At 43.4% G+C, this 144,179-nt stretch overlaps 2 protein-coding genes across 6 annotated transcripts in view; both read left to right on the top strand.

Annotated features, from left to right (window-relative positions):
* Window positions 1-9,227, top strand: part of LOC134603618 (protein INCA1-like) — a 108,317-nt gene extending 99,090 nt beyond the window's left edge. For both annotated transcript variants that reach the window (XM_063449763.1, XM_063449764.1), the window contains exon 7: window positions 8,717-9,227. In XM_063449763.1, the coding sequence (XP_063305833.1) occupies window positions 8,717-8,836 (120 nt within the window). In that variant the 3' untranslated portion in view covers window positions 8,837-9,227. The remainder of the gene's footprint in view (window positions 1-8,716) is intronic.
* A 22,726-nt stretch (window positions 9,228-31,953) lies between these two features.
* Window positions 31,954-132,543, top strand: CAMTA2 (calmodulin binding transcription activator 2). Of its 4 annotated transcripts, none has more exons than XM_063449754.1 (24): window positions 31,954-32,026; window positions 42,297-42,398; window positions 43,741-43,844; window positions 53,857-53,924; window positions 65,007-65,142; window positions 74,792-74,863; window positions 75,791-75,944; window positions 79,825-79,965; window positions 81,840-83,080; window positions 87,656-87,782; window positions 89,907-90,041; window positions 110,420-110,550; window positions 114,715-114,896; window positions 115,137-115,215; window positions 115,521-115,812; window positions 116,129-116,424; window positions 116,641-116,825; window positions 119,218-119,379; window positions 119,908-120,127; window positions 126,732-126,803; window positions 128,100-128,120; window positions 128,289-128,464; window positions 130,917-130,991; window positions 131,294-132,543. In XM_063449754.1, exons 2-24 carry the CDS (start codon window positions 42,368-42,370, stop codon window positions 131,298-131,300), a joined length of 4,107 nt encoding a protein of 1,368 aa, XP_063305824.1. In that variant the 5' UTR covers window positions 31,954-32,026; window positions 42,297-42,367; the 3' UTR covers window positions 131,301-132,543. The 4 variants fall into 4 exon arrangements, with proteins under 4 accessions (XP_063305824.1, XP_063305821.1, XP_063305823.1 ...); XM_063449751.1 differs by having other exon boundaries at window positions 131,287-132,543; XM_063449753.1 differs by lacking the exon at window positions 128,100-128,120 and having other exon boundaries at window positions 131,287-132,543.
* The last annotated feature ends 11,636 nt before the right edge of the window (window positions 132,544-144,179 follow it).

Raw genomic sequence — 144,179 nt, 5'->3', positions numbered from 1 at the left:
AAATAAAACCAGCATAATAACAAGTTATGTAGATGTTCTCATCAGATGATTAGATAGTCCTAGGAACTTGAATGGAAGTATGATGGATGTGTATAGGATGTGTGTAAGTAATAGGAAAGTGGTGTTGGTTAGAAAGTTGTAGTAAAATTTTAAGTGTTTAGGAGGTGTTTCTCGAGTTGAGTCAAATAGTATGAGAGTTGAGTGTTAGTCCCAGAGTGTCTTGAATATCTCTCCTGGATCTCTCTCCATCTCCCTCTCTTCCCTTTGTCCTTACTTTTTAAAGGGCCAGACTCTCTGCACGTCATTATCTGATGAGGCCAATAGGAGACTGAAGGTGTGTCCAACCCACAGACCAGCATCTAGATTTTGGTCAGATGGCGCCCTTACATCACCAAAATTTCTTGTCCAGGAAGGAATTAACTAATTTTGATGACGATTTTGACGCAATTTCTTTATCTATTTTATGACGGCATAACTCAAAGCATTTTCTTTGGTTTTTCCTGGTCTGGTCTCAGACATCATGGCAGCAATATATATATATTTAAATCTATTTTCTGACGCGTTTAAACCTTAATGTCACCCCTTGCTTACAATGGGATCTTGTAAGATTTAGAAAGTAAAATTAATTACCACGTGTTATCTATCACTAGTGTCTGGTGTAAGGAAACCAAGTGTATTTAAACTTCCTTCGGTAGTTTCCTCCCGAACCGCCAGAGCCTAGTATATATAGCTTTCCGTTCGATAGTTGCAATAGACAAAATCCATACGAAATAGCAATAGCTTCCCTTAGATAATTCCCTTAGTAAAGCATACGAATTCCACATAACAGCCGGAGTCAAGAAGCAGGGTACAATATGAACTGGCTTTAATTAACACACACAGGCTTTTATGCAAGTCCCCATGCAAGGGGACATCCCACAGGGAGGGACAACATGTAACCAAGCCCGTACAGTAAAAACATAAAGCACACCCAGCACAAACATATAATTCCCTCCCCTAGCCCTGGAGATAATCAAGTTATTACTTTATCAGACTTGATTATCTCCAGGCAGAAAAATAACTGTTTTCCCCAATATCTGGAACACCCCATTATACATGGAGTATCCCCACAAATAATATGTCCCCTGATGGTCACCCAGATCGGGGCTAACATATTCAAATTTCACCCAGATCAGTTCAGGGGTTCTCAGAAACCATGGAAGTCCTTTGTGACTGGTTCACCATGGGTGGGCTGCCCAAAATAGTTCCATAAGTTTGGGTGGTTTTGTCGGTCACTTTAGAAAAAGGAGAAAAACGAACAAAAGTACCAAATGGATTCCCTTGGCTCCTAGCAGCGATTGTTCCCCTCATTCATATGCACAACCGTACCGAATAGCGCTCTTCTAGCTAATCGGTACATATAGTTCCAGCGTTCGTATGATTGAGACCGGTGTTCGGGAAGTCGAGTGTCCGATTTTAGTTCCAGACACTCGACGACCAAGTCCCGCTGCCTTTGTTCGTATGATAAAAGATGGCCGTGGTTTTCTCAGCCACGTGACGTTCGGTAGTACGAACGCTGGCCACACACGTAGAGGGTTTAATTGATGCCGGTTTTGAAGTTAAATGAGCCAGGGGGTGGTCTTTGTTCGGTAGTTTCATCTACCAAATGGAAACATGAAGAAATAGAAGGGAAACATGAAGAAATACCGAATAAAAGGGTAATTTCTTCACATCTGGCTTTCTTGTGTCTGGTCCTTTTGTGAAGCTGTGTTGTAGGATTATTTTTCTATTCAACTAATATTAATTAAATAATATATTTATCCATGAATGGTCTATATTAACATTTACTATTATAATACTGATAATTATATGTATTTAATATGTGTATAGATGTATATATAATAATTATGTATACATTTGTCTCTCTAGGTTGTATTCCAACCCCATCCTTTCTGAGACTTCATTCCTTTGTTTATATAACGCATTCCTAAACCCAGCCTTGTTAGGCTAGTTACAGATAGCAAGAAATTATGTCCTTCTTAGCCTGAAGATCCAAATTGGAGTCCGCTCTGTTTTAAGTGTGACTGGCAGTAGACCCTTTTAATTTCTATCTTAGCACAAAATGTCTCCCGATATAAATATTCTGACATACTTCCCGGTCTATCAATTTTCAGCTTTGGTAGGCTACCGGGTGTTCCTCTCCGTCCTTATTCACCTGGCTTAATGCTGCTCCGAGTCCGTACAGAAAAGCATCTGTATGGACTAGAAAATGCTTGTAAAACTTTGGAGCCACTAGCACAGGAGTTTTTTTCTAGAGCAGTTTTCATGGTGGAAAAAGCTGGCACTTGGGGGACCACAGGACCGTCCAGGGTAGGGATTTCTTAGTAGGGATGTGCATGGGGAAAATATTCGGTTAGGTTCAGCATTCCGAAATACGTTACTTCTGCAATCCGGAACTTCGACACTTCAGAATTTTGGGACTTCTCTTGCAGCCGCTTAGTAGATAGCTCCCTAATACCGTGGGAATTAGGGAGTTATCTACAAAAAGGCTGAAAAACCTAAATTGGTATTTCAGCCAAATTTACTAATACTCAGTAAAAATTACTTAGTATTAGTCCATTCTGCCCCTACTCGCTATACCGCGGTAGGGGCATGTCTATTAAACAGTGAGCAGCCTGTGGCTGTTCACTGTAAAAACAAAAAAAAGTGCCCCCCCCCCTCCTGTGCCGCGCGAGTGGGGGCTTTTAAACTGAAGGGGGGACCTATTGTCCTCCCTAAAGTAAAATAAGAGGGGGGCACAGCTATTGTCCTCACCGCAGCCCCCACCCCTGACCGGTGGGTGGGGGCCCTAAATAAAAATGTAATCCCCCCCAGGTGACTAGGGGTCCCCAAACCCGTAGTCACCCCCCTCCCAATAAAATGAATTAACCCCTACCTACGCCCCTCACCCTAAAATTAGTGAATAGGGACCAATAACTAGGAACCTGTAAAAAAAAAAAAAAATTACCATTTGATGTTTTCTTTTTTTCTAAAATCTTCTTTTTTTCAGCCCCAAAAAAGGCTAAATAAAAATCAATAATTCAGGTCTTTCAGCCTTTTAATAGATAGCTCCCTAATACCGTGGGCTGACCAAGTAACTTACATTTTATATGAATGTGTGTTACTTGATTGTTTTAAGTGTTGCAAATGCTTACAGCTGAATCCTGGCTATGTTTTGTATACTTATTATTTAAACTTGTATACAGTGTAACATTCTTCTTTCTTCCACTTTGTAGGTATATTAATACTTCGGCAATACTGTGCTTCTGAACTTTGGAAATATCCGAATGTCCGAAATTCGTTCGAATTGACATTTGGAACAAAACGAATTGCATGTCTATTTCTTAGTCAGATCCATCAGGGGCTTGGCAGTCTCACTATAGTGGGGAACGAACTTGTGGAAGTACACGGCCATCCCCAAGAAGGCTAATACCTGCTTCTTGGTTTGGGCTATGGGCCAGTTGAGAATGACCTCTATCTTTGCAGGCTCTGGGCGCTGTTTCTAACTCCCGACTCGGTGTCCTAAGTATTGAACTTCGGCCATCCCTATTTGTCATTTGTCGGGTTATATGGTCATCCCTGCCGGTCTAATTCTACTCAGGACCGTACTCCGATGTTGCTCTCCCCAAGAATCACTGAAGATAGCTATATCATCGATGTAGGCACATGCAAAATTCTGTAGTCATTTGAGTAGTTGGTCTACTAACCTCGTGAAGGTAGTGGGGGCATTCTTCATCCCGAACGGCATGACCTTACATTGGAACCATCCAAACAGGGTGATGAAGGTCTATTTGGGCATTGCTTCGTCAGTTAGGGTAATCTGCCCTCTGCTCATGTCGAGGGTGGAGACCCAAGTAGCGCTAAAGAGGGGGTCGAGGAGCTCATCTACCCTGGGCATGGGGTAGGCATCAGTAGTAGTCTTCGTTGAGCTGCCTATAGTTGACACAGAACCGGGTGGTTCCGCCCTTTTTAGACACTAACACTACGGAAGAGACCAAGGGGCTGTGGGAAGATTCTATAAGGCAGAGGGCTTGCATCTCTTCTCGGACACCCTATAGGTGGGTTGGTGGAGGGGAGCCTGGCAGGGGGTCTCGACTGCATGAAGGGCCAACGTGGTAGCGCCAGACTGAGCGGAGAACAAGTGGGGTTGTTGCTGCATGACTGCTCGGATTTGTGACTGTTCTTTGGGATTAAGCTAAGCTCCTAGTTGAACCTAGGTCGTTGCCATTCCGGGTTTCGGCTAGTAGGTTGGGATTGCTCTTTAAGTGTCGGGTCTGTCCTTGGGCACCCTTGGCTATCAAGTAGGCAGTATCCCCACTTTGTTGTACGACCTCATAGGGTCCTTCCCAGGCAGCCTGCAACTTATTCTGCCTAGTGGGTCGTATCATGAGGACCCGCTGCCCTACTGTGAATTCCTGGGGCTTGGTGCGTTGGTCATAGTGGGTTTTTTGTCATGTCTGTGCAGCCCATAGATTCTCATGGGCTAACCCCATTAAGTATTCAAGTTTTTTTCAAAGCTGCACCACATAGGTGATGGTGGGTGTCTCTTTGGGGTTACATTTCCCTTCCCAGTATTCCCGTAGTATATCAAAGGGTCCATGGACTCTACTTCTGTATAATATTTTAAAAGGGGAGAATCCAGAAGACTCTTGGGGTACTTCTCTGTAGGTAAATAGGAAATGTGGTAGGTAGCTTTCCCAGTCCACATGCTGTTGGATGGGGAGTTAGGGTCAAGGTTGGGCTTCTTCAGAATTGGGGTTATAGTTGCATGTTTGAAGGTCGATGAAAATATGCCAGAGATGAGAGAGAGGTTGAAAATTATAGTGAGAGGTAGTGAAAGAAAGAAGACAGAGCATGGATGAAATGTGAGGGAATTGCATCTAGGGAGCAGGTGGTGGGGCCGGGAGGACTGGAGCACAGTAGAAACCTCTTCCGCTGTAGCGGGTGTGAATGAACATAGAACAGCAGAGGGAGTGAGGTTAGGGGAAGTATTGTAAGGGGAAGAAGAAAGATGAGAGATCTCTTCCCTGATTGCAACTCACTTCACTGGCAAGATCTCTACAAAGTCTGAGGCAGTCAAGTTAGTGGGTGGAGGAGGAGGAACAATAGGGCGAAGAAGAGAGTTAAATGTGTGAAATAGTTGTTTGGGTTCGCGGTAGAGTGTGGTTATGAGGGTACTGAAGTAATTTACTTTTGCAGAGGAAAGAGCCAAGCTGTATGAGCGCAGCATAAATTTATAGTGGAGAAAGTCAGACACACAGTTCTGGAGCATTTTTGGAGGTATCGAGTGAGCTTTGTGTGCCAAGGTTGTTGTTGGGAGCGCTTGCTGTGTTTAAATGTAGGAGGTGCCGTGATGTCTAGTTGAGAGGAGAGGGTGGAATTGTAGAAGGAGGTTTGACAGGAGCTAGGACAGGTGAGGTTTGAGATAGGTAAAAGGAGAGTTTGGAGATTAGTGGAGAAATGCTCTAGGTCAAGACATTGGAGGTCTAAGTCAGTTGGGTCTTAGGTATGCCGATGTCAAAAGTCAGCAGATGATGGTCAGATAGAGGAAAAGGAATTTTGGAGAGATTAGAAGCAGTACAGAGGTTGGTGAAGGCAAGATCAAGAGTGTTTCCTGCTGTATGGGTTGCTAAATTGGACCATTGCATAAGACCAAAGGAGGAGGTTACTGAGATCAGATGAGAGGGCGGGTATCAGACTTTCTTACAGCAGTATTGGGGCCTGATAGTTTTGAAATCAGCCTGTTGAATGCCTCGCCTCGCACCACTTAAAGCGGCACTGTCATGCTGAACTTACCTTTCCCCAATCGATTCCTCTTCTCTCCCTCCCTCAGGATCTGTTCTTAATTTCTTCCTGTCTGCTCTAAGTTTCTTTAAAACGTAAGAAAAAGTAGGGACTATTTCACTTATGGAGGTTTGCTACGCAGTGACCAGCGGAGGAGCAAAGTGTACTTCGTTTCCGGTGGTCACAACAATTTTCCCACAATCCTTTCCTTCCTGTTCCCGCTATGCTTCCTGTCAGAACGCAATTCGGCAGTTTTGCTGGCGTCCGGTCTAACAGTTTCTCCATTTGTGTTAGAATGCAATTCAGGACTTTGTTCGTATCGGAATTTCATCCGAATGAATGAAACTCCGATCCTATTCATTGCCGCGGCTGCATCTTGCAGCCGCTTAGTAGATAGCTCCCTGATACCGTGGGAATTAGGGAGTTATCTACTAAAAGGCTTAAAGACCTGAATTGGTCTTTCAGACACATTTACTAATACTCAGTAAAAATTACTTAGATTATTTACTAATACTAAGAATCATGGGAAAATTGCTGTGACCACCGGAAAACAAGCACACTTTGCTCCCCCACTGGTCACTGCGTAGTCACTTTTTCTTAAGTTTTAAAGAAAACTAGAGCAGACAGGAAGAAATGAAGAACAGATCCTGAGGGAGGGAAAGAAGAGGAATTGATTGGGGAAAGGTAAGTTCGGCATGACAGTGCCGCTTTAAGCCAATTTTGTGCGGCTCGATTAATTTGGTGATAGCATATCAGGCCAGAAGTTGCTTTTTTACTTCTGGGTAATTTCGGCTCCATTTTTCAGGAATGGCACGATATGTCTCTGCAGCTCAGCCAGTTAGTTTTCAGACCAAGATGGGGACCCATTCGTGAGGTTCCACGTGGTGTAGTTTCCACTGTCGTTAAAAGTCTTATATGAATCTGTGAATGTCCCCAACTTTATCATCGAAGGTTTTAAAGGACTGATGTATGACTTTGAGGCTGCTGCTGGAGCCAGAGCTTTGGCGAGACCGCATGTCTTCGGGTATACCAGCCATAGCTTTGGCTCGGCTAATGGCCAGTTCTTCAGCTTGCTCCCTCTCTGCCGCCTCCATGATCCAGCCCACCATTTCAGGAGGGGGGTTTGGGCTATAGAAGGCTAATCGTTCCCTAACCCATCTGGAGAGCTCATCTGGTGCGGTCTGGTGTGCTGGGTTGCCGGGTGGGCTGGGCGATTCCTCTTGGTCAAGGTTTACCATGGCCAAAATTAGCTCGGGTTTCTTCATCCCCGCTGGATCTTGTTCCTTCTCAGTCAGTAGTTCCTGTAGGGCTACTACAGTTAGTTGTCTTTAGCTTTCCGCCATCCTTGTTGCTGTTTTTTCCGTTAGAACCTTTTGCTGGACTTGTGTTGTATGCAGGACCGGATTAACATAGAGGCTGATGGAGCTGAAGCTCCAGGCCCATGCCCATAAAATAGGCCCATTGCAACAAAACTCTTCAAATGTGGATGTAGGGAAACAAAAAAGTGTGGACTGTCTGACAATGAAATCAGTTAAGGTAAAGATGACTTTGCGAACTATGCAAATGCTCTTGCTACTTCAGTCTAACTCTGTGGCATGTTCCCTTTCTTCAAAATTCACAACATACACATTTTCTCTGTCCCCGACTGTGTAAAAGGAGCTTCTGCCTGCTAGTACAGGTAAGGAGAGGAGTGGATAAGTGAGTGCTAGAAGAGAATCCTTACAAAGCATGGATCAAGTGCATCATTAGATTAATTTATGCCAAACTCAGGGTGCTGTCTGCATTGTATGCTCTTAGTTGGCCAGCCTGCATGATTGGCAGGCAGCCTGACATGTATTCATGCCAGACTGACCTAATTCCTCGGGCAGAGTTTTTGGGGCATGTTTGCCCCTTTGGGCTTTTACCTCGCCCACGAAATCCTGCTTCACCAGATACTGCTGTTAGGGGGTATGGATTTACTTGAAAGATGAATGCAAGACATTAGCATAGGGCATGTGTTTTCTTAAAGCGATATCCTGTGAGTTTGCTTCCAGCACCCTCTCCACCAGATACATGACGATTGGGAGTTATGACTGTTTTAATGTTTTCTGTGGATACAATTCTATAATTAGGCCCATCATAATTGTTAGCACCTGGCCCTGGTTGTATGGAGGATCCCGCTTCTTACACCAGTGTCAAGGGTTGCAAGGCTAGTGTCGCCGTTCCTGACTTCCTCCACTAGTGCAAGTTCCTGATGTGCTTGGAAGTGATTATAGCTCTCCCACTCTGTATAGAAATTCCCCCAATATATTGGACGCAACCAGTTGTATTGGGTTCAAGAAGGACTGTTTTATTAAGGCCAAGTTGCCTGCTTATGTACACAGACCCCCAGAATGGGGTGTTGTACATTACAATAGTAACCCCGCCCCGGTGTCTCTGTACACACAAAAGTACACACACTTATATCCCAGGCAGTAGAGGTACAACATTTTACAGTAAAACGCCTCAAAACACATGTAAAACAGATAGGAAACCCTACACGCATGATATCCATGGATAGCCCGGATCTGAGCATGAAAGTTGTCCAAATAGCGCTCAGATCCGTTTAGCATAGCCGAATCGCCACCGGGGTAAAGTTTTGACCGACTGCAAACATTTCAGCTGCCCAAATTAGTTTCATGAGAAAAGGGGTAGCAGCCAGTTATTGAACAAATTTTAAGAATTATATAAGAGTAAAATTTGAAGATGTTTTACGCAGAAGCAATTCTTTTTTGTTTTTAGGAATGTAGCATATATTTTTTGTATATCTAGTAGACTTGCATTTTAGATCATTTTGAATAAAAGTATAATATAAAAAAATAACGCTTTTCCGTTAAACAGAGTACGATTCAGTAAATTGTATGTTAGAATGCTATAAACCGTTTCTTATGTGCAGGACACTTTTCCATGGCTGAGCCCTGCGCGAGACACTCCGAGCAGCCCGTGGCTTGACGACGAAAATATGGCTGGGAGTCCGGACACACATTGGTTGTGTGAATTTTTGGATGAGGAATAATCAGACGCTCACCCCACTACTAACATTTTTTATTGCAGCCACGTCAGCATGTCTACTAACCACTAGTTAGACTAGTTATACATTTATAACCGCTAGTTAGACTTGTTACACAGGTTTAAATATTAGACAACTTATATGATTTTAAACACTAGTTGGATTAGTAAAGTGTTTTAAAACATTATTCAGAGAAGTTATATAATTCTAAACACTTGTTAACTAGGTTAACACAAGTTTAATAAAGTGATTGTATGTAAGTTATAATTATATATGCACCTTGCTTCAGTCTCATTGTAACGTGAGAGTACAGGTTGAAAAAGACAAGTCCATCACGTTTAACCTTTCACACATTACTGATGTTGTTTGAAATAAAGATAAAACTATTTTAAATTAATTCCATTTGTGTTGGTCAATGGCTATTACTACGTGTTATCAATGTCTGACAGGCATAGAATATGAATGTCTGTGGAGGTAGGGGGGGATTGCAGTCACTGTTTATATTTTCAGCAGGTTTCTCAATGCCTGATAAACAACTATTAAAGGACCACTATAGTGCCAGGAAAACAAACTCTTTTTCCTGGCACTATAGTGCCCTGAGTGTTCCCCCACCCTCAGGGTCCCACTCCCGCTGCGCTGAAGGGTGAGGAAGGGGTTAATCCCTTACCTTTTTTTCCAGCGCCGGGCTCCCTCAGCACTGGGACTCCTCCCTCTGCTTTCCTATGGACTAGCTGAATGCGCGCGCGGCTCTTGCCGCGCATGCGCATTCAGCCGATGACATCAGAATTCTCAATGCCTTCCTATGGACGCTGGCATCTTCTCACTGTGAAAATCAGAGTGAAAAGCGCAGAAGCGCCTCTAGCGGCTGTCAATGAGACAGCCACTAGAGGCTGGATTAACCCTAGTGTAAACATAGCCGTGTGGCAAATGCAGCCACTCAGAGACTGTAAATTGTGATTTAAACTGACTAATGTAATGTTCTTGCTATGCTTTGTATTTTCCCATGTATGCGGCACTCGTGTGTTCCAAACACACGAATACCGCTAATGTTAAATCTACATCTACACGAACAGTGAATTCCCGCACTGTTCGTGGGTTAAGCAAAGTACCGAATGGGAGACCACCCATAGACTGTTGTGTATCTCCAATTAGGTACTTTGCAACATTGTAGCGAAGCTAATTGCGGTTTGTTGCGGTGGCCGCCATTTGTGTACCGACCACGAGGCGGCGGCCATCTTTGTTCGCGGAAAGCCAGCGCGGTTTTGTCGTCGAGTGCCTGGAACTAAAATCTGTCACTCGGCAACACAAGCCCCGCTGGACTTCCAAGCTGTTCGGGAGTTTACCGTTTTCGGTTGTTTCATTCCCTCACCTCAGGCAATCGTTTAAACAAATTGAGCCTGATAAGAGAAATTGAACGGCGTTCGGTCAATTGTGCTGGGATCTGGGCGCAAGTTCACTTAACTGTGTGTCCAGGTCCCAGCTATGTAATGAAGGGTTAAAAAGCTGTATATCAGGAATATTATGTGAGTTATGGTTTTTAATATAAAAACTGTATTCCTCTGTATCAAGGGATACTCCCATTAGCAATGCATGCTGGGATAAGTATCTCCTTGGTACAGCAATGTATGCTGGGTAAAATATGTGTAAAACCCAGTCCCCCATGTAGTCCCCTACTGGACAAACCCTGCATTGGGACTTGGGAAACCCTGTATATCTGTAACCACATAAATAATGTGCCTGTAATTAAAAACCTCAGTTGACCTCCAAGCTATGTGTCGTCTAGTTCTTGGGATAAAGGGATTGTAACTACGCTACATGCATTTTGCCTGTTTTGGGATTTGCTTATCCTGTCTACCAGCTGAGATACTGTGGATAATACTACTACTCTGCTACAAGCCGTTTCTCTGAAACTGCTATGTTTACAGCAGAAAGGGTTAATCCTAGATGGACCTGGCACCCAGACCACTTCATTGAGCTGAAGTGGTCTGGGTGCCTATAGAGGTCCTTTAAAGGGACAAGAAAGTTAAAGTCACTCACACCACTTCATCTCAATCTTGGTGTGGTCCTTTCAACCCTGCCATATAAATATTGAAGGTTTTTTTTTTTTTTAAATGAAATAATTACAGTGGAGGGTTAATTCCACCTCTAAGAAGGCTGTGTGAGTCACATGCATCCACTAAACACTTCCTGTAAAGAGACATCTAATGTTTATACTTCCTTTATTTCAAATTTGGTTTAGTTTAGAATTTATCTCATGCTCTGTTTACAGCTTGAGGGACCCTGCAGGAGCCTCCTGTATGTAACTGTGGCTTCCGTTAGTTTCTCCGGTATCATAGGCACCCAGACCACTTAAGCTCATTAAAGGGACACTCCAGGCACACAGACCACTTCTGCCCATTGGAGTGGTCTGGGTGCCAACTCCAAATATACTTAACCCTGCAACTGTAAATATTGCAGTTTATGAAAACTGCAATATTTACAGTTGAAGGGTTAACTCCTCCTCTAGTGGCCGTCTGCTAGACAGCCACTAGAGGGCACTTCCGGGTTTATAGCACAGATTTTCTGTGCTATAGAGTTGCTGGACGTCCTCACGCTATGTGAGGACCTCCAGCGTCGCTAAAATCCCCATAGGAAAGCTTTGAAACCATTTTCAATGCTTTCGTATAGGGTGGTCTAATGCGCGTGCGCGACATTGCCGCGCATGCGCATTAGGTCTCCTCCGTCGCTGGCCGCGCATGTGCAATAGGTCTCCCCCGCCGGATGACGTCAGCGAGGGAGGAGCGTGGGCGGACCCTGAACCAGCGCCGAGGGAAATCGGTGCTGGATATAGGTAAGGTCACTGAAGGGGTTTAAACCCCTTCAGCAACCTGGGATGGGAGGTGGGAGGGAGAGGGGACCTGCAGTGCCAGGAAAACAGTTTGTTTTCCTGGCACTGGAGAGTCCCTTTAAAGTGGTCCGGGTGCAAACTCTCAAGACCCTTAACCCTAGAGTGGTAACTATTGCAGTTTTATAAACTGCAATAATTACCTGCTAGGGTTAACTCATCATCTAGTGGCTGTCTGCTAGATAGCCACTAGAGGGACTTCTGGGCTTGAAGGCGACTTTTGGTTGCCTAAATGGAGCTGGACGTCCTCACGCTATGCATGAGGTCTTCCAGCATCCACAGAAGCCCCATAAAAAAGCATTGAATTTTGCTTTCCAATGGGGAAATGCGAGTGCATTAGGTCTCCCCCGCTGGCGGATGTCGGTGGGGTAGGAGCATGGGCGGAGCTGAGCCAGTGCCGAGGGACATCTGCGCTGAACCCTGGCAAGTGATGGAAGGGGTTATTAACCCTTTCTACACCACAGGGGTGGGTCTTGACAGAGGGGGAAGCTATAGTGCCAGGAAAACGAATTTGGTTTCCCGGCACTATAGTTTCCCTTTAACCCCTTAAGACCGCAGGGCGTTCTATGCCGTCCTTATTTAGATGGCTCTAAACACTGCAGGGCCGCATAGAACACCCTGCGATCTTTTGTACTTACCCGGTCGCTGGCGATCCCACGCCGGCGATCGCGGTATGGGGACTTACCTGGGAGCCCAGGGAGTCCCCCTATGTCCTCTTTGGCCCCCCTGGGCCATGTGATTGCGAGGACCTCACGATCACATGGACGGCATAGCCGTCCAGGGCAATGCCAGCAGGGTGAGTGCCTATAATGACAGCTACTCCCCCTGCTGCCTGAAAATAAAATAAAACATGTTAAAGGGACTCTCCAGGGAGAATATTTTACTCACCTCATTCCAGCGCCGGGAGCCTCGTGAAGCCGCGCCCCCTATTTCGTCAAAATGATGAAATAGGCGGCCACGAGCAGGGAGTAATCAGACGCTTCCATTTGGAAGCGTCATTGCTCCCTTGTGCGCATGCGCGGCTTCGCCGCACATGCGCACATACTTCAGAGGGCGGCATTCATGCCGCCCTCTTAAGTCCTGAGCGCACTACCGCGCATGCTGACTGACAGCTCAGCTCGCGGTCTTTGCCCGCCCCCCTCCTCTGCTGACAGGCTGGAGAGAGAAGGCGCGCACACAGTGCCTTCTCTCTCCTGGACATGTCAGACGCATTTTAATACGTCTGACGTGTACAGGGCCTTTTTAGGGCCCTGCATGATAGGAAGTCCCTCTGGTGGCCGTCTGAGTGACGCCCACTGGAGGTATTCCTATCAATCAATGTAAACAATATTGTCTCTGAAAATACAGTGTTTACATTAGATTGCCTGCAGGGAGCTATAAATCTCACCTGAACAAATACATTAAGCTGTAGTTGTTCAGGTGACTATAGTGTCCCTTTAAATCAGTGTAAAAATAAATAATATATACTTAAATCAGTGTAAAATTAATAAAAAAAATATATATATATATACACATAATATTATAATACACGTAGACAGTGTATGTATATTTAATATATACATAATTATATATATATATATGATGTAGATTAATTTAGAAATAAACAAATATGTTTAAATGTCTATCTGTTCCTGTCCAAATCTGAGATGAATAAATTGCGTATACGCAGAAGTAAATTCAGACTGACACACGGAGTTCAGGTTAAAATAACTTCGAGGAAATTTATTGGCATCTGATTAAAAAGCGGGTTCGCAGACCCTTTTAAGGGTGAAATTGCATCATCATTGGATATCAAGGTAATAACAAATAAACATCATTAATTGGATTAAGTGTTAAGTGGTTATGTCAATGTCCACCCATCAATATTATTAATTGGCTCCAACACTAAGTGGTTAGCTAAGTGTCCTCCCACCGGGAGGTGGCGTTATTCTGGACACGGGTGTGGACAGATGGCTCAAGCGCCATCTTTCCCAACACGAGGCTTACTCTGTGGGAAGGGGGGCTTGGGCGTCATTTTGGGTAGTTAGTGACGTCAGAATCTAGGTCAGGTTCAGGGTCCTTTTATGAGAGAACATTTCATACAGGCAGTTTCTCATGGCCTAGCTATAATATACTTTGCTGCATGTTACAGGAATATGATAATTCCGGTGTTAGTCATGTCCTTCTAGAAACTACAGTCTCTGTTCATTATTCTAAATGCTGTTAGGGAAATCTGTCATGTAAAGTAGACAAAATGGAGTTAGTACAAAAATTCAATACATGATTAATAAAAGGTTTTCATTAATTCTACATCAGTCCCCCCTATGAAATGTTAGACTCTAAAAAGGATAAACTTTATTTGGTTAATACCAGAAGACGTGTTAGCCCAAAGGCACAGAAACCCCGTGGCCGCTAGCTAGGTGTTATTGCAAAGTGCAATTCTGTCCCTTAATCTGACCCTAGTAGGCTAACTCATCCGTCAGTATGGCTCTCGAACGCTTCACTCCCATGGGTATCCCACGGTGGCTAGCCCACCACTTCTCCACACGGTAGACTTTACCCATACAGACGGATGCTGTCCCTAAGCTGGTCCCTACCTAGAACTCTTGCACTTTATCAGTAAAAGGGATAGTTTGCAGCGGCAGACAGGGTGAGTTGAGATCCTGGAAATCTTGGTCATCAACTGTTAGATGTGCGAAAGTTGGTGCCGCTTGGTCTACAGTCTTCTGTAGGAATTTTCTCAGACAGGGGAGGACACAACAAACGAGAAGAGCAAAGATAAAAAGAGAAATTAGTATTGCCATGCCAATATGCATTAAAGCTTTTTGCCATCCTGTCATCCAACCAAACCATCTTTCCCAGGGATCTTTTATCCCAGAATTCCTTTTTAGCTCTTCAGAGAGCTCATTTAATTTCTCTATGGCCAAGGTGACTTTACCATTAGGACCTGTGTTTTCTGGGATGTAGGTACAACAGGTCATGGTGTCGGGCAATATTTTACATACGCCCCCTTTTTCTGCTAGAATCATGTCTAAGGCCATTCTATTCTGGAAGGACATTTGGGATGTAGCCTGCAGCTGTTCGGCTAAACCCTGGAGGGCATCCCTGGTGTAGTTAACAAAGCGTTGTTGGTTGTAATAGATATAATTTATCCAATTTAAATTCTTGTTTGCAGTAACTATGGTAAAAAGTGATTCAAATCCTGCAGCAACTTCATCTCTCGCTTTAAATTCATTGGGCACCCCCCTAGGCACCCCAATGGCATCAATATAAATGTGAGGGTCAAAACTGCCTTTTACTGGGGCTTCACGTTTAACCTTGGCTGGTGTGTGTTTGGACTCATGTATGTCAGGGTGTGTGTCAGAGATAATATGTATAGGCATGATGGCTTTAGCCAGAGTACACTCCCCCCACCACTCTTTGTCCATCCTGGATCTTAGCTGTAAATCCCCACACAACCAGTAAATATCCCCCAATGACCTAGTATGGAATTGTAACAGGTGCATAGGAACAGTTCTGTAGGTGGCACAATACCCTTTCGAGAAGTTACCCAAGAATTTACCAATTCCATCATAATTAGCATAACAGGTGTAATTACCTTTATAGACTGTAACACCATCTGGGGGTTTGACATCCTTGGTTAGAAGAGGATACTCTACTGTCCATGCTTTGCATATGGACCTATTGAAATTGTAGTGGTAGGCAAAAAGGCTCAAAACACATTCTTCTATATCTACTGGCAAAGTTAAAGGTACAGTGCCAAGGTGAGGCCGGCACCACCGCACACATAGCATGCAGTTCTGTTATGTTTGTTGGCATTATATTTCATCCATTCTAACCATAAATTAACATCATTAAAACCTGTTTCAGCGGCCATGGTATCTTCAAAGGTGGGGTTAGCAATGGCCATCATGTCTTTAAAGGACTGGATGTGTGGTCTTAATGGGTTTGAGACCATATGGGTGGCCCCTTGCCACTCTGGAGAGTGGCACATATCTTTTAGGTAGAAGTGCCCTAGTTTGTTATAGGAACCTTTCTTCCAATACATTCCCATTACATATTGGTCTGCATCTGTTGGACTAGGATGCTCAATATTTAGGATTAATTTCATTGGTATACCCCCTCCAGGCTTCCTTAGAGTCATTCTTTGGAGAAGGGATCTACCGTGATCGTCTACTTTAGATAAGGCACTTTTTGGTTTGTAACCCCAGGCAGGCCCAGCATTCCATCCCGCCGCCCCCCAATGGTTACAGTTATGTCCCCATTGTTTATCAACTACACAAACATAGCGGTCTTTTACATGAGGGATATCTCTATAGATATTTTGGATTTGTGACGTAGGGAATGGGCAATCTACAATGTCACAGTAATCAAAAGTGTATGTAGCCACACGGGTGCATGAAGAATTGTACCAGAAGGTATACCCACTGGCATCTTTGGTAATGGCTACTTGTTGGGCCTTAATTAGACTAATTAAGGAGATGATGTACCAGAGGCACATGGTTGTGCGGTATCTGCTTCCTCTGGGGCAGGAGTCTTCTTGCAATGGGAAGCGTGGATCCAATGTGGCCTGCCGGCCAATTTGACGGAGGTTGAGATGATCAGCAGAACTTGGAATGGTCCGTCAAACCTTGGTTCCAGAGTGTGTTTCCGCACAAATTTCTTGACCAGAACCCAATCTCCAGGAAGCAGGTTGTGGGTACCTGTATCCAAATCGGGATCTGGAATTGAAGAGAAAACTTGGGCATGTATTTTGTTCAAGACACTTGCAAGTTCAGTTACATAGTCTACTAAAACATCAGTTTGAAGCTGCAACTGTTGCGGATAATAACAACCTAGTCTGGGTGCAGTCCCAAATAGAATCTCATATGGGGATAGTGAGTGCTTCCCTCTAGGTGTGTGCCTAACGCTGAATAAAGCTATTGACAGGCTTTCTGGCCAGGGCATCTTTGTTTCTTGTGACATTTTTAACATTCTGGCTTTTAGGGTGCCATTCATGCGTTCCACTTTGCCACTACTTTGTGGGTGGTAAGGGGTGTGAAAGGCTAGGGTCACTCCCAGAGCAGTCCAGATTTCTTTAGTCACTGTTGCTGTAAAGGCTGGGCCCTGGTCACTTTCAATAACTTCTGGAAGTCCAAATCTACATACAATGTCTGTGAGTAGGCGTCTTGCTGTTGTTTTGGCAGTAATATTGGTTACTGGATAGGCTTCTGGCCAGCCTGAGAACATGTCCACTATTACTAGTGCATACTCATGAGGCCCACTCTTGGGCATTTGTATGTGGTCAATCTGAATTCTCTGGAATGGGTACATAGGCTTAGCCAGGTGTTTTAAGGGCACTTTGGTTGGTTTTCCTGGGTTGCATTTTGCGCAAATAATACAGGCCCTACAGAAGTTGTTGACCAATGTTGTGATTCCAGGTGCTTCATAATACTTCTGTATGAGGGCAGTCATTAAGTCTTTTGACAGATGTGCAGGTCCATGTGCCCATTGGACAACTGCTGGATATAAGTTTTTAGGAAGACAGAATCTAAGGTTGTTGTAGTATACACCATCCTTTAGGACTGCTCCTTTCTTTTTCCATTTCTGTATTTCTTCGGGGGCAGTTGTAGCTTGCTGTTCCCGTTAGACTCTTAGGTCAGTTTGAAGAGTCTGCAAGGTAAAAATAGGAATTTCTTCTTCGTGTCCGGACACTTCTTCATCCACTTCCTGCAATTCTCTTGCTGCTTGCTTAGCAGCCTGATCAGCCAAATGGTTGCCTTTTGCTTCATCTGTATCCAATTTCCCATGTGCCTTCACTTTCAAAATGGCCACTTCTTCAGGGAGTAGGAGGGCATCCATTAGTTCCTTGATTGCAGAGCTGTGCTTGACTGGTGTACCGGCAGTGGTAAGAAATCCTCTTGTTTTCCAAATTAGTCCGAAGTCATGTGCCACGCCCAGGGCATACCTTGAATCTGTATGGATGTTGGCACGCTTTCCTTCGGAGATTTTGCATGCTGAAGTCAGGGCTTGTAATTCAGCTTCTTGTGCAGACATTGCTGGTGGTAAAGATGATGATTTGATAACTTCATCTGTTGTGGTTACGGCATATCCTGTGTGGTATTTTCCTTCTTCATCAGCATACCTTGAGCCGTCCACAAACAGAGTGAGATCAGGATCTGTTAATGGATTCTCATGTACAGTTGGTAGGTGTATTGTCTCCATTTTCATCTGTTCAAAACAGTCATGGGGTGTCTCTGGGTCATAATCATTCACTATGACCAGATCTTGAAATTCATTTTCCAGGAAATGGCATGGCCATGCTTCAAGATGGTCATTTGCTGGGTATTTGGCAATGCCATTTTCCTGTAGCTGTGATTCATCCATGGTGGCCCATAATTTTGCCATGGGCCCAAGATCATTCCATGATTTTGTTTTCAACTTGGTGACAGGGACATGTGGAGTGGCAATGTCCCAATGACGGTACAAGTAATTAAGTTCTGAAGGTAGTTGGATTAGGACCATGCTATTGCCTTCAGAGTCACAGTAAAAGTCTTGAGCAGTGAGTTTCACCTCCACCCAATGATAGAGCTCATCTTCATAGCAAGGTTCAGGAGTGATGTTTGGTTTGTACCACATGGTACAGAAGGCATATCCTGCTCCCTCGCAGAGAGGTGTTTGTCCATCATGAAAGGTTAAACCAGGATGCATTCTCTTGATGGTACCAGTGAGAAGGTAGATGTAGGTTTCATCCATGATAAACCCATAGTGGATACCCCCCTCAGGGAGTGGAAGAAGAGTGGACGGGTTGAGAACCTGACATCTTTGAATGGTGATGTTGTCAGGCAGCAGGAGGTGACATTGGAGGCGTAGGTGTCGTGCAGGAGACACATGCTTGAGTTGTACTTGGTTGATGATGGCAGAAATGTCGTGAGGGGCCAAGACAACTAGAGGGTGGCCAAGGACCAGGTCTGCAGTTCTTTCAATAAGTTCTCTTGCTGCAAAAACGGCCCGAAGGCAAGATGGGGTCCCTCTGGCCACAATATCCAGTTGGCAGGAGAAAAATCCAATAGGCCTTTGGCGGCCTCTTAAGTCATTTGTTTGAGTAAGGACTCCTGTGGCGTGGCCTTGTCTTTCAGAGACAAACAGCTTTAAAGGTTTGGTGTAGTCTGGTAGGCCTAGAGCAGGAGCAGATGCAATGGCACGTTTTAGTGTGCAGAAGTTGTCTTGTGCTTCATTGGTCAGGCAGAATGGGTCTGACTTGAGTGCATCATAGAGTGGTTGCATGAGCAGAGAGGCTTCTGGGATCCATGCTCTGCAGTAGGAAATGAGGCCTAAGAAGGCATGTAGAGACTTTGAAGTCCTTGGAGGTGGAATATCCAGAACTGTTTTGACTCTGTCACGAGTGAGATGTCTGGTACCCTGAGATAGACAATGTCCAAGGAAGATTACAGTAGGTTGACAGAATTGAAGCTTGAGTAGTGAAGCTTTACATCCTTGTTCTGCTAAATAGCAAAGGAGGCTAATTGAACATTCTTCAGTTGTAGGTATGTCATCTCCACAGAGCAGCAAATCATCCACATATTGGAGCAGGACAACCTGTGGGTGATCTGATTGCCATGGATCAAGGATAGAGCACATGGCCTTTGCAAATTGACTGGGAGAGTTTTGTGCCCCTTGGGGCATGACAGTCCATGTATACTGTTGCATTTCATGAGTGAAGGCAAACAGGTATTGACAAATTGGATCCAGGGGTACACTGAAGAAGGCATTTGCCAGATCAATTACTGTGAAGTATTTTGCAGAAGGTGGGACCCCAGAGAGCAGAGTGTATGGGTTTGGTACAATAGGGGTGTCCAGGACAGTTGCTTCATTCACTGCACGGAGATCCTGGACCATCCTGTATTTCTCTGGTTCACCTTTTGGTGTCTTCTTCTTCACAGGAAACAATGGGGTGTTGCATTTGGATTCACATTTCACGAGAGCACCCTTCTCCAAGAGTGCTTTAATGTGACTTGAGATAGCTGCAGCTTGAGCTGGTTTCAAAGGGTATTGTGGTTTTCTTGGTAACTTTGCTCCTGGAATGAGCTTTACCACCACAGGTGGGACCTTTAGGTGACCTATGTCCTCTGGGCCTGAGGACCATAGTTTTGCAGGTACCTGTGTCTTTAGTGAATCTGGGAAATTGGACCTTTGTTCCCCTGCCTCCCCATGGGATTCTTCTAGATGGAGCATCAAAGGCAAGGAGCACAAGGCTGAGGTGTCTGACACAGATAGAGGGGTGGATAACTCTACTTGGCCATCTGGAGTGAAAGTGATAGATGCCTGCAGGCGTGAGAGGACATCAGCGCCTAACAGGTTAATGGGGCATGTGGAGGATACCACAAAACGAGCAAGCAAGCTAGGGTAGTTGCCAACTCGTAATGGAGTTGTTAAAGGACTGTGTCTTGGTTGGCCATCCACTCCTACACAAGAGACATCAATATTTGAGAGGAATGATGGGTCTGGCAGGTCTTGTTCTCGGAGAACACTTCTGGCTGCACCTGTGTCAACAAGAAATGTAGTAGGTTGTCCTTCAATGGGTAGAGTCACAGTGGCAAGTGGACCCCCCTTATCCCCTGAAGACACTGCCATGACAGGGGTAGATGACACAGGCTTGCCAATTTCCTAATCTTCTGGTTCTTCAACTATAGGAACTGTTTTTGTGGCCTTGGGGCCAGAAGCTGGCTTGAACACTCTCTTGGGTTCTGGGCAATCATTTTTGAAATGTCCTTTAGCTTTGCAATTAAAGCAATGTCCATCCTCAGGTTTGGTGCCTTTTGGAACAGGTCCGGGGCGGGAGACCATGAGAGGAGCTGAAGTGGGCCTTCTAGGAGTCTGGGCAGATTCCAGACCTCTAGCAACTAAGAGTAAGGTATCCAGAGGGACTACCTTATATTCAGGGCGTGCAGCAATGTGTAATGATATTGATGTTACAATGTTTTGGAGTCCAGTAGCCAGATCAGAAATGTTTTCTGCCAGAGGTAGCCACTCGTTACCCAGGTGGTTGAGCCCCTGAGCCTTGAGTGGCCTTCTGGTCTTAAGCAGAGATGGGAGACTGGAACAGAGAGATGATAATCGTAGTGAAGCAAGCCGAGGTCAGTGGGAAGGAGAAGCAGCAAAGTCAAAATGGTCCAAAATCAGCAACAGGTAGGAGAAACAGGAACAAGCTTGATTAGAGAGTACAGGAACCACAATAATCTGGCAAAGGTACCAGACACATGACCAGACACATGACCAGACACAGCTGAAGAGACTTGTCACTGATACCAATGCTGTAGAGTCAAGGTTACCAGATCTCAGGTACATTTGCAAAAGGCAGGCTGGTGTACTGGTAAGGAAGAGGTTTAGCAGCATGTAAACCAGGGTTCGAAACCCAGCAGAGTCAGTTCCTCACATTACTCCCACCTCTACAGGCGCAGCCTCTGGATGCCCTATATCCTGGTTTAGCAGGGTACTGTGCATGGAAAGACTGAAGAAGATCAGGAGCATGAATATTGTCCACTGGTTTCCATGATCTATCTTCTTCACCATAGCCTTTCCAATGAACCAAATACTGAAGCTTGTTGCGGAATATCCTGGAGTCAAGAATTTTTTCCACCTCGTATTCATCTTCACCATCCACGAGGACTGGTGGTGGGGCAGGCAGGGCTCGACCAGGGAAAGTATTTTCATGAAAAGGTTTAAGCAGTGCAACGTGAAACACCGGATGTATTTTCATGGAATCTGGAAGTTGCAGACGGAAGGTGACAGCATTGATCTGAGCGATGATCTCAAAAGGTCCCATGAACTTTTGACCCAATTTATGAGAAGGAATCCTAAGCTTAAGATTCTTTGTTGACAGCCAAACCTTGTCACCAACATGATAAACCGGGGCCTCCTTTCTATGCCTATCAGCAGCTCTTTTGTAACATTCCTGAGCCTCCGAAAGAGTCTTCTTCAACAGTTCTTGGGAATCTCGTAAGGCGGTTAGCCGGTCAGTGACTGCAGGAATGGAAGTAGTAATTGGGAGACTCACTAGAAAGGTTGGATGGTAACTATAATTAGCAAAAAATGGGCTCAGAGAAGTGGAGCAGTGTTGGGCATTGTTATAGGCAAATTCCGCCGTGGGTAGAAAATCCAGCCAGTCATCCTGCAGGTAACTAATATAGCACCGCAAATATTGTTCTAAAGTCTGGTTGGTTCGCTCAGTCTGTCCATTACTTTGTGGATGAAAAGCTGACGACAGATTTACACTAATACCTAGAATAGAACAAAAATATTTCCAAAAATGAGATGTAAACTGCACTCCCCTGTCAGAAATTACTTCATCAGGCACTCCATGCAAGCGAAATATTTCCCGAATAACTAGGTCAGCAGTCTGTTTAGCTGAAGGGAGACCACGAGCTGGTATGAAATGACTCATCTTAGTTAACCGGTCCACAACAACAAGAATGGTAGTGTGTTCCTTAGAGGGAGGTAGTTCCACAATAAAGTCCATGGATATAGATCCCCAGGGACGATGAGGAATAGGAAGAGGCTGAAGCATGCCAACAGGGGATGAGCGAGGAGTCTTATGTCTGGCACATACATCACAAGAGGACACATACTTCTTAACATCCTCATAATATTTAGGCCACCAAAAGGATCGGGTAAGTAGTTCTTGTGTCTTTCGGATTCCTGGATGACCTGCTGGTTTTGAGTCATGGTAGAGACGTAAAACGTCCAGTCGCACTGATTCTGGAACAAACAGACGTTGTTGAAAAATCCAAAACCCATTAAGCAAGGTCATATGAAGATCACGAGGAGGATCACGAAAAACTGGATCTTCAGCGTAGCCCTTTTTAATGCGAGACATTAGATCAGAAGGAAAGGTAACTCCTAAAAATCTACTTTCAGGCAAGATGGTGGCTTTGGTTACTGTAGTATGGAGGGGGTCAGCTATCCTAGACAAGGCATCTGCCTTGCCATTTCTGGAACCAGGGCGGTATGAAATAAAAAAATTAAACCTTGAGAAAAATAGGGACCAGCGTGCTTGTCTGGCTGACAGTCTCTTAGCTGATTGAATACATTCCAGATTTTTGTGATCTGTGAGGACAGTAATTGGATGGGTGGCTCCCTCCAAGAGATGTCTCCATTCGGCAAAGGCAGCTTTTATAGCCAAAAGTTCTTTATTCCCTATGTCATAATTTCTTTCTGCTGGTAACATCTGGCGGGTATAGAAGGCACATGGATGTAACAACATCTTAGGTCCAGTCCTTTGAGACAGTATAGCCCCAACAGCTGAATCAGAAGCATCTACCTCTACAGTAAATGGCAATTCTGGCTGAGGATGTACCAGGATAGGGGCAGATGTAAACAGAGTCTTTAATCTGGAAAATGCAGTGTCAGCCTTATTGGACCACTGAAAAGGAGTCCCTTTACGTGTAAGTTCAGTGATCGGTGTAATAACGGCAGAGAAATTCTTAATGAAACGCCTGTAAAAATTGGCAAACCCCACAAATCTCTGAATATCTTTTTCATTCTTGGGGATGGGCCAGTCCAGCACAGCTTTAATTTTACTTGCGTCCATACTTAAACCTTTAGGAGTTATTACATATCCCAGGAATTGAATTTCTGTTTGTTCAAACTCACATTTTTCCAGTTTAATGTATAGGTGGTGGGTACGAAGGCGCTCAAGAACAATGCAGACCTGTTTTCTGTGATTTTCAAGATTATCAGAAAATATCAGGATATCATCCAAATATGCCACAACAAACTGATCCAGGAGATCCCGTAGTACATCATTGATTAGATGCTGAAAAGTTGCAGGGGCATTACAAAGCCCAAATGGCATTACTAGATATTCGTAATGTCCGTACCTGGTTCTGAAAGCTGTTTTCCATTCATCATTTGGTCTTATGCGAAACCAGATTATATGTCCCCCGTAGATCAAGCTTCGTAAATATTTTAGCTGAGCGAAGTCTCTCCAGAAGTTCAGGAATGAGAGGCAAGGAATAGCGTTTTTTAACAGTGATTTTATTAATGTCCCTGTAATCGACACATGGCCGTAGACTGCCATCTTTCTTTTCTACAAAGAATATAGGAGCTCCTGCTGGAGAAGTAGATGGTCGAATAAAGCCTTTGGCAAGATTTTCTTGTATGTATTCACGAAGTGCTTTCAATTCAGGCTCAGAAAGGGAGTATATACGGCCAAATGGGATAGCAGCTCCAGGTAGCAGCTCTACGGGGCAATCATAAGGCCTGTGAGGTGGAAGCTGATCAGCATTCTTCTTATCACAGACATCTGCAAAATCCCGATATTGTAGAGGAAGCTTAGTTAAGTTTGTATCAACCATTTCATTAATTGTTGTGGCAACAGGTGTTGCCTTAGAGGGTTGACAATTCATTAAGCAGTGTTCTGAAGGAAAGGACAAAGTTCTAGTCTTCCAATCAATCTGTGGGTTATGCAGAGCAAGCCAGGGTATACCCAAAATCACTGGAAACTGTGTTGAGGAAATTAGGTGGAAAGATATAGACTCATGGTGATTCACTTCCAGAATCAATTTTAAGGGCACAGTCTCACGTGTAACCGGGCCTGACGTAAGTGGAGAACCGTCTACTGTTTCCATTAACACAGGTGAAGATTTAGGGATAGACTGAATTTTATTTCCTGCTGCAAATTTGATATCCATAAAGTTTCCGCCTGCTCCAGAATCTATCATAGCTGTAGTTGAAATTTTATTATCACCATATTGCAAAGTGATAGGCACCACCAAATGAGGATGTTGAGTCATCATACCCTCTTCACCCTGAGCCAGAGAAAACAAGGGTTGTGTGACAGAATCCACTTGGTCTGAAATCTGGGATTGGTATTGAATCTGTGCACCCTCAGCAGTCATAGCTATTGTTCTTTTAGACTTGCTAGGGCAATTGATGGCATAATGCCCTGCACTACCACAATACAGGCATAAATTGTGAGTGCGTCGCCACTGTTTTTCTTCATTGGATAATGACCCTCTTATTAGATCTACCTGCATAGCCTCAGGTTCAGAGTCTGTAGGTGTTTGTGGGGTCGGAGTAGAAATTCTTGAATAGAAAGTAGGAGTAGCACTTGGTTTAAAAGAGCCCTGTCTTTCCAATCTTCTTTCTGAAAGTCTCCGATCAATACGGATAGCCAACCGCACAAAAGCATCAAACTCAACAGGAAGATCAACACGAGCTAGCTCATCTTTTATAGCTTCTGAGAGACCCCTTCTGAAGTGGAACCTCTGGGCTGATTGGTTCCAAGTAGTATCAGCAACCCACTGTCTGAATTCAGCAGCATATTCAGCCACAGAGCGCCTCCCTTGATGTAAATGAACACAGCGATTGGGGTCATCAAAAACTAGGCACATGGCCTCAAGAAAGTCTTTTAAATTTCCCAAGACTGGACTGTCCTGTTCCAGAAAAGGGGAGCCCCAAGCCAGGGCTTCATCTTTGAATAGGGAGAAAATAAATCCCACCTTCTCTCTTTCAGATGGAAAACGGTTAGGTAACATCATGAAATGCAAACGGCATTGATTTAGGAAACCCCTAAATTTTTTGCGGTCTCCTCCAAATTTTTCTGGTAGAGGCAAGCGGGCATCTTGTGCAGGTGTAACAGTAGTAGCAGCAGCAGCCGCAACATCATGTGCCCTGTAGCTGGTAAGCTCACTATGCATTGATCGAACTTCATTTTGCAGTTCAGCTACCTGATCTTGCAGCACTTGAATGGTCTGTGCCTGGGTCTGCATAGTTCTTGCATTATAAGCAACCTGCTGGGCCAATGCAGAATCTGATCCGACGGTCTCCATGAATGGGCCAGATTATTCTGTAATGATATTGATGTTACAATGTTTTGGAGTCCAGTAGCCAGATCAGAAATGTTTTCTGCCAGAGGTAGCCACTCGTTACCCAGGTGGTTGAGCCCCTGAGCCTTGAGTGGCCTTCTGGTCTTAAGCAGAGATGGGAGACTGGAACAGAGAGATGATAATCGTAGTGAAGCAAGCCGAGGTCAGTGGGAAGGAGAAGCAGCAAAGTCAAAATGGTCCAAAATTAGCAACAGGTAGGAGAAACAGGAACAAGCTTGATTAGAGAGTACAGGAACCACAATAATCTAGCAAAGGTACCAGACACATGACCAGACACAGCTGAAAAGACTTGTCACTGATACCAATGCTGTAGAGTCAAGGTTACCAGATCTCAGGTACATTTGCAAAAGGCAGGCTGGTGTACTGGTAAGGAAGAGGTTTAGCAGCATGTAAACCAGGGTTCGAAACCCAGCAGAGTCAGTTCCTCACACAATGATTCCCTTGCGTATGGAGTCTTTAACACCTTGGACAAATGCACCGGACAGCATCTGAGAGTGGATCTTGTCTGTGAGATCAAATCCCAAATCTGTAAACAATTGAAACAGTCTTGCATGAAACCTCTTCACTGACTCTCCTTTTTCCTGTATAATATCAGTAAGGCCAGCAGCCTGATCTGCAAGTTTGTCCTTAGCCCATTCTTTCAGCTGGTTGCAGAATGCTACTCCGGAGGGGTAATCAATGTCGCTTGCAAGCACATCTGTACTGAGGTGGCGGGCAATTCTAGGCCAGTATGCATCTCCGGCTTTGATGGCACAAATGCTCAGTAAATCACGCCATGCAGCGGAATAAGTCTTTTGAATTTGAACTATCCCTCGGTAAAAAGGCATAGGTTGCTTTTCTGGATCAGGGAGTGATTTCATCAGAGAGCTAGCCTGAGTCGGATTAAAAGAAACATATTTAGGAGGGGCCTGATCCCCTCGGCCCGTATGTCCGAAGGGATCATCAAGGGAACTGCGAGGCGGAGGCCCTGTGGCATCCGGAGAGCCCCGGTACCCACGAGAGCCGGTCTCCTCATACTCATCTTCGTCCGTGACTAAGACCCCTCTGGACAGTGGGGCCACCTGGGGTGTCAGAGCCGGGGGATAGGCAGGGATCCCAGAAGCTGGGGTGGCCAGTGGATTATAGTCATGGGATAAGTAGTCACCGGGAAGTACCGGCATTAGGGGTGCTGGATGACTGGGGGCCGCCATATTGGAGGCGTGAAAGGAAGCTGCGTTAGGGTCAAGGGAAGTGGTGGCGGCCATGTTGGAAGCGGGCACATCCGGGGTAGATTGTGTCGGATTGGGCATGACCGGGGACTGGGGAGTGGCTTGGGGAAGGAAGTAGGGATAATTTGGATAGGGCAGGGCCATAGGGTAGGGGAAGGGGTATGGCCAGGCCATCTGGGTGGGGGCTAGGGCGGAACCTGGGGAGGGCGGGATAGCTGGGCAAGGATTAGGGAAGGAGGTGGGACATCCGGGGTACGGAAGTGAAGATGAAGGGGTGGGAACTTGGGCTGTGGGAGGAGTGGGCAAGAGAGAGGACGGGGAGGGATTAGTAGAGGCGGGTGTAGTAGGAGGAGTCAGAGTGGGTGTAGTGGGATTGACAGTAGCGGGTGAGGAGGGGTCAGGGAGCTGGGTGGATGCAAGTGGGAGGGTAGGATTATTGACGGAGAGAGAGCGTAGAGAAGGAATGGCGGATGAAATGTTTAGATTAGACAGAGAAGGTAGTGCAGGGATGGATGAGGATGATGGGAATGTTAGGGATGATGATGGGGAAAATAAAGATCCATCAGAATTCAGGACCGGGCAAACAGGAGAAGTGACAGGATGGGTGATGGGAGGATTGGGAGAGGGGAACATGGTCAGCTGGCTGTCACTTATTGCTGACTGAACCTTGGGGATGAACATCCCCTGGGCGCCATTTTGGGGCGCTGGCTGAGGGAATGCCCCAGCAACATAATTATTATGATATACATACAATTATACATACAATTATGGTATACATACACCTTTGTGATCTATTTCTTCCTCAACCCAACCTTCCTGCTGAATAGCCTTCGCTACTCTATACCATGCTTCTGCAGTACGTAATAAATCATTATCTGTAAGCTTGCCTTTCTTCTCTGTCAGTAATCTACGCCAGCTTTCTGGCTGCAATCTACCACATGAAGGCACAGCAATTTTACACACTTTAGCAATCTTTTCAACTCCTTTAACCATCTCTTCACCTTCTCTGTCTTCAACTAGATCACACGCTAGCCAGCCCTTACCGGGCTTTCCCAAACCCTGTCCCATGCCCCCTATAAAAGGCGTCCCAGATATAGGGGAAAGAAAATAAAACAGAGTGTCTACAATGCTCGACTGCCACTCAGAAGGGTGGGTCCCCCCAAGTGCGTCTTCCCAAAACGTAGACTAGTCACTGATCCCGCCTAGGAGCGAGGTGAGAAGTGTGTGACCAATCACTTCTCTTTCAAGAGAAATAGGAGTGGATAGTGTAAATAACACAGGAAGTAGAGTAAGAAGTAAAAGTAAAGTAAAGGTAGAGACAGACACAGGAGTTTGAATGACTCCTAATTAAACAAACAATACAACAATACAATTGAAATACAGTGCATGCATCACAGTTCAAATAAAATCAACAGTAATCCCTTTCCTTTACTCTTGTGACCCAAGTCACCTCCCTCAACCTCGTAGTGTCCCCGCTCGGAGAACAACTTCCTCAAGTCTCACTACCAGCGGCCAAGGATAACAGCTAACACCGGCCCGAAATCCATATGCCTCCCCGTTACAGCGGTCCGATACTCGTGACCACCACTATCCTCACTCTCGTAGCGCCCCTACGGACCCACCCGTAAGTCTCACTACCCCGTGGTGATGGAGACAGCAATGCCTGCCCGAATCCATCCACCACAAATAAAATTGGAATGCCACCAGCCTCAGCGCTCGAAGCTGGAGGGTACCACCTCTGCAAGCAGAGCTATGTGCACAATGAGGCTAGCTAGGCTATCAAAGTGACACCAGGGGAATCCCCAGGAAGCAATGAGTCTACACCCCTCCACAGATTCCCCCCCCTCTTTTTCCTTACTGCTGCAGCTACCCAGCACCTAAAAGAGGTAAACAGGCAAAGAAGACCCCCAGGAAAACTTCCACAGGTCCACCCCCCTTTTTCCCTACAGCCACAGCCACAGCCACGTGGCTCCTAAAAGGAGTAAACAGGCAACAGAGGACCCCAGGCACACACCCGCAGGTCCACCCCCCCTTATCCCAAAAGGGGTAAACAGACAAACGGAGGACCCCCAGGCAAACTACCACAGGTCCACCCCCCTCTTATTTCAAAAGGGTTACACAGATAAACACTCTACCCGGGCATTTAAGCTAAAAAAACAGGCCAATACAAACACACCCAGGCAACAGATAGACTAAATGCAGGTAAACAGTGGGTAACAACAATAAGGCACCGGGCAAGATATTACCTGTCTTTGATGTCCTCCCGGGAAGCAGTCACAGACACTTGGACGGGTCAATCAAAGGGGCTGGAACATACCAGCTAGGCTCTGCAGTAGTCTCTACCGTGTATTCAGAGGTGATCAGGCTCTTATCCTTCCCCCCGGATTCCTCCGTCCAACAGCGTCTTCCTTAGGACGGCTTACCGTCCAGAGGCCATAGCCCGGTGCCCCACGTTCTGGGCGCCAAATTGATGTAGATTAATTTAGAAATAAACAAATATGTTTAAATGTCTATCTGTTCCTGTCCAAATCTGAGATGAATAAATTGCGTATACGCAGAAGTAAATTCAGACTGACACACGGAGTTCAGGTTAAAATAACTTCGAGGAAATTTATTGGCATCTGATTAAAAAGCGGGTTCGCAGACCCTTTTAAGGGTGAAATTGCATCATCATTGGATATCAAGATAATAACAAATAAACATCATTAATTGGATTAAGTGTTAAGTGGTTATGTCAATGTCCACCCATCAATATTATTAATTGGCTCCAACACTAAGTGGTTAGCTAAGTGTCCTCCCACCGGGAGGTGGCGTTATTCTGGACACGGGTGTGGACAGATGGCTCAAGCGCCATCTTTCCCAACACGAGGCTTACTCGGTGGGAAGGGGGGCTTGGGCGTCATTTTGGGTAGTTAGTGACGTCAGAATCTAGGTCAGGTTCAGGGTCCTTTTATGAAAGAACATTTCATACAGGCAGTTTCTCATGGCCTAGCTATAATATACTTTGTTGCATGTTACAGGAATATGATAATTCCGGTGTTAGTCGTGTCCTTCTAGAAACTACAGTCTCTGTTCATTATTCTAAATGCTGTTAGGGAAATCTGTCATGTAAAGTAGACAAAATGGAGTTAGTACAAAAATTCAATACATGATTAATAAAAGGTCTTCATTAATTCTACATCATATATATATATATATATATATATATTAAAATCAAAATACACGTACAATGATATTGATATATATATATATATATATAACAAAAATAATGAAAATTATATATATTTATATATATATATATATATATATATATATATAATAATTCTACGTATATATTTATGTAATAATTTTACATAATTGGGTAATTTTATTAATTACAATTTGCAGGACCTGCCTGACAACCCAGGCCGAAAGTTCAGGGAATTTAAATTTCTAGCACTATATTTAACCCTGTAACCTTCCAAGACACCATAAAACCTGGGGGGTACTGTTTTACTCGGGAGACTTCGCTGAACACAAATATTAGTGTTTCAAAACAGTAAAATGTATTATGACCACGATATCGTCAGTGAAAGTTAATTTTTTTTAATTTTTCACACACAAATGGCACTTACACTGACGATATAATTGTTGCGATACGTTTTACTGTTTGGAAACACTAATATTTGTGTTCAGCGAAGTCTCCTGAGTATAACATTACCCCTCATGTAAAGGTTTTATGGTGTTTTCAAAAGTTACAGTCACATATAAGGCTTGCGTTTCAGTTTTTTCACATTAAAATTTGCCAGGTTGCCTTTGAGACCGTACGGTAGCCCAGGAATGAGAATTATCCCCATGATGGCATACCATTTGCAATAGTAGACAACCCAGGGTATTGCAAATAGAGTATGTTCAGTTTTATTTAGTAGCCACTTAGTCACAAACACTGGCCAAAATTTGCGTCCAAACTAGTTTTTTGCATTTTCAAATATGAACACTAACTGTGGCCAGTGTTTGTGACCAAGTGGCTACTAAAAAAGACTGGACATACTTCATTTGCAATACCTTGGGTTGTCTTCTTTTGCAAATGGTATGCCATCATGGGGGTAATTCTTATTCCTGGGCTACCATATGGTCTCAAAGGCAACATAACCAATCTGGCAAATTTCAATGTGAAAAAACTGAAATATGTAACACGCTATATTTGTCAATGTAACTTCCCAAAACACCATAAAACCTGTACATAGGGGGTACTGTTTTACACGTGAGACTTTGCTGAATACAAATATGTGTATTTTATTGCAGTAAAGGCAAACAGTATTATGACATTCACAGTTAAAATGTCATGTAGAACTAAAAAAATTAAATCTTATTTTCTCCCATTTTTTTCATATTAAATTATGTTTCATAGCTAAATATTTGATATTAAATGAAAGCCGTTTCCCCTGAATAAAATGATATATAATAAAGGGGGGGTGCATTTAATATGAAAGCGGTGAATTACGGTTTGACAGACATATAGCGCAAACGCCAGGTTTTGTTTGGATCACAGCGTGTACATTTGGCTGCGGTGTGTTGGTGACTATAGTGTCCCTTTAAATGAGACATTCTCTCTGAATTCTGACAGCTCTCACTGTCTTACAACATGTCACAGTGAGTCACATTCACAGGGCTGCGACTGATGGCACTTGTCACAATTAATATAAACCTCCGGCTGGGAGTGATGAGAATTGTAGTCCATTTCCCACAGTGCCTATAAACCCCCGGCTGGGAGTGATGAGAATTGTAGTCCATTTCCCACAGTGCCTATAAACCCCCGGCTGGGAGTGATGGGAATTGTAGTCCATTTCCCACAGTGCCTATAAACCCCCGGCTGGGAGTGATGGGAATTGTAGTCCATTTCCCACAGTGCCTATAAACCCCCGGCTGGGAGTTTAGGGAATTGTAGTCCATTTCCCACAGTGCCTATAAACCCCCGGCTGGGAGTGATGGGGATTGTAGTCCATTTCCCACAGTGCCTATAAACCCCCGGCTGGGAGTGATGGGGATTGTAGTCCATTTCCCACAGTGCCTATAAACTCCCGGCTGGGAGTGATGGCAATAGCAATCTCCCCTCTGCCTTCATGGACTGAATGTGCAAACTCGCAACTTCCGGGTCGCCGTGCGTCATGACGTCACACCGCCAGCCCCCGGGTCGCAGTGCGCGGTGACGTCATGTGACAGGTTGGTGAGAGGAGGGGGCTCGGTGATAAGATGGCGGCCGGAGGGTCCCGGGGAGGTGAGTGAGTGGGAACCGGGGGCGGCGTGTGACACCGGGCCGGGGGGGGGGGGAGAGGAGGGGAATAATATCATATACACAGAGCCAGATATTATATATAGAGATATTGGGGGAGTATTATATACACAGAGCCAGATATTATATATAGAGATATTGGGGGAGTATTATATACACAGAGCCAGATATTATATATAGAGATATTGGGGGAGTATTATATACACAGAGCCAGATATTATATATAGAGATATTGGGGGAGTATCATATACACAGAGCCAGATATTATATATAGAGATATTGGGGGAGTATTATATACACAGAGCCAGATATTATATATAGAGATATTGGGAGAGTATTATATATACAGAGCCAGATATTATATATAGAGATATTGGGGGAGTATTATATATACAGAGCCAGATATTATATATAGAGATATTGGGGGAGTATTATATATACAGAGCCAGATATTATATATAGAGATATTGGGAGAGTATTATATATACAGAGCCAGATATTATATATAGAGATATTGGGGGAGTATTATATATACAGAGCCAGATATTATATATAGAGATATTGGGGGAGTATTATATATACAGAGCCAGATATTATATATAGAGATATTGGGAGAGTATTATATATACAGAGCCAGATATTATATATAGAGATATTGGGGGAGTATTATATACACAGAGCCAGATATTATATATAGAGATATTGGGGGAGTATTATATACACAGAGCCAGATATTATATATAGAGATATTGGGGGAGTATTATATACACAGAGCCAGATATTATATATAGAGATATTGGGGGAGTATTATATATACAGAGCCAGATATTATATATAGAGATATTGGGAGAGTATTATATATACAGAGCCAGATATTATATATAGAGATACTGGGGGAGTATTATATACACAGAGCCAGATATTATATATAGAGATATTGGGGGAGTATTATATACACAGAGCCAGATATTATATATAGAGATACTGGGGGAGTATTATATATACAGAGCCAGATATTATATATAGAGATATTGGGAGAGTATTATATATACAGAGCCAGATATTATATATAGAGATACTGGGGGAGTATTATATACACAGAGCCAGATATTATATATAGAGATATTGGGGGAGTATTATATACACAGAGCCAGATATTATATATAGAGATATTGGGGGAGTATTATATATACAGAGCCAGATATTATATATAGAGATATTGGGGGAGTATTATATATACAGAGCCAGATATTATATATAGAGATATTGGGGGAGTATTATATACACAGAGCCAGATATTATATATAGAGATATTGGGGGAGTATTATATATACAGAGCCAGATATTATATATAGAGATATTGGGGGAGTATTATATACACAGAGCCAGATATTATATATAGAGATATTGGGAGAGTATTATATATACAGAGCCAGATATTATATATAGAGATATTGGGGGAGTATTATATATACAGAGCCAGATATTATATATAGAGATATTGGGGGAGTATTATATATACAGAGCCAGATATTATATATAGAGATATTGGGGGAGTATTATATACACAGAGCCAGATATTATATATAGAGATATTGGGAGAGTATTATATATACAGAGCCAGATATTATATATAGAGATATTGGGGGAGTATTATATATACAGAGCCAGATATTATATATAGAGATATTGGGGGAGTATTATATATACAGAGCCAGATATTATATATAGAGATATTGGGGGAGTATTATATACACAGAGCCAGATATTATATATAGAGATATTGGGGGAGTATTATATATACAGAGCCAGATATTATATATAGAGATATTGGGGGAGTATTATATATACAGAGCCAGATATTATATATAGAGATATTGGGGGAGTATTATATATACAGAGCCAGATATTATATATAGAGATATTGGGGGAGTATTATATATACAGAGCCAGATATTATATATAGAGATATTGGGGGAGTATTATATATACAGAGCCAGATATTATATATAGAGATATTGGGGGAGTATTATATACACAGAGCCAGATATTATATATAGAGATATTGGGGGAGTATTATATATACAGAGCCAGATATTATATATAGAGATATTGGGGGAGTATTATATATACAGAGCCAGATATTATATATAGAGATATTGGGGGAGTATTATATATACAGAGCCAGATATTATATATAGAGATATTGGGAGAGTATTATATACACAGAGCCAGATATTATATATAGAGATATTGGGGGAGTATTATATACACAGAGCCAGATATTATATATAGAGATATTGGGGGAGTATTATATATACAGAGCCAGATATTATATATAGAGATATTGGGGGAGTATTATATATACAGAGCCAGATATTATATATAGAGATATTGGGGGAGTATTATATATAGAGATATTGGGGGAGTATCATATACACAGAGCCAGATATTATATATAGAGATATTGGGAGAGTATTATATATACAGAGCCAGATATTATATATAGAGATATTGGGAGAGTATTATATATAGAGATATTGGGGGAGTATCATATATAGAGATATTGGGAGAGTATTATATATACAGAGCCAGATATTATATATAGAGATATTGGGGGAGTATTATATATACAGAGCCAGATATTATATATAGAGATATTGGGAGAGTATTATATATACAGAGCCAGATATTATATATAGAGATATTGGGAGAGTATTATATATACAGAGCCAGATATTATATATAGAGATATTGGGAGAGTATTATATATACAGAGCCAGATATTATATATAGAGATATTGGGAGAGTATTATATATACAGAGCCAGATATTATATATAGAGATATTGGGGGAGTATTATATATACAGAGCCAGATATTATATATAGAGATATTGGGGGAGTATTATATACACAGAGCCAGATATTATATATAGAGATATTGGGGGAGTATTATATACACAGAGCCAGATATTATATATAGAGATATTGGGGGAGTATCATATACACAGAGCCAGATATTATATATAGAGATATTGGGGGAGTATTATATATACAGAGCCAGATATTATATATAGAGATATTGGGGGAGTATTATATATACAGAGCCAGATATTATATACAGAGATATTGGGGGAGTATTATATATACAGAGCCAGATATTATATATAGAGATATTGGGGGAGTATTATATATACAGAGCCAGATATTATATACAGAGATATTGGGGGAGTATTATATATACAGAGCCAGATATTATATATAGAGATATTGGGGGAGTATTATATACACAGAGCCAGATATTATATATAGAGATATTGGGGGAGTATTATATATACAGAGCCAGATATTATATATAGAGATATTGGGGGAGTATTATATATACAGTGCCAGATATTATATATAGAGATATTGGGGGAGTATTATATATACAGAGCCAGATATTATATATAGAGATATTGGGGGAGTATTATATATACAGAGCCAGATATTATATACAGAGATATTGGGGGAGTATTATATATACAGAGCCAGATATTATATATAGAGATATTGGGGGAGTATTATATACACAGAGCCAGATATTATATATAGAGATATTGGGGGAGTATTATATACACAGAGCCAGATATTATATATAGAGATATTGGGGGAGTATTATATACACAGAGCCAGATATTATATATAGAGATATTGGGGGAGTATTATATATACAGAGCCAGATATTATATATAGAGATATTGGGGGAGTATTATATATACAGAGCCAGATATTATATATAGAGATATTGGGGGAGTATTATATATACAGAGCCAGATATTATATATAGAGATATTGGGGGAGTATTATATATACAGAGCCAGATATTATATATAGAGATATTGGGGGAGTATTATATATACAGAGCCAGATATTATATATAGAGATATTGGGGGAGTATTATATATACAGAGCCAGATATTATATATAGAGATATTGGGGGAGTATTATATATACAGAGCCAGATATTATATATAGAGATATTGGGAGAGTATTATATATACAGAGCCAGATATTATATATAGAGATATTGGGGGAGTATTATATATACAGAGCCAGATATTATATATAGAGATATTGGGGGAGTTTTATATATACAGAGCCAGATATTATATATAGAGATATTGGGGGAGTATTATATATACAGAGCCAGATATTATATATAGAGATATTGGGGGAGTATTATATATACAGAGCCAGATATTATATATAGAGATATTGGGGGAGTATTATATATACAGAGCCAGATATTATATATAGAGATATTGGGGGAGTATTATATATACAGAGCCAGATATTATATATAGAGATATTGGGGGAGTATTATATATACAGAGCCAGATATTATATATAGAGATATTGGGAGAGTATTATATATACAGAGCCAGATATTATATATAGAGATATTGGGGGAGTATTATATACACAGAGCCAGATATTATATATAGAGATATTGGGGGAGTATTATATATACACAGAGCCAGATATTATATATAGAGATATTGGGGGAGTATTATATACACAGAGCCAGATATTATATATAGAGATATTGGGGGAGTATTATATATACAGAGCCAGATATTATATATAGAGATATTGGGGGAGTATTATATACACAGAGCCAGATATTATATATAGAGATATTGGGGGAGTATTATATATACAGAGCCAGATATTATATATAGAGATATTGGGGGAGTATTATATATACAGAGCCAGATATTATATATAGAGATATTGGGAGAGTATTATATATACAGAGCCAGATATTATATATAGAGATATTGGGGGAGTATGATATATACAGAGCCAGATATTATATATAGAGATATTGGGGGAGTATTATATATACAGAGCCAGATATTATATATAGAGATATTGGGGGAGTATTATATACACAGAGCCAGATATTATATATAGAGATATTGGGGGAGTATTATATATACAGAGCCAGATATTATATATAGAGATATTGGGGGAGTATTATATATACAGAGCCAGATATTATATATAGAGATATTGGGGGAGTATTATATATACAGAGCCAGATATTATATATAGAGATATTGGGGGAGTATTATATATAGAGAAAATGACAGATGTATAAATATATAGGGGGGGATAGAATGACAGATATATAGAAATATCGGGGGGTAGAATGACAGATTTGTAGAGATATTTGGGAATTTTTATGTATATTATTACATAACGTCTCTTGTTCAGCAAACATGCGCAGGCTATTTGGTATGTTCAGATATGCACCCCTTACGGTGATATAATTGTTGCTTTTTATATGTATGTGCCCCTCTACCTGTTTGTTTTATAACCCGTTTAAATACAAATAGTAAAATAGGCTAAAACTGATACTGCGTAAAAATAACAACTTTTTCATTCCTGCCCCATGGTCCAGTGTGTAGCATTGAAAAGATTAGTGTATTGATGGGTAACTGTATAGAAACATAGAATGTGACGGCAGATAAGAACCATTCGGCCCATCTAGTCTGCCCAATTTTCTAAATACTTTCATTAGTCCCTGGCCTTATCTTATAGTTAGGATAGCCTTAAAGGAACTCAATAGTCACCTAAATTACTTTAGCTAAATAAAGCAGTTTTAGTGTATAGATCATTCCCCTGCAATTTCACTGCTCAATTCACTGTCATTTAGGAGTTAAATCACTTTGTTTCTGTTTATGCAGCCCTAGCCACACCTCCCCTGGCTATGATTGACAGAGCCTGCATTAAAATAAAAACTGGTTTAACTTTCAAACAGATGTAATTTACCTTAAATAATTGTATCTCAATCTCAAAATTGAACTTTAATCACATACAGGAGGCTCTTGCAGGGTCTAGCAAGCTATTAACATAGCAGGGGATAAGAATCTTAATTAAACAGAACTTGCAATAAAGAAAGCCTAAATAGGGCTCTCTTTACAGGAAGTGTTTATGGAAGGCTGTGCAAGTCACATGCAGGGAGGTGTGACTAGGGTTCATAAACAAAGGGATTTAACTCCTAAATGGCAGAGGATTGAGCAGTGAGGCTGCAGGGGCATGTTCTATACACCAAAACTGCTTCATTAAGCTAAAGTTGTTCAGGTGACTATAGTGTCCCTTTAAACTCCTTCACTGTGTTAACCTTTACCACTTCAGCTGGAAGGCTATTCCATGCATCCACTACCCTTTCAGTAAAGTAATACTTCCTGATATTAATTTTAAACCTTAGCCTGTCTAATTTAAGACTTTCCTTTTGTTGTGGTAGTTTTTCTTCTTTTAAATATAATCTCCTCCTTTACTGTATGTAGCGGAGTGCTAGTTCTGACAAGGACTTTCTCTGCCAAAGCCTTCACAAACTGGAACAAGTCGCTGCAATGTGAATAGCTCCATCCCTTCGCAGTAACTGGACAACACACCGTTCTGGGAGTACAATAAAGGTTTATTCGAGGACAAGTTCTAGACATATCTCCAGCTGGGGGTCCACATTCATTTCTTTTGTAAGCCTGCCCAGGCGTCTGTGTCTCTGGGAGATAATTGAGTCAGAGACCGGTTATGCATTTATCTGCCAGTTACAGGCAACCAAACACAAAATTACAAAAAGTGCCCCAAAATATAGTCAAATCATACAGTAACTCCACATGTCCCATATCCTCGGATACACCTGATCTGAGCACTCAAGTTGTCCAAAGAGCTCTTAAATCCATCCAATCGAGGGGTATCGCCATTGATGCAAAGTTTTGCCCAGCTGTCCACGTGGATAATGCCCAAAACAGTTCCAGGAGAAAGAAGGGTTTCAGTCGGTTACATTTCGGGAGTTCCGGTACGGAAATAAACTTAAGGCTTCCCCTGGTTCTTATGGAGCGATTGCTCCACCCCAGTCTAAAGTGTCTTTCCTCCAAATAGCGCTCTCCTGGCTTGCCTTTAAGAGGGGCAGACAGTTTCCAAGGGAACCGGGTGTTGGAGTGTCCGAAATTTGTTTCATGACTTCGACAGCTAAGTACCGTTATCTGCGTTCGGGAGACAAAATGTCTGCCATTTAACAGAGCTCATGTATTTAGTTATATGTATGGCGGCCACCCAGAGAAAGCAATTGATGTTCTTTGGCTTAATTGAAGATATAGAGCCAGGGGGTGATAAGAGCTTGGCAAATATAAAACCAAGCCTGCTACACTTTATTGATTCCCTTTATGTTTTTAAATGTTTCTATTATTTCCCACCTTTCTCCAAGCTATACATGTTAATGTCAGTGGTATGGCAAGTGTATCCAGTGAGCCAATTCGTACTTTCATCAGAATTAAAGAAAATAAAAAAGTTACCTGCGCTCTCTCCTTAATCTCTATGTATATTTAGACAAATGGAGGTCATTTAGTTGCTCCAATGGCCATTGGAGGGAATGCCTGCCTGCCAACGTCGAGGCAGACCCCCCTAAGCGGGTCCTAACACTGACCCTTCAGCCTGCTTCCTTGAGCTTCTGGCAAAGATATCTCTAAAGAGACAGAGAGGGGTATTTTTTATATACACCCCTATATACTTATTAACCCCTAATAGGGAACACATGGGATGGACGGCAGCATTGTAACCAGGCTGTGTGATACAAAGTAAATACAAATACAAAAAGAGAAGTCCTGCGCTCACTCCCATAACTACTGGGCCGGCAGCAATGACTACAATACACATCAGCCCCAATATATAGTAAAAACCAAAGAAAATAAGTTACCTGCGCTCTCCCCTTAATTCCTATGTATATTTAGACAAATGGAGGTCATTTAGTTGCTCCAATGGCCATTGGAGGGAATGCCCGCCTGCCAACGTCAAGGCAGACCCCCCTAAGCTGGTCCTAACACTGACCCTGCTGGGCCGGCAGCAAGGACTACAATACACATGAGCCCCAATATATAGTAAAAACCAAAGAAAAAAAGTTACCTGCGCTCTCCCCTTAAAGGGAAACTCCAGTGCAAACGATCCGTTTTCCTGGCACTTAAGGGTCCCTCTCCCTCCCACCCCCCGATCCCCGTTTACTGAAGGGGTGAAAACCCCTTCAGTCACTTACCTGAGGCAGCGGCGATGTCCCTCGCCGCTGTCTCCTCCTCCGCGACGCTCCTCCTGTCCATTGCGTCGGCCGCTGGGCGAGACTGATCCCGCCCACCGGCCGATGAGACCTAATGCGCATGCGCGGCAATGCCGCGCATGCGCATTACGTCTCCCCTTAGGAAAGCATTGAAAAATAATTTCAATGCTTTCCTATGGGGTTTTGAGCGACGCTGGAGGTCCTCACACAGGTTTCCTGTGCTATGGACCAGGAAGTGACCTCTAGTGGCTGTCTAGTAGACAGCCACTAGAGGTGGAGTTAACCCTGCAAGGTAATTATTGCAGTTTATGAAAAACTGCAATAATTACACTTACAGGGTTAAGAGTAGTGGGAGTTGGCACCCAGACCACTCCAATGAGCAGAATTGGTCTGGGTGCCTGGAGTGTCCCTTTAATTCCTATGTATATTTAGACAAATGGAGGTCATTTAGTTGCTCCAATGGCCATTGGAGGGAATGCCCGCCTGCCAACGTCAAGGCAGACCCCCCTAAGCGGGTCCTAACACTGACCCTTCAGCCTGCTTCCTTGAGCTTCTGGCAAAGATATCTCTAATGAGACAGAAAGGGGTATTTTTTATATACACCCCTATACTTATTAACCCTTAATAGGGAACACATGGGATGGGAAGCAGCATTGTAACCAGGCTGTGTGATGCAAAGTAAATACAAATACAAAAAGAAAAGTCCTGCGCTTAAGCAGCAAGGACTACAACACACATCAGCCCCAATATATAGTAAAAACCAAAGAAAAGAAAATGTTACTTGCGCTCTCTCCTTAATCCCTATGTATATTTAGACAAATGGAGGTCATTTAGTTGCTCCAATGGCCATTGGAGGGAATGCCTGCCTGCCAACGTCAAGGCAGACCCCCCTAAGCGGGTCCTAACACTGACCCTTCAGCCTGCTTCCTTGAGCTTCTGGCAAAGATATCTCTAAAGAGACAGAGAGGGGTAATCATCAGAATTAGTTTTTTTTGTTTTCTTCTTCATTTTCCATCTTGTACTCTGCATGCTTTATCATCTTAATTGTTATTTTCTTTTTAATTCACGTTTTAATATTTAGAGGAATGTTTTGCTTACCGTTTCTTTCTCTGTGACAGCCATCTCGTGTTTTTTGTCAATAGAGATAGTCTCAGCATTGGAAGTTTCTGTGGGAATAGACTCTCATCTACTCCTGCATTGTTTCAGGTATATTGTACCTTGGCTGCGGAATGAGTTGATGCTTTATATATAAAGTACACAAATAATCGTATTAAGGAGAATATTTTGGGAGTAGTTGCTAAAAGTTAGCTAGAGCATTTTATTTTGTTTCCATGGTAATTGTATCAGAATTCCTTGTTCTGTATATTGCAAAGTATGTGAGCAGATGGTGTCTGTGACTAGCTCGTCCATCTTAGCCGAGAGTGTGGCTGAGCACCACTGGAGTTGTAGTCCTGCCCCAGGTATGATGTTATCCTCTCGCAGGCGCATCGCAGTTTCCAGGAACATGCGAAGAGCCGTTCTGTTAGGCGGATCCTGAAGGGTATTAGTGAAGGTAGCCAGGGTGATCCACCAAATTGTTAATAGTCTGCAATTCAAAGCCAGCTTAATATTCTAGGCAAAAGTAGCTGAATTACATGAACTGGAGAATTCTTCATATTCCACTATTATGCTCTAGAAATTGCATTCCCTTTGAATTCCTTACAATTCCTCCTTGGTGAATAACCGTGCCAGGGTTGGTTTGTTCCCCATTTGATATCTGTCTGACCACCCAAAGCTTTCTGAGAGGAACAGGGGCTGGGGGTCAGGACTATGGGTTGTTATCAAGCCCAGCCAAGGGGACTTACAGAATATAACGTTTGGGATAGTACTCACATGGCACACACAGCTTGCCTAGACGTGTACTGGCAAATTACTGTTAATAGCTCCCTCGCTTATTTCTCTCTTTCCTTTGTAAGTTGGCTGTTTGTTTCCTTTTATAATTTCTTTTTGTCTGAAGCTATCTGTCTGTCTTTACCTGTTCTTCTACTCTCTCTCACAGTGCACAGTGAATCAGGACATGTATTGACCTGACACTTTTCTCCTCTCCCTCATAGGGCTTGATGGATCTGGGTACACATTGGCCTAATACCTGTCCTTTTCTGTTTCTCTTCTCACAGAGCTCACAAATTCTGGACACGTCTCGGCCTAACACTCGTTCTCCTCTCCCAGAGATGTCCAGAGATTTACAATGAATAGCAAAGAGTGTGCTGAGGTCTCAGGCAAGTACTGGGTTCCATTCAGATCTATCAGGTAGGGTCTTAGGGCACACTACAGTGATCTTGAGGACAGAAAAGTTAATAATTAAACTGCATTATTTAAAGGTACACTATAAGCCGCAAAACCACTACATCATAATATAGTGGATTTATTCACTCCGTTTTCCTGGCACTGCAGGTCCCCTTTCCCTCCCACCTCCCAATCCTCGGTTGCTGAAGGGGTGAAAACCCCTTCAGTCACTTACCAGAGGCAGCGACGATGTCCCACGTCACTGCTTCTTCCTCCGCTGCCGCTCCTCCTCTGCATTACGTCGGCCGGTGAGTGAGACTGATCCCGCCCACCGGCCGGGGAGACCTAATGCGCATGCGTGGCAATGCCGCGCATGCGCATTAGAGCTCCCTATAGGAAAGCATTCAAAAATTGAGTGACTCTGGAGGTCCTCACACAGCGTGAGGATGTCCAGCGACGCTCTAGCACAGAAAATCTGTGCTAGAGACACGGAAGTGCCCTCTAGTGGCTGTCTATTAAATGAGTGTAACGTTTTGTATGTCTGACCCTCCCCTTTATATCTGTCATGGTATACGGACCTTCAGATGTACTTGTTTTATTGAGTCCATGTAGCATTTTCAGGAAATGGAAGGAGCTGTACTCCCTGTCATCCTCACCGCTACTGTCAAGTCACCACGTGTAAACATACATCAACTACCATCCAAGATCAAACAGTTTTTATGTTAGCTGCCATCTGTCACCATCACATGGCACTGTGTTTAAAGGAACACTATTGTTCGTAAAAAAACAAATGTGATGTATTTTAAACCATACTTTGTAATTCAAACAAAACAGGCATGTATTTTATTTTCTTTTTTTTTTTTTTTTTGTGGGGGTGGGGTTGTATGGAAATGTTTGCTTTGTATAGCTGCAGATCAGGATAGTGGAAGTGCCCATTTTGCAATGCATATCTCAGTTTGCCCTGGTTCATTGGCTGAGGGAATTGACATGCTAACGCTGTTATAGCTGAGAAGAGAGCCGGCTGACACATTGCTGTGATAGATCCGAGTGACTCACTGCCCTTTATTGTTCCTTACAATATATGAAAATAGTAGGATTTTTTTTTTAGCCACAGCCAGTTCCAGTAATCCGATTAATCATTCTATGCAGAGATCACTTTGATTAATCTTAATGTGAACTTTCATTTTCATTTTCCCGAAATTAGAACGAAACAAATCATTGAATCCAGTTCAATCTGTTTTATCCCGCTGTTTCCTAAATATATTACATCAGTAACAAATCCACGCTGTTTGATCTGCTATCTTTATTAGTTTTTTTTGTCTTTTCTCTTGGCAGAAAACAGCCACCATATCAAAGTTTTCCTACCCAAGAAACTACTGGAGTGTTTACCCAAGTGCACATTATTGCCAAAAGAGAGACTACGGTGGAATACCAACGAGGTATCTGTACTCTATATCATTATACAGTGCCCCAAGGTCATTCATTATCAGTGTATTGATCACTATAAGAAGCATTGTATAGATACTCAGTATCATTATACAGAGCGGCGTGTTCATTATCAGTGTATAGATACTCAGTATTATTATACAGAGCGCTGTGTTCATTATCAGTGTATAGATACTCAGTATTATTATACAGAGCGCTGTGTTCATTATCAGTGTATAGATACTCAGTATTATTATACAGAGCGCTGTGTTCATTATCAGTGTATAGATACTCAGTATCATTATACAGAGCGGCGTGTTCATTATCAGTGTATAGATACTCAGTATCATTATACAGAGCGCTGTGTTCATTATCAGTGTATAGATACTCAGTATTATTATACAGAGCGCTGTGTTCATTATCAGTGTATAGATACTCAGTATTATTATACAGAGCGCTGTGTTCATTATCAGTATATAGATACTCAGTATTATTATACAGAGCGCTGTGTTCATTATCAGTGTATAGATACTCAGTATTATTATACAGAGCGGTGTGTTCATTATCAGTGTATAGATACTCAGATCATTATACAGAGCGCTGTGTTCATTATCAGTGTATAGATACTCAGTATTATTATACAGAGCGCTGTGTTCATTATCAGTGTATAGATACTCAGTATTATTATACAGAGTGCTGTGTTCATTATCAGTGTATAGATACTCAGTATTATTATACAGAGCGCTGTGTTCATTATCAGTGTATAGATACTCAGTATCATTATACAGAGCGGTGTGTTCATTATCAGTGTATAGATACTCAGTATTATTATACAGAGCGCTGTGTTCATTATCAGTGTATAGATACTCAGTATTATTATACAGAGCGCTGTGTTCATTATCAGTGTATAGATACTCAGTATTATTATACAGAGCGCTGTGTTCATTATCAGTGTATAGATACTCAGTATTATTATACAGAGCGGTGTGTTCATTATCAGTGTATAGATACTCAGTATCATTATACAGAGCGCTGTGTTCATTATCAGTGTATAGATACTCAGTATTATTATACAGAGCGCTGTGTTCATTATCAGTGTATAGATACTCAGTATTATTATACAGAGTGCTGTGTTCATTATCAGTGTATAGATACTCAGTATTATTATACAGAGCGCTGTGTTCATTATCAGTGTATAGATACTCAGTATTATTATACAGAGCGCTGTGTTCATTATCAGTGTATAGATACTCAGTATCATTATACAGAGTGCTGTGTTCATTATCAGTGTATAGATACTCAGTATTATTATACAGAGCGGTGTGTTCATTATCAGTGTATAGATACTCAGTATCATTATACAGAGCGCTGTGTTCATTATCAGTGTATAGATACTCATTATCATTATACAGAGCGGTGTGTTTATTATCAGTGTATAGATACTCAGAATCATTATACAGAGCGGTGTGTTCATTATCAGTGTATAGATACTCAGTATCATTATACAGAGCGGTGTGTTCATTATCAGTGTATAGATACTCAGTATTATTATACAGAGCGGTGTGTTCATTATCAGTGTATAGATACTCGGTATCATTATACAGAGCGCTGTGTTCATTATCAGTGTATAGATACTCAGTATTATTATACAGAGCGCTGTGTTCATTATCAGTGTATAGACACTCAGTATCATTATACAGAGCGCTGTGTTCATTATCAGTGTATAGATACTCAGTATCATTATACAGAGCGGTGTGTTCATTATCAGTGTATAGATACTCAGTATCATTATACAGAGCGCTGTGTTCATTATCAGTGTATAGATACTCAGTATTATTATACAGAGCGCTGTGTTCATTATCAGTGTATAGATACTCAGTATTATTATACAGAGTGCTGTGTTCATTATCAGTGTATAGATACTCAGTATTATTATACAGAGCGCTGTGTTCATTATCAGTGTATAGATACTCAGTATCATTATACAGAGCGGTGTGTTCATTATCAGTGTATAGATACTCAGTATTATTATACAGAGCGCTGTGTTCATTATCAGTGTATAGATACTCAGTATTATTATACAGAGCGCTGTGTTCATTATCAGTGTATAGATACTCAGTATTATTATACAGAGCGCTGTGTTCATTATCAGTGTATAGATACTCAGTATTATTATACAGAGCGGTGTGTTCATTATCAGTGTATAGATACTCAGTATCATTATACAGAGCGCTGTGTTCATTATCAGTGTATAGATACTCAGTATTATTATACAGAGCGCTGTGTTCATTATCAGTGTATAGATACTCAGTATTATTATACAGAGTGCTGTGTTCATTATCAGTGTATAGATACTCAGTATTATTATACAGAGCGCTGTGTTCATTATCAGTGTATAGATACTCAGTATTATTATACAGAGCGCTGTGTTCATTATCAGTGTATAGATACTCAGTATCATTATACAGAGTGCTGTGTTCATTATCAGTGTATAGATACTCAGTATTATTATACAGAGCGGTGTGTTCATTATCAGTGTATAGATACTCAGTATCATTATACAGAGCGCTGTGTTCATTATCAGTGTATAGATACTCATTATCATTATACAGAGCGGTGTGTTTATTATCAGTGTATAGATACTCAGAATCATTATACAGAGCGGTGTGTTCATTATCAGTGTATAGATACTCAGTATCATTATACAGAGCGGTGTGTTCATTATCAGTGTATAGATACTCAGTATTATTATACAGAGCGGTGTGTTCATTATCAGTGTATAGATACTCGGTATCATTATACAGAGCGCTGTGTTCATTATCAGTGTATAGATACTCAGTATTATTATACAGAGCGCTGTGTTCATTATCAGTGTATAGATACTCAGTATTATTATACAGAGCGCTGTGTTCATTATCAGTGTATAGACACTCAGTATCATTATACAGAGCGCTGTGTTCATTATCAGTGTATAGATACTCAGTATCATTATACAGAGCGTTGTGTTCATTATCAGTGTATAGACACTCAGTATCATTATACAGAGCGCTGTGTTCATTATCAGTGTATAGATACTCAGTATTATTATACAGAGCGCTGTGTTCATTATCAGTGTATAGATACTCAGTATCATTATACAGAGCGGTGTGTTCATTATCAGTGTATAGATACTCAGTATTATTATACAGAGCGGTGTGTTCATTATCAGTGTATAGATACTCAGTATCATTATACAGAGCAGCGTTTGTAATCTCTCTGTGAAGTCACTGTTTTATCAGTTTTATTGCCTCCTTATAAACACGATTTCAAGATCTAATGGTTTCTATAGTATTCACTATAAAGTTACAGGGATACGCCAGACGCCAAAACAACTTTATCGTACTGAAGCAGTTATAGTGTATAGATCATGCCGTTCCAGTCTGAATGCTCAATTCTCTGCCATTTAAGAGTCAAACCACTTTTGTTTATGTCCATGGAGCTCTAGCCACACCTCTCTCCGGCTGAGACTCACACAGCCTCCATGATTAAAGGCTTTAATTTTCAGTCAGGTTTTACAGCACAGTATATTATTTTAGAAGTGCGTATCTCTTGCTCTGTAAATTTAAAGGCACACTAGAGTCACCACAACAACTTTAGCTTAATGAAGCAGTTTTGGTTTATAGAGCTTGCTTCTGCAATATCACTACTCTATTCACCATCCTTTAGGAGTTAAAGGGACACTATAAAAACCCAGACCACGTTTGTTAATTGTAGTGGTCTGGGTACAGTGCCCCTCTTGCACTTAGTGCTGCAATGTAAAACACTGACGTTTTAGAGAAACTAAAGAAAGCCTCTATTGGCGCTTCCAGAATGTTACTGGACTTTTGGTCCGCTAACTGATGCTGGACGTTCTCGCACTCTGCATCAGGACATCGAGAAGCAGCTACTTCCCCATAGGAAAGCAGTGATTTAATGCTTATACTGACTCGGATTAGGAATTCTCAGTGAGATCTATACTGACTCGGATTAGGAATTCTCAGTGAGATCTATACTGACTCGGATTAGGAATTCTCAGTGAGATCAATACTGACTCGGATTAGGAATTCTCAGTGAGATCTATACTGACTCGGATTAGGAATTCTCAGTGAGATCTATACTGACTTGGATTAGGAATTCGCAGTGAGATCTATACTGACTCGGATTAGGAATTCGCAGTGAGATCTATACTGACTCGGATTAGGAATTCGCAGTGAGATCTATACTGACTCGGATTAGGAATTCTCAGTGAGATCTATACTGACTCGGATTAGGAATTCTCAGTGAGATCTATACTGACTCGGATTAGGAATTCGCAGTGAGATCTATACTGACTCGGATTAGGAATTCTCAGTGAGATCTATACTGACTCGGATTAGGAATTCTCAGTGAGATCTATACTGACTCGGATTAGGAATTCGCAGTGAGATCTATACTGACTCGGATTAGGAATTCGCAGTAAGATCTATACTGACTCGGATTAGGAATTCGCAGTGAGATCTATACTGACTCGGATTAGGAATTCGCAGTGAGATCTATACTGACTCGGATTAGGAATTCGCAGTGAGATCTATACTGACTCGGATTAGGAATTCTCAGTGAGATCTATACTGACTCGGATTAGGAATTCGCAGTGAGATCTATACTGACTCGGGTTAGGAATTCGCAGTGAGATCTATACTGACTCGGATTAGGAATTCGCAGTGAGATCTATACTGACTCGGATTAGGAATTCGCAGTGAGATCTATACTGACTCGGATTAGGAATTCGCAGTGAGATCTATACTGACTCGGATTAGGAATTCGCAGTGAGATCTATACTGACTCGGATTAGGAATTCGCAGTGAGATCTATACTGACTCGGATTAGGAATTCGCAGTGAGATCTATACTGACTCGGATTAGGAATTCGCAGTAAGATCTATACTGACTCGGATTAGGAATTCGCAGTGAGATCTATACTGACTCGGATTAGGAATTCGCAGTGAGATCTATACTGACTCGGATTAGGAATTCGCAGTGAGATCTATACTGACTCAGATTAGGAATTCGCAGTGAGATCTATACTGACTCGGATTAGGAATTCTCAGTGAGATCTATACTGACTCGGATTAGGAATTCGCAGTGAGATCTATACTGACTCGGATTAGGAATTCTCAGTGAGATCTATACTGACTCGGATTAGGAATTCGCAGTGAGATCTATACTGACTCGGATTAGGAATTCGCAGTGAGATCTATACTGACTCGGATTAGGAATTCGCAGTGAGATCTATACTGACTCGGATTAGGAATTCTCAGTGAGATCTATACTGACTCGGATTAGGAATTCTCAGTGAGATCTATACTGACTCGGATTAGGAATTCGCAGTGAGATCTATACTGACTCGGATTAGGAATTCGCAGTGAGATCTATACTGACTCGGATTAGGAATTCGCAGTGAGATCTATACTGACTCGGATTAGGAATTCGCAGTGAGATCTATACTGACTCGGATTAGGAATTCGCAGTGAGATCTATACTGACTCGGATTAGGAATTCGCAGTGAGATCTATACTGACTCGGATTAGGAATTCGCAGTGAGATCTATACTGACTCGGATTAGGAATTCGCAGTAAGATCTATACTGACTCGGATTAGGAATTCGCAGTGAGATCTATACTGACTCGGATTAGGAATTCTCAGTGAGATCTATACTGACTCGGATTAGGAATTCGCAGTGAGATCTATACTGACTCGGGTTAGGAATTCGCAGTGAGATCTATACTGACTCGGATTAGGAATTCGCAGTGAGATCTATACTGACTCGGATTAGGAATTCGCAGTGAGATCTATACTGACTCGGATTAGGAATTCGCAGTGAGATCTATACTGACTCGGATTAGGAATTCGCAGTGAGATCTATACTGACTCGGATTAGGAATTCGCAGTGAGATCTATACTGACTCGGATTAGGAATTCGCAGTGAGATCTATACTGACTCGGATTAGGAATTCGCAGTAAGATCTATACTGACTCGGATTAGGAATTCGCAGTGAGATCTATACTGACTCGGATTAGGAATTCGCAGTGAGATCTATACTGACTCGGATTAGGAATTCTCAGTGAGATCTATACTGACTCGGATTAGGAATTCTCAGTGAGATCTATACTGACTCGGATTAGGAATTCTCAGTGAGATCTATACTGACTCGGATTAGGAATTCTCAGTGAGATCTATACTGACTCGGATTAGGAATTCGCAGTGAGATCTATACTGACTCGGATTAGGAATTCGCAGTGAGATCTATACTGACTCGGATTAGGAATTCGCAGTGAGATCTATACTGACTCGGATTAGGAATTCGCAGTGAGATCTATACTGACTCGGATTAGGAATTCTCAGTGAGATCTATACTGACTCGGATTAGGAATTCGCAGTGAGATCTATACTGACTCGGATTAGGAATTCTCAGGGAGATCTATACTGACTCGGATTAGGAATTCTCAGGGAGATCTATACTGACTCGGATTAGGAATTCTCAGGGAGATCTATACTGACTCGGATTAGGAATTCTCAGGGAGATCTATACTGACTCGGATTAGGAATTCTCAGTGAGATCTATACTGACTCGGATTAGGAATTCTCAGTGAGATCTATACTGACTCGGATTAGGAATTCTCAGTGAGATCTATACTGACTCGGATTAGGAATTCTCAGTGAGATCTATACTGACTCGGATTAGGAATTCGCAGTGAGATCTATACTGACTCGGATTAGGAATTCGCAGTGAGATCTATACTGACTCGGATTAGGAATTCGCAGTGAGATCTATACTGACTCGGATTAGGAATTCGCAGTGAGATCTATACTGACTCGGATTAGGAATTCGCAGTGAGATCTATACTGACTCGGATTAGGAATTCGCAGTGAGATCTATACTGACTCGGATTAGGAATTCGCAGTGAGATCTATACTGACTCGGATTAGGAATTCGCAGTGAGATCTATACTGACTCGGATTAGGAATTCGCAGTGAGATCTATACTGACTCGGATTAGGAATTCGCAGTGAGATCTATACTGACTCGGATTAGGAATTCGCAGTGAGATCTATACTGACTCGGATTAGGAATTCGCAGTGAGATCTATACTGACTCGGATTAGGAATTCTCAGTGAGATCTATACTGACTCGGATTAGGAATTCTCGGTGAGATCTATACTGACTCGGATTAGGAATTCTCAGTGAGATCTATACTGACTCGGATTAGGAATTCTCGGTGAGATCTATACTGACTCGGATTAGGAATTCGCAGTGAGATCTATACTGACTCGGATTAGGAATTCGCAGTGAGATCTATACTGACTCGGATTAGGAATTCGCAGTGAGATCTATACTGACTCGGATTAGGAATTCGCAGTGAGATCTATACTGACTCGGATTAGGAATTCGCAGTGAGATCTATACTGACTCGGATTAGGAATTCGCAGTGAGATCTATACTGACTCGGATTAGGAATTCGCAGTGAGATCTATACTGACTCGGATTAGGAATTCGCAGTGAGATCTATACTGACTCGGATTAGGAATTCGCAGTGAGATCTATACTGACTCGGATTAGGAATTCGCAGTGAGATCTATACTGACTCGGATTAGGAATTCGCAGTGAGATCTATACTGACTCGGATTAGGAATTCTCAGTGAGATCTATACTGACTCGGATTAGGAATTCTCGGTGAGATCTATACTGACTCGGATTAGGAATTCTCGGTGAGATCTATACTGACTCGGATTAGGAATTCTCGGTGAGATCTATACTGACTCGGATTAGGAATTCTCGGTGAGATCTATACTGACTCGGATTAGGAATTCGCAGTGAGATCTATACTGACTCGGATTAGGAATTCTCAGTGAGATCTATACTGACTCGGATTAGGAATTCTCAGTGAGATCAATACTGACTCGGATTAGGAATTCTCAGTGAGATCTATACTGACTCTGATTAGGAATTCTCAGTGAGATCTATACTGACTCGGATTAGGAATTCTCAGTGAGATCTATACTGATTTGCAGGAGGTTTATGAAGGTCACTGATCTTATCTCATAGAATATCGCTCTGATCTGTTATTTATTGTACAACATCTGACAGATGGGCTAATATTTTAATATATTTCCTCACCAGGTTACACTCTCCAGAACTAATTTGTTGGAGTGGGTGGAATGGAGGATGGTCGTTCCAGGAAGTCTCTTTCACAGCGTGGATAATCTCTGTCATGACTTTAATGAGTGTGACTTTAATCACACTCCATGCTGAGAGACATTCTCTCTTACAGTCTGATATCAGAATGGGTCGCAGGACTTGTAATCAGTAAATCCGGCCGGTATAGAGGGTTCTATCACACTCCATGCTGAGAGACATTCTCTCTTACAGTCTGATATCAGAATGGGTCGCAGGACGTGTAATCAGTAAATCCTGCCAGTATAGAGGGTTCTATCACACTCCATGCTGAGAGACATTCTCTCTTACAGTCTGATATCAGAATGGGTCGCAGGACGTGTAATCAGTAAATCCTGCCAGTATAGAGGGTTCTATCACACTCCATGCTGAGAGACATTCTCTCTTACAGTCTGATATCAGAATGGGTCGCAGGACGTGTAATCAGTAAATCCTGCCAGTATAGAGGGTTCTATCACACTCCATGCTCAGAGACCTTCTCTCTTACAGTCTGATATCAGAATGGGTCGCAGGACATGTAATCAGTAAATCCGGCCGGTATAGAGGGTTCTATCACACTCCATACTGAGAGATTTTGTCTCTTACAATCTGATATCAGAATGGGTCGCAGGACGTGTAATCAGTAAATCCTGCCAGTATAGAGGGTTCTATCACACTCCATACTGAGAGACATTCTCTCTTACAGTCTGATATCAGAATGGGTCGCAGGACTTGTAATCAGTAAATCCGGCCGGTATAGAGGGTTCTATCACACTCCATGCTGAGAGACATTCTCTCTTACAGTCTGATATCAGAATGGGTCGCAGGACGTGTAATCAGTAAATCCTGCCAGTATAGAGGGTTCTATCACACTCAATGCTGAGAGACATTCTCTCTTACAGTCTGATATCAGAATGGGTCGCAGGACGTGTAATCAGTAAATCCTGCCAGTATAGAGGGTTCTATCACACTCCATGCTGAGAGACATTCTCTCTTACAGTCTGATATCAGAATGGGTCGCAGGACGTGTAATCAGTAAATCCTGCCAGTATAGAGGGTTCTATCACACTCCATGCTCAGAGACATTCTCTCTTACAGTCTGATATCAGAATGGGTCGCAGGACATGTAATCAGTAAATCCGGCCGGTATAGAGGGTTCTATCACACTCCATACTGAGAGATTTTGTCTCTTACAATCTGATATCAGAATGGGTCGCAGGACGTGTAATCAGTAAATCCTGCCAGTATAGAGGGTTCTATCACACTCCATACTGAGAGACATTCTCTCTTACAGTCTGATATCAGAATGGGTCGCAGGACTTGTAATCAGTAAATCCTGCCAGTATAGAGGCTTCTATCACACTCCATGCTGAGAGACATTCTCTCTTACAGTCTGATATCAGAATGGGTCGCAGGACGTGTAATCAGTAAATCCTGCCAGTATATAGGGTTCTATCACACTCCATGCTGAGAGACATTCTCTCTTACAGTCTGATATCAGAATGGGTCGCAGGACGTGTAATCAGTAAATCCATCCATTATAGAGGGTTCTATCACACTCCATACTGAGAGACATTATCTCTTACAGTCTGATATCAGAATGGGTCGCAGGACGTGTAATCAGTAAATCCTGCCAGTATATAGGGTTCTATCACACTCCATGCTGAGAGACATTCTCTCTTACAGTCTGATATCAGAATGGGTCGCAGGACGTGTAATCAGTAAATCCATCCATTATAGAGGGTTCTGTTTGATTTCTGTATAATGTGATAAAGCCACTTGTTTCACACACTAATTCATCATTGCTCTTTTCTGCAGGAAATTGCCTCATACCTTATCACATTCGAAAAACACGATGAATGGTTATCTGCTGCTCCAAAAACCAGGTACTAGTGATCAGAGAATATACCAGGAACATTTTTCATTGTGTTTTATAATAGGACAAAATATTAATAATTTAGAACTTTTATACCGACTATTGCATCAAATCCCAATTATACTGTAGGGCTGTTATACAGACTGTTAGAGCGTTAGATCCCTTTATACTGTAACACTGTATTACAGACTGTTAGAGCGTTAGATCCCTTTATACTGTAGGGCTGTATTACAGACTGTTAGAGCGTTAGATCCCTTTATACTGTAGGGCTGTGTTAGAGCGTTAGATCCCTTTATACTGTAGGGCTGTTATACAGACTGTTAGATCCCTTTATACTGTAGGGCTGTATTACAGACTGTTAGAGCGTTAGATCCCTTTATACTGTAGGGCTGTGTTAGAGCGTTAGATCCCTTTATACTGTAGGGCTGTTATACAGACTGTTAGAGCGTTAGATCCCTTTATACTGTAGGGCTATTATACAGACTGTTAGAGCATTAGATCCCTTTATACGGTAGGGCTGTTATACAGACTGTTAGAGCATTAGATCCCTTTATACTGTAGGGCTGTATTACAGACTGTTAGAGCGTTAGATCCCTTTATACTGTAGGGCTGTTATACAGACTGTTAGAGCGTTAGATCCCTTTATACTGTAGGGCTGTTATACAGACTGTTAGAGCATTAGATCCCTTTATACTGTAGGGCTGTGTTAGAGCATTAGATCCCTTTATACGGTAGGGCTGTTATACAGACTGTTAGAACATTAGATCCCTTTATACTGTAGGGCTGTTATACAGACTGTTAGAGCGTTAGATCCCTTTATACTGTAGGGCTGTTATACAGACTGTTAGAGCATTAGATCCCTTTATACTGTAGGGCTGTATTACAGACTGTTAGAGCGTTAGATCCCTTTATACTGTAGGGCTGTATTACAGACTGTTAGAGCGTTAGATCCCTTTATACTGTAGGGCTGTATTACAGACTGTTAGAGCGTTAGATCCCTTTATACTGTAGGGCTGTTATATAGACTGTTAGAACATTAGATCCCTTTATACGGTAGGGCTGTATTACAGGCTGTTAGAGCGTTAGATCCCTTTATACTGTAGGGCTGTATTACAGACTGTTAGAGCGTTATATCCCTTTATACTGTTGGGCTGTTATACAGACTGTTAGAGCGTTAGATCCCTTTATACTGTAGGGCTGTTATACAGACTGTTAGAGCGTTAGATCCCTTTATACTGTAGGGCTGTATTACAGACTGTTAGAGCGTTAGATCCCTTTATACTGTAGGGCTGTTATACAGACTGTTAGAGCATTAGATCCCTTTATACGGTAGGGCTGTTATACAGACTGTTAGAGCATTAGATCCCTTTATACTGTAGGGCTGTATTACAGACTGTTAGAGCGTTAGATCCCTTTATACTGTAGGGCTGTTATACAGACTGTTAGAGCGTTAGATCCCTTTATACTGTAGGGCTGTTATACAGACTGTTAGAGCATTAGATCCCTTTATACTGTAGGGCTGTGTTAGAGCATTAGATCCCTTTATACGGTAGGGCTGTTATACAGACTGTTAGAGCATTAGATCCCTTTATACTGTAGGGCTGTTATACAGACTGTTAGAGCGTTAGATCCCTTTATACTGTAGGGCTGTTATACAGACTGTTAGAGCATTAGATCCCTTTATACTGTAGGGCTGTATTACAGACTGTTAGAGCGTTAGATCCCTTTATACTGTAGGGCTGTGTTACAGACTGTTAGAGCGTTAGATCCCTTTATACTGTAGGGCTGTTATACAGACTGTTAGAGCATTAGATCCCTTTATACGGTAGGGCTGTTATACAGACTGTTAGAGCATTAGATCCCTTTATACTGTAGGGCTGTATTACAGACTGTTAGAGCGTTAGATCCCTTTATACTGTAGGGCTGTTATACAGACTGTTAGAGCGTTAGATCCCTTTATACTGTAGGGCTGTTATACAGACTGTTAGAGCATTAGATCCCTTTATACTGTAGGGCTGTGTTAGAGCATTAGATCCCTTTATACGGTAGGGCTGTTATACAGACTGTTAGAGCATTAGATCCCTTTATACTGTAGGGCTGTTATACAGACTGTTAGAGCGTTAGATCCCTTTATACTGTAGGGCTGTTATACAGACTGTTAGAGCATTAGATCCCTTTATACTGTAGGGCTGTATTACAGACTGTTAGAGCGTTAGATCCCTTTATACTGTAGGGCTGTATTACAGACTGTTAGAGCATTAGATCCCTTTATACTGTAGGGCTGTATTACAGACTGTTAGAGCGTTAGATCCCTTTATACTGTAGGGCTGTTATACAGACTGTTAGAGCGTTAGATCCCTTTATACTGTAGGGCTGTTATACAGACTGTTAGAGCATTAGATCCCTTTATACTGTAGGGCTGTGTTAGAGCATTAGATCCCTTTATACTGTAGGGCTGTTATACAGACTGTTAGAGCGTTAGATCCCTTTATACTGTAGGGCTGTTATACAGACTGTTAGAGCATTAGATCCCTTTATACTGTAGGGCTGTATTACAGACTGTTAGAGCGTTAGATCCCTTTATACTGTAGGGCTGTATTACAGACTGTTAGAGCGTTAGATCCCTTTATACTGTAGGGCTGTTATACAGACTGTTAGAACATTAGATCCCTTTATACGGTAGGGCTGTATTACAGGCTGTTAGAGCGTTAGATCCCTTTATACTGTAGGGCTGTATTACAGACTGTTAGAGCGTTATATCCCTTTATACTGTTGGGCTGTTATACAGACTGTTAGAGCGTTAGATCCCTTTATACTGTAGGGCTGTTATACAGACTGTTAGAGCATTAGATCCCTTTATACTGTAGGGCTGTTATACAGACTGTTAGAACATTAGATCCCTTTATACTGTAGGGCTGTATTACAGACTGTTAGAGCATTAGATCCCTTTATACTGTAGGGCTGTTATACAGACTGTTAGAGCGTTAGATCCCTTTATACGGTAGGGCTGTTATACAGACTGTTAGAGCGTTAGATCCCTTTATACTGTAGGGCTGTATTACAGACTGTTAGAGCATTAGATCCCTTTATACTGTAGGGCTGTATTACAGACTGTTAGAGCATTAGATCCCTTTATACTGTAGGGCTGTTATACAGACTGTTAGAACATTAGATCCCTTTATACTGTAGGGCTGTATTACAGACTGTTAGAGCATTAGATCCCTTTATACTGTTGGGCTGTTATACAGACTGTTAGAACATTAGATCCCTTTATACTGTAGGGCTGTTATACAGACTGTTAGAGCGTTAGATCCCTTTATACTGTAGGGCTGTATTACAGACTGTTAGAGCGTTAGATCCCTTTATACTGTAGGGCTGTTATACAGACTGTTAGAGCATTAGATCCCTTTATACTGTAGGGCTGTGTTAGAGCATTAGATCCCTTTATACTGTAGGGCTGTTATACAGACTGTTAGAGCATTAGATCCCTTTATACTGTAAGGCTGTTATACAGACTGTTAGAACATTAGATCCCTTTATACTGTAGGGCTGTTATACAGACTGTTAGAACATTAGATCCCTTTATACGGTAGGGCTGTTATACAGACTGTTAGAGCGTTAGATCCCTTTATACTGTAGGGCTGTTATACAGACTGTTAGAGCATTAGATCCCTTTATACTGTAGGGCTGTTATGCAGACTGTTAGAACATTAGATCCCTTTATACTGTTGGGCTGTTATACAGACTGTTAGAGCGTTAGATCCCTTTATACTGTAGGGCTGTATTACAGACTGTTAGAGCGTTAGATCCCTTTATACTGTAGGGCTGTTATACAGACTGTTAGAGCGTTAGATCCCTTTATACTGTAGGGCTGTTATACAGACTGTTAGAGCGTTAGATCCCTTTATACTGTAGGGCTGTATTAGACTGTTAGAGCTTTAGATCCCTTTATACTGTAGGGCTGTTATACAGACTGTTAGAGCATTAGATCCCTTTATACTGTAGGGCTGTTATACAGACTGTTAGAGCGTTAGATCCCTTTATACTGTAGGGCTGTATTACAGACTGTTAGAGCGTTAGATCCCTTTATACTGTAGGGCTGTGTTACAGACTGTTAGAGCGTTAGATCCCTTTATACTGTAGGGCTGTGTTACAGACTGTTAGAGCGTTAGATCCCTTTATACTGTAGGGCTGTGTTACAGACTGTTAGAGCATTAGATCCCTTTATACTGTAGGGCTGTTATACAGACTGTTAGAGCATTAGATCCCTTTATACTGTAGGGCTGTATTACAGACTGTTAGAGCATTAGATCCCTTTATACTGTAGGGCTGTTATACAGACTGTTAGAGCGTTAGATCCCTTTATACTGTAGGGCTGTATTACAGACTGTTAGAGCATTAGATCCCTTTATACTGTAGGGCTGTATTACAGACTGTTAGAGCGTTAGATCCCTTTATACTGTAGGGCTGTTATACAGACTGTTAGAGCGTTAGATCCCTTTATACTGTAGGGCTGTGTTATAGCGTTAGATCCCTTTATACTGTAGGGCTGTTATACAGACTGTTAGAGCATTAGATCCCTTTATACTGTAGGGCTGTTATACAGACTGTTAGAGCGTTAGATCCCTTTATACTGTAGGGCTGTGTTAGAGCGTTAGATCCCTTTATACTGTAGGGCTGTGTTAGAGCGTTAGATCCCTTTATACTGTAGGGCTGTGTTAGAGCGTTAGATACCTTTATACTGTAGGGCTGTGTTCGAGCGTTAGATCCCTTTATATTGTAACACTGTATTACAGACTGTTAGAGCATTAGATCCCTTTATACTGTAGGGCTGTATTACAGACTGTTAGAGCGTTAGATCCCTTTATACTGTAGGGCTGTTATACAGACTGTTAGAGCATTAGATCCCTTTATACTGTAGGGCTGTTATACAGACTGTTGGAGCGTTAGATCCCTTTATACTGTAGGGCTGTGTTAGAGCGTTAGATCCCTTTATACTGTAGGGCTGTTATACAGACTGTTAGAGCGTTAGATCCCTTTATACTGTAGGGCTGTTATACAGACTGTTAGAGCGTTAGATCCCTTTATACTGTAGGGCTGTGTTAGAGCATTAGATCCCTTTATACTGTAGGGCTGTGTTAGAGCATTAGATCCCTTTATACTGTAGGGCTGTTATACAGACTGTTAGAGCATTAGATCACTTTATACTGTAGGGCTGTTATACAGACTGTTAGAGCGTTAGATCCCTTTATACTGTAGGGCTGTTATACAGACTGTTAGAGCGTTAGATCCCTTTATACTGTAGGGCTGTGTTAGAGCGTTAGATCCCTTTATACTGTAGGGCTGTGTTCGAGCGTTAGATCCCTTTATACTGTAACACTGTATTACAGACTGTTAGAGCATTAGATCCCTTTATACTGTAGGGCTGTTATACAGACTGTTAGAGCGTTAGATCCCTTTATACTGTAGGGCTGTATTACAGACTGTTAGAGCGTTAGATCCCTTTATACTGTAGGGCTGTTATACAGACTGTTAGAGCGTTAGATCCCTTTATACTGTAGGGCTGTTATACAGACTGTTAGAGCATTAGATCCCTTTATACTGTAGGGCTGTTATACAGACTGTTAGAGCGTTAGATCTCTTTATACTGTAGGGCTGTTATACAGACTGTTGGAGCGTTAGATCCCTTTATACTGTAGGGCTGTGTTAGAGCATTAGATCCCTTTATACTGTAGGGCTGTTATACAGACTGTTAGAACATTAGATCCCTTTATACTGTAGGGCTGTATTACAGACTGTTAGAGCATTAGATCCCTTTATACTGTTGGGCTGTTATACAGACTGTTAGAACATTAGATCCCTTTATACTGTAGGGCTGTTATACAGACTGTTAGAGCGTTAGATCCCTTTATACGGTAGGGCTGTTATACAGACTGTTAGAGCGTTAGATCCCTTTATACTGTAGGGCTGTTATACAGACTGTTAGAGCGTTAGATCCCTTTATACTGTAGGGCTGTATTACAGACTGTTAGAGCGTTAGATCCCTTTATACTGTAGGGCTGTTATACAGACTGTTAGAGCATTAGATCCCTTTATACTGTAGGGCTGTGTTAGAGCATTAGATCCCTTTATACTGTAGGGCTGTTATACAGACTGTTAGAGCATTAGATCCCTTTATACTGTAAGGCTGTTATACAGACTGTTAGAACATTAGATCCCTTTATACTGTAGGGCTGTTATACAGACTGTTAGAACATTAGATCCCTTTATACGGTAGGGCTGTTATACAGACTGTTAGAGCGTTAGATCCCTTTATACTGTAGGGCTGTTATACAGACTGTTAGAGCATTAGATCCCTTTATACTGTAGGGCTGTTATGCAGACTGTTAGAGCGTTAGATCCCTTTATACTGTAGGGCTGTATTACAGACTGTTAGAGCGTTAGATCCCTTTATACTGTAGGGCTGTTATACAGACTGTTAGAGCGTTAGATCCCTTTATACTGTAGGGCTGTTATACAGACTGTTAGAGCGTTAGATCCCTTTATACTGTAGGGCTGTATTAGACTGTTAGAGCTTTAGATCCCTTTATACTGTAGGGCTGTTATACAGACTGTTAGAGCATTAGATCCCTTTATACTGTAGGGCTGTTATACAGACTGTTAGAGCGTTAGATCCCTTTATACTGTAGGGCTGTTATACAGACTGTTAGAGCGTTAGATCCCTTTATACTGTAGGGCTGTATTACAGACTGTTAGAGCGTTAGATCCCTTTATACTGTAGGGCTGTGTTACAGACTGTTAGAGCGTTAGATCCCTTTATACTGTAGGGCTGTGTTACAGACTGTTAGAGCGTAAGATCCCTTTATACTGTAGGGCTGTGTTACAGACTGTTAGAGCATTAGATCCCTTTATACTGTAGGGCTGTTATACAGACTGTTAGAGCATTAGATCCCTTTATACTGTAGGGCTGTATTACAGACTGTTAGAGCATTAGATCCCTTTATACTGTAGGGCTGTTATGCAGACTGTTAGAGCGTTAGATCCCTTTATACTGTAGGGCTGTATTACAGACTGTTAGAGCATTAGATCCCTTTATACTGTAGGGCTGTATTACAGACTGTTAGAGCGTTAGATCCCTTTATACTGTAGGGCTGTTATACAGACTGTTAGAGCATTAGATCCCTTTATACTGTAGGGCTGTTATACAGACTGTTAGAGCGTTAGATCCCTTTATACTGTAGGGCTGTGTTAGAGCGTTAGATCCCTTTATACTGTAGGGCTGTGTTAGAGCGTTAGATCCCTTTATACTGTAGGGCTGTGTTAGAGCGTTAGATACCTTTATACTGTAGGGCTGTGTTCGAGCGTTAGATCCCTTTATATTGTAACACTGTATTACAGACTGTTAGAGCATTAGATCCCTTTATACTGTAGGGCTGTATTACAGACTGTTAGAGCGTTAGATCCCTTTATACTGTAGGGCTGTATTACAGACTGTTAGAGCGTTAGATCCCTTTATACTGTAGGGCTGTTATACAGACTGTTAGAGCGTTAGATCCCTTTATACTGTAGGGCTGTATTACAGGCTGTTAGAGCGTTAGATCCCTTTATACTGTAGGGCTGTTATACAGACTGTTAGAGCATTAGATCCCTTTATACTGTAGGGCTGTATTACAGACTGTTAGAGCGTTAGATCCCTTTATACTGTAGGGCTGTTATACAGACTGTTAGAGCATTAGATCCCTTTATACTGTAGGGCTGTTATACAGACTGTTAGAGCGTTAGATCCCTTTATACTGTAGGGCTGTTATACAGACTGTTAGAGCATTAGATCCCTTTATACTGTAGGGCTGTGTTAGAGCATTAGATCCCTTTATACTGTAGGGCTGTTATACAGACTGTTAGAGCATTAGATCCCTTTATACTGTAGGGCTGTATTACAGACTGTTAGAGCATTAGATCCCTTTATACTGTAGGGCTGTTATACAGACTGTTAGAGCGTTAGATCCCTTTATACTGTAGGGCTGTTATACAGACTGTTAGAGCGTTAGATCTCTTTATACTGTAGGGCTGTGTTAGAGCGTTAGATCCCTTTATACTGTAGGGCTGTGTTAGAGCGTTAGATCCCTTTATACTGTAGGGCTGTTATACAGACTGTTAGAGCGTTAGATCCCTTTATACTGTAGGGCTGTGTTATAGATTTAGATCCCTTTATACTGTAGGGCTGTGTTCGAGCGTTAGATCCCTTTATACTGTAACACTGTATTACAGACTGTTAGAGCATTAGATCCCTTTATACTGTAGGGCTGTTATACAGACTGTTAGAGCGTTAGATCCCTTTATACTGTAGGGCTGTATTACAGACTGTTAGAGCGTTAGATCCCTTTATACTGTAGGGCTGTTATACAGACTGTTAGAGCGTTAGATCCCTTTATACTGTAGGGCTGTTATACAGACTGTTAGAGCATTAGATCCCTTTATACTGTAGGGCTGTTATACAGACTGTTAGAGCGTTAGATCCCTTTATACTGTAGGGCTGTTATACAGACTGTTGGAGCGTTAGATCCCTTTATACTGTAGGGCTGTGTTAGAGCATTAGATCCCTTTATACTGTAGGGCTGTGTTAGAGCATTAGATCCCTTTATACTGTAGGGCTGTTATACAGACTGTTAGAGCATTAGATCCCTTTATACTGTAGGGCTGTATTACAGACTGTTAGAGCATTAGATCCCTTTATACTGTAGGGCTGTGTTAGAGCATTAGATCCCTTTATACTGTAGGGCTGTTATACAGACTGTTAGAGCATTAGATCCCTTTATACTGTAGGGCTGTTATACAGACTGTTAGAGCATTAGATCCCTTTATACTGTAGGGCTGTTATACAGACTGTTAGAGCGTTAGATCCCTTTATACTGTAGGGCTGTTATACAGACTGTTAGAGCGTTAGATCCCTTTATACTGTAGGGCTGTGTTAGAGCGTTAGATCCCTTTATACTGTAGGGCTGTGTTAGAGCGTTAGATCCCTTTATACTGTAGGGCTGTTATACAGACTGTTAGAGCGTTAGATCCCTTTATACTGTAGGGCTGTGTTAGAGCGTTAGATCCCTTTATACTGTAGGGCTGTGTTAGAGCGTTAGATCCCTTTATACTGTAGGGCTGTTATACAGACTGTTAGAGCGTTAGATCCCTTTATACTGTAGGGCTGTATTACAGACTGTTAGAGCGTTAGATCCCTTTATACTGTAGGGCTGTTATACAGACTGTTAGAGCGTTAGATCCCTTTATACTGTAGGGCTGTTATACAGACTGTTAGAGCATTAGATCCCTTTATACTGTAGGGCTGTTATACAGACTGTTAGAGCGTTAGATCCCTTTATACTGTAGGGCTGTTATACAGACTGTTGGAGCGTTAGATCCCTTTATACTGTAGGGCTGTGTTAGAGCATTAGATCCCTTTATACTGTAGGGCTGTGTTAGAGCATTAGATCCCTTTATACTGTAGGGCTGTTATACAGACTGTTAGAGCATTAGATCCCTTTATACTGTAGGGCTGTGTTAGAGCATTAGATCCCTTTATACTGTAGGGCTGTGTTAGAGCGTTAGATCCCTTTATACTGTAGGGCTGTGTTAGAGCATTAGATCCCTTTATACTGTAACACTGTATTACAGACTGTTAGAGCATTAGATCCCTTTATACTGTAGGGCTGTGTTAGAGCATTAGATCCCTTTATACTGTAGGGCTGTGTTAGAGCGTTAGATCCCTTTATACTGTAGGGCTGTGTTAGAGCATTAGATCCCTTTATACTGTAACACTGTATTACAGACTGTTAGAGCGTTAGATCCCTTTATACTGTAGGGCTGTATTACAGACTGTTAGAGCGTTAGATCCCTTTATACTGTAGGGCTGTTATACAGACTGTTAGAGCATTAGATCCCTTTATACTGTAGGGCTGTTATACAGACTGTTAGAGCGTTAGATCCCTTTATACTGTAGGGCTGTTATACAGACTGTTGGAGCGTTAGATCCCTTTATACTGTAGGGCTGTGTTAGAGCATTAGATCCCTTTATACTGTAGGGCTGTGTTAGAGCATTAGATCCCTTTATACTGTAGGGCTGTTATACAGACTGTTAGAGCATTAGATCCCTTTATACTGTAGGGCTGTATTACAGACTGTTAGAGCATTAGATCCCTTTATACTGTAGGGCTGTGTTAGAGCATTAGATCCCTTTATACTGTAGGGCTGTGTTAGAGCGTTAGATCCCTTTATACTGTAGGGCTGTGTTAGAGCATTAGATCCCTTTATACTGTAACACTGTATTACAGACTGTTAGAGCGTTAGATCCCTTTATACTGTAGGGCTGTATTACAGACTGTTAGAGCATTAGATCCCTTTATACTGTAGGGCTGTGTTAGAGCATTAGATCCCTTTATACTGTAGGGCTGTGTTAGAGCATTAGATCCCTTTATACTGTAGGGCTGTGTTAGAGCGTTAGATCCCTTTATACTGTAGGGCTGTGTTAGAGCGTTAGATCCCTTTATACTGTAACACTGTATTACAGACTGTTAGAGCATTAGATCCCTTTATACTGTAGGGCTGTTATACAGACTGTTAGAGCATTAGATCCCTTTATACTGTAGGGCTGTTATACAGACTGTTAGAACATTAGATCCCTTTATACGGTAGGGCTGTTATACAGACTGTTAGAGCGTTAGATCCCTTTATACTGTAGGGCTGTTATACAGACTGTTAGAGCATTAGATCCCTTTATACTGTAGGGCTGTTATACAGACTGTTAGAGCGTTAGATCCCTTTATACTGTAGGGCTGTATTACAGACTGTGGCAGCTGAAAATCTTTTGTCTGTTAAATAGATGATCTGTGAGTAGCTGTGGTTGGCTATTAATGGGATACTAATCACCAAAACCAGTTTAGCTTAATGAAATGATTTTGGCCATTTGAAGGGACACTATAGTCACAAGAACCATTAGAGGTTGATTAAATGTGAATTCACGTTTATGTCAGTGTTCGAAAGGAAGGACATTCCTAAAAGTAGGGAAGTAATGGATATATTCTCCTGCTCTCACCCCATCTAGACCCCAGAACGGTTCGATCATTCTCTACAACCGCAAAAAGGTGAAATATCGAAAAGATGGTTATTGTTGGAAGAAGAGGAAAGATGGTAAAACTACACGAGAAGATCACATGAAGCTAAAAGTTCAAGGAATGGAGGTGAGTTTCTGTAATTAGTGTCTTCCCAGCGACGGACAGTACTAGAGCAGGAATTATACCTGTCGTTAGACACTGTAATTCTCTGTGCATGCAGTTATTATCGGTTTCTGACCAATAGTCCATGTACACAGTTATTAATATTTTGAGTGATAGAGTTTGGTTGCTAAACTTTTCAATTGTATACAACACATGGCTACTCTGCCCTCCCCCTGTTCCTCCCCCACCCTCCCCCTGTTCCTCCTCCACCCTCCCCCTGTTCCTCCTGGCTGTAAATACCTTCATTTAACTGTTCCATCTCAATCTCTGTTCTTCAGGCCTCACTTCACTCTCCCAGAAACAACAATAGTGAAACTACCCGGCTGCTCCTCCAGCTGTTGGAGATTCGCACTCAATTACCTTTTATATTTTTCCAATAGCTGCAACTCCCTGTTAATTTCTTTTAGCCATCACCCCCAAATTTCCAATGCTACCTCTTGTCTCAATTCCTTTAGATTGTAAGCTCACAGGCTATCTAGCCAAGCACTTTGTATAAAAGAGCTTAAAGGGAAACTCCAGTGCCAGAAAAACGATCCGTTTTTCTGGCACTGGAGGGTCCCTCTCCCTCCCACCCCCCAATCCCTGGTTACTGAAGGGGTGAAAACCCCTTCAGTCACTTACCTGGGACAGCGGCGATGTCCCTCGCCGCTGTCTCCGCCTCCGCGACGCTCCTCCTGGTGATTTCGTCGGCCGGTGGGCGAGACTAATCTCGCTCACCGGCCGAGGAGACCTAATGCGCATGTGCGGAAATGCCGCGCATGCGCATTACGTCTCCCCATAGGAAAGCATTGAAAAATCATTTCAATGCTTTCCTATGGGGAATAGAGCGACGCTGGACTGGAGGTCCTCACACAGCGTGAGGACGTCCAGCGACGCTCTAGCACAGGAAACCTGTGCTAGAAACTAGGAAGTGACCTCTAGTGGCTGTCTAGTAGACACCCACTAGAGGTGGAGTTAACCCTGCAATGTAATTATTGCAGTTTATGAAAAACTGCAATAATTACACTTGCAGGGTTAAGGGTAGTGGGAGTTGGCACCCAGACCACTCCAATGGGCAGAAGTGGTCTGGGTGCCTACAGTGTCCCTTTAATTGGCTAGATATCGGGTTACGGACAGAGCCCTCTCTATCTTTTGTATTTGTCTGTGTATATTGTACGTTCTCCACTAATTGCACAGCGCTGCGGAATCTCTTGGCGCTTGATAATTTATTGATTACTGGTATTTATTTATCGCATTGCGTTACAGACTACGCTCGGGGGTTAGCAATCCTTTGTTTTCCTGCAGTACTAGTGATCCGAGGTGTAAGTAGAATCTGTATGATAGAGGCAAGGTACCCCGTTGGACTTCGGTATAGCACTCTGGTCCTATCACTGTTACTATCGATTAGCTTGGTCTAATAACACAAATCTGTATGCACCCATTCGCTGTTTCCAATATATTCCTAAACTCTTTACTTGTACTCCATATTATTATCCTTTCAGCATATCTGTTTTTATTTTCTCCATTGCTAACTCTGAGGTGTAAATATTTAATCAATCATTGATACTTTTAATCATTAAAAAGAATTCAAGTTCTCTATTCCGTAGAATTGATAACACGATGTTATTCAGAATGTAGTATCTATACTACCATCTACTGGCTGACTTGATCCTCGCTTACTTCTCCTGCACTATATTCCACAGATAGATAATGTTTGTCCTTCCTAATAAACGATGTATCCAAACAGTTTCTCACTCTCTTTTTCCCAAGAATGATTTACTAGTTAAGTTGAGATTTACAGAAATTGATTAGAAATCTCGCTGGGAATTATGTTTGTAATGGATACACGTAATTCACAGTTTACCCGTAGATGTGATCAATTTTAAATATTGCTCTACATCAGAGACATATTTTCTCTCAGTGCCATTTTGCATTCTCTCCTCTCTCCTTTTCTATATTTAATTTCTCAATCAATGTGACCTAAAGATGTAATGGGTTAAATCGTCCCATGTAATGTGACATAAGGACAGTGACATGTTTAATGGGTTAAATAGTTCCAAGTATAGTGACATCATTTTCCGATTGAAACCTTGTTTGTCACGGCCCTCTTCACCACTGTTTCCGAATGTCAAATGTGTTCTGTCAGAATTGTTTGTCGTGGTTTACCTATTCTTCAACACTATGTTGGCTCTATATCAATAATTATCATGGTGACATGTTTGTATTAGCCAGTCCCAGTGATTTAATGACAGTGACATGTTTAATGGGTTAAAGGGACAGTCCCATGTAAAGGGATTTAATGACAGTGACATGTTTAATGGGTTAAAGGGACAGTCCCATGTAAAGGGATTTAATGACAGTGACATGTAGAATGGTTTATAGGGTCAGTGCCGTGTACAGTGACATGTAGAATTGTTTATAGGGTCAGTGCCGTGTACAGTGAGATGTAGAATGGTTTATAAGGTCAGTGCGTGTACAGTGACATGTAGAATGGTTTATAAGGTCAGTGCGTGTACAGTGACATGTAGAATGGTTTATAAGGTCAGTGCGTGTACAGTGACATGTAGAATTGTTTATAGGGTCAGTGCCGTGTACAGTGACATGTAGAATGGTTTATAAGGTCAGTGCGTGTACAGTGACATGTAGAATGGTTTATAAGGTCAGTGCGTGTACAGTGACATGTAGAATGGTTTATAAGGTCAGTGCGTGTACAGTGACATGTAGAATTGTTTATAGGGTCAGTGCCGTGTACAGTGACATGTAGAATGGTTTATAAGGTCAGTGCGTGTACAGTGACATGTAGAATGGTTTATAGGGTCAGTGCCGTGTACAGTGACATGTAGAATGGTTTATAGGGTCAGTGCCATGTACAGTGACATGTAGAATGGTTTATAGGGTCAGTGCCATGTACAGTGACATGAAGAATGGTTTATAGGGTCAGTGCCGTGTACAGTGACATGTAGAATGGTTTAGAGGGTCAGTGCCGTGTACAGTGACATGTAGAATGGTTTAGAGGGTCAGTGACATGTACAGTGACATGTAGAATGGTTTATAGGGTCAGTGCCGTGTACAGTGACATGTAGAATGGTTTATAGTGTCAGTGCAGTGTACAGTGACATGTAGAATGCTTTATAGGGTCAGTGCCGTGTACAGTGACATGTAGAATGGTTTATAGGGTCAGTGCCGTGTACAGTGACATGTAGAATGGTTTATAGGGTCAGTGCCGTGTACAGTGACATGTAGAATGGTTTATAGGGTCAGTGCCGTGTACAGTGACATGTAGAATGGTTTATAGGGTCAGTGCCATGTACAGTGACATGTAGAATGGTTTATAGGGTCAGTGCCGTGTACAGTGACATGTAGAATGGTTTATAGGGTCAGTGCCGTGTACAGTGACATGTAGAATGGTTTATAGGGTCAGTGCCGTGTACAGTGACATGTAGAATGGTTTATAGGGTCAGTGCCGTGTACAGTGACATGTAGAATGGTTTATAGGGTCAGTGCCGTGTACAGTGACATGTAGAATGGTTTATAGGGTCAGTGCGTGTACAGTGACATGTAGAATGGTTTATAGGGTCAGTGCCGTGTACAGTGACATGTAGAATGGTTTATAGGGTCAGTGCCGTGTACAGTGACATGTAGAATGGTTTATAGGGTCAGTGCGTGTACAGTGACATGTAGAATGGTTTATAGGGTCAGTGCCGTGCACAGTGACCTGTAGAATGGTTTGTAGGGTCAGTGCGTGTACAGTGACATGTAGAATGATTTAGAGGGTCAGTGCCGTGTACAGTGACATGTAGAATGGTTTTAAGCATGCGTGGGATAGGCATAAGGCTATCCTAACTATAAGATAATGCCAGGGACTAATGAAAGTATTTAGAAAACTGGGCAGACTAGATGGGCCGAATGGTTCTTATCTGCCGTCACATTCTATGTTTATAGGGTCAGTGCTGTGTACAGTGACATGTAGAATGGTTTATAGGGTCAGTGCCATGTACAGTGACATGTAGAATGGTTTATAGGGTCAGTGCCATGTACAGTGACATGTAGAATGGTTTATAGGGTCAGTGCCGTGTACAGTGACATGTAGAATGGTTTATAGGGTCAGTGCCGTGTACAGTGACATGTAGAATGGTTTATAGGGTCAGTGCCATGTACAGTGACATGTAGAATGGTTTATAGGGTCAGTGCCATGTACAGTGACATGTAGAATGGTTTATAGGGTCAGTGCCATGTACAGTGACATGTAGAATGGTTTATAGGGTCAATGCCGTGTACAGTGACATGAAGAATGGTTTATAGGGTCAGTGCTGTGTACAGTGACATGTAGAATGGTTTATAGGGTCAGTGCCATGTACAGTGACATGTAGAATGGTTTATAGGGTCAGTGCCGTGTACAGTGACATGTAGAATGGTTTATAGGGTCAGTGCTGTGTACAGTGACATGTAGAATGGTTTATAGGGTCAGTGCCGTGTACAGTGACATGTAGAATTATTTAGAGGGTCAGTGCCGTGTACAGTGACATGAAGAATGGTTTATAGGGTCAGTGCCGTGTACAGTGACATGAAGAATGGTTTATCGGGTCAGTGCCGTGTACAGTGACATGTAGAATGGTTTATAGGGTCAGTGCCATGTACAGTGACATGTAGAATGGTTTATAGGGTCAGTGCCGTGTACAGTGACATGTAGAATGGTTTATAGGGTCAGTGCCATGTACAGTGACATGTAGAATGGTTTATAGGGTCAGTGCCATGTACAGTGACATGTAGAATGGTTTATAGGGTCAGTGCCATGTACAGTGACATGTAGAATGGTTTATAGGGTCAATGCCGTGTACAGTGACATGAAGAATGGTTTATAGGGTCAGTGCCGTGTACAGTGACATGTAGAATGGTTTATAGGGTCAGTGCCATGTACAGTGACATGTAGAATGGTTTATAGGGTCAGTGCTGTGTACAGTGACATGAAGAATGGTTTATAGGGTCAGTGACATGTACAGTGACATGTAGAATGGTTTATAGGGTCAGTGCCGTGTACAGTGACATGTAGAATGGTTTATAGGGTCAGTGCTGTGTACAGTGACATGTAGAATAGTTTATAGGGTCAGTGCCATGTACAGTGACATGTAGAATGGTTTATAGGGTCAGTGCCATGTACAGTGAGATGTAGAATGGTTTATAGGGTCAGTGCCATGTACAGTGACATGAAGAATGGTTTATAGGGTCAGTGCCGTGTACAGTGACATGTAGAATGGTTTAGAGGGTCAGTGCTGTGTACAGTGACATGTAGAATGGTTTATAGGGTCAGTGACATGTACAGTGACATGTAGAATGGTTTATAGGGTCAGTGCCGTGTACAGTGACATGTAGAATGGTTTATAGTGTCAGTGCAGTGTACAGTGACATGTAGAATGCTTTATAGGGTCAGTGCCGTGTACAGTGACATGTAGAATGGTTTATAGGGTCAGTGCCGTGTACAGTGACATGTAGAATGGTTTATAGGGTCAGTGCCGTGTACAGTGACATGTAGAATGGTTTATAGGGTCAGTGCCGTGTACAGTGACATGTAGAATGGTTTATAGGGTCAGTGCCATGTACAGTGACATGTAGAATGGTTTATAGGGTCAGTGCCGTGTACAGTGACATGTAGAATGGTTTATAGGGTCAGTGCCGTGTACAGTGACATGTAGAATGGTTTATAGGGTCAGTGCCGTGTACAGTGACATGTAGAATGGTTTATAGGGTCAGTGCCGTGTACAGTGACATGTAGAATGGTTTATAGGGTCAGTGCCGTGTACAGTGACATGTAGAATGGTTTATAGGGTCAGTGCGTGTACAGTGACATGTAGAATGGTTTATAGGGTCAGTGCCGTGTACAGTGACATGTAGAATGGTTTATAGGGTCAGTGCCGTGTACAGTGACATGTAGAATGGTTTATAGGGTCAGTGCGTGTACAGTGACATGTAGAATGGTTTATAGGGTCAGTGCCGTGCACAGTGACATGTAGAATGGTTTGTAGGGTCAGTGCGTGTACAGTGACATGTAGAATGATTTAGAGGGTCAGTGCCGTGTACAGTGACATGTAGAATGGTTTTAAGCATGCGTGGGATAGGCATAAGGCTATCCTAACTATAAGATAATGCCAGGGACTAATGAAAGTATTTAGAAAACTGGGCAGACTAGATGGGCCGAATGGTTCTTATCTGCCGTCACATTCTATGTTTATAGGGTCAGTGCTGTGTACAGTGACATGTAGAATGGTTTATTTGGTCAGTGCCATGTACAGTGACATGTAGAATGGTTTATAGGGTCAGTGCCATGTACAGTGACATGTAGAATGGTTTATAGGGTCAGTGCCGTGTACAGTGACATGTAGAATGGTTTATAGGGTCAGTGCCGTGTACAGTGACATGTAGAATGGTTTATAGGGTCAGTGCCATGTACAGTGACATGTAGAATGGTTTATAGGGTCAGTGCCATGTACAGTGACATGTAGAATGGTTTATAGGGTCAGTGCCATGTACAGTGACATGTAGAATGGTTTATAGGGTCAGTGCCATGTACAGTGACATGTAGAATTGTTTAGAGGGTCAGTGCCGTGTACAGTGACATGTAGAATGGTTTATAGGGTCAGTGCCGTGTACAGTGACATGTAGAATGGTTTATAGGGTCAGTGCCGTGTACAGTGACATGAAGAATGGTTTATAGGGTCAGTGCCGTGTACAATGACATGTAGAATGGTTTATAGGGTCAGTGCCATGTACAGTGACATGAAGAATGGTTTATAGGGTCAGTGCCGTGTACAGTGACATGAAGAATGGTTTATAGGGTCAGTGCCGTGTACAGTGACATGTAGAATGGTTTATAGGGTCAGTGCTGTGTACAGTGACATGTAGAATGGTTTATAGGGTCAGTGCCATGTACAGTGACATGTAGAATGGTTTATAGGGTCAGTGCCGTGTACAGTGACATGTAGAATGGTTTATAGGGTCAGTGCTGTGTACAGTGACATGTAGAATGGTTTATAGGGTCAGTGCCGTGTACAGTGACATGAAGAATGGTTTATAGGGTCAGTGCTGTGTACAGTGACATGTAGAATTATTTAGAGGGTCAGTGCCGTGTACAGTGACATGAAGAATGGTTTATAGGGTCAGTGCTGTGTACAGTGACATGTAGAATGGTTTATAGGGTCAGTGCCATGTACAGTGACATGTAGAATGGTTTATAGGGTCAGTGCCATGTACAGTGACATGTAGAATGGTTTATAGGGTCAGTGCCATGTACAGTGACATGTAGAATGGTTTATAGGGTCAATGCCTTGTACAGTGACATGAAGAATGGTTTATAGGGTCAGTGCCGTGTACAGTGACATGTAGAATGGTTTATAGGGTCAGTGCCGTGTACAGTGACATGTAGAATGGTTTATAGGGTCAGTGCCATGTACAGTGACATGTAGAATGGTTTATAGGGTCAGTGCTGTGTACAGTGACATGAAGAATGGTTTATAGGGTCAGTGACATGTACAGTGACATGTAGAATGGTTTATAGGGTCAGTGCCGTGTACAGTGACATGTAGAATGGTTTATAGGGTCAGTGCTGTGTACAGTGACATGTAGAATAGTTTATAGGGTCAGTGCCATGTACAGTGACATGTAGAATGGTTTATAGGGTCAGTGCCATGTACAGTGACATGTAGAATGGTTTATAGGGTCAGTGCTGTGTACAGTGACATGTAGAATGGTTTATAGGGTCAGTGCCGTGTACAGTGACATGTAGAATGGTTTATAGGGTCAGTGCCGTGTACAGTGACATGTAGAATGGTTTATAGGGTCAGTGCTGTGTACAGTGACATGTAGAATAGTTTATAGGGTCAGTGCCATGTACAGTGACATGTAGAATGGTTTAGAGGGTCAGTGCCATGTGCTGTGACATGTAGAATGGTTTATAGGGTCAGTGCCATGTACAGTGACATGTAGAATGGTTTAGAGGGTCAGTGCCGTGTACAGTGACATGTAGAATAGTTTATAGGGTCAGTGCCGTGTACAGTGACATGTAGAATGGTTTATAGGGTCAGTGCTGTGTACAGTGACATGAAGAATGGTTTATAGGGTCAGTGCCATGTACAGTGACATGTAGAATGGTTTATAGGGTCAGTGCCGTGTACAGTGACATGTAGAATAGTTTATAGGGTCAGTGCCATGTACAGTGACATGTAGAATAGTTTATAGGGTCAGTGCTGTGTACAGTGACATGAAGAATGGTTTATAGGGTCAGTGACATGTACAGTGACATGTAGAATGGTTTATAGGGTCAGTGCCGTGTACAGTGACATGTAGAATGGTTTATAGGGTCAGTGCCGTGTACAGTGACATGTAGAATGGTTTATAGGGTCAGTGCCGTGTACAGTGACATGTAGAATGGTTTATAGGGTCAGTGCCATGTACAGTGACATGTAGAATGGTTTATAGGGTCAGTGCTGTGTACAGTGACATGTAGAATGGTTTATAGGGTCAGTGACATGTACAGTGACATGTAGAATGGTTTATAGGGTCAGTGCCGTGTACAGTGACATGTAGAATAGTTTATAGGGTCAGTGCCATGTACAGTGACATGTAGAATAGTTTATAGGGTCAGTGCTGTGTACAGTGACATGAAGAATGGTTTATAGGGTCAGTGACATGTACAGTGACATGTAGAATGGTTTATAGGGTCAGTGCCGTGTACAGTGACATGTAGAATGGTTTATAGGGTCAGTGCCGTGTACAGTGACATGTAGAATGGTTTATAGGGTCAGTGCCGTGTACAGTGACATGTAGAATGGTTTATAGGGTCAGTGCCATGTACAGTGACATGTAGAATGGTTTATAGGGTCAGTGACATGTACAGTGACATGTAGAATGGTTTATAGGGTCAGTGCCGTGTACAGTGACATGTAGAATGGTTTATAGGGTCAGTGCTGTGTACAGTGACATGAAGAATGGTTTATAGGGTCAGTGACATGTACAGTGACATGTAGAATGGTTTATAGGGTCAGTGCGTGTACAGTGACATGTAGAATGGTTTATAGGGTCAGTGCGTGTACAGTGACATGTAGAATGGTTTATAGGGTCAGTGCTGTGTACAGTGACATGAAGAATGGTTTATAGGGTCAGTGACATGTACAGTGACATGTAGAATGGTTTATAGGGTCAGTGCCGTGTACAGTGACATGTAGAATGGTTTATAGGGTCAGTGCCGTGTACAGTGACATGTAGAATGGTTTATAGGGTCAGTGCCATGTACAGTGACATGTAGAATGGTTTATAGGGTCAGTGCTGTGTACAGTGACATGAAGAATGGTTTATAGGGTCAGTGACATGTACAGTGACATGTAGAATGGTTTATAGGGTCAGTGCGTGTACAGTGACATGTAGAATGGTTTATAGGGTCAGTGCGTGTACAGTGACATGTAGAATGGTTTATAGGGTCAGTGCGTGTACAGTGACATGTAGAATGGTTTATAGGGTCAGTGCCATGTGCTGTGACATGTAATATTGTTTATAGGGTCAGTGCTATGTTTGAAAGGCCGTGTTTTTTTTTTTTTTGTGCTGTCTAGCTAAGCTGACACTCTGTTTTGTCCTTTTCTCGTTACAGTGCCTCTATGGGTGTTATGTCCATTCTTCTATCGTCCCAACCTTTCACCGCCGCTGCTACTGGCTCCTGCAGGTGGGTATTGGTATTGCAGCTGCCAGTTGTTGTTTGCATGGTATTTTATGTATTTTTACCCCTCTACCATCTTGACTGAAAATTCCACTTACCGCTAGCTACTAACTAATGCATGAAATTCGAGCCATGGCAAATATCAATTTTTACTCTGCAGGGTGTGCGTCCAGACTTGTAGGGCTAGTGCCTTTTACGCTATCAGTACATGACTTCAGTTTTTAAGCCCTGTTCACATTCTGAATGCGTAGGGATGGATTTTTATATCTGTATGACTGGTGGTGACACAGTCTCACCTGTCCCGGGGATTTTTACTTAAACAGAATGTGACCGCGCTCCCTCACTTAGAGTGAGTTTTCTTATTTGAATAATGTGGATTTTAGAGAGCTGAAAGAGTCTGGGGTATTTATGCCCAGCTTGTCAATAAAACCTGCAATTTGTGTTTCACAATGTCATCACTAAAGGGACTGTATATCTCATTAACTCGGTCTGGGTGCATTGTCCCTCTCATTTTAGCCCCGTAGCTGCAAACAAGCTGCAATGTTTACATTGCTGGGTTAAGCCTACCTCTAGTGACCGTCTCCCAGCGTATGCTATGGATAAGGCCCAATGTGTGCATTTGCTGCGCATCCGCATTAGATTCCCCCCCATTGGCTGACATCGTAGAAGAAGGATAATGAGGAGGATAGAGACATGTCTTCATGAGCTGGGCTATGATTTTAAAAATGTTTATTTTTATTTGGCATTAGGTCAGTATGTTTAGCTGGGAGGGTTTTATGTGTCTGTAAGATTGAGCTGTCTTTGAGATGGTGAAATACCTTTCTATACTGATAAAAGCCTGCATACCTTGTTGCAGGCTATGGTCAGGGCAATTCAAATTATCTCACAGGGTGGCAGGATTTCTAAATGATTAGCTGTGTGTTTGTTTTCCAGAACCCAGATATTGTCCTTGTACATTATCTCAATGTTCCTGCCATTGAGGATTGTGGAAAAATCTGTGGACCCATTCTTTGTTCAACCAACAGTGACCGCAAGGAGTGGATGAAATGGAGTAAAGATGATCTCATTAACCAGCTGAGGCCCATGTGTAAGCATTGGAGGGCAAAGGGCAGAGTTGCCAGGCACTTGCTCCCACATGTAAAGTAGTAAGTGTACAGCCTGTAGAACAGTGTACATTTGCTTTCCCCTCAAAATAATAATGTGGAAATGTCCAAATTGGGCCCATATTCTGTGTGGCCACCATTATATTCCAACACTGCCTTACTTAGTCCTCTTCCACTCCTCCATGACCACATCACGGAGCTGGTGGATGTTAGAGACCTTGCGCTCCCCCACCTTCCGTTTAAGGATGCCCCACAGTTGCTCAATATGGTTTAGGTATGGAGACATGCTTGGCCAGTCCATAACCCTTACTTTCAGTTTCTTTAGCAAGGCAGTGGTCATCTTGGAGGTGTGTGTGGGGTCGTTATCATGTTGGAATACTGCCCTGTGGCCCAGTCTCCAAAGGGAGGGGGATCATGCTCTGCTTCAGTATGTCACAGTATATGTTGGCATTCATGGTTCTCTCAATGAAATGTAGCTCCCCACTGCTGGCAGCACTCATGCAGGCCCAGACCATGACAGTCCCACCACCATGCTTGACTGTAGGCAAGACACACTTCTCTTTGTACTCCTCACCTGGTTGCCGCCACACACGCTTGACACCATCTGAACAAAATACGTTTATCTTGGTCTCATCGGACCACAGGACATGGTTCCTGTAATCCATGTCCTTAGTCTGCTTGTCTTCAGCAAACTGTTTGCAGGCTTTATTGTGCATCATCTTTAGAACAGACTTCATTCTAGGACGACAGCCACGCAGACCAATTTGATGCAGTGTGCGGCTTATGGTCTGAGCACTGACAGACTGACCCCCAACCCCTTCCACCTCTGCAGCAATGCTGGCAGCACTCATATGACAATTTGTCAAACACATCCTCTGGATATGACACTGAGCACGTGCACTCTACTTCTTTGATCGAGCATGGCGAGGCCTGTTTTGAGTGCAACCTGTCCTGTGAAACGGCTGTCTGCCCACCGTGCTGCAGCTCCGTTTCAGGGTCTTGGCAATCTCCTTATAGCCTAGGCCATCTTTATGTAGAGCAACAATTCCCAGAGAGTTCTTTGCCATGAGGTGCCATGTTGAACTTCCAGTGACCAGTATGAGAGAGAGAACACCAAATTTAACACACGTGATCCCTATTCACACCTGAGACCTTGTAACACTAACGAGTCACATGACACTGGGGAGGGAAAATGGCTAATTGGCCCAATATGGACATTTCCACTTAGGAGTGTACTCCCTTTTGTTGCCAATGGTGAGGGGACAGCAAATTGACACTGTTATACAGGCTGTACACTTACTACTTTACATTGTAGCAGAGTGTCATTTCTTCAGTGTTGTCACATGAAAATATTTAATAAAATATTTACAAAAATGTGAGGGGTGTACTCACTTTTGTGAGATAATGTAGACCAGGCTACCCCAAACTCCAGCCCTCCAGATGTTGCTGAATTAGAACTCCCATGATTCTATGAATGAAATAGGCTGAGAATCATGGGAGTTGTAGTTCAGCAACATCTGGAGGGCTGGAGTTTGGGGAAGCCTGCTGTAGATCACTAATATAGTTAAATAATATATTGACCCCTTTGCGATGCTAGACTGAAAATTTCCGTCATTTACTAAAGTTAACCCCAGATCGCAGCAATCACGGGGTTAATGCTCTTCCTAGGTATTCGAGGCAGACCGGGAGCACCTGATCGCGCTGACATGCTGTCAGAGCAAGCACATGTTCTGCGGGAACTCCTGATCCGCCTCCCTGTGCTTCCGCGTTCAGTGTGACATGCAGGGAGACGGATCAGTGCTTCTGATCTTCTCCCTGTTAAAAAAATAAAATAATAAAATTTCAATACCACCCCCCCTTGCCCCTTCTTTTATAAAAATGAACCCCTTCCCTGCCAATTGATCACGGACTACAGTGATCAATTGGCAGGGACTACTTTTTTCTGTGATCTGTTTTTTTTTTTTTTTTTTTTTTACCCCTGAGGGTTAACTTTTATTATTATTTTTAACCCTTAGGGGTTAAATTTATTTTATTAATTAATTTAAATATTTTAAAATTGTATATTTAGCTAGCTGGGGTGGGTGGAAGTTAGTGGAGAATTGGGGAATTTGGTGTTAGACTAGCTAGGCTAACGTTAAATAAAAAATAAAAAAAGCTTTAACCCCCTTAGGAAACATGACGTGTGACATGTCATGATTCCCTTTTATTCCAGAAGTTTGATCCTTAAGGGGTTAAAAAGGTTTTTTAAAAAAAAAAAATACCACCCCCTTTACCCAGTCCTAATAAAAATTAACCCCTTCCCTACCAGTTGATATTATACTGTGAGCTGATTTTTTTTTTTTTTTTTTTTACCCTCAGGGGTTCAATTTATTTTATGAATTTAAATATTTTAAAATTATATATTTTGCTAGCTGGGCTGGGTGGGAGTTATGGGAAATTGGGGATTTTACTTTTAGTGCTGCTTAGTGCTCGTTAGGGGTTAACAGTAAAAAAAAAAAGTTTATACAAATTTTAAACGTGTAAAAAAGTTTAAATAAAGTTTTTTAAAAAATATATGTAAAACAAAGCTTAAAATTTTTTTGTTTTAAAAGAGTACAAAAAATACATAAAAAATGCTCATTACCACTACACCTGGAACAAACAAGGGAAAAAATGATCCAATGCTAATGGTTCAAAATATGCCTTTTGAAATACCCCAGGGTGTATTCTTTAAAAAATGGTATGCGTTCGTGGGGTAGTTTTTAATTACAAACCATCTAAACTACACCAGAATGGAACATGGACACAGCGTAAAACTTCAAAGTTAGAAAAAAACTGAATGGCTGCGTTTCAAATGTGCCACTTCAACATCTACATATACCTGGCAAAGGTACACACAGGGCTATTCCTGTACTCCGACTGCATAGCTGAGCAACCTATGAAGTGTTATACTGCCATAGCACACATAAGGTTTGCAAAGTGTACAGTAGTAGCTCACTGTTGGGGTCAAAAATGCTAAAAAAAAAAAAAAAAAAAAAAAAAACTTATTACCACTAAACTTGGTACAAAATAGCAAAAACGTGATCCAAGGTGAAGGTAAGTACCGCAGATCTCCAGGGGTTCAAAGCCATTACGGCGTTCTATGCCGCTGCAACGGCTTTAAAGCCCATTTAAATGGGGACGGCATAGAGCGGTGACTAATTAGCTTTAGAAAGCGATGATCAATATATAAATGGTAGGGAGGTTGGGTAATTGTCGGTTCACTAGCGAAGAATAGTAGGGACGCTGGGTAATTGTCAGTACACTAGAAAGGGAATGCTATGGAGATTGGGGTAATTGTCGGTACGCTAGCGAGGGAATGGTAGGGAGGTTGGATAATTGTCGGTACACTAGCGATGGAATGGTAGGGAGGTTAATTAATTGTCGGTACACTAGCGATGGAATGGTAGGGAGGTTAATTAATTGTCTGTACACTAGCAAGGGAATTCTAGGATGGTTGGGTAATTGTCGCTACAGTAGAGAGGGGATGGTAGGGAGGGTGGGTTATTGTCGTTACAGTAGCTAGGGAATGGTAGGGAGGGTGGATAATTGTCGGTACAGTAGCTAGGGAATGGTAGGAAGGTTGGGTAATTGTCGGTACACTAGCGAGGGAATGGTAGTGCGGTTGAGAAATTGTCAGTACACTAGCGAGGGAATGGTAGTGAGGTTGAGTAATTGTAAGTATACTAGCGAGGAAATAGTAGGGAGGTTGGGTAGTTGTTGAGGGCATGATAGGGCGGTTGGTTAAAATGATTAATTTGGTCAAGGGAATGGTAGGGTGGGTATTCGTTGGTATATTAGGGTACGTTGTGTGTATGTGTGATTAACTTGCTTTCTCCTTTTCAGTTCACGGCATTAAGTGGTCCTGCAGTAACAGTAACGGAACAAGTGAGTTCTCTATAGAGCAGCTCGTGCAACAGATACTGGACACGCACCAGGCAAAACCTCCCCCTCGCACACACACCTGTCTGTGCAACACCAATCTGGGTCAGTATTAACCCCCGCCTCTGCTCACTGTCTGTGTGACACCAATCTGGGTCTCTATTAACCCCCGCCTCTGCTCACTGTCTGTGTAACACCAATCTAGGTCAGTATTAACCCGCGCCTCTGCTCACTCACCGTCTGTGTAACACCAATCTGGGTCAGTATTAACCCCAGCCTATGCTCACTGTCTGTGTGACACCAATCTGGGTCTCTATTAACCCCCACCTCTGCTCACTCACTGTCTGTGTAACACCAATCTGGGTCAGTATTAACCCGCGCCTCTGCTCACTCACCGTCTGTGTAACACCAATCTGGGTCAGTATTAACCCCAGCCTATGCTCACTGTCTGTGTAACACCAATCTGGGTCAGTATTAACCCCCGCCTCAGCTCACTGTCTGTGTGACACCAATCTGGGTCAGTATTAACCCCTGCCTCTGCTCACTCACTGTCTGTGCAACACCAATCTGGGTCAGTATTAACCCCTGCCTCTGCTCACTCACTGTCTGTGTAACACCAATCTGGGTCAGTATTAACCCCAGCCTATGCTCACTGTCTGTGTGACACCAATCTGGGTCAATATTAACCCCCGCCTCTGCTCACTCACTATCTGTGTAACACCAATCTGGGTCATTATTAACCCCGCCTCTGGTCACTCACTGTCTGTGTAACACCAATCTGGGTCAGTATTAACCCCAGCCTATGCTCACTGTCTGTGTGACCCCAATCTGGGTCAGTATTAACCCCCGCCTCTGCTCACTCACTGTCTGTGTAACACCAATCTGGGTCAGTATTAACCCCGCCTCTGGTCACTCACTGTCTGTGTAACACCAATCTGGGTCAGTATTAACCCCGCCTCTGCCCACTGTCTGTGTGACCCCAATCTGGGTCAGTATTAACCCCCGCCTCTGCTCACTCACTGTCTGTGTAACACCAATCTGGGTCTGTATTAACCCCCGCCTCTGCCCACTCACTGTCTGTGTAACACCAATCTGGGTCAGTATTAACCCCCTGCCTCTGCTCACTCACTGTCTGTGTAACACCAATCTGGGTCAGTATTAACCCCAGCCTATGCTCACTGTCTGTGTAATACCAATCTGGGTCAGTATTAACCCCGCCTCTGCTCACTGTCTGTGTAACACCAATCTGGGTCAGTAGTAACCCCCGCTTCTGCTCACTCACGGTCTGTGTAACACCAATCTGGGTCAGTATTAACCCCCACCTCTGCTCACTCCCTGTCTGTGAAACACCAATTTGGGTCAGTATTAACCCCCGACTCTGCTCACTCACTGTCTGTGCAACACCAATCTGGGTCAATATTAACCCCCGCCTCTGTTCACTCACTGTCTGTGCAACACCAATCTGGGTCAGTATTAACCCCGCCTCTGCTCACTCACTGTCTGTGTAACACCAATCTGGGTCCGTATTAACCCCCACCTCTGCTCACTCAGTCCTGTGTGTATCACATCTGAGTCAGTATTGCCCCCCATGCACCCACACCTATTTGTGTAACACTAATTTAGGTTAGCATTAACCCTGCCTCCTGCTCACTCACTCCTGTCTGTGCAACAACATTCTGGGTCACTTAAAGCCACTCCTCGCACACACACCTATCTGCACATTGCTAATCTGGGGGAATGGTAACCCTGCACCCTATTCATTCCATAATTACTCCACAGTCATTATTTTTTTTTCCAATATTTTTGGGTAAAAAAAAAAAAATTCTACTTTTTCGTGTACTATTTAATTCTTGCTGCTTATATTCTTGTCTCCATTAAAAAAAGTGAATTAATGATTATCTTTTCAGTAAATAAAGCTGGTCATTTCAGCAGGTTATTTGGTGACATAACAGTGAAGTTGTCTAATATTTCATCTGCAGTATCAGCCGGAGGTGTCCCCCACAAATGTACCAGCACAAAGCATCGCATCATCTCTCCCAAGGTGGAGCCGCGACTATGTCCATTTCCAGCCCTCACTGAGGTTCAGAACATTTCTTCCACTTCAGAGCCAGACCAAATAAAGGATCGGCGAGGGGGACACAAGGGTAGCAGGACACCCAATGGAAATGATCCTGGCTCTTCGCGATCCTACTCTGAGCTCCCAGACACCACTCAGGCATCACCACCGCTCGCCCTTACCAATGGATTCTATCCAGAGCGGGAGCTTGCAGGTGTTACCATAACAACCACCCCTGGTGTCCCTGGCATCAGTGCAGTGCTGGTAATGACTGGCATTGCTGAGAAGCCTTTGGCATTGACACCCAGCCAACATCTCATGCCAGCAGAAGTAGAAAGTAAGCCACCGAGTGTACCAGTTGGCATTTCCCTTCTGACTTCTCCTGTGGGCAACATGCTTCTGTCTTCCTCACAGAGCTTAGAGGTGACAATGGAATCAGCACCTGGGGGAGTCGCTGCTGCTAGTGCTTTTGATCCAGACTCTTTCCTCAACAGTCCCAAGGAGGGGCAGACCTATGGAGGAGCGTCTGGGACAGGGGAATTTAAAACTGAACCAGGTGAAGGAGAAACATTAGATTTGGGGCTAAAGACGGGTGGCTCTGTGGAGGCCGGAGACGTGGCAGAAAATCAGTTGGCACCATGCATTGAGGATGACAAACCAGGGGAGGACTCTGTGTCAGAAGATGTGAAGAAAGAGAGCTGTAATGGGACAGAGGTGGAGATGGATACCAGAGATGGACAAACCAGAGATGAATGTGGTGCAGAGGTTGTATCAACAGGTGACTGTCAGGAGGAAGGAGAAACCCTCCAAGGCAACCACATGAGCGACCTGTATTCCATCATTCAGAATGACCTGAGTTCATCATCTGGAGCTTCCAGTGTCCACATGGAGCTGTCTACTGAAAATTTCAACATTTCCTTCGATAGTCAGTTTCCAGACCTGATCTCTGACTTGATGACTGAAGAAAGTGCTCCTAGCAGTTACGGGCAGTATGGAGACCCGCAGGCCCACTCGTCCCCAGTCCAGACTGGATATTTACAGCACCAGTCCCAGCCATTGGAGGAAAATGCACCAGCTTTGAATGTCCCATTCACTGAAGCAGGAGATGGAGCCATAGGTCTTGTGGAAATAACTGACTTCTCGCCGGAGTGGTCCTACCCAGAGGTGAGGTTTGGTCATTTATGGCTCTTTTTGTCTCTCTGCATTCATTCTGATCTTTATTATTATACTCTTCTGCATTTCACTGTTCATTATCCTGTCAGTGTGCCACTTTTTATTTGGGATATGTTCGTGTCCAGTTGTGTCCTTCAGTAATTACCTTTTATCAAAAGCAATTAGTATTAAAGTGAAATCAATTATTTATTTATTATTAAATTGACCATTTCATTCTTTTACTCTTTGTATGAATTCTGTCTGTCAGTTAATGTTGTTTCCATTGCTTTCCGGCCTTTATGCATTTATACCATACTTATCACACTGCCTGTCTTTCCATGCCCATCACTCTCTCTGGGGTTTTCTGTACCTTGTTCATCATTCTCCTGCCTACCTGTGCCATGACCATCTCTCTCATTCCTGCCTGTCTGTGAAGTGGACTTTACTCTCCTGTCTTTGCCACTTTCATCGCTCTTTCTCACCTATCAATCTCTATACTGCCTGTTTAGTCTATGGGGAACTGCAGGGGTTCGGTATTCAGTCTATGGAGAGCTGTTGGGGTTCAGTATTTAGTCTATGGAGAGCTATTGGGGTTCAGTATTTAGTCTATGGAGAGCTGCAGGGTTCAGTATTCAGTCTATAGAGGGCTGTTGGGGTTCAGTATTCAGTCTATAGAGGGTTGTTGGGGTTCAGTCTATGGAGAGCTGCATGGGTCAGTATTCAGTCTATAGAGTGCTGTTGGGGCTCAGTGTTCAGTCTATGGAGAGCTGTTCGGGTCAATGTTCAGGTTATAGAGAACTTTTGGGGTTCAGTATTCAATCTATAGAGAGCTGTTGGGGTACAGTGCTCATTCTTTGGAGAGCTGTTGGGGGTCAGTGCTCAGTCTATGGAGAGCTGTTGGGGTCAATGTTCAGTCTATGGAGAGCTGTTGGGGTCAATGTTCAGTCTATTGAGAGCTGTTGGGGTTCAGTGTTCAGTCTATAGAGGGTTGTTGGGGCTCGGTCTATGGAGAGATGTTGGGGTCAATGTTCAGGTTATAGAGAGCTGTTGGGATTCAGTATTCAGTCTTTGGAGAGCTGTTGGGGGTCAGTGCTCAGTCTATGGTGAGCTGTTGGGGTCAATGTTCAGTCTATGGTGAGCTGCAGGGCTCTGTGTTCAGTCTATAGAGGGCTATTGGGGTTCAGTATTCAGTCTATGGAGAGCTGCAGGGTTCAGTATTCAGTCTATGGAGAGCTGTTGGGGCTCAATGCTCAGTCTATGGAGAGCTGTTGGGGTCAATGTTCAGGTTATAGAGAGCTGTTGGGGTACAGTACTCAGTCTTTGGAGAGCTGTTGGGGTACAGTACTCAGTCTTTGGAGAGCTGTTGGGGTACAGTACTCAGTCTTTGGAGAGCTGTTGGGGGTCAGTGCTGTTGGGGGTCAGTGCTCCGTCTATGGAGAGCTGTTGGGGGTCAATGTTCAGTCTATTGAAAGCTGTTGGGGTTCAGTGCTCAGTCTGTGGAGGTTCAGTGCTCAGTCTGTGGAGAGCTGTTGGGGTTCAGTGCTCAGTCTATGGAGAGCTGTTGGGGTTCTGTGTTCAGTCTATGGAGAGCTGTTGGGTTTCCGTGTTCAGTCTATGGAGAGCTGTTGGGTTTCCGTGTTCAGTCTATGGAGAGCTGTTGGGGTTCCGTGTTCAGTCTATGGAGAGCTGTTGGGGTTCAGTATTCAGTCTATGGAGAGCTGTTGGGGTTCAGTATTCAGTCTATGGAGAGCTGTTGTGGTTCAGTATTCAGTCTATAGAGGGCTGTTGGGGCTCAGTCTATGGAGAGCTGTTGGGGTTCCGTGTTCAGTCTATAGAGGGCTGTTGAGGTTCTGTGTTCAGTCTATGGAGAGCTGTTGGGGTCAATGTTCAGTCTATGGAGAGCTTTTGGGGTTCATTGTTCAGTCTATGGAGAGCTGTTGGGGTTCAGTATTCAGTCTATGGAGAGCTGTTGGGGTTCCGTGTTCAGTCTATAGAGGGCTGTTGGGGTTCCGTGTTCAGTCTATAGAGGGCTGTTGGGGTTCTGTGTTCAGTCTATGGAGAGCTGTTGGGGTTCCGTGTTCAGTCTATAGAGGGCTGTTGGGGTTCTGTGTTCAGTCTATGGAGAGCTGTTGGGGTCAATGTTCAGTCTATGGAGAGCTGTTGGGGTTCAGTATTCGGTCTATAGAGGGCTGTTGGGGTTCTGTGTTCAGTCTATGGAAAACTGTTGGGGTTCATTGTTCAGTTTATGGAGAGCTGTTGGGGTTAATGTTCAGTCTAGGAGAGCTGTTGGGGTTCCGTGTTCAGTCTATGGAGAGCTGTTGGGGTTCCGTGTTCAGTCTATGGAGAGCTGTTGGGGTTCAGTCTATGGAGAGCTGTTGGGGTTCAGTCTATGGAGAGCTGTTGGGGTTCATTGTTCAGTCTATGGAGAGCTGTTGGGCTTCCGTGTTCAGTCTATGGAGAGCTGTTGGGGTTCCGTGTTCAGTCTATGGAGAGCTGTTGGGGTTCATTGTTCAGTTTATGGAGAGCTGTTGGGGTTCTGTGTTCAGTCTATGGAGAGCTGTTGGGGTTCCGTGTTCAGTCTATGGAGAGCTGTTGAGGTTTAGTGTTCAGTCTATGGAAAACTGTTGGGGTTCATTGTTCAGTCTATGGAGAGCTGTTGGGGTTCAGTGTTCAGTCTATGGAAAGCTGTTGGGGTTCATTGTTCAGTCTATGGAGAGCTGTTGGGCTTCCGTGTTCAGTCTATGGAGAGCTGTTGGGTTTCCGTGTTCAGTCTATGGAGAGCTGTTGGGGTTCCGTGTTCAGTCTATGGAGAGCTGTTGGGGTCAATGTTCAGTCTATGGAGAGCTGTTGGGGTTCCGTGTTCAGTCTATGGAGAGCTGTTGGGGTTCCGTGTTCAGTCTATGGAGAGCTGTTGGGGTTCCGTGTTCAGTCTATGGAGAGCTGTTGGGGTTCCATGTTCAGTCTATGGAAAAATGTTGGGGTTCATTGTTCAGTCTATGGAAAGCTGTTGGGGTTCATTGTTCAGTCTATGGAGAGCTGTTGGGGTTCCGGTGCAGTCTATGGAGAGCTGTTGGGGTCAATATTTAGTCTAGGAGAGCTGTTGGGGTTCAGTCTATGGAGAGCTGTTGGGGTTCAGTGTTCAGTCTATGGAAAGCTGTTGGGGTTCATTGTTCAGTCTATGGAGAGCTGTTGGGCTTCCGTGTTCAGTCTATGGAGAGCTGTTGGGCTTCCGTGTTCAGTCTATGGAGAGCTGTTGGGGTTCAGTGCTCAGTCTATGGAGAGCTGTTGGGGTTCCGTGTTCAGTCTATGGAGAACTGTTGGGGTTCCGTGTTCAGTCTATGGAAAGCTGTTGGGGTTCCGTGTTCAGTCTATGGAGAGCTGTTGGGGTTCCGTGTTCAGTCTATGGAGAGCTGTTGGGGTTCCGTGTTCAGTCTATGGAGAGCTGTTGGGGTTCCGTGTTCAGTCTATGGAGAGCTGTTGGGTTTCCGTGTTCAGTCTATGGAGAGCTGCTGGGGTTCCGTGTTCAGTCTATGGAGAGCTGTTGGGGTTCCGTGTTCAGTCTATGGAGAGCTGTTGGGGTTCCGTGTTCAGTCTATGGAAAGCTGTTGGGGTTCATTGTTCAGTCTATGGAGAGCTGTTGGGCTTCCGTGTTCAGTCTATGGAGAGCTGTTGGGGTTCAGTGCTCAGTCTATGGAGAGCTGTTGGGGTTCCGTGTTCAGTCTATGGAGAGCTGATGGGGTTCTGTGTTCAGTCTATGGAGAGCTGCTGGGGTTCTGTGTTCAGTCTATGGAGAGCTGCTGGGGTTCTGTGTTCAGTCTATGGAGAGCTGTTGGGGTTCATTGTTCAGTCTATGGAGAGCTGTTTGGGTTCAGTGTTCAGTCTATGGAGAGCTGATGGGGGTCAGTGCTCAGTCTATGGAGAGCTGTTGGGGTTCCGTGTTCAGTCTATGGAGAGCTGTTGGGGTTCCGTGTTCAGTCTATGGAGAGCTGTTGGGGTTCCGTGTTCAGTCTATGGAGACCTGCTGGGGTTCTGTGTTCAGTCTATGGAGAGATGTTGGGGTTCCGTGTTCAGTCTATGGAGAGCTGTTGGGGTTCCGTGTTCAGTCTATGGAGAGCTGCTGGGGTTCTGTGTTCAGTCTATGGAGAGCTGCTGGGGTTCTGTGTTCAGTCTATGGAGAGCTGTTGGGGTTCCTTGTTCAGTCTATGGAGAGCTGTGGGGTTCCGTGTTCAGTCTATGGAGAGCTGTTGGGGTTCCGTGTTCAGTCTATGGAGAGCTGCTGGGGTTCTGTGTTCAGTCTATGGAGAGCTGCTGGGGTTCTGTGTTCAGTCTATGGAGAGCTGTGGGGTTCAGTGTTCAGGTTATGGAGCGCTGCAGGTTCCAAGTTCAGGCTATTCATCTTCTAATCCTCAGATCCAGTCCTCTGCCTCCTTATATGAAGAAGTTTCTGCCTGATATATCCCTGTCTCACTGAATTGGATTTTGTTTTTGTTTTTGGTCCTCTGCAATGTCCGATCTTGTTTCATTGGCTGTTATTTCCACACGTTTGAATGAAACAGTGATATTACTGACATACCTCTGTCCTACCAGGGAGGAGTAAAGATTCTGATCACTGGACCCTGGGTGGCAGACACAGATTCCTATTCCTGTGTCTTTGATCATCTCACAGTGCCGGCCTCACTCATCCAATCAGGAGTCTTGCGCTGCTACTGCCCAGGTAAGGTGTAGGTGTGTCTACTTACTGGATATCATCATTTTCCTGATATGGAAAGCCTGAACCAGAGCTTACCGACAGCCCAAAGTTTGCAGGTTTTCTTTATAAGGGGACAATCTATGCGTATTTTAAAGGACCACTATAGGCACCCAGACCACTTCAGCTTAATGAAGTGGTCTGGGTGCCTGGTCCAGCTAGGATTAACCCTTTTTTCTGTAACCATAGCAGTTTCAGAGAAACTGCTATGTTTATAATAGGGTTAATCCAGCCTCTAGTGGCTGTCTCATTGACAGCCGCTAGAGGCACTTACATGCTTCTCACTCTGATTTTCACAGTGAGAAGACGCCAGCGTCCATAGGAAAGCATTATGAATGCTTTCCTATGGACTGGCTGAATGCGCGCGCGGCTCTTGCCGCGCATGCGCATTCAGCGGAGGAGAGGAGGAGGAGAGTCCTCCGTCCGGCGCTGGAGAAAGAGGTAAGTTTAACCCCTTCCTCTCCATCCAGCCAGGTGGGAGGTGGACCCTGAGGGTGGGGGCACCCTCAGGGCACTATAGTGCCAGGAAAACGAGTATGTTTTCCTGGCAATATAGTGGTCCTTTAATGCATTTCAACAAGGCAGTTAAAATAACAATATGCTTCTAACTTTTAACTGCACCCATTGCTAACAAGTAACTGCTAACAGGTGCATAAAATCCAGCACAAAATCTCCTCTTTCCAGCAATTGTGTGTCTGACATTAGCCACCTGGAAGTCATTATTCGGGGTATCTAATAATGCCCCAATATCACTGCTGGAGGTAGCAGCAGAGGTCTTAAACTCTGTTCATGCAATGTTTCATAGCAAATTGCTACACATACAGACTCTAGGCACCATGACCACTTCAAATGAGTAAAGTTGTCATGGTGCTTGGGTAACCCTTAGTCTGATGGAAGAATATGATTGGTGGAAGAGGGATAATGGTTTGGGGCGATTTTTCAGGGTTTGGGCCTCTTTGTTCTAGTGACGGGTAGTCATTATGCTGCAGGATCCAAAGACATTTTAGACAGTTTGGGGAAGGCTGTTTCCTGTTCCAGCACAACTGTGTACAAAGCAAGGTCTATGAAGTGAGGCATCCCTTAGGAAACCAGAATCTGGGCCTCCCAGACCAGGTAGTCTTCCTTCATATAATGTCTTTACTGTATGTTCCTTAAAGGGACACTATAGTCACCAGAACAACTACAGCTTATTGTATTTGTTCTGGTGAGTAGATTCATTACCTTCAGACTTTTTGCTGTAAACAATGTATTTTCAGAGGAAATGCAGTGTTTACATTACAGTCTAGGCATGCCTACATTGGCAACTCCTCAGATGGCTACTCGAGGTGCTTCCTGGGGAAGCGCTGCACAGTGTGACTGACATTCAGTGTCTCCACCCTCTGCATGCAGACAATTAACTTTCCTCATAGAGATGCATTGATTCAATGGATTTCTGCATGGAGGGAAGGAGTAGCCATCTGAGGAGTGGCCAGTGAAGTTATCACTAGGCTGTAATGTAAACACTGCATTTTCTCTAAAAATGACAGTGTTTACTGCAAAAAGCCTAATTCTGCAAACAGAATAATTCTACTCACCAGAACAAATACAATAAGCTGTAGTTGTTCTGGTGATTATAGTGTCCCTTTAATAATGACATTGTATGGACTTAAAGCGGCACTGTCATTCCCCTTGCAAATTGAGTATTTCTCAACGTCAGAATCTTATCAAATACTCCTATTGGCTGTATTTGAATTTCAAAGTAGCAGAAACTACTTTGTCTCAGTATTTTTCCTATGCCTGGCACTTGTTGACACTGGGAGGAGCTTCCTCCGTCTGACCAGAAGACCTATACCTGCCCCCTCCTGGCAACTGGGCCCCCTGCAGCGATACCAACGTTGGGGGTCTTTGCAAATTATGCAAAGTCTCCAGACAGTGACAGTGCTGCGATAACACCATCAGTTTGCCATTTTTATTTTAAATTAAAGGGTAAGCTTTCTAGTGAGGAGCATTAATCTGTAATACCATGCTAGGTTACATCCTCCACTGAGTACGCAATGCTGAACATTTCCTGCCTTTTTATTGAGTTTTCATTTTCACACCTCTCTGTTCCAGCTCATGAGGCGGGTCTGGTGACGCTCCAGGTCATACAACACCAGCAAGTTATCTCCCACTCCGTGATCTTTGAGTATCGTGCCCGGAACTTTCTATCTCTGCCCAGCACCCAGCTGGACTGGCTGTCACTGGATGGTAAGGAAACCCTACTCAGACATGGTGGGGATGTATAGCAGCATGGATTTATACAGTAAGTGATTTCCATGACTGCAGAGTGTACCAATAAAGAAGTAACATTATCCGAGGGCTTACCCTGATAGTCTTTATGATTAGCATATGGTGATGGTTTTAGGACCATTAATTGCCTTTACACATTCTGTTATAAAGACTATAACGATACTGCCATCCATGCTCACCTATGGACCCTGTATAGGATATTATGTAATATGTGCTATCCATGTAGCATTTAGTGTTAGTCTGGCTCTATAGAATGGAAGATCCTACTCTTTTAGCGTTAATCCGGTTCTATAAAATGGAATACGCTACTCATTTTGTGTTAGTCCGCCTCTATAGAATGGAGTATCCTACTTATTTTGTGTTAGTCCGGCTCTATAGAATGGAGTATCCTACTTATTTTGTGTTAGTCCGGCTCTATAGAATGGAGTATCCTACTTATTTTGTGTTAGTCCGGCTCTATAGAATGGAATATCCTACTAATTTAGCGTTAATCCGGCTCTATAAAATGATGAGATATTTTAATAGACTATATTAATAGAAAATATATTTTGCGGGAGCACTTCTAGTGGCTGTCCTATTGACAGTCATGCTAGTCACTCAATTCCTATTCATCCTGACCAGCGCTAACCGCGCCGGCTATGGAGTTACCATAGCAGTCTCAATGTACACACTGTGGTTTCTGTGCTCGGAAAGCAAACAGATTGTCTATGGGAGGTCTCTTCTGATCTCCCAGTCACTCAATTCCTATTCATCCTGACCAGCGCTAACCGCGCCGGCTATGGAGTTACCATAGCAGTCTCAATGTACACACTGTGGTTTCTGTGCTCGGAAAGCAAACAGATTGTCTATGGGAGGTCTCTTCTGATCTCCCAGTCACTCAATTCTTCGGGACAGAGTCTGTCAAAGAATCGATTTACCGGTGGGAGGAAGAGTTATTTCAAATGGGGTTCTTCTCCCAATGCTTACGTTTACTAGCAAGTCTGCTGGCACATTTTATAGATAATTTTTTTTTGTTTGTTTTCTCTTTTAATTAATAGAAAAGCATTGACGTCGGTAGCATTAGCAGCACCTGACGTTATCATGCTCTGTGTGTGATGGTGCTGAACATAAAGTCCTGCAAAAAACAACAAGGGATTATATACATGTTTTAATTGGAATGTTCTTTAGAAGCCTGCTACCTAATTAAAGCACCGAAAGGGGTTAAAAAGTCCCTCTTACTGAAAGGTGCTCAGAGAAAAGAATTGGGGCATGCTGTTACTGAGGGAGTTTATATAAGGGACTGGAGTATCCCTTTCAATAGGAAGTGTCTCTAGTGGCTTTGTATCTGACTGCAACTATACTAGAGGCATTTTGTCAACCAAACGTAATCATTTGTTTTTTGGAATTGTCAGAGAAGAGAGGCAGAATCTAGTGGTTCTATTCCTTAGAACGTTCTTTAAGGAGTTACAATTACTATTAATTAAATATTCAGCATGAAAATCCTTCCCAGGGGAATCCACAAGTTTATTATTATGGTTTAATAAAAGTTCCCCTTGAAAATGCAACTAGCTGATAAAAAAGATCGAGAGACTGGAAATAAAACCGAGAGGAATGGAACTGGTTCTGTATGCCAGAAAAACACTCCTCTTTCACTGCCCTGGAGGCGGAATTTCCTCTGTTTTTCTTGGAAAATGTTGTATCGCTGCTGTCGCCACTTTCCACTGTGACATCGAAGTGATAGAATCACATTGACAGAGCCTGGGCACATTCCATGGCCGTGCCATCTGTACCAGATTCAAATTATTGACATGCAGATTGCCCATAAACCAAGGTCACTAGTTCGGTTACCTGTATGTCCGCGAGGCTGTGGAGGGAGATATCTCTACTATAGATACCTTGCCAGAATTGTCTGTCACTAGGCCTTTTGCACCGTGACTAAGTAAAGTTGGCGTCCAGCACATCTACAGTAGAGGCATAAGCGATTTGCAGGTAGGTATAGCTCAATGGAATGTCCTTCTACCTAGCCAAAGCTGACTGTCATTAAAAGAGCACTCCAGGCACTTCAGAATAGCAAATACTGGCACAAAAAGTGTAAAAACCTAAACCTAAAAAGGGGGGCAACCCTAATTACATAACCAAAGAAATAGCAGTCAGTCAAAAAACTTACACGAATCACGAAGAGAGGTTAAGAATTAAATAAAACTTTATTATAGCAACAAATTACATTTTAATAGACACAAACCAAGATTTATTAGTGTCCACAACCCATTCACACTGACTCACAAGAAAAAGGGGGGTAAACACAGTGACGCTAAGAAACCCACTGTCTGACATAACAGCGCCCCCTACTGACCCTCAAACTACTGTACCAAGGCTACATGTCAGTAATAGACGGCACAAATAAATGGAGGCATATTATGAACTCTCACAACCTGGACTGAGCATAAACGGATACAAACACAAGGAAATAAACTCAGGAGTTATAACAACTCAATACAATATACCGTCTGTTTAATAGATACACTTCAGAGACAATCAATTATTTTATAAAAGTGCCGATTTCAATAGAAATACCCATTTTTATAAATGGATGCTGATACATAGAGAATTAAATAGGATACACCCTAGAAATGGGGGATTCTTAAACTGGTATTTATAAAATGAAAAATAAAGTATATACAGCTAACTAATTTACTTCCAGAAACTTGGTAGGACATCCCTAGGATTGTTTCTGACTGATAGCTCAGCTCCCTGGAGCTAATCCTAGAGGCAGGCACTTGTCTGGCGTGCCGTCTTTGAAGTCATTATCAATGAGCCTTAGAATGGCTGTTGGGTTAAATGTCACAGCAATGTGCTGATATTTTTACCTGGTATTACATACGTATCCAGGGCTTGTATCTGAAGGACTGTTAACCCCTTCACGTACCGCATTCCTTTTTTATAATAAATTCAGTCTAGGCTGTGGAAATCTGTGTTCCTGTTTGTTTGTCAGGCATTATTGAGTCTTCTTCTCTGGGGATTTTGAGTGGCATTTGTCATTTCACTCAACTGTTGGAGCCAGTTGCCAGGGCGTCAGAATCCTCCCCTTCTGGCAGCCTTTATGCAATCCTGGCTTGTGCCAGCCGTGGCGCCGGTCTGTTAGGGGTGGCAAAATCCCTTCTTTCTATTTCAGGACTTCATCTTTCAGCGCCCGCCAGCAATTTGAATCCCACCCGGGACTATTTTCCTAGCTGTGGAAGGACACCATGACGCTGGTGACATGCCTTTCATTCCCAGCGCAGCATGACATAGGCACAGAACAGCCAGCTCTCTAGAAAGCAGCTGGCTTCATCTTACCATCAGAGCAAAGAGGGGGTTGACAACTCGGGGCCTGTTTATAGAAAGTCCTGAGTGTCCTCTGTCACTGCTACAGGGACGTTAACCTCTGAGGATCTGGATTGTATGTATCACCTTGTAGAGGGAGGGACAGACTCATAGCTATTTGTCTGTAAAACAGTGTCACCCTGCAGGGGGGAAGTGGGTGACAGACTCATAGAGCTCCCTACCTCTGTCACCCTGCAGGGGGAGGGACTGACTCACAGCACACCCTACCTGTGTCTCCCTGCAGGGAGAGGGACAGACTCACAGCACACCCTACCTGTGTCTCCCTGCAGGGGGAGGGACAGACTCACAGCACACCCTACCTGTGTCTCCCTGCAGGGAGAGGGACAGACTCACAGCACACCCTACCTGTGTCTCCCTGCAGGGGGAAGGACAGACTCACAGCACACCTTACCTGTGTCTCCCTGCAGGCAGAGGGTCAGACTCACATCACATCCTACCTGTGTCACCCTGCAGGCAGAGGGACAGACTCACAGCACACCCTTCCTGTGTCTCCCTTCAGGGAGAGGGACAGACTCACAGCACACCCTACCTGTGTCACCCTGCAGGGAGAGGGACAGACTCACAGCACACCCTACCTGTGTCACCCTGCTGGGAGAGGGACAGGCTCACAGCACACCGTACTAGTGGCTCCCTTCAGGGAGAGGGACAGGCTCACAGCACACCCTACCCGTGGCTCCCTTCAGGGAGAGGGACAGACTCACAGCACATCCTACCTGTGTCACCCTGCAGGCAGAGGGACAGACTTACCGCACACCCTACCTGTGTCTCCCTTCAGGGAGAGGGACAGACTCACAGCACACCCTACCTGTGTCTCCCTGCAGGCAGAGGGTCAGACTCATAGCACACCCTACCTGTGTCTCCCTGCAGGGGGAAGGACAGACTCACAGCACACCTTACCTGTGTCTCCCTGCAGGCAGAGGGTCAGACTCACAGCACACCCTACCTGTGTCTCCCTGCAGGGAGAGGGACAGACTCACAGCACATCCTACCTGTGTCACCCTGCAGGGAGAGGGACAGACTCACAGCACACCCTTCCTGTGTCTCCCTTCAGGGAGAGGGACAGACTCACAGCACACCCTACCTGTGTCACCCTGCAGGCAGTGGGACAGACTCACAGCACACCCTAACTGTGTCTCCCTTCAGGGAGAGGGACAGACTCACAGCACACCCTACCTGTGTCTCCCTGCAGGGAGAGGGACAGACTCACAGCACACCCTACCTGTGTCTCCCTGCAGGCAGAGGGTCAGACTCACAGCACACCCTACCTGTGTCTCCCTGCAGGCAGAGGGTCAGACTCATAGCACACCCTACCTGTGTCTCCCTGCAGGGGGAAGGACAGACTCAGAGCACACCCTACCTGTGTCTCCCTGCAGGGAGAGGGACAGACTCACAGCACATCCTACCTGTGTCACCCTTCAGGGAGAGGGACAGACTCACAGCACACCCTTCCTGTGTCTCCCTTCAGGGAGAGGGACAGACTCACAGCACACCCTACCTGTGTCACCCTGCAGGCAGTGAGACAGACTCACAGCACACCCTACCTGTGTCTCCCTTCAGGGAGAGGGACAGACTCACAGCACACCCTACCTGTGTCTCCCTGCAGGGAGAGGGACAGACTCACAGCACACCCTACCTGTGTCACCCTGCAGGCAGAGGGACAGACTCACAGCACAACCTACCTGTGTTACCCTGCAGGCAGAGGGACAGACTCACAGCACACCCTACCTGTGTCACCTTGCAGGCAGAGGGACAGATTTACAGCACACCCTACCTGTGTCACCCTGCAGGCAGAGGGACAGACTCACAGCACACCCTACCTGTGTCACCCTGCTGGGAGAGGGACAGGCTCACAGCACACCGTACTAGTGGCTCCCTTCAGGGAGAGGGACAGGCTCACAGCACACCCTACCCGTGGCTCCCTTCAGGGAGAGGGACAGACTCACAGCACATCCTACCTGTGTCACCCTGCAGGCAGAGGGACAGACTTACCGCACACCCTACCTGTGTCTCCCTTCAGGGAGAGGGACAGACTCACAGCACACCCTACCTGTGTCTCCCTGCAGGCAGAGGGTCAGACTCATAGCACACCCTACCTGTGTCTCCCTGCAGGGGGAAGGACAGACTCAGAGCACACCTTACCTGTGTCTCCCTGCAGGCAGAGGGTCAGACTCATAGCACACCCTACCTGTGTCTCCCTGCAGGGGGAAGGACAGACTCAGAGCACACCCTACCTGTGTCTCCCTGCAGGGAGAGGGACAGACTCACAGCACATCCTACCTGTGTCACCCTTCAGGGAGAGGGACAAACTCACAGCACACCCTTCCTGTGTCTCCCTTCAGGGAGAGGGACAGACTCACAGCACACCCTACCTGTGTCACCCTGCAGGCAGTGGGACAGACTCACAGCACACCCTACCTGTGTCTCCCTTCAGGGAGAGGGACAGACTCACAGCACACCCTACCTGTGTCTCCCTGCAGGGAGAGGGACAGACTCACAGCACACCCTACCTGTGTCACCCTGCAGGCAGAGGGACAGACTCACAGCACAACCTACCTGTGTTACCCTGCAGGCAGAGGGACAGACTCACAGCACACCCTACCTGTGTCTCCCTGCAGGGGGAAGGACAGACTCAGAGCACACCTTACCTGTGTCTCCCTGCAGGCAGAGGGTCAGACTCATAGCACACCCTACCTGTGTCTCCCTGCAGGGGGAAGGACAGACTCAGAGCACACCCTACCTGTGTCTCCCTGCAGGGAGAGGGACAGACTCACAGCACATCCTACCTGTGTCACCCTTCAGGGAGAGGGACAGACTCACAGCACACCCTTCCTGTGTCTCCCTTCAGGGAGAGGGACAGACTCACAGCACACCCTACCTGTGTCACCCTGCAGGCAGTGGGACAGACTCACAGCACACCCTACCTGTGTCTCCCTTCAGGGAGAGGGACAGACTCACAGCACACCCTACCTGTGTCTCCCTGCAGGGAGAGGGACAGACTCACAGCACACCCTACCTGTGTCACCCTGCAGGCAGAGGGACAGACTCACAGCACAACCTACCTGTGTTACCCTGCAGGCAGAGGGACAGACTCACAGCACACCCTACCTGTGTCACCCTGCAGGCAGAGGGACAGACTCACAGCACACCCTACCTGTGTCACCCTGCTGGGAGAGGGACAGGCTCACAGCACACCGTACTAGTGGCTCCCTTCAGGGAGAGGGACAGGCTCACAGCACACCCTACCCGTGGCTCCCTTCAGGGAGAGGGACAGACTCACAGCACATCCTACCTGTGTCTCCCTGAAGGGAGAGGGACAGACTCACCGCACACCCTACCTGTGTCTCCCTGCAGGGAGAGGGACAGACTCACCGCACAACCTACCTGTGTCACCCTGCAGGCAGAGGGACAGACTCACAGCACACCCTACCTGTGTCACCCTGCTGGGAGAGGGACAGGCTCACAGCACACCCTACTAGTGGCTCCCTTCAGGGAGAGGGACAGACTCACAGCACATCCTGTCTGTTTCTCTCTGCAGGGAGAGGGAGAGACTCACAGCACACCCTACCTGTGTCACCCTGCAGGCAGAGGGACAGACTCACAGCACACCCTACCTGTGTCACCCTGCAGGCAGAGGGACAGACTCACAGCACCCCCTACCTGTGTCACCCTGCTGGGAGAGGGTTAGGCTCACAGCACACCCTACTAGTGGCTCCCTTCAGGGAGAGGGACAGACTCATAGCACACCCTTCCTGTGTCTCCCTGCAGGGAGAGGGACAGACTCACCGCACACCCTACCCGTGTCTCCCTGCAGGGAGAGGGACAGACTCACATCACACCCTACCTGTGTCACCCTGCAGGGAGAGGGACAGACTCACTGCACACCCTACCCGTGTCTCCCTGCAGGGAGAGGGACAGACTCACCGCACACCCTACCTGTGTCTCCCTGCAGGGAGAGGGACAGACTCACCGCACACCCTACCTGTGTCTCCCTGCAGGGAGAGGGACAGACTCACCGCACACCCTACCCGTGTCTCCCTGCAGGGAGAGGGACAGACTCACATCACACCCTACCTGTGTCTCCCTGCAGGGAGAGGGACAGACTCACCGCACACCCTACCCGTGTCTCCCTGCAGGGAGATGGACAGACTCACCGCACACCCTACCTGTGTCTCCCTGCAGGGAGATGGACAGACTCACCGCACACCCTACCTGTGTCTCCCTGCAGGGAGAGGGACAGACTCACCGCACACCCTACCTGTGTCTCCCTGCAGGGAGAGGGACAGACTCACCGCACACCCTTCCTGTGTCACCCTGCAGGGAGATGGACAGACTCACAGCACACCCTACCTGTGTCTCCCTGCAGGGAGAGGGACAGACTCACCGCACACCCTACCTGTGTCTCCCTGCAGGGAGAGGGACAGACTCACCGCACACCCTACCTGTGTCACCCTGCAGGCAGAGGGACAGACTCACAGCACACCCTACCTGTGTCTCCCTGCACCTACCGTGGAGAACTGGCACCCGGCAGGAACTGTTTTAAACCAGTTTCTCCCATTACTGGTAAACGGAACAAGTTACTCCTTCCATTATAACATCTGCAGTGGATGGGAATACATATGCTGTTTGGAGTAACCCTTTACATTCCTAGCCTTAACTAAAAAATAACAATAAAACAAAATCATGTAATATGTTAGAATGGGGTTTCCTGTGCGCTCCAGAACCGGACCTCTTTTTATTTAAGTATTCTTTTGTAGTGAGCTGTGATGGTAGTAAATCGTAGTAAATTGAAAGCCTGATCGTAAATTTAGGACAAATAAGTGATGTTGGAAAATGTTTTCTAGTCCACTTGTTAGCGAGTAAGCTTTGCCTTGTGAATTACCTGAAATAATTGTAATTATCTCCTTTACGTTGTTTGTTAATGGAGGCCTGAGAAGCTACAGCTTCTTTTTCTCTTTATCTGTCAAGAAAGTCTTTCTTATACTTTTAGTGTATTGAAAATAAACGTTCCCGTGTTGTAGTCAGAACCCCAGGAAAAATCATCACCCTGGGCCCTTGTCTAAGTAGACCTATGGGTGTGTGGGTTAGAAATGTGTCTAGAACGGCCAGACTGACCTTATGGGTTAGTAACGGCTTAAAGTAGTGTAGGAATAAAGGGTTTGATTACTGTATTGATACTGTCACCTGGACCTTAATTAATCTGATCTTTACAGTTCCACTCATTTGCCCCAGGTTATTGCAAACTAACTCACTGTCTGAGCATGGTGTAGTTTGCAAACCTTTTTAGTGCCAAGTTTGACCTTTGGTGCTTTTACCCTTTATTAAGCTGCAGTTTACATACATAGCTGGTATACAGAGATAACCTAGCTGCCGTGGGGTGCGATTTAATATAGTGTCCATGTAGTGTGATTAACCTTTACAATGAAGTATCCCAGGGTCTGTATAACATGGTGCGGTCACATGACACTCAGGGAAACCTCGCCACTGAATATTCCACTGATTGAGTCGGATTTTCCTTCCCTTTAATGAGCTCCTAAACTGTGGGGGGGGGGGGGTGGGGGGGAGGTTGGAGTGTCTATTTTAGTAGGGTGAGGATTATAGGGCAGAGGAGGGCTCCCAGGCTGTGTAAAGAGACACACTCAGCTCCTCATCTACTGGGTGATTCCCTGGACTGTGTTAACGGGGGCAGGGAGCCTGGCACTGAGAATGCAGAGGATGCCAGCTGGGTACAGGAGATGAAGGTAGGTGAATGGCTGGTAGTTACTCTGTTATCAGGTGTTATGTTTGTGGCTAACATATACAATTATAAATAATATTATTTGTCTTTCTATCCCACTTCAGTTTATGTTTTACCTGTACACTATTTATAATGTGTGTGTGTTTAGAGATATACCCGTACCTTCTAATACCCAAGTGATCTCTCCGGATGTCGATATACAGTATATACGGATATTGGGTATAGATGAATAATATGAATGTTTGGTAGGCAGTATGTAATTGTATCTTATATAGGTGGACGGGTGTTCGGTATAAATAATATGAAAGTTAGGTAGATAATATATACATTTATATTATATAGGTGTGTGGATGGTAGGCAGGTACTCTTGAGTCATAGATAAGTAGATATTCTATCACAAGATAATATGTATATCGATATTTCATTGATAGACAACATAGATATTCCATCACTAGATAATATGTAGATAGATATTCCACCGCTAGATAATATGTAGATAGATATTCCACCGCTAGATAATATGTAGATAGATATTCCACCGCTAGATAATATGTAGATAGATATTCCACCGCTAGATAATATGTAGATAGATATTCCACCGCTAGATAATATGTAGATAGATATTCCACCGCTAGATAATATGTAGATAGATATTCCACCGCTAGATAATATGTAGATAGATATTCTATCACTAGATAATATGTAGATAGATATTCCATGACTAGATAATATGTAGATAGATATTCCATCGCTAGATAATATGTAGATATATATTCCATCGCTAGATAATATATAGATAGATATTCCATCGCTAGATAATATGTAGATAGATATTCTATCACTAGATAATATGTAGATAGATATTCCATGACTAGATAATATGTAGATAGATATTCCATCGCTAGATAATATGTAGATAGATATTCCATCGCTAGATAATATGTAGATAAATATTCCATGACTAGATAATATGTAGATAGATATTCCATCGCTAGATAATATGTAGATAGATATTCCATCGCTAGATAATATGTAGATAAATATTCCATGACTAGATAATATGTAGATAGATATTCCATCGCTAGATAATATGTAGATAGATATTCCATCGCTAGATAATATGTAGATAAATATTCCATGACTAGATAATATGTAGATAGATATTCCATCGCTAGATATTATGTATAGATATTCCATCGCTAGATAATATGTAGATAGATATTCCATCGCTAAATAATATGTAGATAGATATTCCATCGCTAGATAATATGTAGATAGATATTCCATGACTAGATAATATGTAGATAGATATTCCATCGCTAAATAATATGTAGATAGATATTCCATCGCTAGATAATATGTAGATAAATATTCCATGACTAGATAATATGTAGATAGATATTCCATCGCTAGATATTATGTATAGATATTCCATCGCTAGATAATATGTAGATAGATATTCCATCGCTAAATAATATGTAGATAGATATTCCATCGCTAGATAATATGTAGATAGATATTCCATGACTAGATAATATGTAGATAGATATTCCATCGCTAGATAATATGTATAGATATTCCATCGCTAGATAATATGTAGATAGATATTCCATCGCTAGATAATATGTAGATAGATATTCCATCGCTAGATAATATGTAGATAGATATTCCATCGCTAGATAATATGTAGATAGATATTCCATCGCTAGATAATATGTAGATAGATATTCCATCGCTAGATAATATGTAGATAGATATTCCATGACTAGATAATATGTAGATAGATATTCCATCGCTAGATAATATGTAGATAGATATTCCATCGCTAGATAATATGTAGATAGATATTCCATCGCTAGATAATATGTAGATAGATAGCTATTCCATCGCTAGATAATATGTTGATATATTCCACCAATAAATATTTGTAGATTGATATCCCATTGATAGATAATATGTAGATATACTCAGGGATGTGGTATTTTAATTGCCGGACATGCAGTTCCTGGGAACCGGGCAGGAAGATTATTCTTTTTTTTTTTCTATTCTTTTAGTATTGCCATAGATATATGTAGATATTTGCACTAGATATTTGTAGGTGTATTCCATCGATGGGCAATATGTAGGTGTATTCCATCGATGGGCAATATGTAGGTGTATTCCATCGATGGGCAATATGTAGGGGTATTTCATCGATGGGCAATATGTAGGTGTATTCCATCGATGGGCAATATGTAGGGGTATTCCATTGATGGGCAATATGTAGGGGTATTCCATCGATGGGCAATATGTAGGGGTATTCCATCGATGGGCAATATGTAAGGGTATTCCATCGATGGGCAATATGTAGGGGTATTCCATCGATGGGCAATATGTAGGGGTATTCCATAGATGGGCAATATGTAGGGGTATTCCATCGATGGGCAATATGTAGGTGTATTCCATCGATGGGCAAAATGTAGGTATATTCCATCGATGGGCAATATATAGGGGTATTCCATAGATGGGCAATGTGTAGGGGTATTCCATAGATGGGCAATATATAGGGGTATTCCATCGATGGACAATATGTAGGGGTATTCCATCGATGGGCAATATGTAGGTGTATTCCATCGATGGGCAATATGTAGGTATATTCCATCGATGGGCAATATGTAGGTGGATTCCATAGATGGGCAATATGTAGGGGTATTCCATCGATGGACAATATGTAGGGGTATTCCATCGATGGACAATATGTAGGGGTATTCCATCGATGGACAATATGTAGGGGTATTCCATAGATGGGCAATATGTAGGGGTATTCCATAGATGGGCAATAAGTAGGGGTATTCCATCGATGGGCAATATGTAGGGGTATTCCATCGATGGGCAATATGTAGGGGTATTCCATCGATGGGCAATATGTAGGGGTATTCCATCGATGGGCAATATGTAGGGGTATTCCATCGATGGGCAATATGTAGGGGTATTCCATAGATGGGCAATATGTAGGGGTATTCCATCGATGGACAATATGTAGGGGTAGTCAATCGATGGACAATATGTAAATATATTCAGGGATGTTCAATTTATATTGCCCGACACACTGGACATGCAGTTCCAGGTGCCAGACAGGAAGATGTGTTTATTTTTTTTATTCTTTCAGCCCTGCCATGGTCAAACTGCAGGGCTGCCTTGGGAGGAGAATTGGTGCCAGCCAGAGAGTGTATTAATGGCAGACGGAGAGATGGACTAGCCCACCCAGAATTGTGAATTGGCATGCCGTAACTGGGGCCGGCAGCAGTAGACAAATCTTCCTCATGATGCTCAGGACTCATTGCCGCAAGGATGATGTGTTGTTGGAGGATGTATGTGTCTGTGAGTTTGTTTATCGTTCAGTGGATGTGTATCACAACCACATACATCCAGCAGACACCGCACCCACTTCATATATAGCCAGCACACACCACATCCCCATCACATACAGCCAGCACGCTGCATGCACCACACACACACACACATCACATACAGCCAGCGCTCATCATACACATATCACATACAGCCATCACGCTGCATGCACCACACACACACACACACACACATCACATACAGCCATAAAATGTCAGTCCATGCCCTCTTATTCTAGTCCTCGTTTCTTAGTGAATACTGTCTTCTTCCTCAAGGTGTGAAAGGGGATTGTGACGCCTGGTGTTTTTTGCGTAAAATGTGCAGTATTCTTTTTCTAAAACCCTGCTACAATATCTCTACCAGCAGGGAAATAAACAGTCACTTCTATGTTGCCCAGAAACCTATGACATTGGTCTGCGCACATAATAATTCTATATAAAGTGTCAACAAATTCCATAGCGCTGTACAATAGGTGGACTAACAGACATGTAATTGCAATGAGATGAGTTGGACGCACAGGAACAGAGATTATTGAGGGCATTGCTTAAAGAGCGTACATTCTAGCGATATGTGTGCACATGTAGTGTGCTGTCAATGGACAGGATTTCATTAATTAAAAGGTAATGTAACCTAGCTCACAGTAAATGTTGTCCCTGGCTTCCTTAATTAGCTGTTGGTCAGTACGACAGTGGGGTGTTCATTTAATTCCATTATGGCCCTCGTAAGTGAGAGATTAGTGACGTTGTGCAGCTCAGTAATCCTCCTAGCCAGCTCAGCCTGTATGATGCAGACGATGGCTAATTTTCACTAATCCCGTGCTATTCAATGAGGTGCGTAGAAGGGCTGGGTTTTGCTTTGTGTGCAAATCAATGAAATAATGATATCTGGAGAATAAAAATCCACGTCCCATCCGTAAATGTTAGAAATGCCTGGTTTTAGTCACTATGCCTAAACGCAAACTGTATAGGCCATTCTGGATTCATAACAAATACCCACAAGCTGCGGTTTGTCTCGACACATTTTTTCCAAGGTGTTCCTTTAATCTTTCATTCTGAGGCCTTAGTAATTAGATGATCAGGAACCAAAATGTCCAAAAAACTTGGATTAATAGACATATTGTAATCCAGATTCTGACAAAGACTTCAAATACATAATCTCATACATTCTTAAAGCTGGGGTTGTGGAGCATTATCTAGGAAATTCCATGCCAGAGTGAACTGAATTTGAAATATCCTCCAATTGTTTTTCCAGTTCAACTATTTTCTTAAAATTTGGAACTATAGCTTTAGTGAATTACTTTAGTTCTGGCTCAATGTCTGGTTAATGAAACCACTAACACCTATTGATCCAGTCCTGGGAGCAGCTGCCAAGGAGTGACGATACTGAGCTTTATATCTTACTAACACTGATTGATTCAGTCCTGGGAGCAGCCGCCAGGGAGTGACGATACTGAGCTTTATATCTTACTAACACTGATTGATTCAGTCCTGGGAGCAGCCGCCAGGGAGTGACGATACTGAGCTTTATATCTTACTAACACTGATTGATTCAGTCCTGGGAGCAGCCGCCGGGGAGTGACGATACTGAGCTTTATATCTTACCAACACTGATCCAGTCCTGGGAGCAGCCGCCGGGGTCTGACGATACTGAGCTTTATATCTTACTAACACTGATCCAGTCCTGGGAGCAACTGCCGAGGAGTGACGATACTGAGCTTTATATCTTACTAACACTGATCCAGTCCTGGGAGCAACCGCCAGGGAGTGACGATACTGAGCTTTATATCTTACTAACACTGATTGATTCAGTCCTGGGAGCAGCCGCCGGGGAGTGACGATACTGAGCTTTATATCTTACTAACACTGATCCAGTCCTGGGAGCAGCCGCCGGGGTCTGACGATACTGAGCTTTATATCTTACTAACACTGATTGATCCAGTCCTGGGAGCAGCTGCCAAGGAGTGACGATACTGAGCTTTATATCTTACTAACACTGATTGATTCGGTCCTGGGAGCAGCCGCCGGGGAGTGACGATACTGAGTTTTATATCTTACTAACACTGATTGATTCAGTCCTGGGAGCAGCTGCCGAGGAGTGATGATACTGAGCTTTATATCTTACTAACACTGATTGATTCAGTCCTGGGAGCAGCCGCCGGGGAGTGACGATACTGAGCTTTATATATTACTAACACTGATTGATTCAGTCCTGGGAGCAGCTGCCGGGGTCTGACGATACTGAGCTTTATATATTACTAACACTGATTGATCCAGTCCTGGGAGCAGCCGCCGGGGAGTGACGATACTGAGCTTTATATCTTACTAACACTGACTGATTCAGTCCTGGGAGCAGCCGCCAGGGAGTGACGATACTGAGCTTTATATCTTACTAACACTGATTGATTCAGTCCTGGGAGCAACTGCCGAGGAGTGACGATACTGAGCTTTATATCTTACTAACACTGATCCAGTCCTGGGAGCAACCGCCAGGGAGTGACGATACTGAGCTTTATATCTTACTAACACTGATTGATTCAGTCCTGGGAGCAGCCGCCGGGGAGTGACGATACTGAGCTTTATATCTTACTAACACTGATCCAGTCCTGGGAGCAGCCGCCGGGGTCTGACGATACTGAGCTTTATATCTTACTAACACTGATTGATCCAGTCCTGGGAGCAGCTGCCAAGGAGTGACGATACTGAGCTTTATATCTTACTAACACTGATTGATTCGGTCCTGGGAGCAGCCGCCGGGGAGTGACGATACTGAGCTTTATATCTTACTAACACTGATTGATTCAGTCCTGGGAGCAGCTGCCGAGGAGTGATGATACTGAGCTTTATATCTTACTAACACTGATTGATTCAGTCCTGGGAGCAGCCGCCGGGGAGTGACGATACTGAGCTTTATATATTACTAACACTGATTGATTCAGTCCTGGGAGCAGCTGCCGGGGTCTGACGATACTGAGCTTTATATATTACTAACACTGATTGATTCAGTCCTGGGAGCAGCCGCCGGGGAGTGACGATACTGAGCTTTATATCTTACTAACACTGATTGATTCAATCCTGGGAGCAGCCGCCGGGGAGTGACGATACTGAGATTTATATCTTACTAACACTGATTGATCCAGTCCTTCGAGCAGCCGCCGGGGAGTGACGATACTGAGCTTTATATCTTACTAACACTGATTGATCCAGTCCTGGGAGCAGCTGCCGGGGAGTGACGATACTGAGCTTTATATATTACTAACACTGATTGATCCAGTCCTGGGAGCAGCCGCCGGGGTCTGACGATACAGAGCTTTATATATTACTAACACTGATTGATTCAGTCCTGGGAGCAGCCGCCGGGGAGTGACGATACTGAGCTTTATATATTACTAACACTGATTGATCCAGTCCTGGGAGCAGCCGCCGGGGTCTGACGATACTGAGCTTTATATATTACTAACACTGATTGATCCAGTCCTGGGAGCAGCCGCCGGGGTCTGACGATACTGAGCTTTATATCTTACTAACACTGATTGATCTAGTCCTGGGAGCAGCCGCCGGGGAGTGACGATACAGAGCTTTATATCTTACTAACAATGATTCAGCCACTGATTTTGATGACTTTCTATTTAAAATATTAGTCTAAAAATAAAAGATATTTGAGTCCAAAAAATTATCTCATGAAATTGTTTCGTTTTTTTTTTTTTAGTTGTTTACATGTTTTGATAACTAAGTTCCGTATATCCATTCACTGTGCTCTCACTGAGGTTTTTGTACCATTATTTTGTATAGTTCTTCCATTTAGAATATATTTTCAGATACTTGAATTTAAATAGTTAAAACATAAAGTGCGCTGTGTCTTTAAATAGCTATGCCTTCACAAAATTGTGCAAAATGAAACACTCACAAAAGTGCTTAAGTGCAAAATGTGCAAAACAATAAATGTTGTGACTTTTATATGAATTCTTATTATACAACAAATTGTGATAAAAAAAGTGTTAATTTTGTGAAATAATGTAGTTTTACAAACCCAAATTGATAGAAGTAAATGATGCTCATTTAAAAATGTGGTATAACACTCACAAACACAGAGCAGGTAAAGAGACTGCTCAGGCTGTAATCGCTTGTACACTGTAAACAGTGTCTCCAGGGAGTAGACCTCTGGAATCCAATAGGTTAAAAACGATGGGGCGGTCGTCTCAGTAAAAAATACATTTTATTGCATAAAAATAATCTGCAGCCTTCAATATACAGCTTCTCTAGACTGGATTATACTCGCTTTAACTCCACTCCGAACGGGCAATGTTTTAACTATTTGTATTCTAGTGTTTTTGAGCTTTACACTTATAAGGTGCTGCTATTATTTGTTTTAATATCTTTTAGTCACTTAGAAATTACTGCGCCATCTTTTAGCTTGTTTTCTTTGTATATTAGATACTTAAATTTGCAGTTCTTGAAACCGCGTTTGTGTTACAGAGGTTACATACAGAGATGAGATCTCTTTTTCACAAGCAAAATCTAATAAACGTGCAGAGACGTTACGCTCATTGTATTAAAGTATCACTGTCATGCCGAACTTACCTTTCCCCAATCAATAGAACTGACAGGCAGTCTCCCTGCTTCTGAAAAATAAAAGAAAATATGTTGGCAAATATATATATAATATCTGTAAATCTATTCATAAACAGGGCTATACATAGGACACAAGGTCAAACATTTAGGCTGGAAGAAAGGAGATTTCATCTAAGGCAAAGAAAAGGTTTTTTTACAGTAAGAGCAATAAGGATATGGAATTCATTGCCTGAAAAGGTGGTTTTGTCAGAGTCCATACAGATGTTTAAACTGCAATTGGATAAATACTTCCAAAAACATAACATACAGGGATATAATTTCTAATTAGTGGGGTATAAGCTGCTTGATCCAAGGAGACATCTGACTGCGCTTTTGGGGTCAAGAAGGAAATTTTTCCTAGTTTGTGGCAAAATTAGAAATGCTTCAGACTAGGTTTTTTGCCTTCTTTTGGATCAACAGCAAAAACATATGTGAGGAAGGCTGAACTTGATGGACACAAGTCACTTTTCAGCTATGTAACTATGTAAAAAAAACTATGTAATACAAAGTGTATTTTTATATTAACCCCTTAAGGACACATGACATGTGTGACATGTCATGATTCCCTTTTATTCCAGAAGTTTGGTCCTTAAGGGGTTAAAGGGACACTAAAGTCACCCAGACCACTTCAGCTCAATGAAGTGGTCTGGGTGCCAGGTCCCTCAGGTTTTATCCCTTCAGATGTAAAATGCTATGTTTACATTAGGGGTTAATCCAACCTCTAGTGGCTTTCTTCCTGACAGCCGCTAGAGGCGCATCTGCGTGATTCACATCCAGCGTGCAGAACGTCCATAGGACAGCAGGGACTGTTTGAAGGCGAGCGTGGCACTTGCCGCGCATTCGCATTCCACTCCATTCGGAGCTGACGTCGGCAGGGGAGGAGAGGTCACCAGTGCTGGATTAAGGTAAGCTGCTGAAGGGGCTTAAACCCTGTAACGGACCGTTTCAGCAGACAAGGGGTTAAAATCCGTTTAGGCGATATGCCCCTTTCTGAGAGACAGGGACAGCTACTGCAGAACACCAAACTCCAGAACTGGATACAAAATAGCACTCCAAACTGGAACCTCACGAATAGCTGCTAGCAGACGAACAGGAAAAGCAGACATCAGCTTACACTCCTAGCAATCGATCTCCAACAGCATACAGTGAATCCCCCCAAGAACGAGACAAGGCTCCGTGTTGAGGGTCAAGCAGTGGTCTGAGGTGCTGGGGCACCCAGCCTGGTTTTTATTACATGAGTACACATACAGGCCACACCCAGGGGGAGGCATAAAATAACCAATAGTATCACGGGTGCAACCCACACATCCCCTCCCCTTAGTGTGACACATAATCCCATTATACATACAGTAAAAATACAGTTTCCACACATACTCTGTAACTTTAAAACCATACATCACATTCACATACAAATACATATACTCAATCAATCCATTCAGGGGAACAACATATTAAAAATGGCATGAATCAGACCAGGGGTTCAAAAGTTAGGAAAAGTATATTTTGTTCCCCCTGGCTGGCAGAAAAAACATCCCCACAATGCATCCTGGTTTCCTCCCTTCTGCCCTGGAGATAATTGGAGAAGTAATCCAATTATCCAGGACTAGAGGCAGACTCCATTAACCACATGGTTGCAAAACGACATAAAACACTTTAAAATACATAAAGTCACATTTTACACATAACACACAGACATTTCACATATCCCCAGATAGCTCAGGTCTGAGTGCACATTATTAGGTGAATGGCACTCAGACCAACCGAATACAGTTTAATCGCCATGGAGCCAAAGTCTTTAATCACACGAATAGGCTCCATGGCATAGCTATCTGGGTTACCACAGCTCACACAGGGCAAGTACCAAAATGACCCCACTGTATTTAAAGGGCCAGAATGAGTGACATACACTCTGGTATGGCCGAATACTGTTTTTAAAGGGCCCAATCTCCCAGGGCCATAGTCCAAAGGCAGCAGGCGGGCAGCCAGGCTTCTCCAATGCAATGTGGCGAGATTGCTCTCGTCACAAACCCCTTCAGCGCCAAGGGACCCCCATAGAGTGAGGGAAGACATGGGGGGCTTATCAAGTGGCGGGGAGGACTGCTCCCTGCTGCTTCTATTTTTACATATTACAAGGAGGGAGCCGCGAGCCGGTAGCTCCCTCCTTGTAATAAACCGAACGAACGAAGAGGTCTTCGTTCATTAGTTTGATATTTCTATTCATTTATTCGTCTTTCTGAGTGTTTAACTGGGCATGCGCGGGAATTTAACAGCACTATCTAGTGTCAGCAGATGACGTGTCCCACAGGGACTTCATCTACACACACAAAGATGGCGTGCCCAGGACCTAGATATGGACACAAAATAAAGATACAAAAATAGGTAAGATGGGGGGCTTACAGGCATTTGGAGGTGACATTGGGGACAATTAGTTGTAGTGGAGTTGGGAGTGGGGTGTAAAAAAAAAAAAAACGGGATTTGGCCATGACAGTGCCACTTTAATGCCATTAATCTGAAAAGCTATTATTCTAAAAACAAAATCTTCCTCTGGTTGTGAATATAAAAAAAAAGCAACAACCATCAGGAAAGCGTATTTGTTGAGAGACAAATGTGAAACATGAATTTCTGATAGGAGCAAAACTTCCTAAACACTGATTTCTCAACACAGCAAAACTAAAAACAATCAATAAACAGTAGGGGAGCGCTTAAAATATTAATACAGAGAATACTTCTCAAGCTTCCAGTGAATAAGAGAACACGAAAAAAGGATAAAATAATACTCTTATCTAGTTCAGATTAATTATATTAATGGTCCCATGCAATCAATTAGAAATATCCAAAAATAAATCTATATGTAACACAATGGAATGGCGATAAAACCTACAGAAAAAGGAAAAATACGGCAACCCTTTTCAATACACCAAGTGTATCGTATCATCCTGTGTTTATCCCGCTCTGTGAGATTTGACGGCACTGTTTGCAGCCAATGATAGGCTATCTTATATAATACATTTGTGTATTGGTCAAGAATGAGTATTTATATAGAAACAGTTAAATCGAGTCTTGCTGACTGGTAACTTAAACCCACTCTGAAAGCACTTTGAAAGTTCTGTACGTATCATAATAGCTTAGTCTCAGAATGTGGACATTATCAGAATAATATATGTCCTGTAATTAAAGTACTGGGTGTATGTGATAAGATGTCTCTCATGGACACTATTTCCTAATCTTTCATCTTCTTGCAGACAATCAGTTTAGGATGTCTATACTGGAACGTCTGGAACAGATGGAGCGGAGGATGGCCGGTATGAGCTCCACACACCTACAGCACAGCCAGCCACCTCCTGGTGGAAACCGGGGTACGGAGACCAGTCAGGTGAGACAGGCAGCACAGCTTCATCAGTGTGTTCTCCCATTATTCTATCATTCTTCCCGCCAGGCTCTCTGCTCTGCACTCTTATTTGACCCACTTTGACAGTCCGTTTAAGTTTGTCTGCTGTCTCTGTCTGAGTGCCTTTCCATCAAGCTGCTCTCTCCCCATGTAATCCTCTGCACTCCCTGAATCTCAGCTAAAGAGGATGACAGAAGGAGGGGGGCTTGTTTCAATTTCCATAAGACGTCATTTGAGATTGGCAAAGTGGATTATACGCTTCTTAAATTACCTGCAAGTTTTTTCCACAGAGCCTGTTGGCCCTAGATGTGCCAGACTTGTCTGTGTTCATGCCAGAGCGGGGACAGCTTCATTCAGCTAGGCTTCTGTTCGTTTCAGTCCCGTCAGCCTATGAATTTACTATTAGCCAGGCCAACCCTTTCTAGACCTGCTGAGTATTGACTATTCCCATGTCTCCATTTTCACACACGCCATTTTCTGGTTTATAATGGGGGTGACTGGTTCTTAACCCTTTGTAAAGGGAACCCCAGTGTATTTTACATTTGTCCTCCACATATGTAACCCCTGGACCCAATGAATCCTGTGTCAGTAAATGGGCTGGGGAGGCTCGCGGTATACATATTGATAACACTATAACCTCTGCAATTAGCTCTAGTGCTTGAATGTCGCTTTAACAAGGTGGACTGTGAGCGTGTAGAGGAGCTAAAGATGAACTGTCACTTTCGAGAATTTCTTGTATATTTAATCTGTATTTGTAAGGGGGTAAAGCAGAAAAAACGAACTATAAAAAATATTAAAGTTTAAAAATATTTTAAAAAGTTCATGTAGAAATCCACACCTCTTTATCCTTTAACTGGGCACCTCCATCTTAGCTCCCTGTCAATCATTGTTAGAAGCTCTGCCCTTTACACCTGGCAGTCAGTATAGAGAGAGCCGCCTCCATCTTAGCTCCCTGTCAATCATTGTTATAAGCTCCGCCCTTTACACCTGGCAGTCAGTATAGAGAGAGACACCTCCATCTTCCCTGTCAATCATTGTTAGAAGCTCCACCCTTTACACCTGGCAGTCAGTATAGAGAGAGCCACCTCCATCTTAGCTCCCTGTCAGTCATTGTTATAAGCTCCGCCCTTTACACCTGGCAGTCAGTATAGAGAGAGCCACCTCCATCTTAGCTCCCTGTCAGTCATTGTTATAAGCTCCGCCCTTTACACCTGGCAGTCAGTATAGAGAGAGACACCTCCATCTTCCCTGTCAATCATTGTTAGAAGCTCCACCCTTTACACCTGGCAGTCAGTATAGAGAGAGCCACCTCCATCTTAGCTCCCTGTCAGTCATTGTTATAAGCTCCGCCCTTTACACCTGGCAGTCAGTATAGAGAGAGCCACCTCCATCTTAGCTCCCTGTCAATCATTGTTATAAGCTCCGCCCGTTACACCTGGCAGTCAGCATAGAGAGAGCCACCTCCATCTTAGCTCCCTGTCAATCATTGTTATAAGCTCTGCCCTTTACACCTGGCAGTCAGTATAGAGAGAGCCACCTCCATCTTAGCTCCCTGTCAATCATTGTTATAAGCTCCGCCCTTTACACCTGGCAGTCAGTATAGAGAGAGCCGCCTCCATCTTAGCTCCCTGTCAATCATTGTTATAAGCTCCGCCCTTTACACCTGGCAGTCAGTATAGAGAGAGCCACCTCCATCTTAGCTCCCTGTCAGTCATTGTTATAAGCTCAGCCCTTTACACCTGGCAGTCAGTATAGAGAGAGCCGCCTCCATCTTAGCTCCCTGTCAATCATTGCTATAAGCTCCGCCCTTTACACCTGGCATTCAGTATAGAGAGAGCCGCCTCCATCTTAGCTCCCTGTCAGTCATTGTTATAAGCTCCGCCCTTTACACCTGGCAGTCAGTATAGAGAGAGCCACCTCCATCTTAGCTCCCTGTCAATCATTGTTATAAGCTCCGCCCTTTACACCTGGCAGTCAGTATAGAGAGAGCCACCTCCATCTTAGCTCCCTGTCAATCATTGTTATAAGCTCCGCCCTTTACACCTGGCAGTCAGTATAGAGAGAGCCGCCTCCATCTTAGCTCCCTGTCAATCATTGTTTTAAGCTCTGCCCTTTACACCTGGCAGTCAGTATAGAGAGAGCCACCTCCATCTTGGCTCCCTGTCAATCATCGTTATAAGCTCCGCCCTTTACACCTGGCAGTCAGTATAGAGAGCCACCTCCATCTTAGCTCCCTGTCAATCATTGTTATAAGCTCTGCCCTTTACACCTGGCAGTCAGTATAGAGAGAGCCACCTCCATCTTAGCTCCCTGTCAATCATTGTTATAAGCTCCGCCCTTTACACCTGGCAGTCAGCGTAGAGAGAGCCACCTCCATCTTAGCTCCCTGTCAATCATTGTTATAAGCTCCGCCCTTTACACCTGGCAGTCAGTATAGAGAGAGCCACCTCCATCTTAGCTCCCTGTCAGTCATTGTTATAAGCTCAGCCATTTACACCTGGCAGTCAGTATAGAGAGAGCCGCCTCCATCTTAGCTCCCTGTCAATCATTGTTATAAGCTCCGCCCTTTACACCTGGCAGTCAGTATAGAGAGAGACACCTCCATCTTAGCTCCCTGTCAATCATTGTTATAAGCTCCGCCCTTTACACCTGGCAGTCAGTATAGAGAGAGCCACCTCAATCTTAGCTCCCTGTCAATCATTGTTATAAGCTCCGCCCTATACACCTGGCAGTCAGTATAGAGAGAGCCACCTCCATCTTAGCTTCCTGTCAGTCATTGTTATAAGCCCCGCCCTTTACACCTGGCAGTCAGTATAGAGAGAGCCACCTCCATCTTAGCTCCCTGTCAGTCATTGTTATAAGCCCGCCCTTTATTCAGGCCAACTGGCCTTATATGTCTGTCGCCATGCAAGGGGAACTCCCCCCTGGACCTGAGAGTAGACTACAGTAAAAACATACACATGATTACATTGGCTCTTAGGTCCAGGACACTCCCATACAAAATAGGTAAATCCCTCCCCTGTGTCTAGGAGATAATTGAGTCAACACTGTATTAAACTCCATTATCTCCAGGCACAAAACCCCAAAAATGTAAACACAAAATCACCACAATCTGGGTGACCACCATATCCGAAAATCACCCAGATCGGTTCTGGGGTTCAGGAATTACCTGGGAGTCCTAATTTGACTGACCGCACGCGTAATTCTATGCCCAAAAATAGTTCCACAGCGGTCGGTTTATTTCGGGAAGTCTAAAATCCGAACAAATTTACGAACTGTTCCCCTGGGTCATAGGTAGCGTTTGTTCTCCTAATACGTGGGAACAAAACTACCGATTAGCGCTTTCCGGACTGGTTGGTGAAAAGAAGCAGGCGTTCACGAAGTTGACCGGCGTTCGGAAAGTAGAGTGTCCGATTTTAGTTCCAGACACTCGACAAACAAGTTCCGCTGCCACTTTTCATGCAAACAAGTAGTTTTCTCCAACACGTGGTGTTGGGCTATACTAACGGGGGCCACACAGGGAGAGCACTTAATCGTGCATTTTTTCTTTGTAGTTAATGAGTAGTTCCGTAGTTTTATCTACCGAACGAGAAAAATTCAATTTAACGAACCAAACAGGGTAGTTTCTTCACAAACTGGATTATGATTTCAGGGATCATGCAGGTACTACAGGTTGTGAAGGGGGTAATGGACAATTGCAAACAATTGAAGGGATGGTGGATTAGTAAATCTTGGGTTAGGTTGTACGACGGCAAGGAATCAGGGCACAGATGCTGTAATAAGAAAACTGGGACATTTCTAGTCGTAGCATTAGAAGCCACACAATAGTCCTAGCCCTGCCATGGAGCTTTATAATCCATGGATGCCAACCATAAACCCGGTGTACCTTACCACAAATCCCAGGCTGTAGGTCCTATCTGATCACATACCAAACCAAAACTACACTTATCTTCTCCATGTAGTGTCCACTGAGTGTACAGGCAGAAGACTTTACTATGGATTCTAAACTAAAGGGTATAAAAATGTGAACTAAATATAACATAAAAATATGTCCGTTCCATGACACTCGCAAGCAACTCGTAGAGGGGAAATTTGCATGTCCACTAAATAGTATTTATCTTCAAGTGTCATCCTTTTGCCTACTTCCAGATGTCATCAGGAGACAATTTTGAAGCCCGGCTTGTGGCAATCTGTGAGAAAATGATGTCACAGACCTGCTGGGTTACCTCAGACCTGTTGGCCCATGAGATGAGTTTCCGAGGTATGACACTGCTCCACCTGGCAGCCGCTCAGGGATACGCACGGCTCATAGAGACTCTTATACAATGGCGGTAAGTGGGAAACTTACTGGTGAGGTGGATTCAGCATGTGTGAGCGGTGGCAGTGAGATAAGGCTGGATGTGGAAGGATATCACTGACAAAAGATGTTGCAAGACTGATTGATGTTACTGGTATGGTTGGCAATAAGTGAAATGGAAACAAGACATACATGGGAAATTTGTTAGGCTTGGGTGGAAAAAGGATAGGAAAATGTCATAATGTGTCCTCCTTCTGATTGGTTGCTACCGTAGGAGCCTCCACTCCCAGAGTTTGGCTGTGGAATTAGAGGTCGACCCTCTGAATGTGGATCACTTTTCATGTACCCCCCTGGTGAGAATCTGCTTCTAACCATCCTCTCTATGTCCTGTCTTCTTCTCCTCATGCCTCTCTCCCCCTCGTCTCCCTGTACCTGCCAAGCTTCAATTTACAATGACCATCCTTGTCCTCCCATGCTCCTCACACACATCAAATGGACTATTCCTAAATACAACCCATTTTATACCCTGATGGTCTCTTTCAAATTTCTACCTTTCTCCAGCCTCATGGAGACCTCACAGCTTAAACTCCTTCATGTCATCCTATTACTGTTTCTTTTCTGTTCTTTGTCTTCATTATTGTCATGTATCTTTTCTCAGATGTGGGCATGCGCCCTTGGCCACACAGAGGCTGCCACTCTCCTCTTTCGTTGGGACTGCCGAGCTCTATCTATCCCGGACTCCCTTGGCAGACTTCCTTTGGGGGTGGCTCGATCTCGTGGTCATGTAAAGCTGGCAACCACCCTGGAGGAACTGCAGAGGCAAGAAATGACAGCCAGCAACTACACAGACTTACACGGGGGAAGTTGTGTGTCCGACAGTTGGCACTCATTTATGAGCAACCAAGAGACCGGGAGGGGGCTCTCTCCCCTCTCCACCAGTGCTGACACTGGTAATAATCTTGTTTACTATTAATTTACGCAGGAACATATATTCTGTATTATTTTACTGATTAGTTCTTCGGGGTGGCCTTATGCAAAGCACAGGCATTGTCCAGCTTTTCTTTTGTGCTACTCCTTTCACCGGAAGGCTATTTCAGATATCTGCTACCCTTTCTTTATTTACTGCTTCAGAAGGCCACTTTTGGACTCTAAAATCCTTTCTGTGCAATTGTTGGGATAAATAAGAGAATTGATCGCTCCCTGTGGTGAGTGACAGGAAAGCTGAATGAATGCTCGTAGTGGTGTAAAATGCTTTCTCCCCCTCAGGTCTCAGCAGTCTGCCTTCTCCTTCTGAAGCGTCAGATGGTTCAGTATCTGTGACTTCTGCGTACTCTAGTAGCTCAGCCCTGCGGGGGTCCCCAGACTGCAGCCCTGAAAGCAGCCAAGACACTCCTGTTGAAACCCCACCTAGCCCCCATATTCTGGGTGCTTCCTCTTGGGATCTAGAGGATGCAGAAGGAGGAGCTCTTTACCTAGATTCCCCTGGAGTGCAAGGTGGCTTTGAAGATGATACAACCCTACTGGACTACCGAGAAGACACCGAGAATCAGGGATACCTGCAGGTAGTCCAGCAATTTTTGCAATCATTTATACTTCATTCTTTGTGCTGCTGTTTGTTTTACTGCACGCTCTCTTACATTTCTGTCTCTCTGCCATCCTTCCTCCCTCTGATATTCCAGTCTTCTTCTGGGCAGCTTATTGCTTTCTATGTGTAAATGTAATATATAATACCACCCTCCTCTTTCGTACGTCATGTGTCTCTCTATCCTTTACCACAGGTGGACATGGTTACCCTTGCAGAGCAAATTATAGAAGCCACCCCAGAGAGGATCAAACAGGAAGACTTCACTGCATCGGACTCTGGTCCTTTCCGGGAACGGCCAACCAACCTCAGCAAGACCATGGCGTGGCTCGCCAGTTACCTGGACACTGCAGACCAAATGCCTGGCCTGCCCCCTCATGGGTCAGTTTTTTAATGCATGGTGGGCACTGCCACTGTCTGCTTTGTATAAGTGGAATGTTGTTGCTGTATGTGTTAAGGAAAGGCCAGCACTGACTATGTGTCCACCGTATTTGCTCTTTGTATATGTTACATGGTGTAGTGTGCGAGGAAGGCTAGCACTGCCGCTGTCTGTGCGTTGCATAGTGGCATGGTGTAGTAGTGTACGAGGAAGGCTAGCACTGCCGCTGTCTGTGCTGTGTATAGTGGCATGGTGTAGTAGTGTGCGAGGAAGGCTAGCACTGCCGCTGTCTGTGCTGTGTAAAGTGGCATGGTGTAGTAGTGTGCGAGGAAGGCTAGCACTGCAGCTGTCTGTGCTGTGTATAGGTGGCATGGTGTAGCAGTGTGTGAGGAAGGCTAGCAATGCCGCTGTCTGTGCTGTGTATTGTGGCATGGTTTAGCAGTGTGCGAGGAAGGCTAGCACTGCCGCTGTCTGTGCGTTGCATAGTGGCATGGTGTAGTAGTGTACGAGGAAGGCTAGCACTGCCGCGGTCTGTGCTGTGTATAGTGGCATGGTGTAGTAGTGTGCGAGGAAGGCTAGCACTGCCGCTGTCTGTGCTGTGTATAGTGGCATGGTGTAGTAGTGTGCGAGGAAGGCTAGCACTGCAGCTGTCTGTGCTGTGTATAGGTGGCATGGTGTAGCAGTGTGTGAGGAAGGCTAGCAATGCCGCTGTCTGTGCTGTGTATTGTGGCATGGTTTAGCAGTGTGCGAGGAAGGCTAGCACTGACGCTGTCTGTGCTGTGTATAGTGGCATGGTGTAGTAGTGTGCGAGGAAGGCTAGCACTGCAGCTGTCTGTGCTGTGTATAGGTGGCATGGTGTAGTAGTGTGTGAGGAAGGATAGCACTGCCGCTGTCTGTGCTGTGTATAGTGGCATGGTGTAGCAGTGTGCGAGGAAGGATAGCACTGCCGCTGTGTACGCTGTGTATAGGTGGCATGGTGTAGCAATGTGCGAGGAAGGCTAGCACTGCCGCTGTGTACGCTGTGTATAGGTGGCATGGTGTAGCAGTGTGCGAGGAAGGCTAGCACTGCCACTGTCTGTGCTGTGTATAGTGGCATGGTGTAGCAGTGTGCGAGGAAGGCTAGCACTGCCGCTGTCGGTGCTGTGTATAGGTGGCATGGTGTAGCAGTGTGCAAGGAAGGCTAGCACTGCTGCTGTCTGTGCTGTGTATATGTGGCATGGTGTAGCAATGTGCGAGGAAGGCTAGCACTGCAGCTGTGTACGCTGTGTATAGGTGGCATGGTTTAGCAGTGTGCAAGGAAGGCTAGCACTGCTGCTGTCTGTGCTGTGTATATGGAAGGCTAGCACTGCCGCTGTCGGTGCTGTGTATAGGTGGCATGGTGTAGCAGTGTGCAAGGAAGGCTAGCACTGCTGCTGTCTGTGCTGTGTATATGTGGCATGGTGTAGCAATGTGCGAGGAAGGCTAGCACTGCCGCTGTCGGTGCTGTGTATAGGTGGCATGGTGTAGCAGTGTGCAAGGAAGGCTAGCACTGCTGCTGTCTGTGCTGTGTATATGTGGCATGGTGTAGCAATGTGCGAGGAAGGCTAGCACTGCCGCTGTCTGTGCTGTGTATAGGTGGCATGGTTTAGCAGTGTGCGAGGAAGGCTAGCACTGCCGCTGTCTGTGCTGTGTATAGTGGCATGGTGTAGCAGTGTGCGAGGAAGGCTAGCACTGCCGCTGTCGGTGCTGTGTATAGGTGGCATGGTGTAGCAGTGTGCGAGGAAGGCTAGCACTGCTGCTGTCTGTGCTGTGTATAGGTGGCATGGTGTAGCAGTGTGCGAGGAAGGCTAGCACTGCTGCTGTCTGTGCTGTGTATAGGTGGCATGGTGTAGCAGTGTGCGAGGAAGGCTAGCACTGCCGCTGTCTGTGCTGTGTATAGTGGCATGGTGTAGCAGTGCGCGAGGAAGGCTAGCACTGCTGCTGTCTGTGCTGTGTATAGGTGGCATGGTGTAGCAGTGTGCGAGGAAGGCTAGCACTGCTGCTGTCTGTGCTGTGCATAGGTGGCATGGTGTAGTAGTGTGTGAGGAAGGATAGCACTGCTGCTGTCTGTGCTGTGTATAGTGGCATGGTGTAGCAGTGCGCGAGGAAGGCTAGCATTGCCGCTGTCTGTGCTGTGTATAGTGGCACTGTGTAGTAGTGCGTGAGGAAGGCTAGCACTGCCGCTGTCTGTGCTGTGTATAGGTGGCATGGTGTAGTAGTGTGTGAGGAAGGATAGCACTGCCGCTGTCTGTGCTGTGTATAACTGACAACATGTGAGGGGTACGTTTGGTACTTTTTACTTGTTACGGTGTAGAGGTTTCTATGATGTGGCAATGCTGGCATTACCATTGTGTAACTATACTTTTTTCCCTGCAGTGAGGGCATGCGAGCGGCACGTGCCCTGGCCTGTTTTGCTCAGATGAGCCCAGGAGATGATGGAGCAAGCAGAGGATCGCATTCTGAGATAGGATCATTCGGTCAACGTATTAAAAGGACGAACAGGAGAGGCACCGAACCGCTGCGTGTGAAAATGACTAGGTAAGGCTTACAGACTAAACTAAAATCTGTATGTTTGGGGAGATGAATTACTATAGCCATTGTTGCTGCCCAAGGTAGTGGAAGCTAGAGCTGTTAGGGCTGATTTCTCTGTGTTTTTATATGTTACAGAATAACAAACATATCTTTAACAGGCTGTATTGTACCACACTGGGACATCAGACGCTGGTCATGGTGTAAGGATAGCCTCTCTCATTTCTACCAACAAAGCTGAATTAAATAATTCTCCAAGCCAGTTCTGTTTTCATTTTGGCTATTTTGGCCTTCCATTTGAAATTCCCAGCAATTCTCACTTTAGTGAGTAGCTCTGTATATGTTCCTTTTATTACCTTTATTAGCAAACTGTCACATGGGGGTCTGCTAAACAGGCACATTAACAGCTAGAAGCAGTAATGGACACAATTCCAGAATGCAGAACAATTTAGATCCTAATCCCTGGGCCATTCTATTACAGCATCTCTCAGGGGGTCGTTATTAAGATAATCCTGCTATGATTTGTATCACCTACAGGTCAGATGCTCCTCCTTCTCCCGCTACACCCCCCCCTCTTGGTGAGATCTCTTTTGAGCGGTTTGACCCCCCTGGCACTGCACGTTGGTCAGAGTTTCTCAGTGCGTCAAGCAGCGGACGCATGGAAAGTGAATTTGCTCTTCTCACGCTGTCTGATCACGAGCAAAGGGAGTTATATGAAGCAGCCCGGGTCATTCAGACCGCCTTCCGTAAATATAAGGTAAACACGATTCATCAGAGGAGCCCAGCGTTTTGTGAATACCATGCACTGCCCGGATTGTGGGCTTACTTCTCTCAGACTCCCAGAACACGTCTCCATGAGAGTGCCACATATTCCATTCTGTGCTTAGGAAATAACTGGCTATATTAATGACAGGTTAGTGATGGAGGATTTATTCATAGAACAATACTCCTTAAAGGACCTCTATAGGCACCCAGACCACTTCAGCTCAATGAAGCGGTCTGGGTGCCAGGTCCCTCTAGTGTTAACCCTGCAGCTGTAAACATAGCGGTTTAAAAAAACAAAAAAAAACTGCTAAGTTTACATATGGGTTAATCCAGCCTCTAGTGGCTGTCTCATTGACAGCCGCTAGAGGCGGAGGCGCTTCCGTGATTCTCACTGTGAAAATCACAGTGAGAAGACGCTGACGTCCTATGGACTGATTGAATACGCGCGGCTCTTGCCGCACATGACGTCGGAAAAGGGAGGAGGGAGCCCGGCGCTGGAGAAAGGTAAGTGTTTAACCCCTTCCTCCCCCTTCATCCCAGTGGGAGTGGGACCCTGAGGGTGGGGGGGGACTTAAAGACCCTATTGTGCCAGGAAAATGATGAGGTTTAGTAACTCAAGGCAGCACAAAGATCTTCAAGTACAGAAGGTGTCTGGGAGGCAGAGCTGCTTTAGATATGTGTATATATATATAGAGTATATATTTCATAATTTTTTTTATTTATTATGTAGACGAATATGTTGAAGATCTTATCTGCTTCCAGTGAAAAACACCTAATATTGTCACTGCGGCTGCATCGGATTACATGATACTTACCCTGCCATTTCCCCATTTTAAAGATTAACTGCAGCCATTCATTTTATGTAGCAGGATCACTTTATATAGGTTCTCCTTCAAGATCCATATTCCACCTCTATAGGTTCTCCGTCAAGATCCATATTCCACCTCTATAGGTTCTCCTTCAAGATCCATATTCCACCTATATAGGTTCTCCGTCAAGATCCATATTCCACCTCTATAGGTTCTCCTTCAAGATCCATATTCCACCTATATAGGTTCTCCTTCAAGATCCATATTCCACCTCTATAGGTTCTCCTTCAAGATCCATATTCCACCTCTATAGGTTCTCCTTCAAGATCCATATTCCACCTCTATAGGTTCTCCTTCAAGATCCATATTCCACCTCTATAGGTTCTCCTTCAAGATCCATATTCCACCTCTATAGGTCTTCCTTCAAGCTCCACATTCCACCTCTATATAGGTTCTCCTACAAGGGACACAGACCACTTCTATGGGGAAACCTATAAGATCCACATTTCTCTTCACCGGACCATAATAGTCTTCTACGTCTATAGTTCTCCTTCAATCAGCTTTATTACAGCTCAGTTATCACCAAACAGAGACCTTCCAATGTAGGCATATGTGTGTTCCGGTGCATGAAATAATCAGTTGGTCACTTTTGGAATTCATTTATATGATTCATAAAGGAGAATGCATTCCACTGACAATATATTCTAATAAGAATGTTGCTCTGGGGGTGTCATGGCGTCCTGGAGGTGCAAACTGAGAACTTCCACATATTTCCTTTGAGCTGGAAATAACAGTGTGAACAATTTGAACAAAGTGCACTCCTATGGAGTATCATAAAACAGATGTCAAGGACCTGAGCCTGCTTAACCCCTTAACGACGAGTGACGGACGAGGTCCGTCACTCAGGGGATTGCCTTAACGACGAGTGACGGACCTCGTCCGTCACCCGTTAAAATTAACCCCAGATCGCCGCAATCGCGGCGATCGTGGGGTTAATGGTGCTCCGGTCTTCCTCTGTATTAGAGGCAGACCGGGAGCACCGGATCGGGCTGTCAGAGTACATGTGCCCGCTCTGACAGCATGCCAGAGCGGGCACATGTGCTCTCTATACTCACCTCCGCCTCCCTGCACTTCCGGGTTCAGTGTGAAGTGCAGGGAGACGGATCAGTGTTGATCCTGCCCCCTGGTGTTAAAAGAATAAAGTTTAATTAAAATCCCACCCCCCTTTACCCCCCCTTTACCCATTTTAATATAAAATTATCCCCTTCCCTGCCAATTGATCACTGACTACAGTGATCAATTGGCAGGGATTACATTTTACTATGATCTGATTTTTTTTTTTTTTAACCCTCAGGGGTTAAATTTATTTTATTAATTAATTTAAATATTTTTAAGTTATAAATTTAGCTAGCTGGGGAGGGTGGAAGTTAGTGGGGAATTGGGGGATTTAGTATTAGGCTAACTAGGGGTTAACGTTAAAAAAAGTTTAAAAATAAGCTTTAAAAAGTAAAAAAATTAAGTTAAAAAAAAGTTTTAATAACGTTTAAGTAAAAAATGTAAAAAATTAACCCCTTCCCTGCCAGTCGATCACTGCCTACAGTGATCAAAATACAGATCACAGTATTATACTGTGATCTATTTTTTTTTAACCCCTGACGATTAACTTTTATTTATTTTTTAACCCTCAGGGGTTAAATTTATTTAATTAACTAATTTAAATATTGTATAATTAAATATTTTGCTAGCTGGGGCGGGTGGGAGTTATGGGAAAATGGGGAATTTACTGTTAGTGTTGCTTACTGCTAGTTAGGGGTTAACATAAAAAAAAGCTTAGAAAAATTTTAAATCTGTAAAAAAAAGTTTTACGAAAGTTTAGGAAACTTTAAAAAAATTAATAAGCAAAACAAAAGTTTAAAAAATAGTTTTAAAAAGTAAAAAAAGTTTTAAAAAGTAAAAAAATACATTTAATAACGCTCATTACCACTACACCTGGTACAAGCTAGCGGAAAAATGATCCCACGCTAAGGTTCAAAATATGCCTTTTAAAATACCCTGGGATGTCTTCTTTAAGAAATGATATGGCTTTATGGGGTATTTGGTTTAGATAGCCTGGTAAAATACTCTAAAATGGGACATGGGCACAGCGTAAAAATGTAAAGTTTGAAAAAAAATGGAATGGCTGTGTCCCAAATGTGCCCCTCCGATGTCCACATATACCTGGCAAAGGTACATACGGGGGTATTTTTGTACTCAGCAGACATAGCTGAGCAACATATGAAGTATTATACAGTGGTAGTACACATAAGGTTTGCAAAACATACTGTGCAAACTCACTTTGTGTGTCAAAAAGGCAGAAAAAACGCTTATTACTACTACACCTGGTACAAGCTAGCGGAAAAATGATCCCACGCTAAGGTTCAAAATATGCCTTTTGAAATACCCTGGGATGTCTTCTTTAAGAAATGGTATGGCTTTATGGGGTATTTGGATTATATAGCCTGGTAAAATACTCTAAAATGGGACATGGGCACAGCGTAAAAATTGAAAGTTGGAAAAAAAAATGGAATGGCTGTGTCCCAAATGTGCCCCTCCGATGTCCACATATACCTGGCAAAGGTACATACGGGGGTATTTTTGTACTCAGCAGACATAGCTGAGCAACATATGAAGTATTATACAGTGGTAGTACACATAAGGTTTGCAAAATATACTGTGCAAACTCACTTTGTGTGTCAAAAAGGCAGAAAAAACGCTTATTACCACTACACCTGGTACAAGCTAGCGGAAAAAGGATCCCACGCTAAGGTTCAAAATATGCCTTTTGAAATACCCTGGGGTGTCTACTTTAAGAAATGGTAGGCCTTTGTGGGGTAGTTTAAATTTAAAACCTGCGAAGATGCTTGGAAATTGCACTTAGGCCCGGCGTCAAAATTCAAAGTTCGGTAAAAACTGATATGGCTTGGTCTCCTATATGGCACTGTAGCTTCACGAAATAGTGCCATAGACATACAATGGGGGTGTCCTTTTACTCAGAAGACTTAGCTGAGCATAATTTGGGGGGTTTGAACTTAGTGGCACATATGAAATATACAAAATGCCCAGCAAAAATGCAATCCGTATGTAAAAAATGCACAAAATTATTTTTTACCACATACTTTGGCATGTAATGGTAAAAAAATGGGGGCATGTTAAGGCACAATATGCACCTTATGAGATACCCTGGGGTGTCTACTTTTACAAATGGTAGGCCTTTGTGGGGTTTTTTTGAACTGTCAAACTGTTATAATACCCCAAATGGAAGCATAGGCTCATTAAATCCGTCTCTCAAAATTCTACTGTGAATACTGAAAAGGACAGGTCTCCTGTGTGGCACTGTAGCTTCACGAAATAGTGCCATAGACATACAATGGGGGTGTCCTTTTACTCAGAAGACTTAGCTGAGCATAATTTGGGGGGTTTGAACTTAGTGGCACATATGAAATATACAAAATGCCCAGCAAAAATGCAATCCGTATGTAAAAAATGCACAAAATTATTTTTTACCACATACTTTGGCATGTAATGGTAAAAAAATGGGGCCATGTTAAGGCACAATATGCACCTTATGAGATACCCTGGGGTGTCTACTTTTACAAATGGTAGGCCTTTGTGGTTTTTTTTTTTTTTGAACAGTCAAGGACAGGTCTCCTATATGGCACTGTAGCTTCACAAAATAGTGCCAAAGACATACAATGGGGGTACCGTTGTACTCAGCAGAAGTAACTGAACACATAATAAAACTTTGTACAGGAATAGCACACACCAACTTTACAAAATACACATGAGAAGTTCTTTGTTATAAGTTTGTGTGCGAAAACCCCCAAAAAAGAGGTTGGCGGTAAAATGGCTACGTAGAAAGTGTCAAAACAACCTTAGGTAAATAGCCTGTGGTGTCTACTTTATATAAATATATACTTTTGTGTGGCAATTTTGTTTTCTTTTATGGCTATAAAGCTTACAAGACAAACATACCAAATTCTAAAATCGCTCCATATTAAAAGTTTATTTTACTCCTTGTGCTTTGTGACCTGTAACTACCAAAAAAAACTTAAAATCCCAGATACATTATATATTCTGTAAATCAGAACAACTAAATGAATTTATTTTTAATTGCTTTCCTTAACCTGCACTAATTAGGCACACATTATTATTGCAAAAACTGTAAAACAAAATCAAAATTTTTCATTTTTTTTGCATTTTTCTGTATTTTTTTTATAATAAATAAGCATGTATATATATATATATATGTTACATCAAATGAAAGCCCTTTCTGTCCTTTAAAAACGGTATATAATATGCGTCGGTGCAATAAATTAGTCAAATGCAAATTGCAGTTGAACGCAAACAGCAAAAAATGCCGTTGTCACAAAGTGAAAGACAAGCTTCTGAAGCTCTGTCCTTAAGGGGTTAATGGTGGATCATGGGGCTCTGAAATGCTTGAAACTATTGGTCACGTTATCTGGCAGTGGAGTATAAACAGATGTTCACAAAGTGCCTGTATTTGGCACAAAACAGGTAGAATTTGATTTTATTGTGCCAGGCCCCTGTTCCCCTCAGCGTGATGGATTAATTAAATACGTATGTATTTAAAGTATCAATTTGGCCAATGTTGTCACTGGGCTTTCCAAATATTCCGTTATTTATCTGCATCAAGCATGTCCTTGATCTAGTAATAAAAGAATCAAGCCAAGCCACAGAGAATAGTACGGCGGTCAGATCAGTGGCAGGCCAGAAAGATGTTAGTAAGTGGTTGGTGACCCCTCAAAGACGTGTACGGCTTGAAAGGAAGTGTCGAAGGATCTGCTGGGATCAAAAAGCAATCCTAATTCTTCTCATATAACTGACTTCTGAAGATTTGTATGTTTGGGATATCTTGCCCTAAATTGTTACAAGTTCATTACGGTCACAGCGTTTGTCCTGTTATTATTGTATTCTCTGTATCTGATCCAATTTCTTATCAAAGCATTATCTCTTCATGTGCAAGAGAGACATACAAAGAGCACACACCATATCCAATTACTCTATATGGATGCCAACACTTGAATGTTTTGGGATAAAACAGGAGGCGTTGGTGAAGCAATACTTATATTTCCATTTTCACCCTCCCACCGGCAACTTAGGTTCGCCGTGAGCAGCTGTTCTCCTGCATCAGGTGATTTCCCTCTTAGAAAATGTATTAAATGTGATCCAACCAAGTCTACCTAGAGAGTGCTAAAACTTAATGATCTGCTTACAATTAACAAATGTCCCAACACTAACTACCTGCTGGGGGGTTATGGGATATGCTCGGCTGCAACTGAAAATCATTGGGAAGGCTGCAATTGGCTGTTAGGTGCTTCCTTCCTAGTTTGGGCGCAGCTAACTGTAGGAATCTCAAAGTTTAAATATCTTTTTTTAATTGTTTTTTTTTTTTTTTTATTCTATATTTTTTTTAAATGTTTTTTAATGTAAAATTCAGGTCAACCCCAACCTATAGCATCATTCATGGAGGAATTCCTGTATGCAATTATTATATTATTTATAGCACATTGTCCGCTTTGTTTAATGCAGCGATGGTTAATATCAGGGAGAGATGTATCAGGGCAAAACCAGGTGCTATTCTAAATAGTAATGTTTGGCGATGCACCTGTTTTGACCTGATACGTCTCCCCAGAATGTCTGACATTGCTCTTTGTTTTATGGAATCTTGTTTATAGCTGTGGTAAAATATTCACCCCTGATTCTTTGATTTTTACACTGTGTTTTTAGGGTCGGCGGTTAAAGGAGCAGCAGGACCTGGCTGCAGCCGTCATTCAGCGCTGTTACCGCAAGTACAAGCAGGTACTGACTCCCTTATGGGGACTGCATCACTTCCCTGCTGAGGACAGTCTGTTAATCTGTCTGAACGCCGTGACTTCATATTTGAGTTTGTTTTGTGGACGTTATTGGAGACATTGCTTTTCCTGACTTTACTTATGACATGAAATTTGTGGGGACTTTGGTCATTACAGGGGACAGTCCTTTACTGGGTCTCTATTACAGGGGACAGTCCTTTACTGGGTCTCTATTACAGGGGACAGTCCTTTACTGGGTCTCTATTACAGGGGACATTCCTTTACTGGGTCTCTATTACAGGGGACAGTCCTTTACTGGGTCTCTATTACAGGGGGCAGTCCTTTACTGGGTCTCTATTACAGGGGACAGTCCTTTACTGGGTCTCTATTACAGGGGACAGTCCTTTACTGGGTCTCTATTACAGGGGACAGTCCTTTACTGGGTCTCTATTACAGGGGGCAGTCCTTTACTGGGTCTCTATTACAGGGGACAGTCCTTTACTGGGTCTCTATTACAGGGGACAGTCCTTTACTGGGTCTCTATTACAGGGGACAGTCCTTTACTGGGTCTCTATTACAGGGGGCAGTCCTTTACCGGGTCTCTATTACAGGGGACAGTCCTTTACTGGGTCTCTATTACAGGGGACAGTCCTTTACTGGGTCTCTATTACAGGCGGCAGTCCTTTACTGGGTCTCTATTACAAGGGACAGTCCTTTACTGGGTCTCTATTACAGGAGGGGTAGTCCGTTATTGGGTCTCTATTACAAGAGAGGTAGTCCGTTATTGGGTCCGTATTACAGGAGGGGTAGTCCTTTATTGGGACTCTATTACAAGAGTTGTAGTCCGTTATTGGGTCCGTATTACAGGAGGGGTAGTCCTTTATTGGGACGTTATTGGGTCTCTATTACAAGATGGGTAGTCCGTTATTGGGTCTCTATTACAAGAGGGGTAATCCGTTATTGGGTCTCTATTACAAGAGAGGTAGTCCGTTATTAGGTCCCTATTACAGGAGGGGTAGTCTTTTATTGGGTCTCTATTACAAGAGGGGTAGTCCGTTATTGGGTCTCTATTACAAGAGAGGTAGTCCATTATTGGGTCTCTATTACAAGAGGGGTAGTTCGTTATTGAACTCATTATTGTAGAAGCCTTTTATTGCATGTTAAAACCCTGGGTTCCTTTCTGTCTCACTGTCCTGTAATGAGCATGATAGTTCAGAGCAGAGAGTAGTAGTAAATGTCTGGCATCTTCTATATTAGCGTGGGATTGTGCTTCCTTACTAACACTTCCCTCTTCTCTTGCTAGCTTACATGGATTGCACTGAAGGTAATTTTGGTATAAGCACTCTAACTACCAAACACTCCTTGCTTGTCACTGTTTCACTGTAGAGGTTAAGATTTCCTTGTGAGATGTGCTCTGTGCTCTAAATTTAAAGATGTGAACGCCATTTTTGTGTAGTTCTTGTTTTGACTCTCTTCCTGTTAAACTCCTCAGTACGCTCTGTACAAGAAGATGACGCAGGCAGCCATCTTAATCCAGTCCAAGTTTCGTAGTTATTATGAACAGAAGCGATTCCAGCAGAGTCGGCGAGCAGCTGTACTAATCCAGCAATGTTACAGGAGTTACCGAGAAGGAGCACGCGAGAGTCCAGCTCTGCAACACCGTATCAAGTGAGCTCCGCTCTGCTACACAGCCATATTAAATAATACACCCCTCTCACACTACAAGCAGAGGGTGTATGACATAGCACTCCCCTCTCACACTACAAACAGAGGGTGGATGACATAGCACTCCCCTCTCACACTACAAACAGAGGGTGTATAACATAGCACTCCCCTCTCACACTACAAACAGAGGGTGTATGACATAGCACTCCCCTCTCACACTACAAACAGAGGGTGTATGACATAGCACTCCCCTCTCACACTACAAGCAGAGGGTGTATGACATAGCACACCCTCTGTTTGTAATGTGAGAGGGAGTGCTATGTCATACACCCTCTGCTTGTAGTGTGAGAGGGGAGTGCTATGTCATACACCCTCCGTTTGTAGTGTGAGAGGGGAGTGCTATGTCATACACCCTCTGTTTGTAGTGTGAGAGGGGAGTGCTATGTTATACACCCTCTGTTTGTAGTGTGAGAGGGGAGTGCTATGTCATCCACCCTCTGTTTGTAGTGTGAGAGGGGAGTGCTATGTCATACACCCTCTGTTTGTAGTGTGAGAGGGGAGTGCTATGTCATACACCCTCTGTTTGTAATGTGAGAGGGAGTGCTATATGACATAGCACTCCCCTCTCACACTACAAACAGAGGGTGTATGACATAGCACTCCCCTCTCACACTACAAACAGAGGGTGCATGACATAGCACTCCCTCTCACATTACAAACAGAGGGTGTATGCCATAGCACTCCCTCTCACACTACAAACAGAGGGTGTATAACATAGCACTCCCTCTCACACTACAAACAGAGGGTGTATGACATAGCACTCCCATCTCACACTACAAACAGAGGGTGTATGACATAGCACTCCCTCTCACACTACAAACAGAGGGTGTATGACATAGCACACCCTCTGTTTGTAATGTGAGAGGGAGTGCTATGTCATACACCCTCTGCTTGTAGTGTGAGAGGGGAGTGCTATGTCATACACCCTCTGTTTGTAGTGTGAGAGGGGAGTGCTATGTCATACACCCTCTGTTTGTAGTGTGAGAGGGGAGTGCTATGTTATACACCCTCTGTTTGTAGTGTGAGAGGGGAGTGCTATGTCATCCACCCTCTGTTTGTAGTGTGAGAGGGGAGTGCTATGTCATACACCCTCTGTTTGTAGTGTGAGAGGGGAGTGCTATGTCATACACCCTCTGTTTGTAGTGTGAGAGGGGAGTGCTATGTCATACACCCTCTGTTTGTAATGTGAGAGGGAGTGCTATATGACATAGCACTCCCCTCTCACACTACAAACAGAGGGTGCATGACATAGCACTCCCTCTCACATTACAAACAGAGGGTGTATGCCATAGCACTCCCTCTCACACTACAAACAGAGGGTGTATAACATAGCACTCCCTCTCACACTACAAACAGAGGGTGTATGACATAGCACTCCCCTCTCACACTACAAACAGAGGGTGTATGACATAGCACTCCCTCTCACACTACAAACAGAGGGTGTATGACATAGCACTCCCCTTTCACACTACAAACAGAGGGTGTATGACATAGCACTCCCCTTTCACACTACAGAGGGTGTATGACATAGCACTCCCCTCTCACACTACAAACAGAGGGTGTATGACATAGCACTCCCCTCTCACACTACAAACAGAGGGTGTATTACATAGCACTCCCTCTCACACTACAAACAGAGGATGTATGACATAGCACTCCCTCTCACACTACAAACAGAGGGTGTATGACATAGCACTCCCCTCTCACTCTACAAACAGAGGGTGCGCGGGCTGTATGACATAGCACTCTCCTCTCACATTATTAACATGGGGTGCGCGGGTTGTATGACATAGCACTCCCTCTCACACTACACACATTTTCTATAATAGGGAATCCTGACAGCATATTATATTATTATACTCTGCACAGCCTGTTAACAGCAGCATGAGATTGAGATCTCCCTCTCTCCTGCTACATTTTATCATTACAGCCTGTCACGGTATGATTCGTTCCTGTGCAATCAATCACCCTCTGTGATCTGCATGCAGGGAGGCTAGATCGGGGTCTCCTTCACACTGGAGAATCACCCGCTGACGTTACTGGACATTACCTTCACTTTAAGCACTGCACACAGCTCATCTATCAGCTTAATGAGCTGGAGAGATCCCCAGATCCCCGCAGCATTAGCAGGGATTTTACCCTTGCTTGCTCTAAACTGAAGAATGTACAATTATCTTAAAAGTATGTCCATTTGGCTGCAGGAGTGCAAGATATATATATCAGATAGTAAAGCGTATGGGCAGTGTATTAAGAGAATACTCCTGAGATGGCTGCACCATTACCCTGACATTTATCGTGTACACACATTATTTCATATAATGTGAAATTATAAAAAAAATATTTTCAGCTAACACAGCTGCCTTCATTAATATTAATATCCTCTATCTGTTCACAGGGGGTCCTTCCTAACCAAGAAACAGGACCAAGCAGCCCGTAAAATCATGCGTTTCCTGCGGCGCTGCCGGCACAGGTAACATACCAGTAGTGCACACTTGACATAAGAGCAGAATGTTTTTGTTTGTAGGTGTCGGTGAAGGAACCGTGTCGGCATGCAAGAGATGTGCACTGTCAGATGCTGGAATCTGAGAGAATCTGTCTGTCAGGAGAGAATTGTGAGCTTTTTCGCAGGATGCGATGTATGCGTGTGTTTGTATAAACTCTGCAGCTTTAACAAGGCATTTTGTAAAATAACTGATTTTGTTTTGTTTTTTATCTCCTTCTCTTCTCCCTCCCCCCCCCACCAACCCCATGCCATTTTGTTTCAGAATGAAGGAGATGAAGCAGAGCCGTGATCTCGAGTGTTTACAGAAGAGGGGACTGACCAATTAACCCTGCACACCCTACCCTGCTCACTGTCCCTCATTGCCAAGCATGCTGCTGTCTAATCTGCAGAGTATCTCTGTACACTGGCTGCTGTAAGGTGCAGCAAGAATGGATCCCACTGCACCCACCACATCTGGTTATGAATGTGTTTGTGTGAAAGTATGTATTCCTATGAATGTTTCTGTGTGTCACTGTGTGCATACTTCTTTGCATATAGACCCTGGTACACAGTGGTATGTCCGGTGGTGTGTTCTAATAGTGCGGCGATATCATCAATCTCGGGGGACACTGCTAATCATTCACTCATACCTCTTAATGGCCTGTTCCTTGTGCCACTATGTGATGTCAGTGTGTGTGTATCTACACAAATCAAGGTATACCGCTCTGTGTGACATTTTTACTCATGTGTTCCAATCCTTTCTATATATTATACAGACATACACATGACATGTTCATTAACACACACACACACACACAAATATATACACACAGTGTATGTTTTTCATTTACATGACTATAAATTCTGATGTGTATATTAATTTCTGTGTGTTAATACGCACATCTATAGTCGTGCCTGTGTGTATATGTAATATATAAGATCCCCACTCGTAGTGTGCATGAGGAGGTGTGTATATAATTGCATGTCTATGTATATATGTGTGAATGCATAAAGGTTTGTGTTTTGCTCTGCGAGTATGTATGTGTGTGTACTACACACATCTATAGACATACCCAGAACTGTGTGTATATACACATTATATATATTTATATATTTCTGTATATTTGTGGCAAAAGACACGTGAGCATCACACTCAGGCAGCTGGACTATTTATTTATTTCACTGGTATCATTTCATGCACTTTGTTACTAAGCGTTAATACATATATATGTGCGGATATTGATAAATCGATGCATATTTTTTCGTGTGTTTGCGAGTGTATATATATATATATATATTACACTCACACACATACATATTAACATGCACACAAATATATGTCTTCATATACATATCTGTAAATTGGGATATTTTTTTACCATTGCAAAATGTTTTATGTGTTAGGCTGTTTTATTTTCTTCATATTTTCAAATGTTCTATTTTTTGTACAGCTATTCATTAGACATCCTTGTGTATTCTGTCCTGAATATTGGGTATGGGGTTAGCTTTTAATAATCCCAGATACACCTTTTTAACTATATAGATATACAATGGATATATAGCATTATTATTTACTTAACCACACAAATCATATTTCAAATCTCACGTATTGGAAATGAAAAAAAATATGAAAAATGTAAATTTGCTGAGAAGCACATAAAAGGGGTAGCCAACAAAGCGTAAAGATTAAAAAAAGAAAAATGTCAAAAGATGTCCTTCAAGAACCTATTTAAGAAAAAATAAGAATATGTTTATTGAATAAATATATATAGATTTAAAAGTATTTAAAAAAAAAATTATATTGAAAATCTAATTCCCTCACATTTTGTTCCTCCCTTTGAGACCTGTGAAATTGCATCAGTCCCAGAGACCAAATAATGACTTTTCTTGTTTGTGTAAATTGTATTTTTAATACATTTTCTTGTTTTTAAATTATTTTCATTCTGTCGGTTTACATAAATTCACATTAGTATTTCTTGGATGTTATGAATGCATCATTTTATAAATGTATATATTTTATGCATGGTCTTATTTTGTTTTCTCAACATGTGGCTTTTTCCCCCTCGTTTTTAAAATATTTTATGAAAAAATGCTGATGGAAAATTAGTGAAGTAATAACTTGTGTCAATAATTTTCTGAGATTAAAATAAAGATTATTTAGCCAAAGAAAAGGTAATCTACGACGTGCTAAAAATACGAGGACAGATTTAAATTTTTGTTTTCTTTTATTATTATTTTTTTTTTTTAAATGAGGAAAAAAATGTTATTAAAACACTAATATAAATTAAAAGAAGAAATATTTAAGAACTAAACGGTGAAAAATAAAAAAGAAAAATTGTTTGTTTTTTTTTGTTTGTTTTGCATGATGAATACTGTAAATATTGTAATATAAAATTTTCTGACACATGTAGAATTTGCCTGCTAAATGTGGAAAGATTTTGTGATATTGCGCGAGAGATTAATGAGCAGACAAGAAATGTTTTCTTGTTTTGTTTCCTTTGAGTTTTTTCCGGTGTTTATTGCGTATTTCTACTTTTTTTTTTTGCATGAATTTGTATCCATTTGCATTAAAGATGCTGCGCTGGCCGGGAAAAAGTTGTATTGGAGTTTTTATTTCACAGGAAGAGTTAAATGGAAATATTGTCCCCTGGAAAAACCACAGAGAAAGGTGGTAATGGGAGATGGAATGGGTAGGAAAAAGCACACAAATATAAGGCAGTATGTACTAACTTACTCAGGGGGCTCTGACATTCGCTACCATGAAGAAAATGGAGTATATTTAATAAACGTACTTACATGGTTTCTATTGTGACATGTAAGCAGTGTGCCTAATGTAACGGTCAGTCGTAGGTCCTTATGTTTCAGGACAAAAGTCTGTACACAATCGTGATAGTAAAATACCTTTATTTCATCATATCAAAATATAAATTTGCATAATGTACAGGGGGAGGACATAGCATGGCAAAGCTATGCCCATTACAGAATCCCAACATTTATAGAATTCGGTGTCATTTCAGAAACGTACATTTTATTTATTTATTCCCTCCACAACTGATCCGGCAACGTTTCGGCCGAGTCCGATCATAGTCCAAGCATTGTCAGGTCACTTGTGGCGGCTATAATAATGACAATTGAAAGGTATGAAAAGCTGCAGAATTCGTCTGTGATTTCCACTCTCTGGGGACAAAGTGACGGGGATTTTTCCTCCCGGCTTGGCAAACTCGTTCTGGCTGTAGGTCTTTCTGTTTCGACCGGAAGTAACATGAACAGAAAACAATGCCAAAAAAAGTGCGCTTGTTTTTACACAATAAGTGCAAGTGATAAATATAATTGTGCAATTATCAAAAAGTGCACTGTGCAACCTTATAAACATTCAAAGTGCAAAAATGCAAGAATACGTATAAATGTATAACCAAAGTGCATCACGTGAGCAAGTAAAACACAAACTTACTCTAACCCTTTAAATAATTTATCATGAATGATAGGTAAGTATTTCTTCACCATATCATAAGAAAAAATAGAACATAGTGTAAAACAGTAAATGCATTAATATCTATATATAACGTTGGAAATCCACTCAGAAGCAGGGAACAGAAAAGGCCTGCTCCAACTGCCAGCGCTTTTCATATAATAAGCCCAAAATGGCAACAAACTAATAACTCCAGCAGGAATTCTTTCAAACATTATTCCAATATGCTGGTATAAAACCAAGTGCCACACCATCTCCAACTTGTCCAATCCTCTCGATGCCACCAAATGCAGTACCTCTGATGCGCTGCCGGCAATCAGGTTACCTCGGGCTGTCATTGCTTGGGAATTTTGTGGTGGGGTGACTGCGGAGATTCGTATCGGCACTCGTGACGTAATCCTAGTATGCGTTTGTGGGGAAGTTTGAATAACAAACCACCTAAACATACTCCAAAGTGGAACATGGACACAGCGTAAAACTTCAAAGTTAGAGGAAAAATTGAATGGCTGCGTCTCAAATTTGCCCCTTCAACATCCACATATACCTGGCAAAGGTACATACGGGAGTATTGCTGTACTCAGACGACATAGCTGAGCAACAAATGAAATATGCAGCTGTAGCACACATAAGATTTGATAAATATACTGTGCAAACTCACTTTGTGTGTCAAAAAGGCAGAAAAAACGCTTATTACCATTACACCTGGTACAAGCTAGTGGAACATTTATTTTACGCTAAGGTTCAAAATATGCCTTTTGAAATACCCTGGCATGCCTCTAAGGCAGTGATGGTGAACCTTTTTGAGCCCGAGTGCCCAAACCGCAATACATGCCAACTTTTTTTTCCTTAAAGTGCCAACACGGCAATTGCGTGTGTGTAGGGGGGTGTGTGTGTATGAGGGGTGCTGTGTGGGGGGTAGGGGTACTGCTGGGGGGTAGGGGTACTGCTGTGGGGGGTAGGGGTACTGCTGGGAGGATAGAGGTGCTGGCGGGGGTATGGGTACTTCTGGGGGGTTAGGGGTACTTCTGGGGGGGTAGGGGTACTGCTGTGGGGGAGTATGGGTACTGCTGGGGTAGTAGGGGTACTTCTAAGGGGGTAGGGGTACTGCTGGGGGCATAGGGGTCCTGTTGTGGGGGTTAGGGGTACTGCTGTGGGGGGGAAGGGGTACTGCTGGGGGGATAGGGGTGCTTGGGGGGTAGGAGTACTGCTGCTGGGGGGATAGGGGTGCTTGGGGGGGTAGGAGTACTGCTGTGGGGGGGAAGGGGTGCTTGGGGGGGTAGGAGTACTGCTGTGGGGGGGAAGGGGTGCTTGGGGGGGTAGGGGTACTGCTGTGGGGGGGAAGGGGTGCTGTGTGTCAGTATCCCCCCTTCCCTCCTTACCTTTAATGAAGTGTGGGGGGGTGGCACAGCCATCCATGGTGGTCCGGTGGTGGTAAGCACTGCAGGGGGAGGGATCTGTGAATCAGCTCCCCTGTCGTCCCGTGCGATGCTGTGTGGAGCGTTGCCATGGTAACGCTTGGCAACGCTCCACACAGCCTCGCGCGGGAGGACCAGGGGAGCTGATTCACAGATCCCTGCCTCCCGACCCGGAAGCAGAGTAGGCGCCTGCCGTTTCGGGCAGGCAGGTGCCTACTCTGCATTATTGGCGAACCTATGGCCGCGTGCCCACAGAGAGGGCCCGGCGTGCCACAGGTTCGCCATCACTGCTCTAAGGGGTAGTTGGAATGTGTAACCTGCTAAAGTGCTCCAAAGTTTGACACGGATGCATCAAAACCCTCCATGAAAATTCACACTCAAAAACCTGAACTTGTCACGTCTCTTTTACAACAGTGTAACTTAACAAAATAGTGTCTACGTCATACATTGGGCATATTGTTTTACTCAGAAGATGTAACTGAGCATAATTTGGGGGATTTTATGACAGTGGCACGTATCAAGCAAAAATGCAATTTTTTTCACCCTCACCACAAACATGGGCATAAATTGGTGGAAAAAATGGTGACAATTTAAGGCACAATATACACCATATAAAATACCCTGGGGTGTCTGCTTTATCAAACAGAAGCCCTTTGTGGGTTTTTTGAACAGTCCAACTGCTATAATACCCCAAAATGAGATATAGGCCCGTCAAATCCATCTATGAAAATTCTAACTATACAAACTGAAATAGCCTTTTCCTGGCTAATCATGGCAGCATCACTTATGGGTAGCTCCTCCCTTAGCAGTCACAGGAATTAATTAGATTAATTGATTAGACTGATAGGTATAAAGAGTCCCTCCTCCCCTTACACCTCAGTCTTTTTTCCTGTCCTTTGCAAGTTCTACAGGACTTTTTACAATTTATTTTATGGCCACCTTCCTGCGTTTGTCGTGGGTTCGTTCCAAATGAAGTTTAGCCTCTCTTCATGTGAAGGACCCAGTAAACAGCCTGCATGAGCAGGACTAACTGGGTCAGGTTCAGTGTAAGTACTGAACTGCTGCGTGGGATTTGGTGTTATTGACACGGCTGTGATTCATATTGTAACGGACCGTTTCAGCAGACAAGGGGCTAAAATCGTTTAGGCGATAATCCCCTTTTCACAGACAGGCACAGCTACTGTAGAATCACCAAAACTCACGAATTGGATATAAGTGAATGCACCAAACTCCCGAACTGCATACAAGGGAATAAGGTAGTGATGTAGATTAATTTAGAAATAAACAAATATGTTTAAATGTCTATCTGTTCCTGTCCAAATCTGAGATGATTAAATTGCGTATACGCAGAAGTAAGTTCACACTGACACATGGAGTTCAGGTTAAAAGCACTTCAGAAAATTTAATGGCATCTGGGCAAAAAACAGGCTTGCAGGCCCTTATAAGACCAAAATGACATCATCATTGAATATCAGATAATAACAAATAAACATCATTAATTGGATTAAATGTTAAGTGGCTATGTCAATGTCCACCCATCAATATTATTAATTGGCTCAGGGATTTGAGTGACTAGTGGGGCACCCTCCCATCATGGGATGTCGTCTTTACTCGATGGGAGGGGGAATCTGGCGGCTAGCCATTTTGGGTAGTTAGTGATGTCAGACTCGTGATCAGGCTCAGGGTTCTTTTTATGAATAGAACATTTCATTAGTACAGTGTTCTCATGGCCTTCAGATTATACTATGTTGCAAATTACAGGAGATTCAGCAATTCCGGGGTGAGTCATGTCTTTATAGAAAATACAGTCTCTATTCATTATACTAAATGCTGTTAGGAAATTCTGTTATGTAATGTAGACAAAATGGAGGGTCTGTCATAATGTGAGGTTATGTGAGATTAAAATGGAGTTAGTACAATAATTCAATGCAGATTTTTAAATAATTCTACATCAGTAGCACTCCAAACTCCCGAACTGGAACCTCACGAATAGCTGCTAGCAGACGAACAGGAAAAGCTCCCAAGCGGCTTACACTCCTGGTAGTCAGTCCCTATCAGCATACAGTGAATCCCCCCAAGAACGAGACAAGGCTCCGTGTTGAGGGTCAAGCAGTGGTCTGTTTATTGAGGGCTACCTGCCCCTGTATTTATGCAGGTCTCCCACCGGGTGGACACTCCCCTAGGGGACCAGATGGAAGACTGTGACAAAAGACAGATGTATCATTTTAGGACATACAGAAGTAAAACATCCCCACAATGCATCCTGGTTTCCTCCCCTCTGCCCTGGAGATAATTGAGAAGTAATTCAATTATCTCCCAGGACAAAGGCAAAACTCCATTACACACGTGGGGACACAAAGACAGACTATCACTTTAAAATATATAATGGGACAAATGGTACATAAAACACAGACATGTAACATATCCCCAGATAGCTCAGGTCTGAGTGCACATTATTAGGTGAATGGCACTCAGACCACACGAATACAGTTTAATTGCCATGGAGCCAAAGTCTTTAATTACACTAATATGCTCCATGGCATAGCTATCTGGGTTAAAACATTCCTCCTCCAACATAAAATACAGAATTTACATGCATTCGTTAAATCAGTACGAATTAGAACCAGGGGCTGCACGTAAAAGTGTCCGGGTTTGGTGCATGAAAGCCGGGCAGAAAAGCGCTGGCTGCCCGGGGAGCTCCAGAACACCGCCATCGTGTGGCGGCTAGGTGTAACCACGACCACCCAGTATCAATCAATTAAGCTGCGGTTAACCGCAGCTTCAGGGAGGTAAATGGAGGGCACACTCCAGCTTCTGGGTGGCCAATTAACGGCGCCGGCCGGCTTCCCACGGCTCTGGGGAGGCTGAAAAACGTCTGTTTGTTCGGTAGATAGCATCTACCGAACGGCTGTGCAGAAAGGGAGAAATAAATCTTTCTGCACAGTAAAATTAACCCTTTAACTGCCGGTCCATAATCCAAAGGCAGCAGGCGGGCAACCAGGCTCCTCCAATGCAATGTGGCGAGATTGGTCTTGTCACACATATGGCATAGAAAACTACGCTTCCTATTGACTCCATGGCATATCTCAGAGAGCCTATGGAAAATTGGTCTCGTCACACATATGGCATAGAAAACTACGCTTCCTATTGACTCCATGGCATATCTCAGAGAGCCTATGGAAAATCGTATGGATGGAGATTTGATTAAAGCCTACTTGGCCCTGGGCTCCGCCCTTCATCCGGCAGTGGCACTGACCACTCTCTCCAGTGGCTTGCTAATTTGGAGGAGGACATTGGTCGGGGTGTCCGTAGGGAACATCTTTTGGAAAGCCTCAAGGACTTTAGCCTTGCTACGGAATTCTGTTCAGAAGCCTCCCTAGACATCACTTGCATGATTGCCTGTCTGTGGCTTCTAGAAGGGCCTTATGGCTTCATTCGTGGGGAGCGGACTACGCCTCTAAGGCGTCCTCGTGTGGCCTTCCGTTCCAGGGGGATCTCCTATTTGGCAAAATTCTGGAGGATGCTATTCAAAAAGCTGCTGATGGGAAAAAAGCATTTTTGCCTCAAGTAAGCAGAAAGAGCTTTCCCTCCTCCTGGAAGAATAAGCGCTTCAAGGATCGGTCCTTTCGGGACAGCAGAAGCTATAAACCAGGAAGGGAGTATTCCAGAAATTCTTCATGGAAATCCTTCTCACACTCATCTTCCAATAAGGCTTCCAGAGGAAGAGGAGCTAGAACATCTGGGAAGAACTTCTGAAGGTCTTCAGGCCCGTTCGGGGACTGTGGGAGAAAGACTGAAGTTCTTCTACCCCATGGGCCAAAAATATTACGGACGTGTGGGTCACATCCATCATTACAGGATAGAATTTTCCTCTCGCCCACAATCCGCTTTCTTCAAAAAAATCCAGGGTGTCGGCAGGCATCAAACGAAGGGCCATGAGGACCTGCATTTCTACTCTTCTGGAACAAAAAGTGGTGGAAGAAGTTCCAAGACAGGAAAGGTTCCTTGGGGTTTACTCCACAGTGTTCTTGGCCCCAAAATCCCAGGGAAAGTGGCGTCTCATCTTGAAGTTGAAGGGTGTAAACTCCATGCTCGATGTAAGAACATTCAAAATGGAATCTTTACAGACCATCTGTCACGACTAGTAATGTGGTCCAGCACGCAGAAACTATGTAAACGTATACATAAGTCAGAAAAGGAAAAATAACAGGACAGAGCGTAAACCGGACCTTAGAATGGCCGGACTAATACGCTAGAGACAGAGAATGGTCAAAGGGAAAGCCGAGGTCAAGGAAGCCAGAAAATACTCAATACCGATAAAACAAGCCAAGTCAGGGAAACCAGAGATCAGAATAACCAGGGAAACGCCAAGGATCAGGATACCAGGAAATCAGAAACACGAAAATAGCACTTTCAGGAAACCAGGGAACTGAAACCACGACATGGCAAAGTACTAGGGTGAATTAGGGGTTTAAATACCCCTCTCTAAGCTATGATTGGTCAGAGGGCGACCTCTGACCCCAGAACGTGCGTGTGCGTTGACGTCGTGACGTCACGCACACGTTAGTTTAATTCTCGGGGGCGGGGCTATCCATAGACGCGACCGCGTGGTCGGCGCCATATTGGATTCGGGCGTGATGCCCGGAAGAACTACACACGCGGTTCCCGGCTCGCCGACGAGCAGGTAAGCTCGTGTAGTCGGAGCGGTCGTGCCGGTCGGGCACGACCGTGAGGCTCGGCGGGCCGGTGACCGCAACACCATCTTAAAGAGCGTCAAAAGAGGAGACTGGATGACCTCCATAGACTTGAGGGACGCCTGCTACCTGTAACGAAAATATACCCCAACACGCAGGATTCAACTCAACAGAAGACAACACAGAGGAGAGATACATCTACCAGACCTTAGAATGGCCGGACTCAACGTATATGAGAGGAGTACAGAGTCAGGAGCGATCCGAGGTCAAGGGCACAAAGAGACAGCATAAACTAGGATTAGCCGGGGTCTGGTACACAGTAAACAGCAAGCCGGCAAACAGAACAGATAAGGATAAATAGATAACGTAGTCAGAAACAAAGCCAAAGTCAAGTACGAAGGAACACAACTGAACACAACAACCGCTAAAGGGAACTGAAACAGAAACCACGATAGGGCAAGGAACTAAGGGAAAAAGGTGAGTATATATGCCTTAACATCTATTTTGATTGACCCCTGTCACATCCACGCCCCCAAAAGGGAGTGTGGCATGACAGGGACCAATGGGAGGCCTTTGCCAATTTAGGCTCCCCTGTCCCTTTAAGAGCATGCCCGAGACCTGCGGCGTGCTCTTAGAGTCAGGCGGGACACGTGACCGCTTCTCGCGGTCACTGCCCGCCTTCCTGCTGCAGCCGTCGGATGAGCCGCGCGGCTCGTGCAGCAGCAGGACCGCGCGCGGCTTGAACAGAGGACCCCGGCCGGCCCCTGAAAAGGGTAAGTACTGCTACACTACCAAATCCCTATAAACCGAGAGCATATGAAGTTTCTCAGGTTCTGGGCGCTAGGAAGGCACTTTCAGTTCCGGGGACTACCGTTTGGCCTCAGCTCAATTACCTAACTGAGGATCTGTTCGTTACTACTGACGAATAAAACTTTTTTTTTGGTCGCAATTACTTCCGCCAGAAGAATTTCAGAGATTAAAGCATTTTCTACCTTATCTTCTTGTCTACAATTCTATCATGATAGGGTGTGCCTGAAGCCAAAACCTGAGTTTCTTCCTAAGGTGGTCTCTCAGTTGCATTTCTCTCAAGAAGTGGTCCTTCCATCATTCTACCCCAATCCTTCTTCGCAAAAGGGGGGTTAGGTGGCAACGTTTGGATGTCATGAACTGCCTGTCTATGTAACTTAAGCGTTCTGATTCTTACAGAAAAACTGACCAACTCTTAGTTTTACCTTCAGGAGCCAGGAGAGGTGAGGCAGCCTCTTTATCTACGTTGAAACGTTGGATTTCGCTAGTGATCAGGAAAGCATATATCTCTAAAGATCGATCTCCTCCAATGAAGATAAAAACTCATTCTACCAGAGCATTGTCGACTTCATGGGCTAATTGGGCAGAGGTTCCATACGATGATATTTGCAGGGCAGCCACCTGGTCTTTCCCGATGTCGTTCATAAAACACTACAAGTTTTGGGAAGAGTGTCCTATCTACGGTTTTCTTATCCCGTTGAAATTAAATTTCTTTGCAGCATAAAGTATGTTTAGTGTCTTTTCTCAATTTAAGTATTCCCACCCTATAATTATGTCAGCTTGGGTATTACCCATAAGTGATGCCAGGGCCGCCATCAGGGGGTGACAACCATAACGGTTGTCACGGGCCCGGCGGCCCTGGGGGGCCCGGCCGCCCGGGCCCCACGTGTAGCGCATGCTGATGGGGCCCATCGGGTGGCCCACTCACTTAGGGCCACCCGATGGGCCCTGTATCTTCAGGGGCCCGGTCAGCACTGCGGCCGTGCAATATCGCGACCGGGCCCCTTTAAAAAAATCCCAGCCGCAAAGTACTGCTGGGAGGAAGTGGCCGTCACTTCCTCCCAGCTCCCTCCCCTCAGTTCCGCGCGGGAGGGAGGAAAGAAAACCGCCGCTAGAGCCACGCCGACTCCCATCAGCATCAGCCTTCCACCTGCAAAAAAGGTAAGAAAAATGAACTGTATTTGTGTATGTATGTCTGTGTGTATGTCAGAATGTCTGTGTGTATGTCTGTGTGTATGTCAGTATGTCTGTGTGTATGTCAGAATGTCTGTGTGTATGTCAGTATGTCTGTGTGTATGTCAGTATGTCTGTGTGTATGTCAGAATGTCTGTGTGTATGTCAGTATGTCTGTGTGTATGTCTGTATGTATGTCAGTATGTCTGTGTGTATGTCAGTATGTCTGTGTGTATGTCAGAATGTCTGTGTGTATGTCAGTATGTCTGTGTGTATGTCAGAATGTCTGTGTGTATGTCAGTATGTCTGTGTGTATGTCAGAATGTCTGTGTGTATGTCAGTATGTCTGCGTGTATGTCAGTATGTCTGTGTGTATGTCTGTATGTATGTCAGTATGTCTGTGTGTATGTCAGTATGTCTGTGTGTATGTCAGAATGTCTGTGTGTATGTCAGTATGTCTGTGTGTATGTCAGAATGTCTGTGTGTATGTCAGTATGTCTGCGTGTATGTCAGTATGTCTGTGTGTATGTCTGTATGTATGTCAGTATGTCTGTGTGTATGTCAGTATGTCTGTGTGTATGTTAGAATGTCTGTGTGTATGTCAGTATGTCTGTGTGTATGTCAGTATGTCTGTGTGTATGTCTGTATGTATGGCAGTATGTATGTCAGTATGTCTGTGTGTATGTTAGAATGTCTGTGTGTATGTCAGAATGTCTGTGTGTATGTCAGAATGTCTGTGTGTATGTATGTAATGTCGGTGTATGTATGTGTAAGTCATCATGCATGTGTGTCTGTATGTATGTTAGTTTGTGTCTATCTGTCACTATGTATGCCTGTGTGTCTGTATATGTGTGTATGTCTCAGTATGTGTGTGTCAGTATGTATGCCTATATGTATGTATGTGTAAGTCCTCATGCATGTGTGTCTGTATGTATGTTAGTATGTGTCTATCTGTCACTATGTATGCCTGTGTGTCTGTATATGTGTGTATGTCTCAGTATGTGTGTGTCAGTATGTATGCCTATATGCGTGTATTTCTGTTTCAGTATGTGTGTCTGTTAGTATGTATTTTTGTGTGTGTGTGTGTCCTTTTGTATCAGTGTGTGTTTTTGTGTCTGTGTGTATTCCTGTGGGCGTGATTTGGAGGCGGACCCTGTGGGCGGGATTGGAGGCGGGCCCCAGGGGGCCCAGACCATGAGCTGAGTTAGGGGCCCCAAAATTTCTGGTGGCGGCCCTGAGTGATGCAGCCATGATTAGCCAGGAATAGAGAAAATGTATGACAAACTTACCGTAATTTTCTTTTCCTGGCTATTCCTCATGGCAGCATCAGGGTTCCCGCCCATTCTTTTATTTTTTCAGCTTTATAATTGGACTGAGGTGTAAGGGGAGGATGGACTCTTTATACCTATCAGTCTAATGAATTAATCTAATTAATGCCTGTTCTGTGACTGCTAAGGGAGGAGCTACCCATAAGTGATGCTGCCATGAGAAATAGCCAGGAAAAGAAAATGACGGTAAGTTTGTCATAAATTTTCTGTAGTCTCTTATATGGCATTGTAGCTTCACAGAATAGTGCCAAAGGCATACAATGGGGGTGTTGTTAAAATCAGCAGATGTA

This window comes from Pelobates fuscus, chromosome 3 (assembly GCF_036172605.1).
Source record: "Pelobates fuscus isolate aPelFus1 chromosome 3, aPelFus1.pri, whole genome shotgun sequence".
Classification (NCBI taxonomy): Eukaryota; Metazoa; Chordata; class Amphibia; order Anura; family Pelobatidae; genus Pelobates; species Pelobates fuscus.
The sequence above is the reverse complement of the archived record's forward strand: the minus strand, read 5'-3'. Positions and strand labels throughout refer to the sequence as shown.

Excerpts from the sequence above, each read along its gene's own strand:
- CAMTA2 (XM_063449751.1), top strand. The coding sequence starts at position 42,368 with ATGAATAGCAAAGAGTGTGCTGAGGTCTCAG. Across the intron at positions 87,783-89,906 it reads CTTGCGCTGCTACTGCCCAG|CTCATGAGGCGGGTCTGGTG; the intron begins GTAAGGTGTAGG and ends TCTCTGTTCCAG. Across the intron at positions 116,826-119,217 it reads CCTGGCCTGCCCCCTCATGG|TGAGGGCATGCGAGCGGCAC; the intron begins GTCAGTTTTTTA and ends TTTTCCCTGCAG.